The sequence below is a fragment of the Amblyomma maculatum genome, chromosome 1, assembly GCF_055883805.1.
Source record: "Amblyomma maculatum isolate TAMU_Amacu chromosome 1, ASM5588380v1, whole genome shotgun sequence".
NCBI classification, from domain to species: Eukaryota; Metazoa; Arthropoda; class Arachnida; order Ixodida; family Ixodidae; genus Amblyomma; species Amblyomma maculatum.
Genome location: NC_139344.1, coordinates 19,383,222 through 19,527,400, shown reverse-complemented (window position 1 = coordinate 19,527,400; position 144,179 = coordinate 19,383,222). Strand labels below are relative to the sequence as shown.

The window sequence follows — 144,179 nt, the reverse complement described above, 5'->3', positions numbered from 1 at the left end:
GAGGTTAAAAGAAGAGTTCACTTTGCGGAGTTGAGTCTTGAAATAGAAAAGTTGATGAGCCCAGGCCAATAAAAAAAACTTGGTACTGGTACATGATACAGAAATTGGTAAGGACATGAGTCGCAAAATCTTTGAAGATCGCCTGAAAATGCATCGAACAATACACGAAGCAATAAAGTCATCAGGACTAATGGTGAAACCAGAGAAGTGCCACTTCGCCTATAAGGAGCAGCTTTTCTATTTCAAGGAGGGTGTTCTCCCAGACACGAAGAAAACAGCTGCGATCGCTCATTTTCACAGGTTGCCAACAAGAAACCTGTACGCAGAGGCGCAAAAAAAAAAAACTTTATCCGCCTTCGAATATCTGACACAGCTTACAAAGGCAGACGCACAATTTCGATAGAGAGCTCCGCAAGCGGAAGCCTTCGAGGAACTTACGCGCCGCTTACAGTCATCACCTGTCCCAGGGCACTTTGATAAAAACGGTGAGATTAAGTCATACCGATGCAAGCAACGTAGGTCTAGGCGGCGTGCTCGAACGAAAGAATGCAAGGTGTAAATCGTTATTGCTTACGTTAGCAGTTCCCCTTCAAAATTAAACGTCAATTACTCGACGAAAGTGAAGGAGTGCCTCGCAATCATCTGGGCCACGTCGAAGTTCCGTCAGTATCTGTATGGCGGACCATTCAGTGTAGGAAGCCGTCAGCATGCGCTCGGCCATGTCGGCTGCAATCTACCGCCTCCCACATAACGAAAGCGTATTAAGGCTTACGTCTCCCTTTGGAGGCGTGGCGTGAGCACAGGGTGGCCCACCGTAACCTATGGCGGCCGTCATCTTGGGTGGCGTCACGTGATCTAGAGTGGCCGCAAGTGTGACACCTTCTGTGAACGACAGTATGAGCCAATAAAGGCTTTGGCCTTAATAGTCCGGGAAATAAGTCAGCGAAGTGATTTTTACAGTTTCTTGTAGGCCAAAAATTAATAGCGTTTCTGTTAGAACACAAACCTCCGCTCTGCCACGGTATGCTGACACACCGACGTGGATGTCTGCGCATGATTCGACCATTGTATTGGCGTATCTAGGGCAGTCACTTGTAGCTAGACGGCTTTTGTTATGCAATCAAATTTCGTAATGCGACAAATACGACCGATAATTTGTTCTTATGAATGAAATTAAAATTAGAGGGAGCGCTGCATTCAGTTGCGTGATACCGAAAAGGTCAGAGCATCAGTTCGAATACACCGTAACTTCGGATTTAGCGAGTTCCAATTATCGAGATTTCAGGACATGTGCACATGCCCATGTGACTAAGTGCCCATGGTTAGCAATGAATGGCCCGTATTTTAGCTGCAGGACCACTCACTTCAATTAGTTTTCAGACAATACGTCCGTGTTTGTACCAAAAGCTTGTCATCGTGCTTCTTCTGGCCTTTACAGGGATAAGAACCAGCCAAAGCAAGAGAAAGTACTCGAGGTGCTGGCGTCGCAAGAAGAGATTGTAAAGTCACCTCCGTCCCAGGATGCCACAAGCCCGTGCATTTTCGCTGCGTCGTGCGCGTCCACGTGTGAAGAAACACGTCCATAAAACAGAACGTTGTCCAGATTTGACCAGGGAAGATCATTTACAGCAGTCTATGTCTATTTAGCACGTTGGTTCGAGCGTAAGAAGAACCTGAACAAGTGAGTGAGCACAGTTAACACGAACAACCTCTAAGGTTATTTGAAACGGAGCTTGCCCCCAACAGGGTACATCTGGGTTTGAGCAGCTTCTTTTCAGCGCTCACTATACAAAGCCAGACGCCGGGCTGGTGGACGCTTGTATCAATCCTTGTCCGGCTTTGGGTTTCAGACCTACCACATGCTTACACCAACCACTTCTCGAACCAACACTCTCTATCGAGCTTTCCTTTTCCGCGCTTCCCTCTCACTTCGCTTTCCAACAACGGCAGGGAATTTCTTTTCATTTCCCACTTGCCACACCGAGGCTGCTGCGCTGCGGCTGCGGATGGCGCGATACGGAGGAACGAGCAATAGAGCTAATGCCCTAAGAAACTTAATTTACATCACCCGAGCGTCCAGCGACGACTGATAGGATGGGATAATTTATCCCAGACGGCCATAGACGTCCGACGGACGTCCGTTTTTGGTCGTTCGGACGTGCGACGGAAATCCGGTTATGTTCGATATACGTACAGCGGACGTCCGTCGGACTATCATTCGTGGATCCGGCTCGCGTCCCACGGACGTCCGACGGCGAGCCGGAGGCGGACGTTCGGACGTTTCCCGGAAATTGCTTGCAGGGCCCTCTATTGGTGTAAAAACTTGCCAGTAACATTCGTGTAAAGCTCAGCAAGCATGTGCCATGGAAATTCCAATCACAAGTGCTCAATGCCTTTGTTGTGAGAGTAAAGCAGACAACAGAATATTCAACAAGTTCAAGTTTCCTGTTGTCTGCTTTACTTTCACACAACAAAGCACTGAACAGCAGTGTGAAATTAAAACTTCCATCAAAGAGGCACATATGCTAGCTGAGCTTTACACAAATGCACCATTCCTTAAAACATTGCGAAGTGCATAAGTATACCATCATGCGAGGTAGCAAAAACAGCATTTTCGTTTTTTTTTAGGCTTTATTGCAAAAACTGCAAGCATAAATAGTCTAAACTAAAAATATTCCCATTAAAGCTGCATGCAAAAATAGACGGAATGGCATATGGTAAAATGCAGGCCAACTGGAGTATTAAGAATCTACTTGAATATTTTTTTTAATTATCCTTGGCCGTGACAGCTTTTCCCTTGGGGAGGTGGAGGAGGGAAAGGTATTTATTGAAACCTAATATTTAGGAACTAGCAAAGAGATGATCGAGTCCTCTGTGGGCGGCCTCCGCAGGCCGGGATTCCAGGAGCCGCCACTATCCTGCGCATTCGCTCGATCAGCTGTTGCTGGTCTTGCAGGCCTAAGCTGGAAAGAGCAGGTTGGGCTCCCCCTGCAATAGAAGGGAAAATGAAATTCAAGTTATCTGTGTTGAACTTTGATTACACAGCTCCAAGGGCAACTGCCAGTTTCCCTCAATTGCTTTTTTCAGATGGCACTGTATACATGCATCTCCATTCAGAGCGGTCACATACTATATAAAAAGGTCATATAACTGCCGCAAAATCCATACAAAATACCAAAGATACAAACGTAGTTTCACCAGAACCTGGCATTCAGTATTTTAATGTTTTCATGCTATCTTTTTGAACATGCCACTCTGACCAAACATAGCATGTTATAAATGTTTGCTGCTATGCACCCTCAACAATGCCAAAGACATGGAGTGCACATGCAGAGGAACTAAGCAAAAAGGATGCTGTATATTAACATAAAGCACAGCCAGAGCATTTCAGTATTACACAGGTACGCATTGGTGGCAGAAACCTACATTTTGAATGGTTTAATGTTGAGGGCCGACACCCGTGCGGAGGGAGTCAGCGGCGTCTGACCGCTCGGAAGGCCAGATGGCTGCTGTGATGACCCAGGCAATGCTGCTGCTGCTGCTGCTGCTGCTGCTGCTGCTGCTGCTGCTGCTGCTGCTGCTGGTGCCTTTCCTCCTCCGATTAAACAATGACAGAGCAAAAACAAAAAGCTTATTTGCGGTATAAATAGAAAAGTTACTAATTATCCCTTCGATCTATAGACACATTTACTGTAACAAAATGCCATGAGGATTTTCGATGTTTCCTTTTCAGAATTCAGAAGTTGGAAGAATAGCTGGTGGTGGTTTTGAAATGCTCACTGTATATGACTTCCATCACGTTTTTGAAGCGCGGAAGCTAATGGGTGCCTTTCATGATGGGTTGTCAGGCGGAATACTGTTCCTGCATGTCTCTGCATGGTACGTAACACTTCAAACGGAGGCTGCCTTGCCTCAGCTATATAACGCCAGTGAGCTTTTATGCGTTCAGCGGATAGCTGGTTGTGCTCGACGAGGGGCGCCCGATGTACCGTGGGCAGCAGCAACGCTCGGGCTTTCGCATTTGTCCACTGCTGATTCTGCTGTGCCCTCGGAATGTTTGGTTGTATCCCGACATCCGACCCGTTAGGCCAGCCTGCCACCCCCCCCCCCCCCTCCAGACCCTCCTTTCATCCTTCTCGCACATTGGATTTGACAGAAATCTTGCATTCCGCCTCCCACTACCTCCTTATAGAGGAGTTTCATTTGACGTTATCCGTAAGGGGCGCTGGCGGCTACTGGGCAGGTCGCTATTTGCCGCATGGTAGCGCGACCACGATACGTGGTGCGATTGTTTTGCACAAGTCGGCGTAAATATGCAGCTCAGTGGATACGCACGTGGTCTGCGTTGAGCACTGGCATTATGAAAACGTTCGGCTGTACGGCGACATCGCCCCCTATGACTACGGTGATCCGACGTGGAGCGGGACGTGGGACTGCTGCCGCGAGTTGAATTAACCGACTACATACAAGATTATCTTGTGCACGGAACAAGTTTTGTGACGCAAGACCAGTTTAAAGCTTATAAATCTATGGTAGCACAACATTTTCTGACGCGCGGTTGAGTGCAAGAACCATGTGTCAAGAGGCTTGCCAACGGCCGACGCGTCGTTCTCGGAAAGGTGAGTGATCTGCGGCGTGGCTGTTCATATCGTCACGGGACCAGGTCTTAGCAGAAGGTCCCGAGCAGAAGTCACACAGCGGCAGCGAGCTAGGTAAGGCCAGCGGCTCAACACCAAAAACTTCGGCTTCTTCATCTCGAGGAGCCCAAGCGCTTGCGAAAGCATAAAGCAACGACGAGAAATGCACCGTGTCAATATATCTAGCCTATAAATATTGCCACTGTCATTACTTTCAAGCGACGACCTAAACTGCTCGCTGCTTACTGGCTCACCGAAGGTCGATTTCTCGTCACGTTCATTTGTAGCGTAGTGCATGCAGAACGGAAAAGCGTTTTCACTGTGCCATTTATGGACTAATTTTATGGACTATTTTACTGCTCAAATACTACAGCAAAAGTGCTTTATTATTGTGCTGGACCAGTGTCGGCAAACCTTGTGCAGCAAGTCCACTACAGCTGCCAAAATTGTATGTTGCCGCAGTCGGACGTGTTTGTTGCGAAAGCAACACTACCACAGACAAACTGAGACCTCGGGTGGCCGCAACTATGTCATGAAGAGGCATAGCTACGAGAAGAGACGATAAAGAAGAAGACGACGAAGAAGAAGAAGACAAAGAAAGGGAAGAAGAGAATAAGAAGAACGCTCGGTAAAGCTAGGCCTCGAATGGCATGGTCAGATCGCGAGTTTGTGAGCTAGGGCACCGCTACGAGCAGAAGGCGTGAATCGGCTAAGTATTGGGCGGCTGGTCCTCTTTTTCTGTTTTCCCCTGCGCATTTGCGCCTTCCACCGTGTTGATAACGCTCGCGGAGAGATTGGGCTCAGTACTCAAGACCGTCGAAAAATGGTGGCAGTGCAGCGCTACCATTCGCCCTTTTAAATTAAATTACATTTTTACTAGGGTGTGTTCCCTTTAGGTTGCATCATTAATGTCGCCGTGACATTAATAATGCAACCTAAATGAAACACACCCAAGAAAAGATGTTATTTATTAAAAAAAAGGCGACTGGTAGCGCTGCGCCGCCGCCATTTTTCGACGGTCTTGAGGAATCGACCGAGAGATTGTAACTTTAAAGTGATGTCTACGCAGTCTCCCGGCCAGGGGAGCTCCCCCTGGTCGGCTTTCGTTGTGTCTCATGATCTACCTCTGGAAGCGTTCCAACGATCTGGCGTTCCAAACATTCCTGTGGGGCTGGTTTCCAAGGATGGCGGATTTATCAAAATGACTAACCCTGGGACTGTTCGAGCTGCTATCCAGGCAGCCTCTTCCCTGTATGACTCGATCACAGAAGTGAGGCAGTTTGGACGTGGCGGGATACTGTGTCAATCTCCAGACCTCAATTGCGTTAAGGATCTGCTTAAATGCAATTCATTTGGATCGCTTCAGGTGAGCAGCTTTATCTCTTCTCATCCTGCATGCAGAAAAGGATTGGTCCGAGGAGTACACAACTCCAGCTGAGACTCTCAACCTTCTTTCGGCGGCTGGTGTGGTAGCGGTGTATCGTTGCAGCCGGGAGGTTAATAATACGCGGGTGCCCACAGAGTCAGTGATTGCCACATTTGCGGGAACTTCATGCCCGTCAGAGATAAAAGCATGGCCATTGATCTTTCGTGTGGATCCCCTTGAATCTAAGCAACTGCAGTGTACTGATTGCTGGCGATATGGTCACAGTGCTCGTGTTTGTAAGTCCTCCGTGTGGCGATGGTCATCATTCGTCATCATGTCCACACAACAAAACGACAAATGCCGCCTTTGTGGTGGAGCCACGTTGCAAACTCCTTGGAGTGTCCATCTCGAAAACAGGAGCTTAAATTCTAGATGTAATAGACAGAAAACGCTGTTCGCGTCGTGACGCGATTGCACGCTTATGCAGGTGTGTCAGTCCGATCAGATGTGCTTCTGGATGCATCAATCTCAAAGGCGATAATTACTGCAGTGGAAGCCTCAAGGACTAAAATGGTCGTCCGAATAGTTCCTACTGTCAAAGAGTGTTTTTCGAACCCTCTGGCAGTTCAGCTAACGCAAGCTCTGCAATCAGGAACAGCCCCTGTCATAGAAAACATGCCTTCGGAAAGGTCTCAACTGCTTGAAAGCACTACTGTTGCTTCGCCTCACAGGACTACTCTTCCAGATGAGGATGGAGTCATTAATGACGCAGATATGGTGGAATCAGATATAAGAATTCTAAAATGGTGTGGGTCTCCCATGTCCAACCATTCTTCTCCGTGGTCCAAACCAAAATCAAAGAAACATCAGCATGCATCAAAGCCAAAGGAGAATATTTTGAGGCAGGCAGCTGCGGCTGCCCAGATTTTGCAATCATAGGGGCACTAAAAGTTGTCCAGTGGAACTGTTGTTCAATTCTAACAGCTTCATCACATTTAGTTTACATTTCTTCTCAGTATAATCCTCATATAATTATTTTGCAAGAAACTTGGCTAACAGCCGACAAGCATTTCTATTTACAAAATTATCATTCATTCCGACAAGATCGCCAAACAAAATGAGGAGGTTTAATTATATTTGTCTCTACCAAGTTCTGTCACAGGGCTAAGATTTCTTTCCAGCTATCTTCTATAGATTGTGAGTTATTGGCCCTAGACTTTGAAATTCCAGGGCACTGTCCCTTTTCCTTGGTGAATGCTTATTTCCATAGCGGTGTACAACATACAAAACCTCTAAATCTGCTATTAGTTAATTGTCGAAACTCACTTCTTCTGGCTGGTAATTTTAATTCGCATCGTGTGTCATGAGGCTACAAGACAGATAGTTGCGACAAGCGTCTTTGGGATTGGGTAACACATAATAACTTTTCCTCTAGAAATTCGGGTTCGGCCACTTTCACAAGAAAACACACTCAGTCTGTGTTAGATTTAACTTTTACCTCTCCCAGCCTTTTTGTTATTAATTGGTCGACACTTGATTGTGGTACCTCTAGTGACTACATACCGATTGCGTTTGATGTTAATCTCCCTGTAACTCCAGCGACTTCTCAGTTGAAGTCATTTATTAACTATATTAACTTTCAGTTAACGTTAATCTTTAATCTTTAGTCAGTGACTAACACGGATGAAGAACAAAAATCAAAACGCTTATGCTCGGTGATTGAGAATTGCCGTAAGAAGCCTGAGAGCTTGCTACGAAGCTCAAAGGGGAATACTTCAGCTGTTTGATGGAATGCTGATTGTTCCCGAGATTACAGACGTAGAAAGGCGGCATGGAAAAAGCTTCTCCACAACCACTGCCCGAAAAACTGGCATGATTATAAGTTCATTGCAGCTGCTTTTAAACGTAAAAGCGAAGGACGAGTATGATGTTAAGCATTCTGATTTCCTCTCTAAATCTGGCAACCGAACTGCTCTTTTTGGTTTTTTACGCTCGCGGAAAAAGATTCCGCAATCACAAAATCTACATTCCCTGTAAGGTGTTTATAGGAGCACCAAGACCGCAAGCAACGTCCGCAAACCAGGAATGTTTTGCGTAGACAGGAATGTTAAGAGGGAGGATATCTATGGATCCTTCTGCTGCTCAGATTTCATGTTGGTAATGTTGAGCGGCGACATATCGTAGGCACAAACGAAGCCAGCCGTCGAGTCGTTAGGAAGCGGTGAACGGGAAAGGGCATCAGCGTCGGTGTGCTTGCGTCCAGATCGATAGATGACGTGGATATCGTACTCCTGAAGACGTAAAGCCCAGCGGGCGAGGCGGCCGGAGGGGTCTTTGAGGGAGGATAGCCAACAGAGCGCGTGGTGGTCGGTAACAACGTAGAATGGGCGACCGTAAATATAAGGACGAAACTTGGTAATGGCCCATATGATGGCCAGACACTCCTTTTCGGTCACAGAATAGTTCGATTCCGCTTTCGTGAGGGTACGACTAGCGTACGCGACGACATACTCGGAATATCCAGGTTTCCGTTGAGCAAGAACAACGCCCAGACCTACGCCGCTTGCATCAGTGTGTATTTCGGTCGAGCAGGCAGGGTCAAAATGGCGGAGTATAGGGGGAGAGACCAGTAGACGGCGTAGTGTACTGAACGCAGTGTAAAGAGGAAGTTCCAATCAGGCGGACCGATCGCCGAGAAAGAGGAAGTGCCTTTTGCGGACAAGCTGTCTACAAGCTGAGCCACCCCCGCTCCGGTCTTACTCGCTACCAGTGCCCACTACCAGTGCCTGGATCCCCGCTTAACACTTGGTGGAGGTCGCGGGATTTCTCTTCTACTTTCTCGCCCTGGAGCTCCGCAGCCGCCGAATTCCAACCGCAATGACTGACTCCAGCACCAACACCACCGGCCCCGCTACCTCGGCCTCTTCGGCCTCTTCAATTCCATGCTCCGGGGTGCTTCGACAGCGGGACCCGCCGTTCTTCAGCGGTACCGACGATCAGGACGTGGAGGACTGGCTTTCGTCGTATGAGCGTGTAAGCACCCACAATAAGTGGGATGACGTCTTGAAACTTAACAACGTTATCTTTTACCTTACACAAGTAGCAAAGTTGTGGTTCACCAATCACGAGGCTGACATTCCAACTTGGGCCTCGTTCAAATCTCGCTTTGTGGATGTCTTCGGTCACCCTGCGGTCCGCAAGCTTCGCGCCGAACACCGTTTGCGCGAGCAGATCCAGCAGACAGGAGAAACCTTTACCAGCTACATCGAAGACGTTTTAGATCTGTGTCATCGTGTAAACGCATCAATGACTGAAGCCGAGAAGATTCGCCACATCATGATGGGCATCCACGAAGGCGTATTTAACATTCTGATGGCAAAAGAGCCCCGTGCTGTAAGTGAGGTTGTCACGATGTGTCAAAGCTACGACGACTTTCGTCGGCAACGCATCGTCCCTCGACAACCTGAAGCCAAGATCGCGGCTATGTCTGACGCCCCTCTCAGTTCCAGACTAATTCAAGAAATTAAAGACTTCGTACGGGAAGAAGTTGCACGGCAATTATCGCTAATTCCTAACGTTCCGCATTCCAGTTCACACCTGGCTCCGACCATACGCCAGGTTATTCAGGAACAAGTTGCCGACGCACTTCCGCCCCCTCGACAACCAAATCTTCATGCCGCTCCACTGACAGCTCCGCTCATTCATGCCGATGCTGTCCCGACACCCGGACCCAGTCCACTGTCTTATGCTGAGGTTGTGAGGTTGCCGCAAGACCACCCCCTCCTGCGCCTTTTCCATCGTACGGTTCACCTCAGCGGGCATTCTTCACCCAGCGCCGTGCGCCACCTATTCTACGCCCTTGGCGCACATCTGACAACCGGCCCATTTGCTTTGCATGTGGTCTCCCTGGCCATGTTGCACGCCTGTGCGGCCGTCACCCAGCCCCGTACGCTTTCGATCAGAGCCCGGTCAATTACGCGCAGCCGCCGTCCCATCTCTGTGCGTCCCCTCAGCCATCGTCCAACTTTGACCACTTCTCGAATGACAACCGCTCAACCTCTCCGCGCCGTCGCTCTCCGTCGCCGATGCGTCGCCGTTCTACCTCGCCAATGCCGGAAAACCACTAGACGCAGTTCCGCAGGCAAGAACTGCGCTTCCGTCGACCAGTGAAAGTCCTGCTTCGCCACCGAACAATTTAATTGAACTTGCCATTAAAAATATTTATACTCTTGCGCTTGTAGATACTGGTGCTGCTGTGTCGGTTATTGATGTTAGACTGTGCCGCTTGTTACGAAAAGTTGTTTTGCCATATTCTGGGGTTTCATTGCACACCGCCACTGCTCAGCACATCGAACCGATCGGTACCTGCACGGCTCGAGTCACCATTCAGAACGTTCTCTACGTCATCAGTTTTATCGTTCTCCGTGACTGCTCTCATGACATTATTTTAGGATGGGACTTCTTGTGTCGCAATCGCGCCGTAATTCATTGCGCTCGTGCCGAAGTAGAGTTTTTTCCGCTGTGCACCGCACCGACTGCCGCTAACGTTCTTGGGGAAGCCAAATGCCACGTTGCGGATGCTACTGATATCCCGCCTTCATCTGCTGCAATTGTGCCTATAAACTGTCCCTCTCTTCAAGACTGTACAGTGCTCTTCACACCATCTTCCCTCTTCGTCTCGCGACGCTGTCTTCCCCTGCCCTGCGCCGTCCTTAGTGTACGAAGCGGACGCACCGAACTAGCCATTACTAACGATTCGTTCTACCCACTCACGTTCACAGGCTGGTGACCAAGAGGAGAGGTTCGGGCCTCCGGCGAGAAGTTGCGTTAAAGGGGCGATGATACTGGCGAAGTTGCGGATAAAACGGCGGAAATACGAACATAGACCGATAAAACTTCGAAGTTCTTTCAAGGTTGTGGGCTTGGGGAAGTCTGCGACGGCACGAAGTTTGGTAGGATCCGGTAGAACGCCATCCTTGGATATGACATGACCAAGTATTGTGAGCTTGGTAGCGGCAAAGTGACATTTCTTCAAGTTGAGCTGTAGGTCGGCTTCAGAAGGCACGTAAGGACACGCTGAAGGCGCAGAAGGTGGGAAGGAAAATCTTTCGAGAAAACGACAATGTCATCTAGATAACAAAGACACGTTTCCCATTTGAGCCCACTGAGAATGTTATCCATCATTCTCTCGAAGGTGGCGGGGGCGTTGCACAGTCCGAACAGCATCACATTGAATTCATACAAGCCATCGGGAGTGATGAAGGCTGTTTTCGGGCGGTCAGCGGAAGCCATCCGTACTTGCCAATAGCCAAAGCGCAAATCTAGCGACGAAAAGAACTCCGCTCCTTGCAAACAATCTAGCGCGTCGTCAATTCGTGGTAGTGGGTAAACATCTTTGCGGGTTATCTTATTCAGACGCCGGTAGTCCACACAGAAGCGGATTCTGCCATCTTTCTTCGTCACCAACACTACGGGGGAGGCCCAAGGGCTATGAGATGGTCGTATGATGCCCCGTTGAAGCATATCGGCGACATTGTCACGAATGACGCGGCGCTCAGTGGGCGACACGCGATATGGTCGCTGCCGCAGGGGAGCATGAGGACCAGTGTCGATTGCATGAGAAACGGTCAAGGCGCGGCCCAAGGAAGGCTGGGACACGCCAAAAGATGCACTGAAGCGTTGAAGGAGGGCGACTATTTGGTCCCGTTGGGCTGACGGAAGGTCGGTCGCGATAGTTTGATGAAGGGCGTCGACAGGAAGCTCATCACTCGTAACAGCACAAGACGTCAGGGCAGCGACGTGAGGAAAAACTTCAGGTTCGGAGAACATGTAAGTGCGATCAGGGTCCAGCTCTTCAATGTAGCCGAGGCACTTCCCGCGAAGAACAGCCGTTGGGCAGGGAAAAGGGTTGGAAGCATAGATGACACAGCTGCCATCAGAAATCGTTAGAACGGCGAAAGGAAGAAGGAGGCGGTTATGGTGGGCGGAGGCGAGTTTGGGCGTAAAGAGAACAGGACTAGGGAGGGCAGATGTCGAAATAAGGGGAACGAGAACAGAAGAAAAGGGAGGAATGTCGGTGTCTGCAGCTACAAGGAGTTTAGCAGGGCGCACAGGCGGGTCACACAGGGAAACATTTCACACAGGGGAAAGCTCAACTTCAGCACGGGCACAATCAATCACAGCACTGTGAGTCGACAGAAAGTCGTAGCCGAGGATGATGTCGTGGGAGCAGTCGTAAAGCACCACCATCTCGACGAGATACGTAATGTCTTTGATGCAAACTCGAACCGTGCACGCTGCCACAGGGGTGATACGCTCTGAACTGGCCGTACGAAGCGAAAAGGCAGAAAGCGGCGTCGTGACCTTGCGAATTTTGCGGCGAAGGGCAGCACTAATTACGGAAACGGCAGCACCTGTATCCACCAGCGCATGAACGGGAAAACCTGCTACGAACACTTCAATGACGTTGGCGGGAGAAGGCGGAGAACTTAACGAGTTCGTCAAACGCGCAGTTCTTGCCTCCGGAACTGCGGCATTTAGTTTTCCCCTTGCGTAGGGCCCTGTCGCCGGAGCATTGGCGAAATGGAACGTCGGCGAGGCGAAGGCGAACGGCGTGTCGAGTACTGAGCCCGAGGTGGAGACGCTGCAGAAGAGACGTTGCTCAAGGGCGGCTCGGGATCGTAGTGGTACTGACGGACTGTGTTCTCAGGATGAAGCGGGCGCTGACGGCAAAGGGGAGCGACGTGACCCGGGAGCCTGCAAGCATAGCAAATTGGGCGATTGTCGGCGGTTCGCCATGGGTTCGTAATGCGGCGTCGCGGTCGAGGGATCGGAGACTGAGGGGCCATGAGACGAGGTGGAGCATAAAATGTAGGGCCGTTCTGGTAAGACGATGTAGGAAGCGGACCGCGCGTTCCAGCGGTTACTTGAGCGTAAGTGAGTGGCGCTTGCACAGGAGCGATGGGAACACTAGAAGGCAGCGCTTCGGCGACTTTCTCCTCGATAACTTGGCGGATAGCCGGTGCGATGGATGGCGCGTTGGCCGGCGCTAATTGCGAAGTGCAGACGGTCGGCTGAACTGGATGGAGGAGGGACAGCTGGCGTGCAACTTCTTCGCGGATGAAGTCTTGGATATATTCTGCATAAATTGAGACTGTTCCACAGACGGCGTAGCCAGTGCCAAGCCAGCAATGCCGGCAGGTGCGACAGCCCGCCGCCTAGAAGCGCGTTGCTTTCGTAGCTCGTCAAACCTCTGGCACAGTGTTATAATGTCGGTTACGGAAGTAGGGTCCCTGGCCGACATCATATAGTACGCATCATCAGTGAGACCTTTTAGAACATGTGTGACTCTTTCGGGCTCAGGCATGGACGGATTGACCCGCTTGCAGAGGTCAACCACGTCCTCAATGTAGCTGGTAAACGTTTCTACGGGAAGTTGAAGCCGTGCATGGAGGCGTTGTTCGGCGCGGAGTTTACGTACCGCAGGACGGCCGAAGACATCCGCGAAGTTCTTCTTGAAGACAGACCACGTCGGAAGATCGGCTTCGTGGCTTCGAAACCACAGATTCGCCACGTCCGTGAGGTAGAAGAGGACATTGCTCAGTTTTATGGAATCGTCCCAGCGGTTGTAAGTGCTGACGCGCTCGAAAGAGGCCAGCCAGTCGTCAACGTCGTGGTCGTCGGTACCACTGAAGAAAGGTGGGTCACGGGGGCGTTGTGCCCCGGGACAGAAGATGGTGGCAGGAGTGGCAGGGATGGGCGTCGATGGTTGGCTAGGAGCGTCCTGCATGGTTGTGACCGAAGGCGGTAGCGTGCGGTTCCGAAGTTCCAGGGTGAAATTTGCGAGGAGGACTGGGGCGACGACCGAGACACCTCCACCAAGTGTAAGGTGTTTATTGGAGCACCAAGACCGCAAGCAACGTCCGCAAACCAAAGCGACGGGGGTAGCGTTCGAATCAACAGTGCAGTGCCAACAAGGCTCCGGCTCCACTTCGTCTACCTCTTCGGGTTGGCGCGCGAGCTGATGGCGATCGGGATTACTACATCCCTTATTTTGACTCCCCATGAAGCAATAAACACAACTGAAGCAATTGCCAAAGGACTGGAGAAGCGTTTCTCGTCTACACTTCCTTCATGCTCGATATCTGTAATGCCAATGGATCCAGTTAATTATGATTCTCAAATTTCCGTTTCTGAGCTTTCTCCTATACTTATAAGATTATCAGCCGCTGCTTCCGGTCCTGATACCGTAACTTCAAAAATGTTAAAAATTCTTTTTGACGAGTCATCTGAGACGTTATTAGAGCTAGTAAATTATTCTATCAAACATGCTTGTATACACCCAGAATGGAAACTTGCCAAAATAATTCCTTTACTTAAGAACAAAGGTGGCGCCTTTTCCATAGATAATATCAGACCAATTGCATTAACATCAAACATTGTAAAATTAATTGAAAGAGTCATACTTATACGTATTTCGGACTTCATGAATCAAGAAAATGTCCTCAGCCTTTGCCAATTTGGTTTCCGTCAAAAGTGTTCCATCTGGAATGCGCATGCTGACCTAGAAGTCGAGTTCTTTTAGCGCGGCGCAAAAAAAAAACATGCACGCTGCCTTGATAACGCTAAATATAGCCAAAGCCTATGATAGTGTTGAACATAGCATTCTATTGCAAAAATTAAAAGCTCTTCAGTTTCCACATTATTTAGTAGCCTGGATATCTGAATTCTAACAAAACCGATAGTTTTACTGTGCATTAAATGGCGTTCATTCTGGCAGATATAAGCAAGCCAGGGCAGTGCTGCAAGGAGCAGTCTTCTCACTAGTCCTTTTCAACATACTACTCAGCTCAATTCCAGTTAATCATGACGTTCGCACTTACGTATACGCAGTTGATATTGCGTTTTTTTACAACTGCATCGGATATTCAATCCCTTTATCTCCACTTGCAAACGTACCTAAACTCTATTGAGAATTGGTTGTGTGGCTTGCGTCTCACATTAAATGTCAACAAAAGCGCAGTCCTCGTATTTAACATAAAAGATTCTGTAAGTCTGTCTGTAATGTATCAGCAGTAAATAATACCACAGGGTGAATCATTAAAGTATTTAGGGGTCACTTATGATGATAATCTTTCATGGCAGCCCCACATTAACCATATTGTTACGAAAGGGGCTCGGGCCATGGGCATGTTGCGCCGAATTAGTCGTTCCTGGTCGGGAATGCGGAGAGATGTGCCTTTAATGGTTTATGTTCTGTATGTGCGTCCAATTTTAGAGTTCAGCTCAGTCTTGTTTTCTGGTTCAGCAGCATATAAAATTCGACCGCTTGTTTTCTTGGAGCGAGAAGCGCTTCGGTTGTGTCTTGGACTTCCAAAATTTGTTGTCAACAATGTGCTCTACCTTGAAGCCCGGATTCCTTCTTTAATATGGAGATTACAAATTCTAACTGTTCAGACGTACCTAAGGATATATGAATCAGAGTTTCACCGATCTATGTCTATTTTTTGCTGTCAACCGACCTCACTTTTCGGTGTCCATTGGCCTAAATTTCACACCCCGCAGGTTGTTATGGTCAAAAATTTGCTGGACCCTTTAAATGTTTCCCTTCCTAGTATTCTACCCATACAAACCGGCGGTTCGTCTGTTGAAATTGTCTTTGACGACATTTTCCCGAATAATGCTAAATACTTATCGTCCGTTATTATAAACGGATTATTTAGAAGATCATATAAGAAGCCTTTCTGCTAGTTTAGTAGTAGCTACTGACGCACCTCAATGTAATGAAAAGGCGGATGTGGGTATATATTGTCTGCATTTAGATTGGTCTTTTTCTGTCCGGCTTCCGGAATTCACCCCAATTTTTGAAGCGGAGTTTCTGGCGGTGGTACACGCTTTACGGAAATTAGACGCCTCTTTTTCTAAAGTGGCTGTAATTTCTGACTCTCTATCCTTGTGTTCATCCATCTCTTCGTCAGTGGATTCTGCAATAGTAAAAACCTTTCTCTCCCTGATTCCTAGACGTTTGAAAATTGTACATATGGTATGGGTACCAGGCCACAGCAATGTGACTTTAAATGAATATGCTGATAGTTTGGCAAAACAGTCCCTGAATGGCCCTGTATCATCTATACTTCCGGCGACAGCGTACATCACCGCAGCGAGGTTTCGGAGAATCGTTCTATTAAATATAAAAAATGGACATCTTTTAAGATCTGACTACCTGCATATAAATTATTCTTGGAATAGAAAATTATGTCATTCACGGCAACTTGAGATTTCTCTAACAAGGCTGCGATGCCGTATCGCCACCTTTAAATGTCTATTTTTACAGGTCTGGTTTGGCACTTTCTCCAGTCTGCGCATTGCTTTGCCGCCGCTTCACTACGTTGAGAAGACAGTTGATGGAAAGGCCATTGCAACAGTTGGCCTCAGTTTAAGTAGCCCGATATTGTTATCATTTGGCGCCACCATCCTTGAGCACAGTCACAGGTCTGTTTTCACCACCATGCAAATTGTTTTACTGGAATCAAATCGCTTGCCTTGCTAAATATTTAAACGTCACTTGTTCTACAATTGCAGTGTCAATCTCCCGCGTGCGTTACCACTTTTCATTTTATATTTCACTTATTTCCCGTTTTGTTTCCTTTCCTCTACCCTTGAAATCATTTTTTTTTGTGCAAGTATACTTCAAAAATTTTCTTTGCTACCCAATTCTTGGCCGATCCCCCTCTGTGGGTATGTGCCATAAGTTATTTGGTCAACAACAACAATGCTTTTGCTCCACATGCGGTTCAGCAGCGTTGAACCCTTATATATATTTTTTTTTAACTGGGCTGTCCAAGCCTTTGTGATTGATACGCCGAAATCATTCTGCTCTCGGTCTTGCTGTGAGCTCTTCGGTTTTCTTACACTGGTTAGTAACAACTTTGGTAATGTGTTGCCCCAGCTGCGGAGCTGGTTACGAGGGACAACGACGACGACGACGCGAAACCCAGGAACGGGTGCCAAAGAGCTTAGTGCTGAAACGATGCCATTCGAGACATTTTTTTTGAAAAGCGAAGGTTTTTTTTATCGTGGTGAACTAGCTGTAATTACGAAGCTGCATCAAAATATGAGGCGCTCGCATAATTTATGAATTATTATCTTTACAGTGTGTGCCATGTGTGATCAAGTCTTCCACTTAAGCTCTGGTGCGTGCCTTTCGTAATTGTTTCAAAGGAATGGAAATGTGCAGTATCTACCACACTTGTTTCTGTGGACACTTTAATCTCGCCGTAAGGGAAGGAAGGAAGGTGGGAGCGAAACTGGAGCTGGTTACGAGGGGTAACGGCGACGATGACGCGAAACCCAGGAATGGGTGCCAAAAAGCTACGCTGTAAAAGATCAGCAAAGGTTTACTAAATCTAAGCAGCGAAAGCGGCGGCAGGTTTCAATCAACCCGCCTCTCTCCGTTTTTGTGCGGCAGCCTCTCGGTGAGCTACGTCCACTGGATGATCGGATTCGGCCAGTTGTCTTCACAACCTCTGAGGCGCAGACACTTCACGAGACTAACAGTAGGACCTACTGCTGTTAAACTGTCGAGAGCTGTTGCGATCCGTTGTGTCCGCTGTTGTTGCTCATGATGACACTACTGACTATCGAGCAAATTTTATTCAGGCCAATTACATGACTCATTGAAACACTAGCGTTAAAACCTTTGTTCCGTCAATCCTCCCCCATGGTTTTCTTTTCTCTTCTCCACTAGCGACGGTCCTCGGAGAAGAAGCGCAACTGATGGAGCTTGTTCAACTTGCTGATGATAAGAGGCAGTGGTTTCGGCGGCTGAGTGTCGTCATAGCTGCTGTGGCGTTATCAAAGAAGAACGCAATCAGCTGCCTGGCCTATATGCCACTTATGGAAGCGTTTGCCCGAGCCCAGGCTCGAGCGCGCTAGCACGAGCCAAGGCGGCGCGTCGTCTCTTTTTTGGACAACTGCCACGCGGCTTCTCCTCGGTTTATGGCTAAACACGCGCACACGGTGAAGAAGCTACGCAGGGTAGTAGGAAAACATTTGCTTTTAAACAGAGCACGCTGAACTTACAGCCTTTATCAAAAGTTTACAGCCTAGGGGGTCTACTTCTGAGGTATACTATGCGGCTCGTAATGCATTCCCAGGTTTTCATACTTGCTGAAGGCAAGAAAATTTTTCGTCCTACCCTCTCTAATGGTTAGAACTTCCACGATTATTACAGAAGTCATATTATACGGCTTAAAAGCAAACCCTCTGGGCTGTAAACTTTTGATAAAGACTGTACCTTCACATTCCACTGAGCTAAAGCTGTGAGCCCACCAAATACATGCGGAAGGGATAAACCGGTGTTCTTGGTCTGCTTCTTTGCGACGTCACGTAGGAATTAAACTACCACTTATGCCAAAATAATTGAAATACGCTTAACTTTTAGTTATCAGGAAATACAATTAGAATGTTTTGTAGACAGAAACATTTTTTAAAAGCTTTTTTCCTTGCACTTCCGGTCTCGCGCGGGCACCACGGGCCACGACAACCACGGCGTGGTCGCGCGCGGCGACCTCTGTTTCAGTCCCCTGCGGGGCGCTTTCCGCCTGTGTATGTTCTCGTTACTTGTGTATCTCATGCGAAATGGACTTTGAAGTCGGCTTACCGGTCTCCAGCATTAGGTCGGTGCCTTAAATGCCGTGCGCCAGTGCACCTCGCCGTACGATAGCGCAGCAAAATTTCGGAGGCAACCGCTCCGTTCCCGTGTCCACCAAACCAAAATACGCACCTCGGATCGAGTCAAGGCGACAACATACGCTGGTAAGTAATGTGTTTACTAGCCTGAATATAGCGCACAGATAAACGACGGTATCACAGGAGCAATGAGAGTTTGTTGTGATGTATCATTACTGTGGCGGCTTTTAAAATCCTACTGTCTCAACTGTTGACTTAATTGCGTCAAGCTCATTTTGGCACGTAGTAAGTTTGTAGCGTATAAACTTTTGTCTTATAGTAAATTAGCTAAGACAACTGTACCTACATGGCTTGGCCGTGCGCGATGCGCGAACCCGCGTTATCGTGTGCCGGCATTGGCACCTTTCGGCCCCTGATACTGGCGCAGATTGCGGGTTCGTATTTATACGCAGCAGCAATGAATTAAGCACCCTTACCTAACTTACTACGAGCAAATCAAAGTTACCGCAATATCAAAGCTCCGTGTGCAGTTTCGCCGCGAACCACTGAGCGGTTGAGCCGGAGAGATATAAGCCACCGCGGTAAACACGTATTAGGATACGTATCCTGTATCTGCCCCTTGCAAGGTTTCACATGACGTGCAATGATAAGGAGGCACCGAAGAAACAAAGAAAACAACTTTATTTAGAGAGAAGGCCTACAGCATTTCTCTAGATAAGTCCTAGAGCATATTCCATTATGCCCTGAGGCAGTAAACAACGTTATTAAAAAAACAAATTTTCTCCGCGACGAAGCGCCGTGTTTTCTTAGTCGCTCAGCAGTATAAATTACCGCTAAGAACACAGTATTATTTCGCACACATAATAATAATCAGCTCAATTACACTGTTGTCTTGCAAACTGTGTAGCTTAACGGACGGGGAACTGCGAGCCCGTGAAAAGAGAGATGTGACATGGTCACTTGTGAAGTCGGCTCACTTTAATTACTTCCATTTACTTCCAGCTTGGCCTGAAGAAGCTGAACAACTCTGATCGGCATAATTATTTGCAATCTAGCTTTGCACACACCCTGAACCCACAGTTGCTCTGCCTTTCCTACTTTTTGTTTCAAGCGGCAGCTTTGATGCAATACTTGAAGGGCCTGCGGGCAGTCGCACACCATGTGGAGTTGCCGCGATAAGCAAACAGCAGCATGTTTTGTGTGCACTTTTGCTTGGCCGCAGCCAGAAGCGAAACACAGAGACATGGGTACACGACTGCACTCATACGACAAAAAAGTCATATGAAACTGCGCCCCAGCTGTTGTTAGTCGCAGCAAACATATTGAAACAATTGCTTCGGCTTCAGCGGCCAATGCTTTACGGCGCTGATGCCATTCTGTTGAACACTTGGGTCAAGTATGCTGACAGTTGTACTGTGTAATTGAATAGTCGTGATGAAGCGCAAATCTGTGCCTGTGTGCAGTAATTAGTTCTTCTTTTGACAGCCTTTCATAGGCATCAGTCATAAAGCGGCGCTCTGAAGCTTGCTTGCAGCTATCTCTTTGTGTGAAGAGCCCTGAGGCCGTTTATCCGCCTGGAGGAGCGTGGAATAGTCATTGAGATTACAACAGCTAAAACTAGGTATTCGATACGAAAGCCAAGAGGACCAAAAGACGGATGTCCCAATGGAAGTCAGGAAGCGACTTAAAATCCCCCCGCTGCCACGAAACATGCATCCAGAGCATCACCAGGAAAGAAGAAAGAAAAGGGCGGAAACGATGCAGAAGATATATCAAAGAAGACAGGACATGGTCTATGTCGACGCCCCCGAGTGTGAGGAAAGGCATGTTATGGTGGCAGTAGTGTCAGATGAATAAAATCTAAGAATAAGCGGCTCCGTTAAGACGAGTTTAGCCACACGGCTGAAGAGGTGGCGATTGCACTTGCAAAAGCAGGGACAATGGCTACTACAATTACAAGGGATTTCAAAACAGCAATATGCAATTTTCTCAAGGGAAGGGTCTCTCCACAGGCAAAAAGGATACTGAGAACATGTCAGGATGATAGAATAATCCGGCTAATATGGGCACCAGCCCACTCCCAGCTTCAGGGAAATAAGGGAGCTCATAAGCTTGCCCACGGTCTCACCTTCCGGTTAGGTTCTGATCCTCAATACACTCTTAGCAGGATCAGGCTAGTCAGTTACAAAGAGATTACAGAGCACTATCGACTAAACAGGTTAGAACACCCACCGGCAGATAGGACACTAAATAAGATCCAAAAAGCATTTGGAGGCGCGTACTAACAAGGACTTTTCCGAACCCAGCTACTTTAAGTCAGTGGTACCCGGGGAAATTCTCACATAGGTGCAAACTATGTCAGGATAAGGCGGATCAGGTACATATGATATGGACGTGCCCGGAAATAAAAAATATAAATGAACACACAAAAACGGAAGAATTTTGGGAGACTCTACTGTTGAGCTCACACCCTGAGACTCAGCTAGGTTTTATTCGACTGGCCGAACACGCCGCCCGGGTCCAAGGGCTCCAGGCCATCGTGTAGGCGGGTAGGTTGACGCCTACCCTGTATCTGTTGGAAATTAGTTTTTACCACCACCTACAACAGTTCACTTATTTGTTTCGTGTAATATTATAAGCAGAACAAAGTTTTAACTTACAAAAAGTAGGCTCCATTTTCACTGGAGTGGCACTTTTCTTGATTTTGCCATTTTCACTTTTCAGCTGTCCTCTCCCTTTTTTTTTTTTCTGTGCCTGGAGCCTTGAAGAATTTTCATTGAAGTGAATAACAGCCAGATGTGATCTAAAAAGAAGGTAAATATGAATGAATTTCTCATACTTTGTAAAAAAAATGTGTTTCTTGTTGCCTACTAGCAAAATTATTCCGAGTAACGTTCATTCTCACACCCTCTCTTTAAAATCACCCGGACGTTTAAATGTTCTCAGAAGATCATCTCGCAACTGGCAACGTTGCGTCACTGGCCTGTGACACGAAGCTACTATATGGAACCATTATGCATTATATTCACATCACTGCAGCAGAGATTGCTTCTGTTTTAGCTTCTATATCCAGCGCCTTTATATCGAATTTGTGGTAGACGTAGCCGGTATAACGAGCAAAACTGTTTATTTATACATCAGGTAATGGCGCCCGTTTTCGCTCTGCTTGGCGCGGTCGCCCATGCCGGGGTCTCCCGGCGGTCCGCCTGGTTATCTTGCCGCTTGGGGCGCTGTCGTCAGTCGCGCCCACAACACCCCCCTTTCTTGACAGGTTTGATCTCACAGGTCCATGCGTTCTGGTCGCTTACAAACACGTCCACTTCTTGTGGTGCTCGTGTCCTGCAACGGTTGCAGGTGTCTTGCTGTACGTCTTGCTTGTCCTCTGTCGGTTTGTACAACGTAGGACCTTGGTTCTGATGTTGGCTGTGTTACCACGCCGTGTGATGCAGCTCCAGCGAGGATGCGCACCGCTGTGCCTGGTGGTAAGCGCTCTCGGCTCCGTACCTTGTGCCGGGTGTCGTATGATCGTTTTGCACGAGCTCTGTAGGCTTCATTATTTTGTCTGAATTCGCTGTCGTCCCACTTTGGGGCTAGCAGCTTCGAAGTGGTTGGTACTGTGGTGTTCAGACGACGACCCATTAAGAGTTCTCCAGGTTAAAACCCTTCCACGCTGGGTGTGGCCCTGTAGGCAAGCAGCGCTTCGTGTATGTTGGAAGACGTCCTCAAAAGCTGCTCTGCTGTCTGCACAGCCCTCTCAGCCATACCGTTGCTCTGCGGGTAGTAAGGGCTTGAGGTTGTGTGTGTGGCTCCCCAGTGATGCACTAGTTCTTTGAACTCTGTGGAAGTGAACTGCGGCCCGTTGTCTGTGCGTATTGTCCATGGAACACCGTACCGTGGAAACATTGGCTCCACGACTAGGGCTATGTTTTTTGTAGCTATCCTCGGCAGCTGTTCTAGCTCGAAAAATCGGGAGTAGTAGTCTACTACTACAACATACTCTTTCCCCTGCAGCGTGAAGAGATCCATGCCGACTGTGTCCCAAGGGTGTGCTGGCAATGGGGTTAGAAGCAGGGGTTTTGTTTCTGGCTTTCTGTGCCCTCTGCAAGTTGGACACTTTTCCACGTGGTCTTCAATGTGCTTGCCTATGCCTGGCCACCATATGCATTCTCTTGCCCTCGCTCGGCACCTCGTTGTGCCCAAGTGGCCTGCATGGAGTTTTTTCAGAATCTCTACTCTGATGTCTGGCGGGATGATTATTCTGTCGCCTTTGAATAGCAGACCATCAACGAGCGAAATCTCACTAGCCACCTCGAGGTACCTTTTCAGGTCAGGTGACAGCCCATGCACAGTTGGCCATGATGTAGTGCAGGAGGTAGCCACCCTGGAAAGTGTTTCGTCTGACTGGATGCTTGCCCTGATTCTGTCCAGCATTGGTTTGAAGCAGGGAGCTGTTCAAGTGCTAATTCTTCAAACTCGCGCACTGCACTCTCGAGAGTTTTTTCTTTGTCTGCTGGATGACTCCCAAGTCTTCCATCCTTTCTAGTTCTTTCTTCACAAGTGGAAGCAGTGGAAGAGGCACGCGCCTAGGATAACTGAGTGCGTATGGCTCAGCATCCTTTTTGTCTTTGATGCGGTACTCAGTCTTCATGACTCCAAGCCCAGATGTTAACTTTGGGTATGACGCCAAGAAGTTGGAGACATCAGTTGATTGTGCGAGGGTTTCGTCTAGCTCAAGAGGGCGCTGTAGAATCCCAAGTGATTCTATAGCTGGTCGACTGAGCAGCGGTTCTTTTAATACTTTGATGATGAAGACTGCTTCTTGGACTTCAGTGTTGCGCCAGGTGACTGTTGCATCAATGTAGCCAACAGTGGCTATCGCTGTCTGGCCTGGGCCTATCAACAGCTGTTGCGTTGACTTGATGGGTCCCATGACGGTTCTGTCGTACTGGTCGTGTGCGATTGCAGTCACATCCGCGCTGCCCAGTCGAAGAAAACTACAGAACTGTGTCAGAAACACGACAAAATATCCTGTAGTTCTGTCGTAACCATCAGATTTTTCTGTAGTTCTGTAGTACTTTTCTGTAGTTCTGTAGTTTTTCTGTAGTATATTTCTGTTGTCTGTAGTTCTGTAGTACTTTTTTCTTGTAACTACAGAAATTTCTGATGTTACTACAGAATGTTCTGTTGTCGCAACAGGTTTCCCGTAAAAAACCGCACAGAAATTCTGTCGTAACATCAGAAAAGTTTCTGTAGTTTTTTCCGGCTGGGTGGTGTCGACCTTGAAGGTAAAAGGCAAGTTGTTCACGGTAGCAGTAATCCTCCACGGCGTGTTCACTCCCACTTTGATTTCGCCTAGATATAGCTCTCCGAGATCTTTTGGTCGTTGTCGGATACTCGAGGTCTTGTCCTTCGGCTTAGACATGCAGATGCGGGCGTAGTGGCCTTTTTTCCCACACTGGTTGCACGTTTTGTCTATCGCGGGACACTGTGTCTTCGTGTGGTCACGCACTCCACCACACCACTTGCAGCGTTCGTCTCCCGTCTCGTGTGTACGTTGAGGGCGCGACTTGAATGGCACCTTCGCTTCGTTCCGGCGAGTTTTGACGTTTGTCTGGCCGCGAACTTCTCCCATGCCGAGAGCTGGCTGTTCGATGGAGCGAATTTCCTTGTGTTGACGTTTCACGCTCTCTGAACTGCGGGCAGCTGTGATTGCTTTTTCGAGAGTGAGCTCTGCGTCAAACTGCAGGCTCTCGCTGAGTTTTACGTCTCGCAAGCCGACCACGAGCCTGCCCCGAATCAGTTCGTCTTTGAGAGTTCCGTAATCGCATCTTTCGGCCATCTTGAACAGTTCAGTCGCAAATGCGTCGACGTTTTCATGCTGCTCTTGTTTCCGAGAGTTAAATCGCGCTCTCTCATAGATGGCATTCTTTCGAGGTAGGAAATGCTTTTCAAAAGCACTCACCTCGGCGGAGTATGATGCCATCTGTTCTTCTGTGAGTTTAAAAGCAGCGAGCACGTCCTCCGCTTCTTCGCCCATGGCGTAGAGTAATGTGTTGATTTGCGTCGTCTCGTCTTGTCCTGTCAGACCGGAGATGAGTCGGTAGCGTTCCCACCTGCGGTGCCATCGTGTCCGATCTTCGGGCTTGCGGAAATCGAGCTTTGTCGGCAGTTCCACGGCGAGCGGGTTTAACGTCATTCTCGGAGTGCCGCTCGCGCGCTCTTCGTTCGCGCCGCGAGTGTCTGGCATGACGTTGCGGCCGCTTACGTTGGGCTCACTGTCCTTCTGGGTGTCACGCTGCGTTGGTTATCCCGCCGCTGCCGCCATGTGGTAGACGTAGCCGGTATAACAAGCAAAACTGTTTATTTATACATCAGGTAATGGCGCCCGTTTTCGCTCTGCTTGGCGCGGTTATAGTGCTCTAGAATATTGGGCAGTGTGACGACCGGCGCCGGAGAGCGGGCCGCTTTTGCGATGACAGGAACCGACTCCCGCAAGAGGGAGCGACGTGCAACAGGGGTGCCACGTTCGCCGCTCGGCGCGTAGCGGCCGCGGGGACAGGGGGGTACAGAGGAGGGGCGCGGTTCTCTTTGGAGCTATTTTGACACGCTACGCAAATGGTGCGATATTTAATGAAGGGGATACTTATTACAAGTGCTTAAACTCATCCCTGCCATTCCGTTACGTTACTTTGGAGACGCCGTGCTCGCTTGGGCAGTCCTACGGAGCAGCGCGCGATGTTTGAGTCACTATTTCAAACTGTTTCAACGTTTCTTCCTGCGGACAGCCATAAATCGTCCAGATGATCTTGTACTTATTGTTTTCAACGATACGTGGTGTTTTGCATTCGTTCTTCCAGTAAGGGAATAAAGGCTACTGCCGAGGAGCGCTATTAACACGCGGATAAAAACAGTATAATACATGCGAATCAAAGCTTGTGCTTCGTAAGGTCTCTTAGGAGCAGCTTATTTTTTACGAACCTTATTCACGAACGCCTACTTACATTTTGCAGCTTGTGCTTATTAATACATAACAACGTGTATCTTAAATCGTCAGTAATCTGTAAAATATCTCTTTAATAGGTGTTCTGTATGTGCCCTAATCACCGCTTATAGAAATTACAAATGCAGTGTGCGAGCAAAACACATTTATTTATTACCGTTCTAATATAAAGCACTGCGGTATTTAGCGGCAAAAAAAAAAAAAAAAAAGGGAACATATACGCGACTCAAGCATTTATTCTCTGTTCGTGATTAACAAATACATATATCGCGGACATTTCTTTACGTGCCGCTGACCAAAAGGTGAACCAGCTGTTTAGATTTAAAAAATGTCAAGTACAGCTAGGGCAATACTTCAGATAAAATATGAAAAATTAAACCTGTCACATACGTATACGAGGTAATACGTTCATAGTGGGCACTTAAGAGCGGACGCTTTACTGGCATGGAATGGTACAGAGCTAAAGAAAACACTTATAATTGCGCGTCGTATTGGCAGATATGATGCAGTTGTTGGCGCGCACCGCAAGAGAACGAAAAATGCGAAAACGGTGACGGGCACCAAATACACATGCAATTAATATAAGGCCGAATTCAGATGCGGACACTAATGCGTGTTTATTCTTCGAGTGTGTGGTATCAAATGTGAGTAATCTATTGGATATACTCGCCGACGCCAACTACTGCTTGCCGGGCTATAATCGGGCTACTTGCCGCGGCTACTCTTTACAGAACTAATCAGGCTATAATTGTTAACAAGGTTGATATTACGCGTGGAATACTTCCAAGGGAATTCAATTATTTTCCCTTTGAGAACTCTTGTCGTGGTTCGCTTACTTTGCAAAGAGCGAACCCGCAAAAACACATGAAATTTCTTTACTTCAAGTGTGAGCTTTCTGGTGCTCTAAGTAGTTAAAATTTTTGAACCTCCACATTTTAGATGAAGGTTGAAAAATCTGAACTGCAAAGGCGTCCAAAAGGATCGTACACCCGAGCCAAATTTTCGGGTAAATTGCGACTATAACTTGGAGCCTATGGCGCAGTTTTTGTTCATGGCGAAAAACCGTGCCGGCCTCACAACCTCTCTTTCGCTGAAGGATCATGTAGCGGAAGCGAATTAGGCGTACACTATAGCCTTTGCGTCCTCTATTTTCCATCGGTCTTTCTTTTTCAAAGCTATTCTTTTTTTTTTCTTTTTTTTTTTATATGTGCACCAAAACAGGACTAGAGCGGTCTTCTGGGGTCAATGACTTACATATTACCGGTTGCTTGAGCACGCAGAATAAAAACTACCTAGAATGAAAACATCTTCTGGAACAATTAAGTAATTGTAAAACTATAATGCATTGAGATTAAATGTCTTAAGTATAGCGCGCATCTCTGGGTACTTAAAGCTACCCGTTACATTAATGTTCCAACGTATGGAAATAAAATAAAATGGTTTGTTCTTATATTAGTGTACAGTTTTACAAAGTTGTTGACTTAATTTTCGACGCTTATATCTACGCGTTCGATTGCAGCCTTTTTGTGCACTGCTTTTTTCTTATTTCCCAGGCCTCCAATTGGTTGTTAAGCTCGATTGTTTCTCTTTTTTTTTTTTTATTGCCTGTCATATTTCTCCATTTTTCTTCGTCTTTAGCTGCCTGCTTTCTTCTCCGTCGTGCGTTTGCTGCGCCGCACGACAATTCCAAACCTTTGTTCACATTTCCGGTCGCTCTTTTCATGGCGCTGCGTGCCTCCTTTCTCCCTCCCTTGTAGGCGACACGTTTCTTTTCTTTTTTTTTTTTGTGCATCCTTTAATTCCCACTTCTTCCACCTTTCCTGACCCACTGTGTTTAGTTATTTAGTAGCCGTTTACCTGGTGTAGTGTCGTTCATTTTTCATGTCTCTACCTCTATGCGGGGTAGTCCATATTTAATTCATTCGAACTGAATGCCAACTTTTCTTGTGGCTTCAGGTGACTTACTGTAGTTGGCATAGTCTGCGCGTGAAACAACGGAATATACCATTTTTGACTGTTTTGATAATGGGGTTACTGTGGCCAGCTTTAGTCAGCGCTCGAACGCACATGTTGCATGTTTGACTTCTTCATACATCCTGTCTCCACACAGCCCTCTTTTCAAAACGAGTGCATTTGTGGACGTCAATTAGGTGCTTCAGGAATGCTAAAGCAAGCTGTGCGGCGAGTGAAGTGTGGTGTGCGAGTCTGAATTTGTACGCCCTCTCCAAGCTGTTTTCTTCGGAGCCCAGCTCCTGTCATGTTGCTTCCGCGAGGTGTTGCCGACGGCCAAAAGGGAAAATAAATTAGGTGATTGCTAACAGTACTGAGCCCCATTAACCGGCATATTTATAAAATCTTGTCGCGAACAGCCCGAGACGACGCACAAGCAAACAAGAACGTACAGTGCGCGCAGTATCCACCCTGCTGCACAGCGCGCATACGCGGGCGCCCGAACGGCTGACACACCAGTTGCTGGTGGCGCCCTCTGCGCTGCGGCGCCTCCGTCATCGCAAAAGCGGCCCCCCGCTCCCATGCATTTCGCTGCGCGGTCGACACACTGCCCAATCTTCTAGAGCACTATAGCGCGGTCGCCCATGCCGGGGTCTCCCGGTGGTCCGCCTGGTTAGCTTGCCGCTTGGGGCGCTGTCGTCAGTGGCGCCCACAACAGAATTTAGAATGTGATGCAGTGATCTTCAAGCAGCAAAATGAATGTATGACATGGACTATACAACATCATATCGTGAATCACCCGTGTTCTCCCTGCTGTTGCATTCTAGCAATCATCATTAGTCCAAGTGATCAAGTGAATCTTGAGCATTCTTTCAGTTTCAATACAGTAGCTTCGGGACATTCGAGATTATTCTAGAGGGGTCGAAAATGTGCGCTTATAACTTCCAGTTCTTTAAAAACTACCTTTGTCTTGGGACTGCACTAAAATGAGGAGCACTAAAAAGAGACGAGGTGTTTTTCCAGCCTGCCCTCCATGCTTGCCCTCAGCTTTGTGTCATTGCAGTGTCTCAGCTCGTCATTTCTGTCTGTATATATTCCTGGTGCGCGGTTCTTTATCTCATCCCATCTGCCTATTCTAACATAACAGCAATGATTTTCATTGAGGACCCTTGGGTGGCCTGTGCAGTACGTCTATAGCCTCCTGTCTCACTTTTTCCATGGAAGGGGATTACAGAATGGCTAGTGCTATCATCCTATCAAATATGTTTTTACTAAATTATATGAAGCATCCTTGAATGTCAGAAGTGTGCACCGCAGTCTCCTCCAAATGTATGGAAACTACCTTTGACATGACAGTGTTCCAAGTTTCGACAAGAAAGACACAAGTTCAGCTAATTTTACAGCAGTGTATTTGCTATCAGGATGGAAGGTTTGTGGCAACTGGCTTATTGGGGGCCTACTTTATGCAGAAATTGAGATTGAGTTACGGGGCGGCTACTTTTTTTGGGGAGATGTCAGGGTCGACCCCTGTGAATCGCAATTGTAGGGTCTCGTTTTACCTGGCCTGATAACATGAGAGCTGAAGTCAAGCCTAACTTCCACGAAAAGAATGCACCCACTGCATCCAGTAACATAGCAGCTGCTCCCTCCTCACATAAAAAAAAAAAAAAAAAAAAAAACACTTGAACTCGTTTTCTCGTTTTCTCCAGACCTCAGCACTACACCACGAGAAAGACTGTTTTGAGGTGTTTGAGATTGGTCACAGTGCAATTTTTCAGCCCTCCAGGGATATTCCATAGCATGAACTAAAAGCGACCTGTTTAGTTGCAAGTTCCAATGAGCTGCATAGCAAGTTGAAGAATCAAAAGGAGCAAAAGTAAATGAAGCAAATGAAGCACAAGCTTTCATAGATGAACTCCTGTTTTTTGTTTTAACACTGTGTTCTATTTCCTCTGGCCTCTGTTTCTTTTATAATGTCAATATTATGTACATACATTAAAAGCTTCATGCAAGGATTTATTGTTTTCACAAGCCATGCAGAATAGTTGGACTGCATAGTCACACTGGAGTGAAAAATAACGTCTTAGTTTTCTCTTTCATTTAACTTCCCTTACTTGCATTCCATCATCCGAGTATGCAATTGATTTGGGAGTAAACCTGATGACCAAGTTGTGAAAAGATTAAAGGGAAGATGTTTGGGCTTTGGGAGATAGTTGTCGAATGTCATTCAAAAACCGGGAGTTCTTCAGAATGGAGTTCAGCTTCTTGAAAGCACATAATTCTGTTAAATATATATATATACACACATATATATATATATATATATATACACATATATATATATATATATATATATATATATATATATATATATATATATATATATATATATATATATATATATATATATATATATATATATATATATATATATATATATATATATATATATATATATATATATATATATATATATATATATATGCATATATATATATATATATATATGTGTATGAGTTGCATTGTTGGTAGTATTCTAGTCAATCGTAGATGCTGAACCTGCTTACAGCTGCTGCATTGCAGCTGTAAACAGTTTTAGCATCATATTTATAAAAACACCCCAGGTCCTGTACTACTATATTACCGTGAAAAGAAATCTAAGAGATGTTGTCGAGCAAACATGCTGCACTTTGTCTCCTTTAAAATTGTCAGTATAGGACAGTATGGAAAATCCCATTGTATTTGTGTTCCATACTTGCATGTATAACCAAGCAGTATTAAAATATCTTGCAGACTCAGCACTCACATTTACATTATTTTGTTTTTCACTTCATTATGGGTTTCTTTCTCGGCTATGTCATATGTCAACTTGCTGTTATGTGCGGATGTGTGGAAAGTTTTTTTCGTTAAGTTCTATTTGCATTACCTATCCCTTAAATTTATCATTGGTTGACAAATGCCACAAATGTGAGCTGTGCACCTGCCAAACAACATCAAAGTGAAAACTTAAAAAAAAAAAAAACTATACAAAACTGATTACCTCTGTTCATCCATTGCTTGTTTGTAAGGAGCTCATACAGGCATTTGCTGTATGGTCCATCATGGCCATCATGCTTATTGTATATGTGGTTCAACAGGCTGCATCACATGCTGATGATCAGGTCACCATCACCCTGGCTCAGGGCAGCAACATAGTAAACACGACTTGTGATTGTCTGGATCCATGGTTCTATTGATTCACAGTCCTTCGACCTGCTCACAGCTTTCAACTTCATAAATCCAGTGCAGAATAATGTTATGACCATGTGTTTGCCGTAATTATTAAAGCAAGCAACTGCACGCTGCAAGCAACTGCTGCGATCATAATCGGGCACAGAAGAGAGTTTGTTTACTTCTTGCCGGCGCGCGCGTTCGCCGTTTTCCCGCAGTCAGCTGATGCCGAACCGCAGCTGACAACCTACACTGCGCAGAACTACGCAGCCCTCTTCTCCTCATCCCCCCCCCCCCCTTTTTTTTAGTATAGATAGTTATTTTTCACGAAGGAGCATCGTATAGTCAAACGCACGAGGAGCCTAAACACGAAGGTTCGAGCAAGGGGCAAGAGAGAGTTTCCCTCTGCGACGCCCGGAAGACCGCTCTCTGCGATCTCGATTCTGAATTTCGTCTTTCGCTGACATCTCATACCCTTGCTGCGGCACGGATATTATGGACCCCGAGCTCGAAAAGCCACTTCGGCGAACGAACGAATGCCGAGATTGGACTCGACCCCCATAAGTGCACGCCGTTAAAGAATCCGGTGCTGAACCCCGGCGACTATAGTATACGGCTTATATGGGTGCATTGGTGCATGGGGTCGACCAGCGTAACAGTAAAAAATATCAAAATCTCATCGTAAGCTCGCCACTGGTTTATTTTGAGCAGTGTAATTCACAGTGATTATGATAGATCTCGCTTATGCACGCCACAATGTCGAGCAAGATCGCCTGAGTTAAAAAAAAATCCACACTGTACTGTGATAATGCGTCTAAAGCTAATATTATCACAATATTTTCATTTTACACTTACCGGCAGTGTTGGAAGAAACAGCATTGGTACCGCTCCTTCACGCAGACGCAGTCTTGTTGGGATCCCCAAATCGCGAACGGCTTCCGGGTAAAAATTATACGCATCGGGAGAGAACCGTCCACAAACGTAGATAAGCGCTTTCTTCACCGATGCTGGCTATCCCAAGGTATATGGCTATCCGATGAGCTGTAGCCACTGTTTCCGAGGACGGCGCGTCGGCAAGTAAGCACGCCAAAACGGAAGTTGCGGCGTGCGGCGCTAAGCAAAAAAGTTAAAGCTCAACTGCGTCAGTTGTGACGTGTCAGTGGTGAGGCCAAAGGAGAGGCCCGTGGAGGCGGGCCAGCCTTTGCGCGCGCTAAGTTGAAAGGAGGAGGACAGCCGCGAGGGCGCAGATATTGACATTTTGATTGCAAATAACTCTGCTTCCAAATGCCGCATTTCAAAAATTCTCGCGGGAAAGTTATTTTACATCGGCATTCTTTCACATAATAGGCATAGGGAAACTGTATTGCTGTAGCTGTTTTGAGCCCCTTTAATGCAGGCAGATTTACTTGTATTGCCCGCAAGAACCATTCGCCATTCGTTGAGAGCTTAGCAAGCTCAATCCACTTAGCGCTCTACACGTGAACACTCAGCGCTGCTGTGCGATGAGATTTCCTGTACAGTGTCGGTGTAATCTCATTTTTGGGAAATACTTGTGCCTGGTTGTCTAGCCATTGTTTATGTGCACACAGCTTACGGTAGCCCGTCCGACAGTACGCTGTCAGTACTGATTTAACACACTTTATCCTCAAGTCAAGTGCGCTAAAACGAACCGAGTGTGTCTCGATTCGTTCTAAAGTACTGCAGGTAACAGCAAGAACCTTGTGGACCTGTGTGGGCTTGACACTAAATTTGCCTGTTTGAGACTCGTATAAGACACGTGGAAGCTGTTGAAAAGGCGGTAAGAAAAACAATGCTATCATAGGCGAGTGCTACTCAACCAGGCCCATGAGCAAAATACAACGCAAAAAACGTGCAAAATGACGCTAGTAAATCTAAAGACAGGTGGTTGCGTGCCTTCTTTTCCTAAAATCTCCGCTTATTTCCGACATCATTGGCCAAATCCATGTTTTTCTGCAATATTGGTACACTCTAAACAGTAAATAGCTAATGCATTGCAGAAGGCTGGTCTTCTTTGCCAACAAACCCACCATAAACTTGGAAGCAGACCTACGCCACGTGCATTTTAGCGTGCACCGCCGCCTGCCGATCCACACTATTGGAGCGACGGTGGCGCCACCGCTAGGCCAATATCAATTCGAATAACATATAAGGCAGAACACGTTTTTAGATAAGCGTTCACAGCCATACGGAGTCTCCGGTCACCTTCGTAGCGCAGCTTAAGACGATTTCGTGAGGCCAATGTGCGCAGCCAATGGAGCTATCCTGCAGGCTCCCTCAGTGAGCCAAATATGTACATTGCGGGCGAGAGAGCTTCTAGGCGGAAAGAGCATGAAGAAGGAACAATGAGCTGGGCCCGTATTCCGAGTTTGCGTCGTTATCGAAGTGTCGCTATCTCACGTGACCTTGAGTCATCAGATTCGTGGAAACGGCGGAACATTATGTTGCCACCTTTTCCGGTTCCGTAGTGGCAACACCCGGTTCCGGTATTTCGACCAATCAGATGACTGGAGGTCACATGGGATAGCGACACTTAAATAACGACGCGGACTCGGAAAACGGGCCCTGATAATCATTTGTCTCATGCCACGCTGTATTGTAGGTGGGAATAACCGCCCTAGTTGTGACAAGAACTGGCATCAGGAGAGTGTCCTATTTATACGTTCAACGCGCCCAGTCGCCTGGCTGATATACGGCGTCCAGTGGCGATATATTTTCACTCATTCACACCCTCAACCTTTAATGCGCGTGCATTAAAAGCTTCATCTTGGACCAGTTCTTCCGTCTGAAGCCTCGGTCTGCAAGTGGCAAAGTCGAACGGGAACTCAAAATAGTCCTGTCCGCTTTCAGCGAACAGAGGGAGGACGCATACGTTGAAAAACTGGGAGGCAGCTAGTGGCTGGTGAAGAAATGCAATGGGGAATCCAGCAAACCTCTGAACCCTCAAAGAACTAAAATGGGAGGCGGCAAATGGGTGGGTGGGGGAGGGAATGGGGCGTGTTAGGCTGTGATTGCTGGGCCTTACCGGGATAAGGGTTCCAGGGTTGAAGTGTCACGCAAGTGATTTCGCGGACCGCGATCATGACCCCCTCTCTCAAGGTCTGAACTCTTCCGCCCTCGCATACCAGAGGCAGCGCCGCGCAAACCGGGTCCCGCGCTATTTCCTTCCACGCCGCATTAACACTCAAACTACCACGTGCTCTACCATGTATTACCTGTCACAGGGATTACTGGATAGATTGGATAGTATGGAAGGATGCTACAGCGAACTGCACTCTGATTGGCGGACTGGATGAGGCCATCCGCTCGCACAGTCTGAACGTGTCAGGGGTAGACGGCTTCTCTCGAGGGGAACAGTTACGCTGATGTATTAGTTCTAACGCGCACTCGCCGCATCAATCGCATTTATGGTGCGCGAATTTGTTTTTCTACGCACAGATGCATTCTAGGGCCGGAAACCAGATCTTCAACTTTTTGTGTGGGACTAAATATTTACGGGTGTAAATGGCCGCATATACACTATTCACTGTGACTGCGTTTAGTGGTAGGGTAGATTATCAAAGTTATCATTTCACCATAGAAATGAGAATTAGATGTATATAGGTTCGATTGAGTGCGTGATATTTTGTGAGAGCTCACGTTAGAAGGACGGTAAAAAAAAAATGGTGGCAAACTATTATACTCTAATCATTCACGTGATATGCATATAGGCGGGAATTGCTGCCGTCGCACACAATGTTCCAAGGTACATTGCGACACTATCTTCCCCTCTTTTTCGAAATAGTCCCATCACACCTTGGGATGTCCCTTCAGGAAGGACACCGATTTGTGTCAGGTTTACCATTAAAACTGGTCAAGTTTACGACTAGTACGTTTTGGTGAGATGCGACACAGCATACATGCTGATATTTAGACATGGGACTAAATGCTTGAATGAAACGTTAACCACATTCGAGCAGGCGTGGGTGCTTAAGGTGGTAGACGAAAAGAAGAGTTACTTACAGTCCCAATAACGCAGCGTTGTAATAGACGTTAAAACCTGCTGTTAACCGTTTATGCAACGCTCCTGTATCCAATGAACTTAATTTAATGTGACATTGTGTAAATCGCGCACTCAGCATCAAATATGATCGGTACAGGCGACATGCGAAAACAGCGATGAAATCGGTATATATTCTGTTGTACAGGTTCTAGGAACTTTTCACAGGAATGTAGTACATGGGCTTTAATAACCATTCGCTTCTGCCCGCGGCGCAGTGGCCATTCTGCGTGGCTTCCAGGGGGCCTTCCTGTATGATCCACCTGCTAACCTGAACGTTTCTTTCATGACATAACGCAAGATATACAGTGTATGTGGCGGCCTAAGTAATTGAAAAGCAAGGCCAGTAACGATACAGAGAAGAGAATGTGCAAGCATTCGCCAGTGTTCGGTCACCGCCTTTGGCGCAGATTTACAGTGGAGCATCGTTTCTCGTGTTGTCATACATTCTCCTGCATGCCCAAATTGCCCAGAACACTATGCAAACTTGGAGCATTGCATCTTTTCATGCCCTGTCGCCCTCCAATCTCCTCACTTTCCACACCCTCCTCCCCCAACGTGGCGGGCTTGGTTAGCCTCTGACCAGCTGCAAGATCAGTTGGCCTTGGTGACCCTGGCCCAGGACGTTCTTAACGCTTAATGTAATGCGTTAACTAAAGTTGTTTCCTCCTCCTCCTCCTCCTCCTGCCACAATGCAGCGCACGAAACACACACTGCCCAACAAAGCCACTCTGCTTGATCGTGAGTATAGGAAGAAAGCTTGCGTCTTCGGAAGTCCGTGCATGAGCGGAGGATCATGTGTGATAGCGTAAGGAGGCAGTATTTATTTATTTATTTGATCCGATACCTATACATATCGCTTAGGCGGGCATTACAGTAGGGGAGACGAGGCAAACAAAATAAAATGAACACTTGACAGCACCAAATTGTTGTTAATTGAATTAATAAAGACATCAAATACAGCCTCCTGATGGGCATTACAGTAAGGGGAGTGAAAAAACACTGCATTGCCATTAAGTATTAAATAAACACAAGCAACAAATACTGCTAATCAATAGTTGTACCAAAGTAACAGACACAGGCAACACACACACACACACACACACACACACACACACACACACACACACACACACACACACACACACACACACACACACACACACACACACACACACACACACACACACACACACACACACACACACACACACACACACACACACACACACACACACACACACACACACACACACACACACACACACACACACACACACACACACACACACACACACACACACACACACACACACACACACACACACACACACACACACACACACACACACACACACACACACACACACACACACACACACACACACACACACACACACACACACACACACACACACACACACACACACACACACACACACACACACACACACACACACACACACACACACACACACACACACACACACGCGCGCACACGCGCACACACACACACACACGCACGCACGCACGCACACACACACAATGCAGGCATATTCAAGTATGGGTCGGACGTTGCTTATATAAAGGGTTTCATTAGCGTTCTGCGGGGCTTGTTTGAAAATTGAGATTTAATCAAGAACGCGACCTGCCTTCTGGGCTCTGGAATGAACGCGACGATTCCATGTTAAATAAGAAGAAAAAGTGACGCCTAGGTATTTTGCTTCGTTAACTGTGGCGAGGGGCTGACCATTAATGTGGTAATTTAATTGAATGCGATTACGCTTTCTGGTGAAGCGGATATGCCAGCACTTGGTAACACTTAGAGACATTAGGCAAATTCTCACACCAATGGGAGAAGTCTACTGAAGTCTGACTGTAAAGCTAATCGGTGTGACTAATTGTTAATTTGCACGGATCAAACGTAGTCATCAGCGTGCATTCCGATTCTTTATATTGTCCTAGAACCTATATCGTTGATATAAATTAGAAAAAAAAGTGGACTTAAAATGGAGCCCTGTGGTACTCCGAAAGACACATAAGCGGTTGTGGCGCTTGCCTGTACTGCAAAAAGAAAAAAAAAATGTGAATGAAATATCTGGCGACTTCTTTTTCGGTTACTCATTGTCACAGTGGACTATATTACCGCAAAACAAAGGGCACCTATGAGAATAGACATGCAGTTGACACATCCAGTGAGATCAGCAAATCGATGCTTTGCTGATCAAAGAGCAGATTTTTCTTTCATTTATTACCTTTTATTGATAGTGTTTATTGTAGGGTGTTATAGACGGGCTGGAAGGCAGAAACCAACACACGCCATAGAAATTGTTAATGAGTATACAACCAGAAACGACTAGAATAAATTATTCAAATGCCAAACTTGCGAAAAATCAATTGAGTTGTCATATACAACTTGCAAGAATACTTATTACAGAATGAACCAGTCAACAGCTAACGCAAACAAAGGCACGCTATATATTCACGTTGCAAGGCACACGAGCGGGAGCCCAACAAAGTAGTGCAATAACAGCAGCTTAAAGAGTGGCACATTTTAGCCTAAAGTGGAATAACGAACTAGTGACGCTTAAAATTGGTGCTATGTGCATTGTGGTCTTTCCTTACTTTCTGGTGCAGTGCGGGTAGAGCTTCGCGCAATGCGACTGTGCCATACGATGGCATACGAAGACCACTTTTCCAAGCAGTACATCTACGACACAAGAACAGGCAAGGGTAAGCTTACAAACAATTAAGGACAGAAGTAGTAAGCCGCCGAAAATCACCAGACGCCAAGACGCCTTCACTGCGCTCAGAGCTATATGATGACATATGTAAGTGCACTGAATACAAACGCATCAGGTGTAAGGATTTGAGCGTTCATTGCTGCCTGAGAGCTTGCAAGCAATAAGAAACGGCTCCCGTTTCTCTTATTGTTCTGCCCTGAAAAGCACGTTGGCCTAAGGGAGGGTAGTGCACCTCAAGCAGTGTTTTTCTCGCTTATCGTTTCTCCCATCAGTTCTCTGGATGACTTTTATGATTAGCCCTTCTATATATAATCTCTCCGTGTGCTCTTTCTTTCTGCCTTGAAAACAAAAAAAAAATAATCGAATTAACCTTATTATTGAAAGGGAACATTCCTTGGCCCTCAACGGTATGCCGGCTCAGCCAAAGCATTTCAACGTGGTTAAGTGTGCTCTTGCATCATGAGTATTCTCTCAAGCATTTTGATTTCTTATTGCGTTCTTATTGGTAAGGGTCGCTTGCCTTCACTTCCACTTTAGTTTTTTTTTGTACTTTTTTTTTTCACGCCAGCTGACTGCTTCTCTCCCTCGTGCGTGGGTGCCAATACTGCAGCTGCGCTTAATTCACTCCTTCCTGCACCGTGGTTCATCATCCCCAGCAGAACCGTGGCATGATCGTGCGTGCTTCCTCAGACGCGCCATATTCCATAACCCCTTCCCGCATCGTGAGCAGTGCAGCGGGTACTGGCCACCGTACACCTGCCTCTCGTGCTTCAGGGCATTGAATCTAAGCGTGAACCTCTTCCCGCACTGCGAGCAGGCGTGGGGCCTCTCCCCCGTGTGCGTCCCCATGTGCACGTTGAGGCTGCGCTTCTGGGAGAACCGCTTTCCGCAGCGCGGACACACGTACGAGGAAACCTTTCCTTCGACAGTGTGCTGCTCTCTGCGGTGGCGTGCTAAATTTGTTGCTCGTCTGAATCGCTGTCCGCAGACTGGGCACTCGTGCGGTTTCTCTCCAGAGTGGAACAAGACGTGCCGTGTGAGGTGCGACCGCTGTTTGAAGCCCTTCCCGCAAACGTGGCACACGAAGGGCCGCTCTCCCGTGTGGGTCAGCTCATGCCTGTTGACATCGCCTCTGCGTGGAAGTGGGATGAAAGGAAGAGTGAATACACTGTGAGCATGCTGGCTTGCATTGACGGTGGAGATAAGAAAATTTAAATGTTCCTGCGTGCATCGGAGGATCCAGCTGTCCATGTCACTTGTTCATACGGGAGGAGGGCGGCAAAAAATATCGTATTTTGTTTCTTCTGCACTTTTTCCTGCATTCATTGCGAACTTTCCTTTTTTTCCTACCGCCTCGCTCCCGCGTTGGACCTAGATAATAACCCGGAGGCCTCCACCACATGCTTTACCGCTTATTGTACTATCTACGTGCGAATATTTCAACAGGGAGGGGTCATTCCACGCGAAAGGTCCCAGGCCCCAAAAGCGACCATCACCCACTGTCTCAAAATAAATTGGTGCAATTGTCGATTGTGTGCATACTGCTTTGCCAAATTATTTTTGCGAAAAAAAAAAAATTTCTCAAGTAAGCGCCTTTCGACGTTTTCGCGAAGACGCAAAAGATGCTTCAATTACATATTTTTAAACGAAGTGCGAAAGCAGATAAGATACCAGATACTATTTTAGGTGATGACTTTCATTTAACTTCATTAGTATCCCCATATAAGCATTTTATGCGTTTTCTTTAGTTCAATGAAGACGAAAAAAATTGTGCGTTTCAAGTATGTTTTTATCATAAACGTCGTTCATTGTTTATTCACAATAAATTTTTTCACCGTTCATCATTCGGCACATTTTATGCCAAAAATAATTAAATATTTCTCTAAAAATTGATTTTTTAAGAAAAGCATATCCCAAAGCTTGCAAAAAGTGCTGCTTTTCTTATATTGAGGCCTAAATTAAACAAAGGCTCTAGGCGGAAAAAATACTTGAGGTTGCTCATTAAACACACACTTCTTATCCTGCAATGCACACATTTTTTAGTTAATTTTTGTCATACATGAGAAATATATTTTGGAAGAAAACTTCACAACCAGTGTCACTGGTCGCCACTTCCGAATTGGGCTTTCACTACATAACAGCTGTGCGGCGCCGCTATTTTCTTGGGATGCATGCTTAATTTAGCTCTTTCCGAAGCCAACACTTTCTTAATCAGTGCATGCTAACAAAAATCTATCTTGAACGACGCGCTTTCCATAGTTTGACACTCATTTTTGGCCTCGGCGTGATCAGGAATGCGAAGAAAGCATCAAAGTGATGCCTATAGAGTGACAGTGAACTTTACGAAGGCAATAAAATTACGTGGTAATTTCTTTTCTCCTGTCTCACAGCAGAGCAAAATGATGGCGTGAATGGGCCCCCGTACACATAGACAAGGAGGGTATATACCTGCAAACAGAAACTTTCTCTACATTCTTGTTTACATTTTGTTTGCTCATCCCATCATCTGTTAAACATTTAAATTTTTCTCTTCATTACGCGAAAACTGCTTCAAGCTGGCAAGCACGGTTAGACTGAAGATGTGTGCGAGAGAGTAATACGGACGCTGCGCATTGATGGAGCATAACGTGAGCATAATTCGCTTCTAAAGGAATGTGCTACGGTTGGCGATTAATGACGAGAATCAGGCTGTTGCATGACCCGTGACAAGCTCAGCTGTTTTATGCACGAAACGATGAATCAGCGTCATGTAGAATATATCTGGTGTCTGATAATTCTCCCGTCTAGACGAAGACCTGAAATTATTCACAGTAGGCTTTCGTCACACAAATGTGCAATATAAAAATGCTCCTACAGTGTGAAAAATACAACAATATCGTGGATGGCGATTTTACTGCCAGCTTTTCGCTCAGAAAATATCGTTCAGCCACATATATTTGATCGAGAGTTTTTAGGCACTTCGGGATTGAGCTGTGGCGCGTAGGCCTGATTATACAGTGTAAACAGAGTTCATGCCGGGCTGTGACAAGATTGTGAACGTCAAATTTTCTTTTCTCGCATCGGATAAAATTTACTTGACCAAAAAGTTCTGGATTGTAAGATGAGAAGGTTATGTATTTAATGATCTATGTCACGTATTTTTATCTCGATGTCTTTTAAGCTTAATTTAACTCTCAGTTTAACAAATTTATCACTTTTTGCCAACTTTGGAACTGCTTTTCACCAAAAGCACTTCTTAAGGAGAGTTTAAATTATTAAAGCGAAAGCGTTACTTCGCTATGTTCACAGATTTATGTACGCAGACCATCTCTGCAGACCTCGTCCGCAAAATCGTGTCCGCAGCAGGAGCAGGTAATTGAGAAGTGGTAGAGGTTAATGAGTGGTGTCAATCGATAGAGGCTAACGTAATGTTGGTATGGTGGCTAGAAGGGGGCAGTGTGACGGGCGACGTATCCGCGCCTTGTGAGAGGGAGGCGCGATCCGCGATGAAATTTCCCGGCGCCGCAAGGGGCGCTGCAGCGCTCTGGTGTGCATGGGGAACCAGCCGCTGCCGCGCGATTGAGCGCAGCAGCGCGGGTGCGGGCGAGGTCTGGGACGCGTGGACCGCGAACGATTCGAAGCTGGTAGTCGCACATGTACCACAGTGATCCTTTTGAGATGCGAAGTGGGTGATTTTGTGCTGATCCTGTGTTATGCAGTAGATAACGCTGTGCGCACTCGTGGCGCAAAAGCGCGAACATGTTTTGTACCTGGGCGCAGAAGCGGGTACAAAGCGCGCAAAGCCGAAACCCCCTTTTCAGACCACCTAAATATGTAGCTTAACGCGAACTGGGATTGCGAAATATCAAACGTGCTGACAAGGAGCTGACGACTTATTGTGTCTCGTTTGCGAACGCATGGCATACAGGACAACTTTCTCGGTGTAGAATACCCGAGACAAATCTTCACCAAGGACCTGCGAAGTTGCTCGTAACTATCATCTGCCCTAGTTTCTATAACCTTGCCCATCCACAGAAACAGAAGAATATTCAAGTCAAACTTAAATATTATGCCTTTTCTGATCAACAGCTGAAAATAATATTTTAATACGCTGGACATGTTTATATTTCAGGACATATGCTGGGAGCATTAATGTGATGCTGGCTCTCTTATTCAGCTGTGCCTCAGTTCAGGCCACAATAATGTGGGTGAAACAAGGGATAGCCAGCTTATCTTTTACATGGCAGGATATATGTGACACAGAAGTTTATCAGCACAATTTCTTGCCATAATTGTGATTCTGGCCTCAAAGTCACCCGAGCAGCAGCTGAATGCAATTAGGATCGCTATGCACGCAACAATTTGGTAGGCTTATTTTACAGCCAGGGACAAAAGTTTGAGGGATGCTGGCTCGTGGAATTCTTTGTGCGTGTGTGTGTGTGTGTGCGTGTGTGTGTGTGGTCGGGCAATTATAAAGAAAGAAATTTGTATAGTCACGAGGGGACATGCACACTCCATTCAGAGAAAAAAAAAATATCAGAAGACAAACTTGCGAGGCAACGAAAAAATAAATTTTTCCCACAAATCCGGCCGCCCCCAAACGTTTGTTCCTGGCTGTAGCATATAGAACTATGCTGGCCGGCATTAGTAGGGGACGCATTCACATTTTTTGTTAAAAAAAGAAAACGTTTTATGCTTTCAGTGTGCATAATTTCGCGCAGTTTCTCAACAGTCTAACAAACTCCACCAAGTGGGATGCGCGATGTTCGTCATAAAGAGGTTACTGCAAAATGTTTCCAGTTTGTGGTGCTAACTATGGATTCATTTTTTTTTTTTACTCGTTGAATAAAGGACACGGCTCTTCAAAATGACCGCCAGAAACATTCGAAGTTATAAACAAAGTGAATTCAAAGCAGAGCCATTCGTTGTTCGGTCGCTCTGACGTCTGCATTTGTATATTGTATTAATAAAATAAACGTAATTTATGCTCTTAATTGTAGACATTTTGTGCAAATGATTTCTTTACCTTAATTGTAATGAAGTGTTTCCTTTGGTCTTGTGGATTTGTCCAGCAAAAGCAGTGATGGAAAATATTTAGTGCATATGATATGAGATGCGCCAGATCATCCATAAGTGCACCTATTATTTATGAGCTACAACTTCCAAGTAACGTGATTCCATAAACGGCATGTTGCTGGCGCATGCAGCCCGACGAACAGACAGCGCTCTGTTCGTCGTCCTGTCTGTTTTACGTTTGTCTACTTCTTAGCGTGTCGTAGCGCGCTGAGAACTAATTTGCTAGTACGTCCTTTTTTTTTTTTTTTTCTGTGGCCACTCATTATATTTTCCGCGGCTGCATCCGAACTCCAAAGCTCCCAGTCAGAGTTCCGAATTGTCCGTGTTCGTTGTCCATGTTCACTTGTGCTATCAAGCTTTTAGTGAAAACTAAGCGCGTACAGAGTTAATATTCTGATATGCGTTCAATTAAAGCTTGCTTTTCCTAAATTACGTCGCTAAACTCCATTTGCGCGCACCGATGGAGAAAACAATGCATCTTTTCATCTCCGATCTGCAAACATTTCGTCATGCTGGCATCGCACCAGAATAAAAATTCAAACGCGACACAAAATTCACGCGACACGCCTGCCTGGTGCCCTGTGCCGCCCCCTCCAACCGCCGCGACGGCTGCACACCTGCTGCAAGTAGCGCCATCTATAGCTTTCATCGCTCCGCTGTGCGCTTCGCCGGCTCCCGCCCGTCACACTGCCCCCTTCTAGACACCATAATGTTGGTGCAGAAAAAATAATTAGGCCGATAAGTTAAATTGGAAATTATTTACAGGTAAAAAAATATAAAAGTTGTCCGCAGCAGTTGTAATTGAGAAGTGGTAGAGGTTAATGAGTGGTGTCAATCGATAGAAAGTGACGTAACGTTGTGTCCGAAATAATAATTAGGCTAATAAGGTAATTCGATCATTAATTACAGGAAAAACAGGAAAAATCTTGTCCGCAGCAGTTGTGAGTAATTGAGAAGTCGTAGAGGTTAATGAGTGCTGTCAATCGATGGAGGGTGATGTACTGTTGTGTGCGAAAAACTAATTAGGCCAATAGGTTATATGGGGAAATAATTAGGGGCAGAAAATGAAAAAGTAAAGGCGAAAATGGTCTAATTAGCGAATGGCTTGGCACCACATTTTAATGTATCAAAAATAAAATAGTTAATTAAATCAGTCAGTTAGGGTGACGTCAAATATATGACGTCACGAAACCGGAAATAGAGCCTAAAGAGGGCTTAGGAAGGGATTGGCGCCAATTTGAAAGTACCAAAGACTAAAATGGGCAAACAAGAATTGAATTAAGCAACTAGAGGCAACCAACAGCAGCATCCATGTTTTCGCATTACTACAATGCAGCTTCTGCAGTGCTCTTTAATTTTTTTCCCATCAACTCTACCACTCGATGAAAGAATTAAAACATTTATTATGACTGAAACATGAGAGTTTCACAATAAAAATACTGAAAACGCGCAATTATTTACGTTGTTATTATACCAAAGAAACGCAGAAAAGCCTTATATAGGGGCAATAACACGTATGCGATAGTATAAAATAGACTTTGTTATCGTATGTACCTTCGCACATGATTTAAAAATATTGAACGGCAAGCAGCTTTGCGTATTCGCGAAAACATCAAAAGTCGCTTACGTGAAAAAAAAAAAATTCGCCAAATTATTATGCCAAAACAGTATTCAGACGATCGACACCCCAAATTGTTTTCTAGAGAAACGGTGATGGCCGCTTTTGAGGCCTGGGACACTTCGCATGGAATGATCCGGAAGGGGGGGGGGGGGTAGAATTTTGGCTTACTTTTTGTCGCTGGAGTAGGGGCAGTGGGCGCAGTGGTGCCTTCCGTGCGTCCTCTGGCGATGTTTTCTTCGCACGTGCTTCTCCAAGAGATCTCGCGTGGAGAAGAGGTCGCCGCATGTGTCGCAGGGGAAGTTAACCTCTGAGGGCAGAAAGAGCAGATATCTTGTATGCAGATGCCGGGGAAAGAATCGGCGAAGGTTACAATTTCATAATCACCAGTCGTCACGTCGACAGACGGTTTTAGCAGAGTTACTATTCACCTGCTATAGGCGGCGCCACTGGAGAACCAATATGGCTGCCCTTTAGGTGATCCGGCTGTCACGCTTCAAGTGCGTTGTGCTGGGCTGTTTCCTGAGGCTGCATTAAAATATTCGCGCGAGTGTTCTGTGTTGCGAAGGTATGCAGGGTAGTGTCAATAAGTGTAGAAGCCCTTTGTGAGCATGGGTTGCAAGGGTGTGATACAAAGGACCCCTTGAGGTTCTAGTTCACTGTACCTTCAGTGTGGCTGGTCAGGTATGTGAAACATCCTGCTGCTGACTGTGTTGCGCGGCAAGTACGACAGGTTCCCAGGCGACTCTAATCGTGCCACTAAGTGCTACGGAGAAAGGTTCGACGCAGAGAGAATAAACATGAATATAGATAAATGTCTAAGCTTTTATCCAGGCATAACGGGTACTCGCGAACTGCAGCATTTAAAGATGTCGCGCTGTGCAATCACGCGCATATCACAGGCATGCTGAGCGGCCAAACCCGCATTCTATCTGGCCTTATTTTTTCATTCACTTCAAAATATACGCCATCGCATTAAAGTACCTACTACCTAGTTTGGGCACAAGAGAACATTACTACGAGGTAATAATGATGGTCTACTGTAATAACTTTAACCAACCTGTTTTATTTTTTTATTTTTTTTTTTTGCAGCACCTCTGATAGGCAGTGATTTTGACTTTCGCAAGGGATGACTAAGTGCTGACACAAACGTTTTTTTGGGAAGTTACTTGACAAGCAAGACCGCAAGAGCTCCGGCTTTGAGAACAAGCCGCATATGGACTGAGAATGTATGCTCCGTAACGTTTTATACAAGCTCCGAATCTAGCGCTCATCTGCAGCTGTTGATTGCAAACACGGCATTCACTCAACCGGGTAGGAAAGAAACGTTCCTAATTTCTCAAACATGTGTGGGCCATGAATTGGTCAACAATAAAAAATGTTACCATCACGTATGGATTGCAACTTAGGTCAGTCAAACTTCTTCCATCAGAAATGCGCACTGAAAACCGTCATAGCTTTACACGCAGCCTTTTTTTTTTTTTTTTTCGAAACTTGGTTCTACTCAGAGTTTAGAGCGGCAATGAAAAACGAGACCCATGCTTAACCCCAGATATAAGACAGCTACGCCGCTAGTACTGTCACTAAGGGGGGTGTTTCTTCGTCGACCAGGATTTATCACGATGCTTTTCACGGTAAAGTAACCGACTTGATCTTACCGAGATATTAATTAACTTGATTATCCTCTACTTCCTGGGTATATAATCTGAAGGTAACATGTGCAAGTTTGTCCCACCTTTGACCGCGCAGTCAAAACACATCGGTGGATAGAAGATTCATCTGATTTTATGGTTTCCCCCTCGTACTTCGTGCCCCAAACACCAAAATAGGTTATATTATTAATCTCTTGTCATGGTTGCGAGCCAAAGCCAACTCAAAAAGCAGTTACACACTACTAGCGCTGCTCGACCGAGCTCCACGTAAAGAAAAGTTCCGCGGGAGACGCATCACCAAGCTGGAGAAGTGCGAGCCGTTCCATGGCCTCCGAGATCACCTACGCGCGCACGTTCAAACACGCGCGCGGGGGTGATCTCGGAGGCCATGACCATTCTAGGGCGGTACCGGAAGCTGCCGCGTAGCTGCGGCACTGTACGTGAAAGTTGCGAATCGCTTTTCTATTATCACAGCGGTATATGTGCAAGAATGTGTGAACGTGCGTAGGCCACGAACACGCGGGCAGCGCTGCCAGGAGTGAAAAGTGATTCGTTCTACGAAGGTCACTGTATTCGTGCAGCCACCAGCATAAGCCGACGGCGGTGGTGTGGCTGCAGTATATGTTGCGGCCTATGTTACTACTGTGCATGACTCATACCACGCTACTGCCGCCATGTGGAGGAGCACGGTGCGTGCTCGTGTGACTTATCGCATGTCTCATTTAAGAGACAAAACTCGCAGTCGTGGCTCTAGCAGGTGGTAGCTGAGAGGTGACATGGCAGCACACACTGTTTGTCGAGTTGTGTGACGTCCCCGACTGAGACCACGTGACGCAGCTTATTTGACAGGAGCGACCAATTCGGACAGCTGATTGAGATGGAAGGTGCGATTGGAATGCGACCCGCTGGGACTCTTGGATCCAGAGATAGACACACTACCCGTTAGTCATGTAGATACGCTCGAGATAATGTGGTATCTTACGAATTATTGATAATACGCGTATATGAAGGGATCGATGATGAAAGGGTTGCAAAGTGCTTCTATACGAACGAGGATCTGAAGCAGATGGAAGCCATAAACGCTGCCGCGCCAGCCATCATGCGCCCACTTAAAATACGGATATATGAACCTCCCTCCACTTTCCCTTTGCTACCTCTTGCCTGGGGTTTATAGATTCGTCATATAGCTTCTCTTAGCTGGTGCTGTATGCGTATTATTTCTTGCCGTCTGTTATCCGTTTGTTCGCTTGCTCGATTTATGCATTTTTTCGATGTTGCATCCACAGTAATTAGGAGGCTTGAAGAAACGGCTTTATTCACAGTGCTGCATACTGGCAGCTCAAAATAAACTCTCCCGAGTACAGCACATAACAAATGCATATAGAACAGACATGATGTATGGAGATATATCTAATCACACAGCGGTAAACGCACGTGCGACACGTGCGTCGCACACCAGATATCGACACAGCACTTCCTCCCCCTCCATCGTCCCGCGGCGACGGCTCCGGCACGCGCCTGGGTTCACCATCAGATTAAAACGCTGACGCGGCGTACCTTGCCTTGCCGTTACGACTTTGGCGTCTCGACCTGGCCTTCTTTCACAAGTGGTGGAGGTGAAATTTGATCCCCTTGCTGCCTTGTGCCCTGCCTATCGCTGGAGCTACGTTCCGGTCGCCGTTTGGCAACAGCCACCATTGTTATGTCAACCGAGAACAGTCCCGACCCGGCCGGACCCTCTACCTCGGCTACACCACCGCCTCCCACTGTGCCCACTGTGCCCACACGACAACGCGACCTGCCGCTGTTCGCCGGTCGTCGCGACGAGGACGTGGATGACTGGCTTGACACTTATGAACGCTACAGTGCCTACAACCGGTGGAATGATGCTTTAAAATTCCTCAACGTTTCCTTCTACCGTATTGAGGTCGCCATGAATTGGTTTATCAACCGCGAGCCCCACACCACTAACTGGTCCACCTTCAAACAGCAGTTCCGCCAATACTTCGCCGACCCGGCTGTTCGGACTGAGATCGCGAAGAACAAGCTCGCTTCCCGTCTTCACGGGCCCGATGAGTCGTATGCGTCTTACATAGAGGCCATACTTGCACTTTTCCGGCGTATTAGTCCCACCATGCCTGAACCTGAACGCGTCCACCATGTCATGAAAGGAATCAATTCTGTGGCTTATAACACCCTACTTGCCCAGCATCCAAGTGCTGATTCCATTATTACGACCAGTCAACGCCTCGAACAGCTGCAGTCCTCCCGATTGCAGCCCGGCTTCTCTACTGGCCCGCCCTCTACTGACCTCGATCTACGCCCTAATTCGAGCGACAATCCGCGAGGAGCTCCAAGCCCTCAGCCCTTTCTGCCGGCACGGGTGTGATCACTCTTCTTCTTCTAATGATGCCAGCCTCCGCACCATCATTAAAGAAGAGTTGGCAACTATCACCCACCCTGTTGCACCTGACCCTCCTGCACCTCGCACAGCGCCGACTTATGCTCACGTTCCTGCATCCCCTCCTCCTTTTGTTCCCCCCCACGACAAGCACCGCCCTACAACCACATCAACGCCGTGACGACGGCTCATCCTACGCCACCCTATTACGCACCTTGGCGCCCCTCTCGCCCAGTGTGCTACTACTGTGGAATCCGAGGACGTATATCCCGCTTCTGTCGTCGACGCATTCAGAACGAGCGGCGTGGTTACGACTCCTTCGAAAGTGACGTACCCTCATATTATCAGCGACCACCTATTCCGAGCCCACCTCGTCGATCCTCTCCACCGCCGGTATCCTCGTCTGAACCAAGTGGCGCCCATGTATCCCGACGCCGGTCCCTTTCCCATACCGCCGCTCTGTTTCTCCACGTCGACCAGCAACAACTGTTCCTGTCCGTCATTCGGAAAACTAAGCGATGCAGTTTCCGGAGGTGAAACTGCACTCTGCGAACTTACCAAAAGTCCTCCTCCGCGCCCGTACAATATGATTTCCGTTTTAGCTGAAGGATTACCGGTCGAAGCTTTGATTGACACAGGGGCTGCAATTTCTGTTATTCGCGCTGATTTGCGCCACCGTTTGCGGAAAGTAACGACACCATATGATGAACCTGAACTTCGTGGAGCAAATGACGTCCCTCTACATCCTTCAGCAAAGTGTACAGTTCGAATTGTTATAGACGGCGTCCGCCACCATGTGCAGTTTGCTGTGCTTTCACCGTGTGCGCATCAGATGATTTTTGGATGGGATTTTTTGTCGACCGCTTCAGCGTTAATTTCTTGTGGCGACCGTGTCATTCGTGTGAGAGACAGTGATTTTTCATCTGACATTTCTGAAGGACGTCATTCCCTCATTGCCGCAGTTGATACTGTATTGCCTCCACAGTGCGAAAAACTTGTTACCGTTGTTTCGGAACACATCACTGACGGGGATGTACTCATCGCACCATCTCATCGTCATATTGCACGTGGAATCGCCTTCCCATCAAGTCTTGTACGATTCCACAGCGGCTCAGCGATAGTAGCTGCCACGAACACATCCCGTGAATCACTCGTGCTGACTAAAGGAACTTCCCTGCCACGCATAGTGGATGCTCACCCTATGTCCATGATGGTGCTCACCGCCCCGCTACCTCAGCAACTTGATTCATCGCATGTCTCTCTTCCCATGCTGTCGAAGACAACCAGTCCGGACCTCATGCCGCACCAACGCCAAGAATTGCTGGAATTGCTTCAAGCCCATCAAGCCATTTTTGATGCCACTTCCCCTCCACTGGGACGGACTAGTGTTGCACACCACCGCATCATTACTGAAGTAACTCGATCGTACGCCGACGACCTTATCGGGTTTCTCTCGGAACGAAAAGTAATCGAAGAAAATGTGAATGACATGCTCCGTCGCGATATTATTCGTCCATCAACAAGCCCATGGTCCTCCCCAGTAGTATTAGTTAACAAACAAGGACGGATCATTGTGATTTTGCGTTGATAATCGTGCACTCAACAAAATTACCCGTAAAGATGTCTACCCGATGCCGCGAATAGATGACGCCCTTGACTCTCTCCAAGGCGCGGAATATTTCTAGACCTTGGATCTCCGCTCAGGTTATTGGCAAATACCAATGCATGAGGGCGACAAAGAAAAAACCGCTTTCGCAACTCCCGATGGACTTTACGAGTTTAATGTTATGCCCTTCGGCCTGTGTAACGCACCATCGACATTTGAAAGAATGATTGATACGGTACTTCGTGGCCTAAAATGGAGAACCTGTTTATGTTACTTGGACGACAATGTTATCTTTTCGGCAACTATTAACGACCATCTCACGCGCTTGAATGAAGTCCTGACTTGTCTTTTTTCAGCGGGCCTTCAGCTCAACACCAAGAAGTGCCACTTTGCACAGAAGGAAATTAAAATATTGGGACATCTGGTTAGCCAGACCGCATTCGTCCAGACCCTGATAAAATCATCGCGGTCTTGAACTTTCCTCGTTCGCAACTGACTGCAGATTTGCGCAGTTTCCTCGACCTGGCGTCATATTTCCGGTGTTTCATAAGGCATTTTGCAACTATTGCTGCGCCACTTCATGAACTATTTATAGCGCGCAGCTCTTTCGTGTGGACTGAACAGTGGAACACTGCTTTTACCGACCTAAAGCACGCCCTCACATCAGATCCCGTTCTTGGCCACTTCAGCGACAGCGCTCCTACCATCCTGCACACTGATGCCAGTGGTCACGGCCTAGGCGCTGTCCTTCTGCAGCGCAATGCAACTTCGCGTGAGAAAGTCATTGCCTTCGCCAGTCGGACCTTGACTCCAGCTGAGAAAAACTACACCATTACCGAGCAGAAATGTCTTGCCGTCGTCTGGGCTGTTCAAAAGTTTCGCCCTTACCTCTATGGTCGGCACTTCACAGTTGTGACCGATCACCATGCTCTTTGCTGGTTGTCTTCACTGAAAAATTTGACAGGCCGACTTGGCCACTGGATTTTACGCTTGCAAGAATACAATTTCGACGTCGTTTATAAATCGGGTCGCCAACACCAAGACGCCGACGCTCTTTCTCGCTGTCCACTTACGGAATCAGCCTGCTGTTTTTCTTCGCAACGCATTTCCACCTCTGACCACAGCCGACCATCTCTTCCCCCGACGCATATCACAACAGTTTTTTTTGACGATTCTGAGCACAAACACGCACTCCGCTCGCAGCAATTAGCTGATGCCTACTGCCGGCCCATCATCGACCGCCTTATCGGCGCTTCGAACCCGCCCAATGCTAGGCTGCGCCGACAACTTCGCAATTTCAAGCTCGAAGATGGCATACTACGCCGCTACTTGTATTGCCCTGATGGAACTCGTTGGCTCCCAGTCGTGCCGCGTGCGCTTCGCCCACGTATACTGGCGGCTTTCCACGATGACGCTACTGCAGGTCATGAACCTTGGTTTTGACAAAACATATGACCACGTGAAAAGACGATTCTTTTGGCCTGGCCTATCTTCTACCGTAGCTAAATACGTCGCTTCCTGCCATCTGTGCCAACGTCGCAAGCGGCCGACTTCGCCCGATGGCCTCCTACAGCCTCTTCCATGTCCCACCACGCCATTCGACGTAGTCGGCATCGACTTATATGATCCCCTACCTATCTCCGATGGGGGTAAACATTGGATTATAACAGCTGTCGACCATCTTACACGTTACGCTGAGACAGCCCCTGTACAAACTGGTTCCGCCGAAGAGGTAGCTAATTTTTTTTTGCGATTAATTGTCCTTCATCATGGCGCTCCTCGGGTGCTTCTAAGTGACCGCGGGACGGCCTTCTTATCGACAGTCGTTGCCGAAGTTCTTCATGCGTCATCCACTCTTCATAAGACAACCTCAAGCTACCATCCCCAGACTAATGGTTTGACTGAGCGATTTCATCGCACTCTATCCGATATGATATCCATGTACATCACACCGGATCACCGAAATTGGGACACTAATCTACCATTTGTCACATTCACCTATAAAACAGCAGTACAGCGGACTACCGGTTACTCTCCGTTTTTCCTCGTTTTTGGCCGTCCTCCCACTACAATGCTCGACACTTCCTTCTTCTCTACGCCCGACTACTCCTCATCAGTACCAGCCCAGTTCTTATCCCGTCTGGCCAGATGCCATCATCTTGCCCGCCTCGACACAGAAGCGTGCCAGGAAGACCGCAAGAGTCGCTACGATTCTACGCATCGTGCGGTCTCTTTTCGTCCTGGTGACGAAGTCCTGCTTTACACACCACTGCGCGCCCCTGGCCTTAGTGATACATTTCAGCGCCGCTATCTTGGTCCCTACAAGTTCATCAACCAAACTTCCCCCGTAAACTACCAAGTCACACCTGTTGATCCCCCAGCCGATCGACGCCACCGTGGAACTGAAATTGTTCATGTCTCTCGCTTGAAGCCGTTTGTGCGCAGCGGTGCATCGGTTGGTTAGGAGCGGCCAGGCTGGCCGCTTCCGAAACCCGGGAAGATTGTGCGAGCCTTCCACGGATCTTCTTTCATTTGTACATACCATAATCTTCTTTATTTTGTACATACCATCGTCATCGTCCCGCGGCGCCGGCTCCAGCACGCGCCTGGGTTCACCATCAGATTAAAACGCTGACGCGGCGTACCTTGCCTTGCCGTCACGACTTTGGCATCTCGACCTGGCCTTCTTTCACAATATAAATAAATAAATACCTGGCCACCACACCATTGACCTTGCGGCCATTTTCATCTTCGTGATTTCAAGGTGCTGCTCGTGCAGCAACTTTTGCACGACGCTGCGCAAACACTCCGGAATGATTACTCTGTTCAGATAATGCAGTCCGCTTCAATAGAAAGTTCGAAACGTCGAACCCAGAAAGGCTGCAGGTCCTGAGAAACACATTTTGGCCACCCATGCCATATCATGTCTCGAACGACCGTTGGCAGCCTTTCGCGCGTTGTTTCACGTTCAATGTCTTTTGCTGTCAAAGAAGTCGTCAAGTGTAGAAAAATAAAAAAAAATGTCATCAGTGTGCTCTGACGTTTCTGGCAAAGGAATTCTAGATAAGGCATGGCCAATTTCCGTACCCGGCTTGAGCGCTATTTTATAGCTGTAATTCGCGAGGAACACGAATCAACGGTGCACCCTAGCAGTTGCCACAGCACTGCTGTTTCTTTTCGGGTCGAAGAGTACGGTTAGTGGTTGATGGTCACCTTGAATGTTCTACCATAGAGGTAGTTATGAAACCTTTTCACCCAAAAACAATGCTCAAAGCTTTTACTATTTGGCCATATTTGCGTTCTGTAGGTGACAGTGACCGGGATGCAAATGCAATTGGTTTATCTTTTCCCATTCACGATGTGCGACAGTACAGCACCAAGCCCATATTCGGACGCGTCACATGCTAGCTGTATTTATTTTTTGACATCGGGCAATCCCACAACGCGCTCGTCAGTCAGAATTTCTTTAGAAGTCGTAAAGGCAGTATTACATTGAGGCGACCAGTGTCATGCAGTGTATTTGCGCAAAAAGTTATGCAGGGGTTCGAGAACTTTAGCCAGATTAGTCAAAAAGTTTGAGTAAAAATTAATCAAGCCCAAAACGGCCTTTAGCTGGGTTACGTTTCCAGGTTTTAGTGCATTCTTTATCGCTGCCACTTCCTCAGTTGGGATGCAACCATCTCTGTCAATTTCGTAGCCCAGATATCGTATTCGTTTCTTGAACAGCTTACATTTCGCAGTATTGACCCTTACGCCACGTTCTCTTAGGCGTATGAGTACCTGCTCCAATCGGTCATGGCACTGTTTTTGATCTTTGCCCGCGATGACAATGTCATCCAAGTAGCAGGCTTTGCCAGTCAACCCGTGTAGGACTTTGTCCATAACAGCTTGAAACACTCCTGCCGCACAGGCTACGCCGTATGGCAAGCGTCGAAACCGGTACAAGCCGAGGTGTATATTGACAGTGAGCAGTTCTTGCGCTGCCTCGTCTAACTCCAGCTGCAAGTATGCCTTAGACAAATCCAAAACTGAAAAAACGAACCCGCCTTGTAACGTTGCAAAAAAAAAAAATTTGCTGTGGCTCAACTTGGTTAAGCCCGGGGAATTGCGAAAGCAATTGGTCCTGCCAACCAGTTCAGCTAAACATTCAAGCTACGCCTAGTTGAGCCAAGCGTAGATAGGCGGTTATTCTGTTTTTTTCAGCACGGCGCCGCCGCTGGGCTGCAGCAGATCGTTCTAGCCTCGCCTTATACGCATCATCCGACATACCATAAGACTGCGCCCCGACTACTGCGAGGAGCCCGAGCCACAGCCCCATTTATCCTCCTGGCGTGACGTCAAAAACAGCGAGCGCCCTCTCTCGGCTGCGACACAGCGCCGTGCATGGAACCGCCGCCACCATCCTATGGCGCGAGCCGGGGCCCCATCTCTCGTTCTGACGTGACGTCACACGGTCACGTGAAAATGGCGTGACGTTACCGCGGCTGTAAGGACTCACCGCCACCATCCAATGGCGCGAGCTGGGGCCCCGTCTCTCGGTTGACGTGACGTAACACAGTCACGTGAAAATGGCGTGACGTCACCGCTGCGGCTCCTGTAAGGACTCACCGCCATCATCCGATGGCGCGAGCTAGGGCCCCGTCTGTCTGTCTGGCGTGACGTCACACGGTCACGTGAAAGGTCATGTATGGAGGCGCCACGACACGCCAAAGGCTCGAAGTGCTAGCAGTATTGCTTTCGCAATAAAATGTCCTCTGATAGGGAGAGCGGGTACTGGTCAACCTCAATTGCAGGATTTACCGTGACTCGGTAATCACCACATAGCCGAATCTCCTCACCGCTTTTCTTTGCAAAGAACAATCACCAGTGGTGTCGCCCAAGCACTGTGGCGCACCTTATATATGACGCCAGCTTTTTCCAAATTAGCTAATTCCTGCTCGACCCGTTCTCGCAGCGCATACGGCACTGATCGTGCCTTACAAAATACAGGGGACGCGTTGTCAATGCTCGTCTTGAACCCTTTTATCGCTCCGTAGCCAGGCTCGAACACTTCGCGATATTTCTCAGCCAATGTCATCAAGGGCATTTGTTTCGTCAGTGGCGGCACACACATCACTTCCGACCAAATAAAGTAGGCATTCTGGCGCCTTTCGTATCTTTAGCAATTGCTAGGGGCAAGCGGAAATACTGATCGTAGTACTTCACTTAACATCCATTATCCCATTTTATCCCCTTGATATCAACCGGTATGTCATTGTACGTAACCAGTTTGACGTCTGCTGGTCTGAGCTCAGTGTTTGGAAAGTGCTTCGCACATTCTGCCTCCGATATTACGGAAACCGCTGCTCCTGTGTCTAACTCCATGGATACGTTTTCCCAATTTAACCGTACACTGACTACAATGTCAGGACTGGCCACGGTTGTCGGTGTGGCAAAAGGTAAGAAGTTCATTGTCCGATGATACCTGCCCTAGCTGATATACAACTCTAGTTTTGCACATTTTAGCAACATGACCTTTATTTTGACATTTGAAACAAACACTGTTCAAGAACGGACAACTTACAGGTGCGTGCCGCCCACCGCACGATGACAGTTCTATTTAGTCCTTTGAGTTGTAGTCTTCGTTTTTGGCTTATCGGAGGAGTGACAGCTGTACGCCACCACTTCGGAGACCGGTCTCGCCATCGACGATTTGCTCTACCAGAGGACATCACTGCCGCTTGACGAGTGCTCCCCATTGGTTGCCGACATCATTGCCACTGTGTTTCTCGCTGCCATTTCCATGGCCGTAGCGACGCTGGAAACGAGTCCCAGGCGAGTTTGGTGTCGGTCATGGTTAACAGCCGGCAACGTATCGCCTCCGAATTTAGGCCAGCAATCAGGCGGTCCCGCGGGGCTTGTTCCAGGAAGCTGCCGAAGTCGCATGAGGCTGCCGCTTGCTTGAGCTTCACCAGGAATTCCGCGACACTTTCTTGAGATCCTTGCTTCCTTCGATTAAAATCGTATCTTTCGCTCACCACGGACGGCTTCGGAGTGCAGTGCTTCTGCAGAGCCGATACGACTTTCTCGTAAGTTGATTTGCTGGGTGGCTTTGGAAGAAGCAGACTTCGGATCGTCACATATGCTTTTTCTCCTATGGCGCTGAGGAACAGATGCAGTTTCTTTTCCTTGGCTACTTCATTCCGCGTGAACTACAACTCGAAGCGCTCGATGAAGACGCCCACGTTTCCGTTGTCAGGATCAAACTCTGGTAGCTTGCCAACTGTGGATGCCATCCTCAGTTCGTGTTACATACCATGAACTACAACTCGAAGCGCTCGATGAAGACGCCCACGTTTCCGTTGTCAGGATCAAACTCCGGTAGGTTGCCAACTGTGGATGCCATCCTCAGTTCGTGTTACATACCATCCTCGTCGCCAGTTTGTTGCATCCACAGTAAGTAGGCGTATACGTTTCTTCCTTCAAGCCTATAGGCTTGAACAAACGGCTTCATTCACAGTGCTGCATACTAGCAGCTCGAAATAAACTCCCCCCAGTACAGCACATGACCAACGCATATATACACCCACCCAGCAGCCTAACACATGCGCAGAACAGACATGATGGTGATACCATTATATCTAATCACACAGCGGTAGACGCACGTGCGACACGTGCGTCGCACCCCAGATACCGACACAACACTCGACAAGAAGCGCTGCTTGAGAAAAGGGCTTCGTTCTTTTTTTTTTGTTTGCAAATATTACACATAATTTTAGACGACGTTATTTGTTTGCGTAGTTTGCTTTTGAAAACCTTTAAGTACAGAACTGAGGCTTCCAGAGCATAGAAATGGATTATGCTGCCTTCTAGTCAAACTGGTGTCAGAAGTGAATACTTTTAAGTACACCTCCGCTACTTCAGAACGCTGCTGACTAGCCCGCGCGGCCACAATCGCCAATATAAATTTTATACAGCCTGTAATTAAGGCGAAATCCTTTCTAGGCTGATAGAGAATATATTCCTTTGGCGAGATTCGTACGCGAGATGCGTCGGCAATACACCGCGAGTGACAGATACTACGCCTTTTCTTTCCTGTTGAACCAATTACAGAACGCCGGTGAACTTTGATGCGTTCAATGGAACGCTGGTTTTGTTCGACAAGGGGCGCGCGATGTGCCGTGTGCCGCAGCAACGCTCAGGCTTTCGCATTTCTCCACTGCTGATTCTGCTGTGCTCTCGGTTTTTTCTTTTTTTGTTTTCACGTAGTGTATCTAAGGACATTTTCAGGATCATTGTTGTCGGCAAAAAAAGGCGTGATAACTTTAAACCATCTTACAAGTTTTTTTTTTATATTTAATATGATGAACAATTATGTGAAACTGTATTTTTTTCCGCTGCTTTCGATAATCCTGAGAAAAATAAAATACTCAGGTCCACTGTGTATGACATCACTCCATACTGTGTATCCACTATATGTATTCAATTTGACACAAAATGTATTAATGAACAAAACATCCCAATTCTATTGAATATCTTCTCTAGCGAAGGCCGCTTGCCGCTTGTACGTATGTGGGGTAAAAATATCGTCTGAAAAAAAAAAGGTCTATTCTTAATTCATTTATTGCCCTTAGATTTCAGGTAAATTTTGAAAAAGCAGTGCATGAGCACAGAGTGTGAGAGCCTTTATAGCAATTGCGCAATACAATACTGGTAATAAAAAGGCCATATTTTTTAGTTTATCGCAAAACTAGTTTTTGCAGTGTTCTTTATAAAAATAGCCTTAAAATACACTAGATTTCAAGGGTAAATGAGCGGCATTTTTTTTTTTCGCGGGCGATGATATATATTGAAACTATTGGTTTCACTATGTTTTTGGATTTAGTTCGAAGTTGAGTCGTAGAGTTTCCTAGAAGAAAAACCGAAATATGAGAGCCAAACATATTCACTAATCGGAACGAAGGGACACGTACGTTGCAACGCATTGTAAATCCCGATTCGGCAGTTGTCAGCATTTGGCCAATGTTCACGCACATAGAAGCACGCCTCAGCCGCATTCGGAACGCAAGGCGCTGCCCCCATGGTCAGAATATCAGCCTTTCTTCGCAACACCTATATCATAATTGTAGAGGTGGCTGAGTTTTTTGAGCTAGAGTCACTTTAATTTGAGCACCCGCCAAGTGTGCGGCAGGTGCGGAGTTCGATTCCCATGCAGTGTGGCCGCTTACACACCGGTTTCCGTCGACCACAACCTTTCCCACCACCTCGTGTACTGTGTATTCGAGGAGAAGGTCCTGGAAAACAAGTCTCCTCCCACACTTTAGGCGTAGCAGAATACCTAGTTCCATAGCGCTCATTGGTAAAGTGTAACACCAATCTCCATTAAAAACCAAATTGCCACTACCGCAATAAATCGGATCATCCTACTCATTTTCGGCCGTTCATCGAGTCCCTTACCTTCCACAGGCGGCCCCAAAACTCGTGGTTTTCCGAGCAACCCCAGCTCTCGGGCGAACACAGCGCTGTAGAGAATTGCTCTTTTTGGATCAGGGGTGGCGTCCGTGTGCTGTGGAGCGGGTGCGGTTCGCAACAGCTCAGCCAATTTCTGGCTCTTGTGCCCAGCCAATCTTTCCTGTGACACGTCAAAACGATCAACGGATCCAGGAAGGTGCACCGACCCTAACCGCTGCCATCTTTTGGATGTGCCCCGCGATCTTCGAGAATCATCCAGTGAAAACGCCTCTGACAGCCACGCCGCCGCACTAGGCCTCGCCTCATCGAGGGGACCCTGTCCGGCGTGCCGCGTTCCTCAGTCCCCAACAACCATGGAGGAACCAGTGGATGCAGAGATACCCAACCCACAAGACTATCGCCCTGGTGAGTGGAAAACTGTCCTACGTGCTTATCGAGCTCAAACCTCAGATTCAAACGCGGCCTCAAAAAACCCATCAACGGCCTCAGTTCACGTCAACCCTAACGGAAGCAACGCCGGCGCGCCGTCGGACGCTGCACCTGGAACCTCTCGAGCCCCGCTCCAGGAGACGCCGCACTTACTGCGCATGACGCGCGCGGTCGTGCACAAAAGTAAACAACTTGCCGCGCTGCCGGCAGGCACGATCCGAGTCGTATTTCGCCCGAGAGGAGGGCTCTCCCTGGAAAAGCTTCCAGCTCCAAGTCTCTTGTACGCACTGCATGCAACTCCGAGCTGCTCAGTGATGGGCGAACCGCACATCACAGTTCATCCTACAAACAATACCTTCACGGTAGCGACGGTGGCGGAGGCAACAGCTCTCGCCTTAGTGAACATGCAGGAAATCACTATAGATGGCAAGAAATTCCCGGTAGCCGCGTATATCGCGGCACCTCCAGCGGCAGTCAAGGGTGTTATTTCCCGTGCATACTGGAATGAAGCACCAGATGAAATACTAAAGGACTTGCAGTATCGCAACCCGGAGGCCAATATCATAGCGGCTCGACGCATGGGGAAAACGTTGTCAATTCTAATAACATTTGCTTCTGGTCCGGTACCCCACACCATCAAGTACATGTGTGTTGTACATCGATGCACCAAATACAAGGGCAGCCCTGAAGCTTGTACAAACTGCCGAAAACCTGGTCACAGGTACGATGTGTGCCCTCTCCCAAGAAGCGGACTCTGCCCTCGATGTGGAGAGAATCACGACAGGCAAGAAGACACTTGCACGCCGAAATGCATTCTTTGTGGTGGGAACCACCTTACCGGTACAGGCTCATGCAAAGCCAGGACCCCCCAGCCTCGACGACGGACAGCGCCGAAACCCAAAACAGCAGTGCCCACGGCAAAGGACTTTCCACCCCTAGTGCCTCGTCAGGATCGCCAGCCAGCCTGGACCAAAGCCAGCAGTACACCCCAAACATCACGGCGGGAGGAAGAGATAGCACTCCTGCGGGAAGAGGTAAGGCATTTAAGGGCAGCCGTTAACTCTATTCCTTCCACATCCAACCAACCCTCTTCATCGCCAACACCCCAATCGTTCACACCCCTCCCCCAAAAAAACGGAGACCAGAAGACGTTCCAGACAATGAATCCAAATTCAAAGACTTTGCCCAAAACCCAGAAGCCAAGATTCTGGCTCAGACTCAAACGTACATTGAAACCGCCATGGCTAGGCTTACAGAAACAATTATCAGACAAGTAACCACCGCCATTATGCAACAGATTCCAAAAATGATTGCTGGAATGTCTTCGAACACCCCAGCTGACAACCCTTCACCAACTTCCATCCTTCGCCCTCCTACCCTCCAGCATGACCCTGTCGACAGGAGGCAGTAACCCCCGACTACGCATTCTGCAATAGAACTGCAGGGGGTTTCGCCGCAAACGAGACCCCCTGCAGCAACTACTCTCTGCTTCCTCCACACATCCCGATATATTAGCGTTCCAGGAGGCTGGAACAAATGTATCACTGCCAGGATACGCTCTGGTACCCTCTGACATCACTCCCAACCCTAGGGTTACCACGTATGTTCAACACTTAATTCCATACACTTGTCACGAAATACACTCCCCGGTGGCTCACACATATTTAGAATTAATCCCGTCTGCTCAGAAATCCTATCCCCTATTCATCCTTAACTGTTACCTCCTTCCGAGACAGCCGGTCGCCGAATTAATTGCTCTCATTAAAGCTGCATCCACAGTGGCAAAAAAGGACCCCCTCATTATTATAGGCGACTTTAACTGCGCACATGTAGACTGGGGCTACATGCGCACCAACAAGAGAGGAGCGGAATTACACAACACCCTACAGATGCAGGGCCTCTCTATATATAATGATCTCAGCACACCCACAAGAATCGGCAATAGTGTCACCACCGATACTAGCCCTGACCTTACATTCGGCCGAAACCTTCCAACACTGGTATGGAGCAACTCGAATGAGACCCTGGGCAGTGACCATTATATAATAACTATAGAGCTTGACCTTGCCAAAAAAGCTAAAATCTACCGTGTCCGGCAAACTAGCTGGGATAATCTGCGTAAACACAGAGAGGCCAGAACATTAAAGACCCCCTTTAACCTCCACACATGGATGACACAGCTCAAGGAGGATGTCCAGGCTTTCACGCAAACTTTAGACACCACCCCCCGAGACTCCCATTGCAGATAGTAGGTTAATGCACCTTCTCGAAGCACAGAAGAGTATACTTGCGCGCTGGAAAAAACATAAGCATAATCGAACGCTTACACTTAAACTGGCGCAAATTCAAAAGCAAGTAGAGGAGCACAGCGCCGCCCTCAGTAAACATAACTGGCACCAAATATGTGATGGGTTGCGAGGTAATCTCTCCTCCTCCAGGGCCTGGCATCTTCTTCGACACATGATAGACCCCGCACAAAATAAAAAGGAAACTCGGCTTACCCTCAAAAGGCTTATCCATAAACATCGATGTAGTCAGCAATCGCTCTTAGCCCAACTGCAATCAAATTATACTACTGTGGGCCAAGCAATATCCTATCCAGACTACATAGGCCCTGATCAACCCTCCCTAGATGCCGCCATTATGGAGATCGAAGTTAGATCAGCCCACCTTAAGCTACGCAACTCAACCCCTGGAGAGGACAAAATCACCAATGTCATGCTCAGAAACCTAGATGACCGTTCTATTTCCCTGCTCACTGAATACTTTAACGAGTGCTGGGAAGCGGGGCAGCTGCCGGATGAATGGAAGCACGGTAAAATAATATTCATTCCTAAACCAAACAAGCCCATAAATGCCCAAAATCTCCGTCCCATCTCCCTGACATCATGTCTGGGCAAACTCTTTGAGCATGTCATCCTCACCCGTCTTACGCAACACATGGAATCCCATGGACTGCATCCCCATATCATGCTAGGTTTTCGAGCTCATTTATCGGCGCAGGACGCCCTACTACAGATTTGAAATGCTATCCTCAATGATATCCCACACCACACCAGAGCAATACTGGCAGTAGACCTCACCAAAGCATTTGATAAGGTCACGCACAGTGCTATCCTGCAAGGCATTCAAGAGCTGCAGCTAGGGCCTAAGGCCTATAACTATATCAGGGCCTTCCTGAACGGACGCACCGCCTCCCTGCATATAGATGATATACAGACCCCCTCTTTTACACTTGGTAACATTGGCACCCCGCAAGGCGCAGTGTTGTCGCCATTCCTTTTTAATATTACCATGATCCCGCTGGCAAAGGCTTTAAGCAGTATCCCACACTTGGGACACACCATTTACGCGGATGATATTACGGTTTGGACCACATACGGCTCGGATGGAGACATAGAATCTACACTTCAAGAAGCGGCCACAGCTATATCTACCCACACGGAAAAAATTGGCCTTGAATGCTCCCCGACAAAGTCAGCACTCTTTCTACTCCGGCCGCGGCGTGTTCCTACCGCCCCCATAACAATTTATCTGCACGATACTCCTATACCACAAACCCCCAACCTCCGCATTCTTGGTCTGAACTTACAGGACACGGGGAAAAACGACCTTACCCTGAAGGCACTAAAACAGTCTACTTACTCCGTCATCCATCTTTTGAGAAGGGTTTCACACTCACGAGTCGGCCTAGATGAAGCTGACAATTTAAAGGTACTACATGCCTTTGTGCTCAGTCGCATTCTTTACACCTCTCCTTATCTGAACCTCTCCTGTGCAGACAAAGATAAAATCAACGCCTTAATCCGCATGGCTACCAAAGCAGCGCTCAACCTACCGAAGACCACTAGCACGGACAGGCTCTTAAAACTAGGAATGCATAACAATATACAAGAACTTATAGAGGCACATCGGTACACACAGTACCTTCGGTTGGCTGGCACGCAAACAGGACTACATATACTGGATACTCTCGGCATTCGCATACCCGCACATGCTGAAGAGTTAAACCCTCTCCCTCAGGCCGTGCATTCAGCGCTTATCCTCAAACCTCTTCCTAAGAACGTCCACCCAGAACACCATCAATCCCGCCGCGTCGCGCGAGCCAAAGCTCTCCATAAACACTATGGGACTGCAGAGGATGTCCGCTGGGTGGACGCCGCATGTGGTTCAGACCGTTCGGTAGCTGTGGCCTACAATCCAGCAGCCCCCCCACTCACTCACTTCATAGACCCTCCCTGTAACTCGGAAGAAGCAGAGGAAGTGGCTATAGCCTTAGCAATCGCCCAAACAGATGCGGCTTACATACTTAGCGACTCCAAAACAGCCATACTTAACTTTGCCCGCGGACGCGTCCATCCTCCCACGTGGCAAATATTGAGAATGTGCACCCTGAATTCTGACAGGCGTATTGAGCTTATATGGGTGCCGGCTCACTCTGGCAATCCCGGAAATGAGGCCGCCGATAACATAGCCCGAGGACTTATTAGCCGGGCAAATGGCGACCCATGCCGGGATTTCTCGAGGGAGCGGGCACATACATTTTCTGAGCTCACACAGCAAGCACGCCTTGCCCGTCGACTCTACCCCCCTCCCCACCCCCAGCTGTCTCACTCCCAACAAATACTCTGGAGGCGTCTTCAAACCCGAACGCTTCTCCCCCCTCAACGCCTATCCTACTACCGACCCGTTTCCCCTGAGTGCACTCTCTGTGGAGAGTTGCACGCCACCTTGGACCACATTCTTTTCGGCTGCCCTGCCGATCCTCCCCCGCAGGGACAGCCCGCCATCGGATCATGGGAGGAATGGGAGGCCCTCCTTACGTCGCAGGACCTGGACATACAACTTCGCTGTGTAGACCGGGGTGCCAGTGCCATGGCCCTACGTGACCTGGACACATGCGCGTAATGTGAGGGCCGTGCGGTGGCCCTGGGCCCTTGAAGGGTCCAAACTCGCTCGTTTAATAAAGTGTTTTCCTCCTCCTCCTCCACAGCGCTGTACCACACGAGGAGCTCCTCGCCGGCGCCGACGGCCTTGGGGGTCCTGTAGTAGATATTGCAATGGCGCGTGTAGGCCACCAGATTTTGTTCCCGCGGACAGGCTGCGCAGTTAACGTAGCGCATCCAGTTCGACTTGTCCAGAGGGCGACCGTCCACCAGGAACATTTCGCCGTCCTTGGGAACCTGCAGACAGGCCGGGAAGAAATTCCCCTGGATGGAGTCTCCTCGGCCTTAGCTGAGGGCCACCCTAAAACACTCCCACTTTGAGGGTAAAACAGCTTTTCTGTTAACAGCGCTTGCCCCCTGAAAGCTTTGAACGAAGAAACCGCATATATGAATAGTCAGTTCCGATTTTATTGAGGCGAAAGCATTTCTAGCCTATATGTTGGTGCCGGATGTGTCCCAAAAATGTGTTGCAGAAAGTTGGTTCCCTAGTGACGTAATCACCTAGGGGCGTCATCTTACCTCATGCTTCATGTGACTATGCAGAAGTTGTAACCAGGAAACTTCCTTCGCATTGACACATCCAACAGTCGTACCACCATCACCCCGATTCCCAGCCAAACGCGCCAACTCTCCGCCGGGCTCATGAACATGGTTTTGTAATTCTCCCTCACTGGTATAAGGACGCCGTAGGGTACTGAGGGAAACGACAACAGCGACAGTAAGCAAGGAAAAAAGCAGAAAATGAACAGAAATTTCGGACCTGCTCCTGAGTATAGGTCGACGTCAGTTGTTTGATGACATCACTGAGACACTGTCATGAGCCATGTGAAGTCATAAGAAGATGGCATCATAGGGTATGCGCCGTCACTACCTATGACGTCAGTGGTTTGGTGACGTCACACTTGCAGCCAATCAGAAGTCTGCGTTAAACAGTACCCTGAATACCGCAAGGTACTGAAGTAATTGACTCGAAAATATTACACACCGCCGAGTGGAAGCATTGGAGGTCGAAGATTGGCGATCGGAGTTCAATGGTGTGGGTGCACAGATGCAGAAAGTCATCAGTTACGAGTCAACAACGTACGCCGTGGCAGTGTTAATGCTTTCGCATTTTGGCAGTGCAGCCTTTGCAGTACGTGACCTCCAAGTCTTTTGTAGTGTTTCATGACTTGGTACATCTTTGGTCACACGCAGGCCAAAAAAAAAGAGTGAAACTAAAATTTCAAAATGCAACCCCGAGTACCTCGTGTCCTTAGTTGATGGTTGAGCCCGTTTTTTTGTGTCTTTAGTATGCGCTTCAATGATCTGGTGTTGGATTTGCCTGGGCCTGGACTTGGCAAAGGCCTTCGATAACGTCAAACACAAAGCAATAGTTGAAAACCTACAAGATCTCGGCTTAGGTGAAAAAACTTGCAACTAAGTAAGGGACTTTCTCTCGAAACGAGAAGCAACCATCCAAATGGGAGAACAAAAGTCGGACAAATTAACGCTGGTCATCAGAGGAACGCCCCAGGGCTCGGTCCTCTCCCCCTTGCTCTTCAATATTGCACTCATCAAGCTTCCATCAAAGCTAAAACCAAATTGAGGGTCTAAACCACAGCCTCTATGCAGACATCACACTCTGGAGAACGGGAGGCAGTGATGGACAAATTGAAGACATCGTTCAGGTAGTTGTGAAAACTGTTGAAGAATACGTAACCCCCAGAGGCCTGAAATGCTCTCCCAAAAAATCCGAGATGCTCGTGTACCAGCCACACGCAGCAGATTAGACAAAGAAAAACCTAGAATCGAACTAAAGGCAGACGGAGTTCCCATCCCCAGAGTGGACAAGATTAGGATCCTAGGTATGTGGCTGCAGGAAAATGGTCGTCAAGGAGAAGCTATAAAGAAACTCGAAGGCTGCGCTCAACAAACGATACGTCTAATTAGACGCATTGAAAATCGAAAGTCGGGTGTGAGAGAAGCAAACCTCCTACGACTTGAACATGCGTTTGTCATCAGCAAGATAGCCTACGTAATCCCGTACATACACCTTACCAATTGCGAGAAGGCTAAGATTGAAGCAATCATCAGGAAGAGCATAAAAACAGCCCCTGGTCTCTCCATCAGTACGTATACGCACCGGCTAATGAAGCTGGGGGTGCACAATACGCTGGCAGAGGTGATAGAGTCCAACCAAATCTCCCAGTACAAAGGTCTGGCAAACACCGGGACAGGAAGAAGCATACTGCTAAAACTAGGCATTCGATACGAAAGCCAAGGAGACGAGAAGGCGGATGTCTTGATGAAAGCCAGGAAGCGACTACAAATCCCCCCGCTGCCACGAAACATGCATCCAGGGCATCACCAGGAAAGAAGGCGGAAAAGGGCGGAAACGTTGCAAAGATATATCAAGGAAGACAGGACGTGGCCTATGTTGAAGCCGCCGAGTATGAGGACTGGCATGTTATGTTGCGGTAGTGTCAGATGAACAAAATCCAAGAATAAGCGGCTCGGTTAGAATGAGCTTTCCTCGCACAAGAGGGGGCGATTGCCCTTGCAATAGCAGGGACAATGGCTGCTACAATTAAAACTGATTCTAAAACAGCAATATGAAATTTTCTCTAGGGAAAGGTCTCTAAGACACTAAATAAGATCCAAGAAAGCATTTGGAGGCGCTTACAAACAAGGACTTTTCCGAATCCAGCTTTTCTAAGTCAGTGGTACCCGGAACAATTCTCAGATAGGTTCAAACTATGTCAGGATAAGGTGGATCTGGTACATATGATATGGACGCGTCCAGAAATAAAAATTATAAATCAATAGACAAAAACGGAATACCTTTGGGAGTCTATACAGTAGAGCTCACACCCTGACACTCAGTTAGGTGTACTCCAACTGGCCGAACACGCCGCCCGGGTCCAAAGGCTCCAGGCCGTCGTGTAGGCGGATAGGTTGACGCCTATCCTGTATCTGTTGGAGATTAAAGTTCTACCACCACCACCCATTTTCTTGTGACGTTTGTCAGCTCACAGCCAGAGAGTGAAGGGGACGGGCATACAAATGGTGGCTGATATTTTGCCGCGCCCTTGTTATTAAGGCGAACGCCTTTGTAGGCTCATGGAACGAAATCTCGTGCGTGAAAGTTGTGCGCGAGATTTGTTATATTGTGCGAGGTGTGTTTTCCTTGTCTAGCGTTCCTGCCATCTGCAATCCCACATTTGAACGCGCGCCAAGGAACGCCACGCGACAGGAGCGATGGTGTACCGTCCAGACTCGCACTTGCCGGAGAAAATGCGACAGATACTGCGCCTTTATTTTCCTGTAAAACAAATATAATTATATGTAGCACTGCAACGAACGCCGATAAGAGTTCAACGTTGAGAGGCATATAATAGGAGAGAAAGGGTAGGCTTTTGCCATTCTCCTCTTAAGAGATAAACCAATTATTGTTATATGTAGCACTGCAATTAACGCCGATTAGAGTCAAACGATGAGAAGCAAATGATAGAAGAGAAAGGGTGGCTTTCGCCATCGTCCTCTTAGGAGACATCTAAGAGACCCTGTAATTTTTTTCAGCTATAATTTAATCCTTAATGCAGTTGAAACGTGGGCGCATTTCACGCAGTACCAGCAAAATGTATTGTACTGCTTCGCCCTGAGGGGAAGAAAACTATACCCTAGAGGCAGTTATTTGTTTGAAAGCTAAAGTGGCAGTCGTGTATTTCTTGAGGGATGAGCTCCTGACAGCCACATTCCTGTCATCGATGACAAAGAAACTGGCCGGGTATGTGAGCTTCTAATTGTAAAGGCGAAACAATTGCGAAGAATTATGTACGCCAAGAAAAACAATGAAGGTTGTTGAAGGAATTATCAAAAGGAAGGAATATATGCCAGAGAGAATGTTTGACGAATGCGCTTCATCAATTTTATAATCGTAACATTATACAGAGTAGAAGTCGGTAGCGCTGCCATTAGCTGCAAACGGTGAAGCTGGGGTCAAACGTGCTGCAAACAACGCCATTGTGTGGAATCATGGCAAATCAATGTTTGGCAGCCAAATATCCCGTTAGGACAAAACATTTTGGCCCACTGATCTGAGCCCCAATGAATCGTTGCGCTAAACGGAAATATGTCTGATGACGCAGCTTAGATCGGCGGAAATATGTCTGATGACGCAGCAACCTTTCATCATGGGATGCTAGTCTGTCTATACGGGAAATTACAGAATGCCGGACCATTGAGAAGAGACACTAAAAAGACCCTTTACTTCGCATCTGAAGGCAATTTCAGTTCATTTTAGTCGCCTAAGACCCAAGTGGTCATTAAAATAGGGAAGAAGGGTGCATTATTAAAGCATCGCCAAAGCATTATATAGTATCATCACATGTTAACAATACAAGCAAAATAAGAGCTAGCAAGCCATGATGTACAAAATTAACATAAACTATAGTGCGTATAAATGCAAGTTGATGGCAACAAGAGCATGAGTCAGAGAAGAAAAGGAGAAAACGAAACCAGTGGGAATACGAGAAAAAGGCGCAGCTCTCATTTTGTGCAGCAATTTTTACTGAGCAATCAATAGCGCTACCAAAGCTTCTCCAAAATTTTGTGGTTCGTGATGCAACGATTTCTTTATTGAGGCAGTTTCATACGCTAATTGCCAGATGAAGGAATGAAGGCTGTAATAAGATTGTTTGCGCAAAAGTAGGTTTCACTTTGTGATCGCGGTCGCGGCGATGAAAAGTTTGAGTGGCCGGTTTCTTTTTCTAGATTCTGCAATTCGAAGGGTTATGGAAGGAATGCTTGTGGAAAAACATAAGACGATGAATTTTTCTCCTAGTAGCTAAAAGCTCAAGGCCTCATTGGCGCCTAATTAAAGCAATGCTGGAATACGAGGAATAGTTGCGTGCAATTGATTCGATGAGCAAACAGAACTTAAATGGCAAGAGCTAAAGAATCGTAGAAGAAATGCTAGATTAAATTTTTTTTCATAACATTTATTACTCTCAAACAGGCATCAAATGCGAAAAGTATATTCAGGCGCCAAATTATATATCGAAGCGACTGGACAACGATTAGAAGGTCAGGAAATTTTCTTGTAGGGGTGACGTCTTGCGTTACTCTTTTTTTTTTGTTCGAACTGCCCGAGAATGGAACAGTTCGCTGTCAAGCATTGTGCAGCGGTGGCGTAGAGGTAGAACATCCGCCTGGCATGCAAGAGGACCGTGGTTCGAATCCTGGTGCCGCGCAATTCCCCTCCGAATTAAATAAATAAATCCGCGCGTCGATCGAATTGCATAAACAAGTTTGGAGTGCGACCTGATGCCGTGAACACCTCCAGCAACGCACTCCCTCACCAGAACAGGAATTGGCCACCCTCCTCAGTCATCGGGCTGCGAAGCAACTGACCACGGCGGCGGTCAGACCTGTGAAGCAGCGGGGGGTGCTAAGAATCTCTGGCTCCGTTGGACAGGCCGCCATTGGAAATAGAACCCTAGCTAGTGAAGCTAGTTTATCAGTGCTGTTAGAGGAACTAGAGGGTTTGAAATGGGAAGCCATAGGGCTTATTGTGAGGTTAGGAGGCCGAATAAGGCACATACAGTGCTGAAGGACGGACATATGTTGTGTTATCGAGGTTTACCGGAGAAGCGAGAGCTAGGGGCAGGTTTCCTTATCAATAAGTATATAGCTGGTAATATAGATTAATTTTATAGCATTAATCAGAGGGTGGCAGGCCTCGTAATTAAGCCTAATAAGCGGTATAAACGGATAGTTGCACAGGCCTACGCACCTAAAGATGTAGATTTGGCAATGCGGAAGGGAAAGACGCAGTATACTTTACTAATGGGCGACTTCGATGCCAAGGTAGGGAAAAAGCAGGCAGGAGACCAGGCAGTGGGTGACCATGGCATTGGTTCTTAGGGGGGAGTTACTGGTTGAGTTTACAGAGCGCAACAACTTATGAATCCTGAACACCTTCTTCAGCCAACGGAAGAACCGGAAGTGGACATGGAAAAGCCCTAACGGGGAGACCAAAAATGAAATTGACTTCATCCTGTGTTCTAACCCCACCGTTATGCAGGACGTAGAGATAATCGGGAAGGTGCGAAGCAATGACCACAGGATGGTAGGGTCTCGAATTAGTCTAAATCTGAAGAGGAAACGAAACAGATTAGTAAGAAAAAAGTTCATCAACGAATTAATGGTGAGGGAGAGAGCAGAAGAGTTCAGGATCTAGCTGCAGAATAGATATTCAGCTCTAATCGAGGATGACGACGTTAGCCTAGAAGCAATGAATTTCAGAGATATCGTTACTGAGTGCGCTATAGAAGTAGGCGGTAGGTTAGAGAGGATACCGGTAGGCTGTCTAAGGACACGAAAGATTTCATTAAGGAACAGCAAAGTATGAAAGCTTCCAATCCAACAGACAAGATAGAACTGGCAGAGATATCAAAGCTTATCAGTAAGAGCAAAGTGGCCGATATAAGGAAGGACAACATGGAGAAAATTCAGCATGCTGTAAAGGACGGGGGAAGCCTTAAAGCGATTAAGAAGAAATTGGCCATAGGCAAAAATCAGATGTACGCGCTAAGGTAAAAGACGGGCAATGTAATCACGAATATATATGGACAAGATAGTCAAAGTAGCCGAGGAGTTCTATACTGATCTCTACAGTAGCCAAAGAAGTCAGGACAATAATGACATCAGCGGTAGCGAAATGCAGTCAGACATTCCGCCAGTGAGGAAGGATGAAGTTAAGAAAGCATTAGAAACTATGAAAACGGGGAAAGCAACTGGAGAGGATCAGGTAACTATAGATTTGTTGGAGGGTGGGGGGATATCGTGCTAGAAAAACCAACCACCCTGTATACGCAGTGCCCAGTGTCATCGACGGTACCGGAACCATGGAAGAACGCAAACATTATCTTAATTCTTAAGAAAGGGGACGCTAAACTTGAAAAATTACAGACCAATCAGCTTGTAGCTTGTCTGTTACGTATAAGGTATTTACCAAGGTAATCGCTAATAGAGGTAGGACAACTTTAGACTGCAACCAAGCAAAAGATCAAGCAGATTTTCGGAATCCCCCCCCCCCCCCCCCCAACAGAGCGGGGGGATTCTTCGGCTATGAGCGCCCAAAATCGGCGCCGGTGAGTCGACCTTGCACCTGATACCGGCCGGCAGAAGGGAACAATTCGTCACCTGGCGGCAATTACAGTGCGGGGTCCCGCCAACAAGTCGACGACCGGACAAATGAGAGGAAGAGAACAATTTCCAGTCCCTTCAAGTGTCGAGCAACGCTACTGAGAGCGGGCGTGCATTCTTCCCTTTCTTCCCATGGTGGGTCACGGGGACAGCTTTCGGCTAATGATGATGATGATGATGATGATTTGTGGCTGCACCCTTTGTATCGGGTGGACTCAGTAATGTGCCCTAGCCGGGTGAAATAGAGAAACTAAAAATGTAAGAGAAATGCAAGAAAAGGTAAGAGAAATGAGAGGATAGGGTAGAGCTGCTGTGAACACTATCAGCGTCTAACTATTGTCCACCACATACGAAGCCGGGCTTTCGTCATGTGGATTCTAGCTGCACTTTTGATTCTAGCTGCACTCGGAATAGGCAAGCTAGGGCCCAGTCTTGTGAGCGGCTTCTTCATAAACAACAGTGTGATACTGAGGTTTGATTTTATTTTCAATTGAATATTTAATCCACGGAGCTTCGTCCTCTACGATGTGCACCAACATGAGACTCTCACTGGCCTCAATTACATGCCAGGACTGTGACTTATGGCTTCTGACTTCGCTGTCAAGGTCCCTTAAGGTGGTAATTTTGTCCGCTTCCTCGGCATTGCGAAATGTCCGAATTGACTCAGAAATTGCTCTTTGCATTGAAGCAGCTTCCAAACGTGTTCGCTTCGCTGCTGGCTCCTCTCTTAAAGCCTTTGTGCTTGATAGGTAACTAGGGCAGCCTGGAAATAATGATGGAATTGCACCTGGCCGAAGGCGCAGATGCGACAACTCTGCTGTCGTCACTCGACCTGTAGCATCGTCGACATATGGCGCCTCTCGCATAATGTCGTCGTCTGTAAAGTGATGCTCAGAGACCTAAAAAAGAAATATTTGTCTAATATAACAGCTTGCTACAAATAAGAACCCGTGATAAAATATTAAATACACATTTAAAAGGTACTCAAAACGTTTGCACTTTTGGCGGCGCTACAATTACAAGCCACAAAAGAGAACGAATGAAAAATATTGTTACGGGGCGGCAAGCCGATGAAGAAAGGAGACAGAACATGGCCGATGGCGATGGTAGATGACGTTTAATGAATGATGGCGGACCTATCGCGAGCGTGCCTGGCCACGCCATTGCCCGCTTCTTCTTCTTCGCCCGTAACACTACCCGGGGCCACCAAGTGATCGTCCCGATCGGTGGCCGAAGAAGTCAGAGTTGATCAGGTTTATGATATGACGGTGATCTTGTGCGGACCGGTGAAGAAAGAAGAGAAAGAAGGTAACGGCTTGCCGCCATGATGATCAATGAAGCCTGGCCCAGGAAGCTTTCGTTGAACAGGTCGCCAGGATTTGATGGCTGGGTCCTAGGCACGCATCAAACGGCACAGGCTGGGGCGATGTTTTCACGTGTAGTGTTGTATCGGGTTCGTCTGGTCGGCGTCTCGGGTCGGTCGGATCCTTCGGTCAGGTCTTTCATGCGCTGCGTCTTGTGGTGTGTCCTTGCGCGTGTTCGTGACGTCTCGGGTCGGTGGGATCTTAAATTTGGGCTACTTGTGTTTCTTCGTGTCTTTTGGTCAGGGCGGCTGACTGAGCGGGGGTGGAGAACGGCGATGTGGCGTCGGCCGAGTCTGGCAGGCTGGGGAACAGCCAGGTGATGCGTCGTCCCAAGAACCCGCTGCCGACGGCTCAAGATGACACAGGGCGCTGAAGCTCCGGGCCAGGATGCCGAGTGATGATATACCCCGCGCCTCCAACCAAATGTTACGGGGCGGCAAGCCGATGAAGAAAGGAGACAGAACATGACCGATGGCGATGGTAGATGACGTTTAATGAATGATGGCGGACCTAGCGCGAGCGCGCCTGCCCACGCCATTGCCCGCTTCTTCTTCGCTCGTAACAATATTATTCATCTCTCACCCTGGAATGCTCAGAAGGGACGAAGTTTTTCCGTGGAATGGCACGTATTCATGATTGCTGCAGCACTTTATCTTGCGGGAACACATGAACCTTTGGTCCCGCTTTATAGTTACCTCATTTTCTGCGTTATGTCGAAGCGTCATCGCTGCACTCGTGCACAAAAATAGACGGCAGCAGATAAACCATGATCACACCATCGGACACGAAAGGCGACTGACCGCTCCTGCCGGACCCACGTGCAGTGGCTTTCCGGATTAGGAATGCTAGGAAGGCATGCTTGGGGCAGACAGACCGGTTTCTCGAGCCCCGTCGCGATTTTCACGGCAGATGAGCAGAGCCGCGTCGAGACACCGGTCTCATCCTTGTGACGTTGCTGTGACGCCAGCTCTCAGCGCAGAGGCTAGGTGGTGTTGGCGTGTGAGAGTGCGGGAGAGGGAGGTGACAGAGACACTCCCTCATAATCTGGCCTGCCTTTCATCTGGGGAACATAGGGAAACAGCCCTATAATACCTGGCGACAAGTGTGTGCCGGGGGTTGTAAAAAGGATACTGTTCCACTAGTCAGGCTCCCAATAACCAACGCTACCATGTAAATACTGTATATAAAGTTTCCCATCTCGCTTCAAAGTTCGCTTCCAGCCTTCTCGTCCTTATTCCTGCTCCAACAACCAACCGGGCCTACAACACGCAATTTGGGTCACGACATCACGAAAAAGCATTTGACTCAGTAGAAACCTCGGCGGTCATGCAGACATTGCGAAATCAGGGTGTAGACAAGCCGTATGTGAAAGTACTGAAGATATACATGGGGGCTGCACAGCAGCCATAGTTTTGCATAAAGAAAGTAACAAAATTGCTATAAAGAAAAGGGTTAAGAGATACGATCTCCCCAGTGCTATTCACAGCTTTTTAGAAGTATTCAGAGACTTGGAATGGGAGCAGTTAGGGATAAGGGTAGATGGAGAATACCTCAGTAATCTGCGATTTGCTGATGACATTGCCTTGCTAAGCAACTCGGGGGATGAACTGCAAATAATGATTGATGACCTAGACAGTAAAAGTAGAAAGGTAGGCTTGAAAATCGATATGCAGAAGACTAAGGTAATGTTCAACAGCCTCGGGAAGGAACAGCAGTTTACATTAGGTAGCGAAACACTGGAAGTAGTAAGCGAATATGTCTACTTAGGACAGGTAGTAACCGCAGATCCCGACCATGAAAGCAAAATAACAAGGAGAATAAGATTGGGGTGGAGCACATTTGGCAAGCACTCCAAGATTATGACTAGCAGCTTACCGGTATCGTTCAAGAGGAAAGTATGCAACAGTTGCATCTTACCTGAACTCACCTATGGAGCTGAAACGTGGAGGCTAACAAACACGGTTCTACTTAAGTTGAGGACAACGCAGAGAGCTATGGAAAGAAAAATGTAGGGATAACGTTGAGAGATAGGAAACGTGCAGAGTTGGTCAGAGAAATAACTCGTCACTGACATTCTAGTGGAAATCAAGAAGAAGAAATGGGCATGGGCAGGACATGTAGTACGAAGAAAGGATAACCGATGGTCGCTTAGGGCAACAAACTTGATTCCCAGGAAAGAAAAGCGTAGCATGGGGCAGCAGAAAGTTAGGTGGGCGAATGAGGTTAAGAAGTTCGCAGGGGTCAAGTGGATGCAGCTAGCACAGGACCGGGTTAACTGGAGGAATATGGGAGAGGCCTTCACCCTGCAGTGGGTATAGTCAGGCTGATGATGATGATTGGGTGATTGACTAATTGATTGATTGGTTGATTGATTGTTTGATTGATTTGAATTTTTATTCAAGAAAATTCTAGGAGCCTTGGGTGGTCCGCATAGTCAGGCAGCCCAGTGACCTGCGCCTTAGCGGGGGCCCCGCGAGCCGTACCTCGTTTTTGGTAAGAGTCATTACTATGCAGAATGGTTTGCCACTGCTCCAGATGGGGATTGGGAAGTTTCTCGACAGCGGGATTGAATTGGCATGCCCACATCATCTAAGAGGCTGTAGCGATTTCTCCACACTATGGGAACTCTGGTTTGTAGAGTGAGGGGTGCCATTGATGGAGTTTAACTGCTATTACAAGAGTGTCTAAAGGAATGGAGTCTGTATATACCATTAGAAGTCGAAAAATGTGTCGTAGGCAATAAAACTTTCAATTGTATGAAGGAAAGCGACATCACTAAAACGAAATTTGCAGGCCGCCCCTTGTGACCGTCAGCAGAGAAACATCTAATCACAAGTTCGGTGACCCGAAGTGTAGCTGTATGCAGGTGGACGTAAAGCTGTAAAAAACTCAACCATGTAATGGCACAAAACGTCTTCTAACGCCATGGCATTCTTTTGATTTTTACTTTTGCTGGTACGCATCTAACTGGTGTAATAACGAACAGAGAACGCATATGCCATAACCATTGAATTGGTGGTTAAAAAAGTGTCTGCAATTGCAGGCGATAGAAAATAAAGCGTTAGAAACGTGCCAAAAAGACGAAAACTGCATCCGCAACGAGCGTAGCACTTTTCTGGTGTTCTGAGTTTTTGTCTGTAGTATTTTTCTTAAGTAATTTGACAAAATTCTATTTTTTCTCCACAAAACGGCATTAAAATTACCAATGTGGATTCATTGTCAAATACCGTTAAAGTCTGCTGTGCCAAAAGATATTTTCCGTCGTTTTTTCTACTAGGTTATGTCCGACGCACCTCCCAGGTGTAGGCGTTTCCGCCCCCGTTGTCCTTCATCTTGACGCCCTCATAGGGGCCGAAGTAGATTCTCTTGGGAAATGGTTTGAGGGTGAAGACACCGTACTGGGCCCCCTTGATCGCGGAGCGGCGGATGAGAAGACCTTCGGGGAGCGTCTAGTTTGCGCGCAGCGGGTCCCCAGCATCAACCTGCGAGCGACCGTAACAGGCTCAGGATGAGTTTTGGGCAGCAGTGGCAATGCACACTGAATACCCGTTGCATATGCTAGAACATAAAATTTTCGTTCGCATGAATACTGAAGTATGTAAGAATGTCAGTTCACAAGCGGGGTGAAAAGCACAGCTTTTATTAACAGCCTCAGTAGCGATAGCAGCTTGAACGAAGTCTTCGGCTGAAAATGAAACAGGCGCTAAATGAACTAAAGAATTGCCGTAGCTCACAGTTCCGACTCAAAGTCGCTTCCTGAAGTTACAGACCACTGTTACGAGGTAGCTTTGGACAGGCGGAAACTAAATGTAGCCTCTAAGAGACAAGGCAAGCAATCTCACCGAACATATAGCTATAGTCAATGTAGCCAGGAGTTCTACAAGTAGTCAAAGTAACCAAGACAATAATGAGAAGGTAGGTAATGTATAGCAGTCAAAGAGAACCGGATGGTGAGAGTCATGTAACTGCAGATCTGCTAATGAAAATGGAGATTGTGATAAAAAAAAAAAAGCAGCCGCCCTGTATGGAATAGCGTGAGCCCTTGACGTCACGGTAAAGCGGTAGCGCTGGTGACGGCATCGTCTTTAGTTGCATTAGTCATGTTAGGGCCATCCGCTTTGAGTGTACCACGCTTGTTTTGAGTGGGAGCCGTGATATTCGAGCAAGCTGAGGTGTGGTCAGCTGAGCCGCGAAGCTATATAGAGAAAAATGCATCAGGTTGCACAATTTTCTGCCGTCGTATATAGGTGGCAGGGATCGGAATCGGTACTGGAGCGGGTCAGCCTCTTCGGCGACGGATTGCTTTCGCGGCAAGCACTGCACTTCTTCATTGAAACTCGAACACTGTTGGCAGATCTGGTTGCTTTTCGGTCTCTCGACGGACAAGTCAAAAAACAACGTCTGCAGCTCGTTCCTGTTCCTTCGTGCTCTCAGCATGGAGACTAAGGGCCACTGACCAGAGTCGGAACATTTTAAGCAAGCCCAGTGCTTTGATCAGGAAGTATCCCAGATAGTTCATTCATTCAGGTTACCCCTAAAGGGCCTCCAAAGGAGGGTATTACATATGGGGGGGGGGGGGGGATACAACTGTAAAAAACACGTCGCAAGTAGCAACAATTACAATAAGAAACATTAAATATGACATCAAAAGAGGAAAGAAAAATAACAGCAAAATATTCTACCCATTTCTGTCACAGCGAAGTAGCTCTTGGAATTTTTTTATGTTAGTTTCTGTAGCGATGTGCGATGGCAAGTTATTCCATTCAATGATAGTGCGAGGTACGAATGAATTGGCATAAGATGATAAATTACACTTTGCGCGTTTAACTTTGAAGGCATGATCAAATCGCGGAAAAATGACATCAGGTGACTGAAACAAATCACTGCGCAGTAGTGGATGGTGATAAAGCTTATGGAAGAGTGTTAACCGAGCGTGTTTACGACGACATGATAGGTCTTCCAGTTCAGCACGTTGTTTTAATGCTCTCACGTTGGTAAAGGTGAGTAGTCTGAAAAAATAAAACGCACAGCACGGTTCTGCAAAGATTCAATATTGGTGATAACATAGGCTTGATCAGGTTCCCAAATAGCCGCGGCATATTCAATTTTAGGGCGTATTAGAGTCATATAAGCAAGTTTTTTTTTAACATGGATAGGAGCGTGTTTGAGAGTACGTTTAAGAAGACCAAGTGAACGGTTAGCAGCAGTTAGGGTGAGGTCGATATGGCGATGCCAAGTTAGATCAAACTGAAGGTGCACGGCAAGGTATTTGTAAGTGTTTGTTAGTTCTACAGCATTGTCATTGAGCATGTAAGTGGTTGAAATGCGAGCTGTACGACGAGTGAAAGATATCTGTTTTGTTTTGGAAACGTTTAAAGTCATTAACCAGGATGAGCACCATGAGCTTACTGCGTTCAGGTCAGATTGTAGGAACTAGCGGTCACTGTCATTAATAATGTTACGGTAAACTACGTCGTCATCTGCGAAAAGACGAACTCTAGATGTTACACAGGCAAGTAAATCATTAATATAGATTAGAAAAAGCAAAGGACCGAGCACGCTTCCTTGGGGTACACCAGATGTCACATAAGTCGAAGAAGAGTTAGAATTATTAACTGAAGTGAACTGAGATGTAGGAGAAAGTCGTTAATTAGGGTGGATGTTAAGCTGCGCTAATTTTAGTAGAAGTCTGTGATGAGGGACTCGATCGAATGCTTTTGAAAAATCTAGAAACACTGCGTCGACCTGAAAGCCCCCGTTAAGTGATGATTGTAAGTCATTAACAAAGCCAGCTAGTTGAGTGTTACATGAAAGACGCTTGCGAAAACCGTGCTGATGTTTGAAAACAACGTTATGGTCTTCGAGGTAGTTAATGACTTGGCTATGAATGATATGCTCTAGAAGTTTGCAAAAGTTGCTGGTTAACGAGATGGGTCGATAGTTAAGTGGAGTGGAACGTTCACCTGATTTGAATATAGGTATTACCTTTGCTACACGCTAGTCATTAGGAATTAGTCTGTTCGATAACGGCTGCGAGAATAAACAGGATAAGATAGCGGAGATGCTTCTGAATGTATTTTTTAGTATCTTATTGTTAAAGCCAAGGTGATCCGAGCTACTTGTAATTTTGAGATTGTTTAATAAAGCTGAAATACCTGCTTTGCTAATAACTGTCAGGCATGCAGATGTCATGAGATGTATTTAAGACAGGAGATGAGCTAATGTCTTCGTTGGTAAAAACTGATATGAAGGTAACGTTAAGAACCTGAGCACAATCAGATTCATTGATTATGACGCCGTTACTGTCGGTAAGCAAAATGTCAGGATGAGAGGTAGGATTTATGATGCGCCAAAATTTACGAGGGTTGTTGGTTAACAGAGAGGACAAATCATGATTGAGAAATTGACGTCGAGTGGATTTTAGTAATGACTGGTATTCTCTGTCGCATTTCTTATACTTTTCCCACGTGCCTAAACTACCTCTTTTTGGGCCTGCCGGTAAAGTCGCTTTTGTTGTTATTCATACCCCGCAGCTTGTGATTAAACCATGGTGTATTGCTGCTGCATCTAATGGACGTAAGAGGCACAAAGTTGTCGATAAGGTTAGTAAGGGTAGTTTTGAATAAATCCCAATTTTGCTCTTCAGTGCGCAATAAATATTGATTTTGAACTGGACAGCGAAATAATCTAATTCAGTGTTAATTCTTTCATAATTAGCTCTGTTGTAACATCTGATTTGTTCAACAGTAGTTTTCTTTTCGTTAAAGGAACCGGTAATGCGTCATGTTATTACGTCGTGATCTGAAATTTTGTCTAAATGAATTATGTCTGAACAAATATCAGGATTATTTCTTAGTAATAAATCAAGAATATTGGCTGTGCTCGATGTGCCACGTGTGGGATTGATGATAAGTTGCGACAGCGAAAAATCAAGACATGATTGAAGAAACATATGAGCTTCGGTTTCACTCGCTGTGACGGATTGTGTGAACCAGTTTATGCTAGGGAAGTTGAAATCTCCAAATATGAGTAGTGTAGAGTTAAGGAAACGAGTACAAATTTCACACAGGATTCGATTAAATTCAGCAGAAAAGCAAACAGTCATATTAGGAGGACGATAGATACACCAATCATTACATCAATTAAAAAGCACTTTAAACAAACCCATACACATTCAAGAAAAGAACTAACCATTACAGGTGCAACCAACAAATCGTCTTTTAATGCCAAGAGTACACCACCTCCTCTACGATTTTGTCTGTCATTTCGAAAGATACTAAAACGTGTTTCAGTGACGAAAATGGTGTTATCAGGAACTATAAGTCAGTGAGCCATGTTTCCGTTAGTGCTAAAACTGATGCGGAGCATGAGTCGATCAGTGAAGATATTTCAAAAATCCTCGATACAACACTTCTGATGTTTGTGTAAAGGAAAGCAATGGTTTTATTGGTATTACATGATGATCTTTGTGAAGAATGGGAAGCTGGTGCTTTATCTGGGATAAAAGAAAAACGTCACTCTTCCATGGATTGGCGAAAAACGCAGACTACGCGGGCAGCCTGAGTGTCCCACACATAGACGTCATTATTGATGTGCAGATTATTAAAAGCGAGACGAATGCGGTCACCTTCCTTTTTTACAAATTTGGCGTACTACCAGAGATTGCGGCGCTTTTGTCGGACGGCCTCAGAGTAATCCCTTACAAAAAAGCTTAATGAATTTCTGATTAAATGTTAATTACATTCCTCATCATGCACATTAACATTTCTATACATTTTCTTGATGCATTTTTGATGAGTTTCACAAGAAAGTTGGCCACCGTGTTTCTGGTTAGTACCTAATGTGTGCATTTCTTGTGTGTTGTTCATGAGTGTTGACCAATGAGCACCTGATGGCTTTCACTTTTGGATAAAAAGTAAAAGCTGAAACGTAGCGAAGCACCTCAACTACATTAAAAAAAGCTAAAAAAAAATTAAAACTAAGCAAAAAAAATAAACTGCACCTCTGTCACGATTCGAACTCGGTACCTCTTACTCCGTAGCTTTCTACGCTAACCACTCGGCCACTCGGGGAAACGGTAATGTCGGTAACGTATTCGCTTCTTATGTCTGGACTGCATTCATAAGATTGGGACATGTTTCGAAGCATGTTTCGAAGTGTACAGGCCATTGCGGCTGCTCTAACAATTACAACTTCTTGACCATTAGAACTTGCATCTAATGTTCTAGATACCTATGCGCACTATTTTGTCCACTGCAGTCATTTTAACATGTCGAGTTTGGCATCGCTGGCAAATTTATCAGCGCTGGCTCTTTGGTGGTTGCTACCTTGGGCGTAATTTTCGCTGAACATGGAGCTGTAGCACGAACCTTTAAGGAAAAAAAGTGCGACCAAGCTTCAATACCGGCAAGCGCAGCAGCGCCAACACTATTTTACTGGTAACTAAACCTTATTTGTATCTAAACATTTCGGGAAGAGATGCGATGACTGAGGGCTCGGCTAATCTATACGCAGAGCAAGAAGGAGCTCGAAAGCTTAAGAAACACGCAAAATATCATACATTATAAAGAAGGCATTGCTTCTCGTGCCCTGGTCGCGCACATGCTCCCAGGACGGTCCAGTTCCGAGTCAACGCACGGCTCGGGTTACGTCCGCGCGTCGTCGTCGGCGCAAGCCGGGGTACCCCTGCTGCTCTCTCCAAAACGGCCTGCTCGCAGGTGCAAGGAGGCATTGGAAATGGAGCGGCCTTGCGCCCGTTTGCTTGGAGGCGGTGTGGCAGTGCGTCGGTTCGCGTACACAACAATATCCTTGCCCGTAACACCCTCAAGCATATTGTCCAACCACAGCACCCATTCGCTTGGCAAGAAGTGATTTGCAATGGCACAAGCACCCAAGACGCAGGGTGTAAGCGTGTTTTGAATGAAACAAATGTCCAAAAAGTTGTTTTTGTTTTTACAGTGCATGCTAAACAGAAATGAAAACATAGTAAAGAATATACATTCGCTTAGTGATGTATAATTTCCCTCATTTGAGAAAGTCAATGTATTTTCACATTAGCTCCTATACAAAAATACTGTTGTGTTTTCCAAGTACAAAACTTCTTGCGTAATCTCAAATGAAAGTCTGTTGCGGATCTCATGTTAAAACACACAAAAATTGTTTCTTAGGCAACATCCTACATATGCTAATCAGAAATGAAAACATAGGGCTCTGAAAGTGTGCAGTTAACAAAGAAATGATATATATTCACATTTCCTCATTTGAGAAAGTCAATGTATTTCCACATTAGATCCTACCCAAAAATACTGTTGCGTTTTCCAAGCACAAAACTTCATGTGTGATCTCAAAGGAAAGTCTGCTGCGGATATGATGTTAAAACACATCTAATCTTTAATCTCCTTTGAGTGGTTGATGACTCATCAAAAACACATTACGTGGGTAACAGAAATTCAATATCCATTTTTGTAAGGGATAGCGAGAGATATCAATGCTTTAATCTGTGTCCTTCAGCTCTGAATCGTTGCTCAGCACCAATTCCACGTCTTTATCATTATAGAGGTTATCAATGATAGGTCGCGTCTTTTGTGTCGAAAAACGACCCAAACGATGTGCTCTCACGATAGAAGTTGGCGCCACACCAAGCTTACTCGAACAAAATTCACCTATGAGTTGCTCCGAAGTAGCCCACGTTTCATCGTCTGTATCTTCGATGCCGTAAAAAAGAACATTTGACCGCCTAGATCGGTTTTCCAAGTCGTCAATTTTGTCTTGCATTCTAGATATTTCTAAGTTAGGTGATAACGAGGACTGTGCGGACGGCGCCAATTCGATTTTGGATTCCAATTCAACCACACGCTTTGTTAGTGCATCCAAGTCATTCTTCAGGCTGATGCGATGTTAAGGACCTTATTCAAAGATTCCAAGATGGTAGTATGGCTAGTTTCCATTCGTTGGACCGCAAGAGCAACGTTGCCCAACTTTTCCTCTTGTGTTTTAGTCATGGGCCCAGGGTTGGGATCAACGTCGCCACCAATCAGTAGGAGGCGCCAAAGGTACAATCAACATACATACATACATACATACATACATACATACATACATACATACATACATACATACATACATACATACATACATACATACATACATACATACATACATACATACATACATACATACATACATACATACATACATACATACATACATACATACATACATACATACATACATACATACATACATACATACATACATACATACATACATACATACATACATACATACATACATACCTCGAGCTACCTTCATTCTCTGCGCTGGATTGTAGATGATTACAACCGGAATGACATCCATTGGTCCGTCCCTCTGACTGATGGCTAAAGAGTGTATTTGTGTCACCGGCTCGCTGCGCGCTTTTCATCTTTCGTTTCTTTGTACTCATACAACCACGCACAAAAAAGGCTTATTTCCTTGTCCTTGTCCATGCAGAGTGGCGGTTCGGTGTGCTGTGCGCTTCATACACTCTCGTAACCGCTGTCTTCACCAATTTTGAACAAGAAGTCCCTTGCGGTCCCCCTGTCCCCGCACCCTGGAAATGCTCGGGTAACAAAAAGCTAGAAAAATATCTGCCAAGGCGGCGCCATGAATGCACGCTTGCTGCTAAGAGGAGGGTGGATTTCGCTGTGGAGGCCACATGACCATACAGGAAAGAGAAACTCATCGGAGACGGAAGAGAAGAGGATCATGACACAGTATACTTCTGATGGCTGTAACTCCTCTATTATAAGTCTTCGTAAATAATGCTTACGACCGCTCGTACTGAAAAACCTATAAGTACGAACCTATAAAGGTTCGTACTGATAGGTTTTTCAGTGCCCCTTCAGCACGTGATATTCCGTATATGCGTGTATTCGTAAGTCGCATGGAGGGAGTCCGCGGTAAGATCCAATTAACCCGCATTTAAGTCCGAACACCTCTTCCTGCACAAAATAAAAACTTGACATCTGCTACCAGTCATCCCCAGCGTGGCACATATCTGACTTGGAAAGTAGCCCGAGGCGTAGTTCTTTTCTTCTCTATTTTCACTTGCGCAAACTTGAACAAATGAATCTTTCAACGTCGATTATGGAAAGTGAATAAACGTCGCAGGGATACCAATGCCATTTCCGAGACTATCGGAGTTTTATCTTTGAGTGTCGTCACGCCGCGTTATTTCCCTGGTAATCGCAATGCTTTGATAAAACAATTAAGTATCCCACTAGAAGTTACTCTGCACTAAGCGGGATGAGCATGAATCTCAGATTTAACATTCTAAAGCGACATATTCCATGGAAGATGGAAAATGAGTAGAATACGATCAAAGAAAATACGGCACACGCACTTAAATAAAATTTTAAATGTAGGAGTTCAAGTATATCTGACTAATTAGAGTGAATGCAGTTTTACTATAGGCTTTCGAGGAAAATGTCTGCAATGTACTTGTGCAGCTCGCTAAAGCCAAGATAGTTTAAAATGAGAGCACCGTCGAGGACCTTCACAAACGCACTATACACGTTTGGAACAAGAAGACGACTCTCTCAATTACCTGTTTCATCAAACAGAATACAACAAGAGGTAGATTAGCAGCGCACACGGCGAAGGTATAGGCACAGAGAAATCACCTTTTACCTTATTCAATGGGATTGTAAAACCTACGCTTACAGTAACCTTTCACATTCTATATTCTCAAGGCACTTGGAAAGAACAGAAAACAAAGATCAGATGCGTCGTCTTATGAAATGTCTTTTTCGCGTTATCCTTTGCCTTGACCGCTTCATCGAGAAATGCGCAGAGCGAATCCAGAGTCAAACCAAACCTCATCAGCCATGCAGGTATTGCAGAACCACTATATCTATGAGCCATAGACGAAAGCGGAATATATCTGCTGACGCTGCACAGCAAACATAATTTTTCATATAGGAACAAATAAAATCCTCACAGGAATGGTGTGTGGCAAGGAGACACAATAGGTCTCGATTTAGCTTCACTTTTTGCCCCAATTCAAAAGTGCTGCACTCTGGCACTAGATTTGAGAAGTGCAGTGAGCGCCACCTGCACTCGCGTCCTCGATTTGGTAATGTGCAGGCCTAAAAGTGCAAACGTTCTCTGCATGTTGGCACTCTCACCGAAGCAAGCGCAAGCGGTGCACGCGCGACAGCAGCAGACGACATGCGCATTTGTTTGAACGGCGTGGAGCGGGAAATATTTCCCGTGTTGGATGGCAGCGGCTGCTACGCACTGGGAGACGGAGGAGGGCTACTGTACGATACCGACGTTGAGTTTTGAAAGCAATGCGCTCTTTGTTGGCCAGCTAAGGATTCTTTTTTTTTCTTTTTTCCTCTGGGAGTCTGTGTGGCAGCCGATGACACGGGCATAAAGCGCTGAAGCGCAGCTGCTGCCCGAAAATGAGAGGGAGACGTGGCCTAGACACAAAGCGCTGTTTTTATTTGAAAAATATAAAGTGCTGGCGCACTCAAGAAGCGGCTTCAGGTGAGTCGTGCGCAGCGATTAGGCGAAGCACAAGAGCTAAATTATGAGCAGGGCTTTTTGCCTGCGAATCAAGTAGCCTTCAGAGATATTTCTCTGATTATTCTTGCGAAATTTTCTTTCGCTTGTTTCTTCGTGCTCACAGCCAGCGGCATGCGGTGTTATCACTGTTTTTGCGACGTGAGACGCCCCCAGATCTATATCAAATCTTCGATGCCGCTCGCAATTACTGCTAGCTTCGACGTTTTTCTAGTTGTAGTTGTCCGTTCTCGAAATTTCCATGTCGACTTAAAATTGAGCCCGGCCAAAAGCAGCAAGGATTCTGCTCTCGACGACCGCCGAGCACGCTTGCTATCGCCGCCACTGAGTGTGCAGTTTCATTGTGGCACCCCAAAAAATAAACAATATGTTGCTCTAACCCATACAGAACGAAGAAAATGTTGTGGATCAGGCTGTCTGAACTGATCAACATTCACTCTGAAGCTGTCTGCAGAATGTCAGCCATGTTCATCTGATTCACTATACACAAAGCATAGTAATCGCAGTCCCGCTGTGAATGGAAGGGTCGCAAACAGTATAGAAGTATAGGAGTGTCGCAAACAACGTCAAAAACGCCGATCGTGGAGCAGACAGCCGACAGACACGTCCGGCGCACCCGTAAACCCGTAGCAGACAACAAGGCTTGCACTTTTGGCACTTCTGCATTCGATTTGGTAGCGCCACACAGGGCGCTGATGTCGAGCTGCATTCGCACTACTGGCACCTGCCACGACACTTTTGTGAACTACGTGCCGTAAGTGCAGCCAAATCGAGGAGACCTGATATCTTCACAGCTATTCATCGCTTTTTTCCAGGCAGTATTCAGAGACTTGGATTCGGGAACATGCAGTTAGGGATGTCAGGACATGAATAGAATATCTGAGTAATCGAGATTCTTTAACGATGTTGCCTTGCGAAGCAACTCAGGGGGCGAATCTCAAAGGAGCCAGGAATAATGACTAAGAAAGGTATTGTCTAACAGTGTATCTAAACAACAATGTTCAGAAAATTGATGTTCAACACCCTTAGAAGGAACAGCAATGTACGGTAAGTAGAACGAGGTGCTGCTGGCAGTATGTGTATACGGCTGCAGAACAGCTAGTGACCGCAGATCCGCAGCGTTTCCAATGGGGCATGTTTGCACTTACCTCCGTATCCTTGACATGGGTCAATGGGCCGTGCACGGGACAGTCTGCAGGGTGGTCGGTCTCGCAATCGTCACAAACTGCAAACGGAGTATCCGCGTCGAGCTTTTGAAAAGTCAGTGAGCGTGCAGACATTTTGCATAAAATTCGAGCTGACTCAATGAAGGAAACAATATCTAGAAGAGGCCAGTGTCCAAGCTTGGACAGGTAATCACACTGCAGACATTCGATCTTCACAGAGCTCCTGTGCAACAGGCATTAAAAGTGCAGAGGAGTCCGGGTGGCCGCTCCGTAGGGAAAGACATACAAATAACAAAGAGCACCGCTTGAGACTGCTTACAACGATATAGTAGACTAGCCGTCCCGCAATGATGATGTCAAAAAACAACAGATATTTGTAACAATGGCATATGCCTTACTGCACTGAAAAACCACCCGCAACAAACATTCAGTTTTTTCTTTTGGCTGCTTCTTGTTAGGTTAAAAAAAAAAAGCTTTAAAACGGACAGCTTTTCTAACGGAGCAATACTGGGTGGGGGATCACAACGTAGTAATGAGACATTTACATCAAGTGCACATTTTCTTCATTGTGTTGGAAATTATAATCCGGTACTTGTAGATAGCTCACACAGGTATTCTTCGTCGGGGTCCTCTTCGCATTCCATGTAGCTGACCTCTTTTCGTTGGCGTCTGGGGTAGCGGGACCCGCTGGAAGACGTCTCAGGCAAAGCTGCATTTGATCACAAAAAAATTGGGGTAAACATAATTTGCGCTGGAGAAGAGCATCGAGCAGCAATATCGGAATTATAGGTTTGTTGCATAATGCACAATTATAGTATCTGGCTGTAGAAGCGAAGCATAGTATCTTGTTTTTGCTTCATTAGCTTATCTTTCCCCCAAAAAACTGTATTTCACCAGTATTTAGGCGGAAACTGAGCTCAGAACTGTGCGCTTGCATCGGTAATAAAGCTGTGCTGAAGTTAAGCCGTTGCAACACTTATCTTTATCACTATACTGCCTATTTAGTTTCAAAGTGTGGGTCTGCAAAGCCATACATCCCAAAGTTCATGCATGGTAAAATTACTTTTGCAACGGCATTAAATTATATTACTAATTACCTTACTGCAAATTGGAGAAATGCAATTATATTACATTACTAATTGCTGCTTCTAAAGTAATGGAATTACATTACAAGTTCTTCTGTTGAAAAATTCAATTACTTTCTTCATCTCTCTTATGCATAAACTAAGCAATGCTAGTAAACAAAACAGCTCTCTAGAAGCGACGCACACTTTCATCTCTCCGCAAAATTCTGTCCCGGACAACGATATCCTCCTTCTTTCCTACAACACTCGCCAATAAAAAAAATTGGACAATGACAACAAAACAACAAAAAACAAGCATGGTCGAGCACTCGTGAAATGAGCGGCGAACCCTGCATTTCGCTGGCCCGGAGCTGTCTCCGCCGTTTGAAGGCCCGAAGAAGCACTATTTATTGCGTCCATGGTCCCTAGAATGGACCTCATCACCTTGCGCTCAGTAATGCTCACGCCATGGACTCATCTGTTTGTCTCCCTTCACGCCCACTTCTCTCGCCCCGTGGCGACGAGGGTAATAAGTCACCACTGTGCCCTAGCCGATGCAACAGGGAGTGACACTGCGCTCTCCCAAGTAGTTATGAACTTCAGCTGTTTTGCACCATACGTCCCTTCGGGAGCCATTTCGCGCCTTACATCCTGCTGCTTGGGGAATGGTTTCAACTGCCCATTGGGTAGCCACACTATGAGGCCCGGCTACACAGGGGGCAGGAGGTCTCAAACGCAGAATTCTGCTTAATTTTGTCTCTTTCTTGCCGATACGTTACGCAAGCCCTGACTAGCCGCACGTAGTTCGTGCTTTCGCGGTACTCTATAGTGTTGTCTATTGAAATAGCAGTATTGAACTTTAGTAAAAGCAGTGTCCTGTAAAAGTAATTTCGAAAGGAAACTATTACTTTTTCTGCGAAATTACTGCCAAAAAGTGATTTATTAGAATAATAAATTACCACACCGCAAAAGTAATTCATTACCTTACGAATTGCCGAAATATAGTTAAAGTGCCGTAATTTCATTACTGTAATTCCATTACTGCCAAGTCTACCAGAGTTTTACACCTCTAGAATGTTATCTCTATTCAGTGCAAAAGGTGAAAACTTATTCCGTCATTCGCAATGACCTTCAAGGTCAGCAATAAGTCATATTGCTGGTGTGATATGCTATGGTGGCACAGGACCACACGACTATCTTACCGCTCTACTAATCACTGGTCATCATTCTCTCTCATCATCTCACCTGGTCATCGCTAGATGAAAATCATATATCGTTGGCAGACTATATCGAGTAGGATTGGACTACAGTAAATGCGGATCAAAGTAATTACTGCTAGATAATTGTCATTAAAATTGAAAACTTCATGCAGCAAAGTCATGTCATACATCCTTGACAGGTCTCGAGGAGTAGAATCTAAAATGAACGCTAAACATCGCAAAAACCACTGATAACCGAGCTAACACTCGTCTTAGTTATACCACGGTTAAATCGTTGCCAATTTTTTTCATCACTATTCCCTTTAATTCCAAAGCAGCCCGCAATAAATCGTTGGGATTGCTCCTGGTTGGTTTAGTGCTAGTTTTTAATGTGCTTCCTCTCCAGCTATTCGTTTCTCTGAGTCAGTGCTTTCTGGCTGCCCACTCACAGGAGGGCTGGCCGGACGAACCCTTGCCGCAGTCTTCTCCGTCCTCCGCATAGCGGACTTTATTCACGGCACGCTTCGGGTAGCGCCTGTCGTCATCCTTGGGTACACCATTTTCTAAAGGTGAATAAGGTGAGACTTTAGGTGTTACAACATGCCACAAATCGCCCGCAAAATATTGCGATTTTTTTACACAGTGTAAATCCACGAGCTGTTATACTCATCTAGTATACGTGTGAGGAAAAGCTGTGTATGTGATGTTTCAGTCCCTGTCATGTTCACCACAAAGCACAAAAAGTATTTTATTGAACGCACTACTATTCAGTCAAAAGCCTTTATCCTGAAGCAGGGAAAGACAAGTGGAGCCACAAGAGGATAACGCAATAGAATTCAAGCAAGGGAAAGACAAAGCAGTTGTGAACAGTCCATCAATCACCGCTGATTTAATCAAACGTCAGTTGATGAAGCTTGGTTAAAAGATGACCGCCGGTTAAGAGACGCGACCTATCCTTAGAAATTTTTAGGGAACATCCGGAGTTACCGCAAATAAGTTGACTCACTGGATATGTGAACCCTCTAGTGATTCCAAATTGTAAGGACTGATAAAACTAACTCACCTGGCTCATCGCAGCAGTCACCCTCGAAGGGTCCTCTTTGCTCTGCCTCTGCGTGGCGTCCATTGAGGGGAGGCGGCACCCGAGGCTGACACTGTCGGGAAGCGGCCTTCTTTTTCTGGCCTGAGTTCGAGCTCTTAGCCAATCTTGCCTAATAATAATGAATAGAAATACATCGCAGTAAACAACGGCAAAGAAAAAAAAAGCGAAAGACAAAGATCACACTCGGTGTTTAAGGCGCTCGGCTGCTGAGCTGGGGTACCTAGGTTCGAACCCGGCCGCCGTGGCCGGGTTTCGCTGCTAGTTCTGATGATGCTACTCCTTTTCCCCTCCATTAATGCATGCTGACTTGCAAAAAAAAAAGAAAAAGCCGCTCCAGCGCCTAACAACGTTCCGACTTGCCCGCGTCATTCTGGCTAAAGCACTACAGTCAAAACTCGATTTAACGAAACCCGATTTAACGAAAATCTCGATTTAACGAAGGTATCCTAATTCCCCCTCAGACACCCATAGGGTTCAATGCTTTGACTAACCCGAAATAACGAAACCGATTCCGTGATTTGTCCCGATTTAACGAACCTTTTTTCGAGAAATAAAGGTGAAAAAGTGTTAATTTTTGGTCTATTTTGTAGACAGCACCCCAAAATTAGAATTTTAGTAAGAATTGTTGTTGTTTCTTTTCATACGCGCTAGCGGCGCCGGTCGTGGTGTTGGCGCTACCCACTCGAAAGTAGCGCGGGGGGTCATGACGATGACCATACGGACCCCCAAAGATTGCGCTAGTTGTATGATTACCAACTTTGGCGCCAATTTGTCATTAGCTGTGTGGCTTGCCGTCCCGTCGGCGGTATTTAGGGAAGATTGTTGCGCCGCTAGCCGAACCGTCCTTTGGGTCGGTGCTACCGGCGTGAATTCGTCACGCGCGAGTGCGACGAAAAGTGAAAATGGTACGTGCTAACCGTTACGACCGCGATAAGCTGGTACGGTTTATGCGGATGCAAAATGCATTATGTTCAATGGGTGCTCAGTCGGGGACTTGACTTTACTACTTTTAAAACGAAAGTACTGTTTAAGCGGGTACGTTTTAACGAGGTTTTACTGTAATCGAATGTACTGAATTATGTGCCCAAGAAATGCCTCATTCAATTTAACGAAGTTCTCGATTTAACGAAATAATTCACGGCTCCCCTCAACTTCGTTAAATCGAGTTTTAACTGTATATACTTACTATACTTGGCCACACCCAACTAAAGGGTGCTCTCTGATGACGTCAGCAAAGGGTTCTCGCTTTCCGGACGCCGTTCACATCTGTTCACGTGACAGTAGTGACGAGTGGCTACGTAAAAGACAGTGTTCTCGCCGTCACCGCGTACCTTATTCAAGTTCTTTTCCTTTCTTTCGATGGAAGAAAAGGAGGGTGGAGTCCCTCCCATGGTTCCCTTCGAGTTATATTCATCAGAAAGTCGGGCGCCTCACTCCAATTACAAGGCCCGAAAGGACGAGAGGGAGACTTGCGGTTTGGAGTTTTCCTTTCTCTTCACCTTTGTGTGCCCTTTATGTCTCCACGAACGGGAAGTGGGCGCCACCCATTTTACGAGCGCTACCTGAGGATAAGCTCGCACTGAGCTCCTTCGCCAAAGCAATAGGAGAGGATAGGGAAGGAATATAACCGCGAGAATCAAAAGGCGCCGTAGACTGCAGTCTGCGATGGCAGTCTCGAACCACACACCGAGGTATATCTACCCGCCATGTAAGGAAGGGAGCCTCCTCGGCATTTTTTGACAGTAAAATGTTTTCACCACCACTACCCGCCCTTAACAACCCTGCCAAAGAGAAGAAAAAGAAAAGAAATAAAAGCTACATTGCAAGGACAACAGCCTTGACGTATCTCAATGTCATCATTACTGTTACGTGACCGGAAGCAAGCGACGTACAAAAGGCGAATCGCTCAGCGGACAGGGGTGGCCAAAAACAGAGTACTGTCTCCCTAATCAGTTGTGGTCACAATTACAATTGGTTGAAATTATGCATGAATTATGTGGTCAGCGCAAAAGGTTTTAATTCTCACTTTGACCACTAAAAAGAATACACCTCCATATTTTTTGGATTAGACAATGACCATACATAGGCCTATATTTTACAGTCAGTTTAGGCCACTCCAGTATTTCAGGCCAAATTCTTTTCAGTTTCCAAAGGGCAAAAAAAAACAAGCGGCTGGCGGAAACGTGCCCCCGCCTTAGTTGCATGAGTTGGCCTAGCGTAAATTAAGTACAGAGCAACAAATAATAGAGCCTGCGTGCAGAACACAATTGTACCTGTGTGTCCTTGATTCGCTTGTCGTGATTTCCGGTCTGCGTTTCTGAAACGAATCAGTGGAACGGATGAGCCACATTAAAATAAGAATGCACGATTCCTTTGTTATTATTTAAGAAAAAGTGCCGAGGGCAGAGAAAATGGAAGGAATGCGTTTAAATTGGGTAGAGACCACATTTTTGTTAGTGTGTTTTACTTTGGAAGTACGCGTGACATTAGTAAACAATATTCACCGCGTCATATTTGCCTGTGTTCAGTAAATAATTCATAATTAAATTTCTGTTAAACGATTTCGGGTTCTAGTTTCCCAAGGATGGGTTCCAACTTCGCGAGTATGCGATAACGTGTGCCACACAAAAACTGCTGCATAATAGCGCTTTATCCAGTCGCTATCATTCCGGGTTCCAGAGTAGCTTAGCTTGCGAGAACAGAAACTACAAAGCAACAAATATATTGCAGCTTTTGTTTGCATCGTCTGATCACGTACTCGCTTGTGATCGGCAGAGCCTTCGGTAATCTGAAACCGAAACTACAGAACCAAAAAGTCAATAGCAGTACATCCCGGATATATGGAGCGACTGCTCGTATCCAACTCTGAGAATATCCCCTTGAAAGCCCCACTCTAAAGTGTAGGAGTGGTGCTTGCCTTTATCGAACTCCCGCTCAGAGGAACATTCGATATATCGAACTGCGTGCCGTGCCCCTGCAAGAAGTGCTTCTCCTAATGATGCGCACTGTCAGTTTTTGCGCGGAGCGCCGGGTCAGCAGCGCAGCCTTGGCCTCCTACCGGCGGCGTTAACTCTATAGCCTTCTGGACGAAGTCAAAATTGAGTACAAAATGAAGGTGGCCTTCAGTCTGGCACGATTGTTTTCAATGCGAAGTTGCTACCATGAGGAAAAGTCGGGTTTCGGTGCACTTGTCGGGTGGTGAAGCCAGCTTTGCCGACCGAAGGCTTCAGGCGGATCTTACCTGGCCGGCTTCGCTGCTAGAGAAACAATCAATTTTACCTGTATTTGAACGGAGTTATTATTACGATATTAGTGTACCTGTATCGGAATTATAGACCTGTGATGATAAGCAGTGACTTTTCTCGAAGAACCGTCTGCAGCAGCTTTGATGTCAACTTCAATCCTAAAGGCACGCCATGCACGCTGCTCATGACACGAGCCCTGACTCCTCCATCTGTTCCTTTGAAATCCTGGAGGCCCGCACACGCACCCGCGGAACCGTACGCAGAGCTGCGCCTCTCTTTTTCGACGCCAGACGCGAAGGGAAGCTCGACGCGTGGGCGTACCTTCCGAGAAACTCCACCCGCGGCGAGCGGTGGGCTACCAGAATGCCTCGGGACGCTTATAGCAACAGGAAGCGCGTCGATAGTATGGATACATTGTATGGACGCTTCTGGGTTACAGAGAATATTATCTGTTTTTAATTCTCACGTTTGGCGATTTCACGTCGGTTTGTCTGGGTCTGTCGCGTGACGACCAAGGGCTAGATTTAAGTTAAACGTCCGAAGCAGTGTTCACCGTGTTGGGTTGCCACGCTAGTCAAACAAGATGGTGGCCACCCTAAGGCCCAACATATGTCACGTAATGCCACCCAATATTTCGACCGCCTTAATGTCCATCCTAGGTCATGTGATGTCACCAAAAGTGCGGTGCCATCCAAGATGGCGGTCACCATAGGCTACGTCATGTCGCCAATATGGCGGCGTAGTTAGTGATCACGGGCCGCTTACATCTACCCAAGATGGCGGCATAATTTCTGCTTCGGAATCCAAAATAACTGCCTACCGGATGACGGCCAATAAGTTCATTAGGTAATTAATTAGAGGCAAAACATCTACAAATAAAGGAGAAAATGGTCTTATTAGGCAATTGCTTGGCGCCACAATTGAATGTATCAAATACTAAAATAGTTAAGTAAGTCAATTAGGGTGACTTCAAGATGTATCAAATAATAAATTGTTAATTAAATCAGTCAATTAGGGTGACGTCAAGAATGGGACGTCACGCAACCGGAAGTAGAGCCGAAAAAGGGCATGAAGGGATTGGCGCGCAAATTGAAAGTACCAAAGACTAAAATGGGTAAACAAGAATTGAATTAATGTGGCGTCAAGGATGTGATGTCACGCAACCGGAAGTAGAGCCGGAAAAGGGCGTAGGAAGGGATTGGCGCGCAATTTGAAAGTACCATAAACTATAATGGGTAAACAAGAAGTAAATTAATGTGACGTAGAGAATGTGACGTCACGCAACCGGAAGTAGAAGCGAAAAGGGAATATGAAGTGATTGGCGCGCAATTTGAAAGTACCAAAGACTAAAAGGGGTAAACAAGAAGTGAATTAAGCAACTAGAAGCAACCAGAAGCAACCAACAGCAGCATCCTTGTTTTCGCATTACTCCAATGCAGATTCTCCAGTACTCTTTTATTTTTACAGACAAACACGCCCAGCCTCTTCGTCAAAGACCTTGCCGTGTATGGCCACGCGAACGCCAGGCTATCCGCGATCAAGTTGAGGAAATGCTTCGCGGGGACGTAATTCAGCCATCGAACAGCCCCAGGGCGGCACCAGTCGTCTTGGTGGAGAAGAAAGACGGCAAACTTCGCTTCTGCGTTAATAACTGCCGTTCAAACAATGTCACAAAGAAGGATGTCTACCCCCTTCCTCTCATCGACGACACTCCGTCTCTGCAACGATAGGTATTTCTCGTCCATGGGCTTGAAGAGCGGGTACTGGCAAACTGACGTCGACGAAAGAGACCACGAGAAGACAGCGTTCATAATACCAGGCGGCCTCTTCGAATTTAAGGTAATGCCATTGGGCTTGTGCTCCCCACCAGCCATGTTTCAACGGGTAATGAACCCTGTCCTGGCTGTCGTAAAGTGGCAGATTTGTTTGGTATACTTGGATGACGTCATTGTGCTCTCGCCAAACTTTGAAGACCGCCTGAAAAGGCTGTGGACAGTGCTGGATGCCATCAGGTCATCAGTACTGACATTAAAATCAGAAAAGTGTCACTTCGCTTACGAGGAGCTGTTATTCCTGGACGATATCGTGAGCAAGGATGGCTACTGGTTACATTACCCTTTGCCGAAGCAAAAGCACTGCCTAAAGGTTCCGTATTGGAAGTCGCCAAGTTTTTCGTCGACCAAATTCTCCTCCGACACGGCGCCCCGGAAGTGCTCAACACGGACAGGGGAACAGCATTAACGGCAGAGCTCACTCAAGCCATCCTGAAGTACAGTCAAACAAGCCACCGGAGGACGACCACCTACCACCCGCAGACGAACGGCCTTACAGAACGTCTAAATAAGACTATTGCGCACTGCTTGCTATGTACATCGATGCCGAACACAAGACCTGGGACGCCATCCTGCCGTACGTGGTCTTCGCGTATAACACGGCCATCCAGAAGACAACCAGAGTGATGCCGTTCAAGCTTGTGCACGGCAGGGAGCCCACGACGACGCTCGATGCGATGCTGCCGCACGTTACAGAAGACAACCCCGACGTCACCGCTTGCCTGCGGCATGCAGACGAAGCCCGACGACTCGCCCGGCTGTGTACCAAAGACCAGCAGCACACCGATGCCCGGCGGTACAACTTAAGTCGCAATTGCGACGACGCGACGCAGAGCGCAGGCCGGGGGACCAAGTGTGGGTTTGAACGCCGATATGCCGCCGCGGACTGAGTGAAAAGCTCTTGCGGCAGTAGTTCAGGTCATGCAGAATCCGTCGACGCATCGGGCAGCTCGGCTACGAGGTCATCCCCGACTTCAAGACCACATCGCGCCCAGAAGTCGTCCGTGTTGTGCGCCTCAAACCTTATTATGCACGCTAAAGTTATTTTGATATTTAGTGCTTTGTTTACCTTTCTGTGTTTATTTTGTAAGCACCGGGTCTATGCCTTTTTAAGGGGGGAGTAATGCCGCAAACCATTGAAATCTGTATTCGTTCTTATTTTTTTTTTGGACAGCCGCCGGCATAGTGTTTTATCACTCTGATTCTGGCACGCGTATCAATTCAGTGTTTCTTGTGTGATCATGCTCGGTTGCGAGACGCAGCTTTATCAATTCCTTGGTCGCGCAAGATGCTCCGAGATGTTGCTCGAAGAATCCGGCCACTCGCGTATATTTCACAATATTCTAGGTTGTGCTAGTCACCGTTTGCGGTTTAAACTCCATCTTTCTTCGCAGCCTTTAAACCGAGTGTTGACACGTGAAGCCGGCATTCCTAGTTCGACGACCAAAGAGCTCATTTGTTGCTATCGCCGCCGCCGAGTTGCTTAGTTATTTTGGGGGCGCAAGTCAGCCCAATCAAGAATTAATTTCCTTACTATCACGCCCATGTTCTGTTTTGGTGCCTACGGCCTTGTCACCACTACGTGACAATATAGATACACCCACCGGGGTGGCGCAGTGGTTACGGCGCTCGACTACTGTTCCCAAGGACGCGAGATCGAATCGCGAAAAGCAAGGCGCCCGCGTGGTGTGCGATGTCAACGTTAAAAAACCCCAGGTGGTCGAACGGCGTCTCTCATAGCCTGAGTCGCTTTGGGACGTTAAACCCCACAAACCAAACCAAACAATATAGATGCGATTAAACAAGGACAGAATAAAAAAAGCTTATTTGGTATAAACAGCAAAGTAAATAACAAAGCTGTTGAAGTATTAACAAAAAAAACAAGAAGAATAACAAACTTGTTTCCGCAAACACAGAAAAATCAAATAACAACAATATTAACTCACTCGCTCAGAGAGAGGTAGGTAAGAGTTCTAACATTGACTAGGCGAGACCTACAAACTATAGTTGTTACCAAGGATGCCACTGGTCCTTAAGGAATGATATAAACGCCGCAAGTGATTGATTCTTTTTTGCACACGTCGGCCAAGGCCCAACAACTTTTCTACACTGAAATGTATGTTGTGAAGAGCGCTTAATACCCCTGTCAAGCGCGCAAAATTAAGTGCACTTACGGCGAGTGTCACTTACGAAAAGTGCACTCTACCGCTGCTAAACAGCGTAACATAAATGCACTTGCCAAAGTGTGCCCTCAGGTCGGAGTGCGTTCGCGAAACAGACTTCGAGGGCTGAGCGCGTAGCCTCGCCGGCAGAAATTTCTTCGTCACAAAAGTATTATGTAATAAGATATGTATACAAGTTGATTTTACGTGTTTTGTACATATTTTCCTTGATGGAATGTTTTATAATAGCGGCGGGTATCAAATAACAAAAACGTGATGTAACCGCGTACGCAACTTCCACATTATGAGTGGTGCGCCACTGCGGCTACGCCATTCTCAGTTAGGGGGTGGTTGTTATTGTTCATGGTGTTCGTTGATAAGGGGTCCATGAATCATGGCCCGGTGTCAAATTTTAAGCATTTTTTAAATGTTTTACTACTTTAAAAAGCAGTTCCCTGAACTTCGCGCTTGGATGTTCCAATTTCTTTTTTAAAACATGTTTTTCAGTTGCTAGTTTCGTACCAACGAGTGCTTATGCGAGTGCACTTCGCTTTCCCGTTTAGCACTGCGTAGCGTAAAGTCTCTTTCAAGCTGCGAAGTGCACTCCGCGGAAGTGCACTTTAACTTGCACGCTTGACAGGGGTATTAGTCTCTCTTCAATCGCGACAGGAAGTTGTCATGCGCCCGGCAATCCAATAGTAGACGAGTAACATCCTCATTTTCATGGCTACAAAAGCACCATGGGCTGCCTGCACGGCCAATACGTTGAAGAGCCATTCCCAGCGTGTAAGCCGTGTAACTCCGTGTAATTCGTATAATACCCCTGTCAAGCGCGCAAAATAAAGTGCACTTATGGCGAGTGTCACTTACGAAAAATGCACTCTGCCGCTGCTAAATAGCGTAACATAAGTGCACTTGCCATAGTGTGCACTCAGGTCGGAGTGCGTTCGCAAAACAGACTTCGAGGGCTGAGCGCGTAGCCTCGCTGGCAGAAATTTCTTCGTCACAAATGCATTATGTAATAAGATATGTATACAAGTTGATTTTACGTGTTTTGTACGTATTTTAATTTGATGAAATGTTTTATAATAGCGACGGGCAAAATATAAAATAACAAAAACGTGATGTAACCGCGTACGCAACTTCCACATTATAAGGGGTGCACTACTGCGGCTACGCCATTTTCAGTTAGGGGGCGGTTGTTATTGTTCATGGTTATGGTGGCTTTCATGGTGTTCGTTGATAAAGGGTCTACGAATCATGGCCCGGTGTGAAATTTTAAGCATTTTGGAATGTTTTACTACTTTTAAAAGCAGTTTGCTGAACTTCGCGCTTGGAGGTTCCAATTTCTTTTTTAAAACATGTTTTTCAGTTGCTAGTTTCGTACCAACGAGTGCTTATGCGAGTGCACTTCGCTTTCCCGTTTAGCACTGCGTAGCGTAAAGTCTCTTTCAAGCTGCGAAGTGCACTCCGCGGAAGTGCACTTTAACTTGCACGCTTGACTGGGGTATAAGCCATTCCCAGCGAAAGTGGTGAAGAAGGGTTTCCAAACTTCTGCTAATAGATGTCGGAATATTAAAAAACTGCAACAACGGATCGATGAAATGTAGAACAGAATTTTCTGGTTTGGCTCAAACCACCTTTTCGTTCATATCAGTACGCATGGTCTTCAAGAAACGGCGCAATACGCCTCTAGAGAACGGAAGACCAGAAATGAGGGCATGCAAGTGTGCTTGCCTAGCTGCCGTATCCACTTTTGTACTTCCGAAAATAAGGCGATGTCCGGGTATCCATTGCAAATCTACAGGGTCTTGAATATTTGGGGGCTGGGATTTAAAAAATTCCTATGCAAAATCTACTGCCCCATTCGAGCTTAAATAACGTTCATAAAGTAGCAAAATATCGTTTACGTTATCTGATAAGTGATTCAACATCGGTACTTGCCTAGATTTTCCGAAATCGAGAAAAAACTGCTCTCGGCGGCGTGCACAATTTTCGCAGAAGAGAGTCGAAAAGCTATTTTGACATGATGCGTTATCCGTCGAGCAGTGAGACAAGCTTCATCCCGGCCGTTTGCACGCTTGCCTCGCTGCCCGACAGATGACGCATCATGTCAAAATAGCTTTTCGACTCTCTTCTGCGAAAATTGTGCACGCCGCCGAGAGCATTTTTTTTCTCGAGTTCGGAAAATCTAGGCAAGTACCGATGTTGAATCACTTATCAGATAAGGTAGACGATATTTTTCTACTTTATGAACGTTATTTAAGCTCGAATGGAGCAGTAGATTTTGCATAGGAATTTTTTAAATCCCAGCCCCCAAATATTCAAGACCCTGTATAATAAGCTGGTTTTCGGCAGCGTATTCCAGTTCAGCTTTCCATGGTATATGGAACTACCGCTGTCCGCTGTCAAGAGATTTCAGTGCGGACTGAACGTCGCTAAAGATTACCCACATACGCGATCATGCACCGATGAGATGAAATGAAGAGCCAACTTAATAGCGTAAATCTCAGTAGTCGATTCTGTCGCGTGGGCCAGTTTGCATGACTGTCGCTCATTCTATGCGGAATCACAAATTCGGACGCTGATTAATATTGAAGACATGGAGCTGTCAGTATACACATAAATATAGTCAGAATATCTGGTAAACTGCTTACTGCTGATCATCAAATATCATCATGCAACGCTTCCTAATTATCCCTTCGATCTACAGGCACCTGTACTGTACCCATGGGGATTTTCGATGTTTCCTTTCCAAAATTCAGAAATTGGAAGAATAGCTGGTGGTGGTTTTGAAATGCTTACTCTATATTATTTCCATCACGTTTTTGAAGCGCGGAAGCTAATTAGTGCCTTTCATGGTGGGCTGTCAAGCGGAATATATGTACTTCAATCGGGGACTGCCTTGCCTCAGCAATATAACGCCAGTGAACTTTGGTGCGTTCAACGGATCGCTGGTTGTGCTCGACGAGGGGCGTCCGATGTACCGTGGGCAGCAGCAACGCTCGGGCTTTTGCATTTCTCCACTGCTGATTCTGCAGTGCTCCCGGAATTTTTGGTTGTATCCCGACATCCAACCAGCTATGCCAGCCTGCCAGACCCTGATTTCATCCTTCTCGCACGTTGGACTTGACAGAGATTTTGCATTCCACCTCATTGACGTCATCAGTAAGGGGCGCTGGCGGCTACTGGGCAGGTCGCCATTTGCCGCATGCTAGCGCGACGGTGATACGCGGGGCGATTGTTGTGCACAAGTCGGCGTAAATATGCGGCTCAGTGGATACGCGCGTGGTCTGCGTGGAGTAGAGAAACACTGGTATTTTGAAAAGGCACGGCGATGCTTGCGACTACGGTGATTCCGACGTGGTGCGGGACGTGGGTCTGCTGCCGCGAGTAGAATTGACCTACTACATAAAAGACTATCTTGTGCACGGAACTGTGACGCGAGACCAGTTTAAAGCTTATAAATCTATAGAAGCAGACAATTTTCTGACGGGCTGGTGGGTACAAGAACCATGCGTCAGTGTGCTTGCCGACGGCCGACGCGTCGTTCTCGGAAAGGTGAGTGATTTGCGGCGAGGTTGTTCATATTGCTAGCCTATAAATATTGCCACTCTGATTACTTTCTAGTGACGAGCTACAGATTGATATAACGGAATCGCTGGTTACTGTTTCACCGAAAAGTCGATCTCTCGTCATGTTCATTTGTAGCGTAGTGCACGCTGAACGGAAAGGCGTTTTCGCTGTGCCATACCGTGCTGTGAACGTGGAAAGTTTTTGTGGACTATTTTACTTCTCAAATACTGCCGCGAAAGTGTTTTATTAATGTGCTGGACCAGTGTCGGTAAAGCTTGTGCAGCTAGTCCACTACAGCTACCAAAACTGTATGTTGCCGCAGTCGGACATTTTTGTTGTGAAAACAACACTACGACAGCCAAAGTGAGACCTCGGGTGGCCGCAGAGTCGTGAAGAGGCGTAGCTACGAGAAGAGACGACAAAGACGACGAAGAAGGACAAGAAGAACGCTCGGTCACCCGCAGCTAATGCTTTCGCTCCACATTCGGTTCAGCAGCGTTGAACCCTTCTCTTATATATATATATATATATATATATATATATATATATATATATATATAACTAGGCTGTCCAAGCCTTTGCGATTGATACGCCAAAGCCATTGCGCTCTCCGTCATACTTTGAGCTCTTAAGTTTTCTTAGACTGGTTAGCAACAACTTTGGGTATGCAAAAAAGCCGACCTGCGCAGCGTTCTCGTCCGCGGGCCCTTTTTTTTTTTCAGTGATTACTACACCCAAATACAGTACAGTTCTCCATTGCTGGCACTCTGCAGCCGTGCTGGGCGACGCGGCTTGTTCAGCACAGAGAGAGAGAGAGAGAGAGAGAGAGAGAGAGAAACTTTATTGCCCACTGGTGTGGGCCGCAAGCCTAGGCCAGGCAAGGCCTCACTGCACAAGATGTGCATGTCCATGTCGCTGTAACATATCCGCGGCGCACGTGATATCGGTCTTATGCCGATGGGGGTCCGTCGCGCGCAAAAAGGCCTCCAATTCCTCCCCAGTTGTAGAGCTCCAACCCCCCCGGGGGGGGGGGGGGGAGGGGGCATCAGCCGAGCACTCCATCAGGATATGTGTTAGTGTAGCGGTGGGATGAAAGCACAAGGAACAAGATGGGGTGAAGGCACGTAGGTGCATGCGGGATAGTATATAGGGCGTGGGGAGGGTTCGGGGAGGGGGGGTAGAGCTGACGCTCGGCTCGATAGGCCTGCGTCAGCTCGCTGAAGGGATGTATGCGCTCTCTTGAGTCGTCCAGGCCCGAGTATGCTGCCGCCCGGTTTATAAATCCTCGTGTGTGGACATTGGCGACATCGTTGCCAGGGTTTCCCAAGTGCGCAGGCACCCAGATTAGCTCCACTTGGCGGGATGGTTCAGGAGAAACCGATTCTAGCATACGGAATGCGATTTCATGGACCCTGCCTCTGGCGAAATTTATCAACGCAGTTTTGGAATCGGAAAGAATGTACCGAGCTTCAGTGTGGGCAATGGCAGCAGTTATTGCAGCCCCTTCTGCTGATTCCGGAGTGGAAGTGGGGGAAAGGGAGACAGAGATTAGTGGGCTCCCCGTGTTGTCCACAACCGCCACTGCAGAGCACGTGCCCGTGCATGCTGCATCCACCCATACGGCGTCCTCCTCGGAACCGTAGTATTTGTGGAGGGTGCTTGTACGGGCCGCTATGCGTGCGGTGTGGTAATCGGAGTGTGTGTTGCGTGGAAGGGGTTTGACTTGAAAACTTCACGTGCGAAGGTGGTCGTGGGCAAAATTAACACCGTGCGAATATCTTGCGCGGCGAAAGATGTGATAGGATCGCATGCAGCAATCGGAGAACACGCGCGGTCACCACCACGGAGGAAGGGGGAGGGGGGTAAGGAGCGCGCGCTGCCCCAGCTGCGGAGCTGGTTACGAGGGACAAAGGCGACGACGACGAGCAACTATATATATATATATATATATATATATATATATATATATATATATATATATATATATATATATATCAGCGACGACCTATTCCCAGCCCACCTCGTCGATCCTCTCCACCACCGGTATCCTCATCTGAACCAAGTGGCGCCCATGTATCCCGACGCCGGTCCCTTTCCCCATACCGCCGCTCTGTTTCTCCACTTCGACCAGCAACAATTGTTCCTGTCCGTCATTCCGAAAACTAAGCGATGCAGTTTCGGGAGGTGAAACTGCACTCTGCGAACTTACCGAAAGTCCTCCTCATCGCCCGTACAATATGATTTTCGTTTTAGCTGAAGGATTACCGGTCGAAGCTTTGATTGACACAGGGGCTGCAATTTCTATTATTCGCGCTGATTTGTGCCACCGTTTGCGGAAAGTAACGACACCATATGATGGACCTGAACTTCGTGGAGCAAATGACGTCCCTCTACATCCTTCAGCAAAGTGTACAGTTCGAATTGTTATAGACAGCGTCCGCCACCATGTGCAGTTTGCTGTGCTTTCACCGTGTGCGCATCAGATGATTTTTGGATGGGATTTTTTTGTCGACCGCTTCAGCGTTAATTTCTTGTGGCGACCGTGTCATTCATATGACAGACAGTGATTTTTCATCTGACATGTCTGAAGGACGTCATTCCCTCATTGCCGCAGTTGATACTGTATTGCCCCCACAGTGCGTAAAACTTGTTACCGTTGTTTCGGAACACATCACTGACGGGGATGTACTCATCGCACCATCTCATCGTCATCTTGCACGTGGAATCGCCTTCCCATCAAGTCTTGTACGATTCCGCAGCGGCTCAGCGATAGTAGCTGCCACGAACACATCCCGTGAATCCCTCGTGCTGACTAAAGGAACTTCCCTGCCATGCATAGTGGATGCTCACCCTAAGTCCATGATGGTGCTCACCGCCCCACTAGCTCAACAACGTGATTCATCGCACGTCTCTCTTCCCATGCTGTCGAAGACAATCAGTCCGGACCTCATGCAGCACCAACGCAAAGAATTGCTGGAATTGCTTCAAGCCCATCAAGACATTTTTGATGCCACTTCCCCACCACTGGGACGGACTAGTGTTGCACACCACCGCATCATTACTGAAGGTAACTCGATCGTACGCCGACGACCTTATCGGGTTTCTCTCTCGGAATGAAAAGTAATCGAAGAAAACGTGAATGACATGCTCCGTCGCGATATTATTCGTCCGTCAACAAGCCCATGGTCCTGCCCAGTATAGTTTAAAAAAAAGACGGATCGGTACGATTTTGTGTTGATTATCGCGCACTAAACAAAATTACCCGTAAAGATGTCTACCCGTTGCCGAGAATAGATGACGCCCTTGACTCTCTCCAAGGCGCCGAGTATTTCTCGACCTTGGATCTCCGCTCAGGTTATTGGCAAATACCAATGCATGAGGGCGACAAAGAAAAAACCGCTTTCGCAACTCCCGATGGACTTTACGAGTTTAATGTTATGCCCTTCGGCCTGTGTAACGCACCAGCGACATTTGAAAGAATGATTGATACGGTACTTCGTGGCCTAAACTGGTGAACCTGTTTATGTTACTTGGACGACATTGTTATCTTTTCGGCAACTTTTAACGACCATCTCACGCGCCTGAATGAAGTCCTGACGTGTCTTTCTTCAGCGGGCCTTCAGCTCAACACCAAGAAGTGCCACTTTGCACAAAAGGAAATTAAAGTATTGGGACATCTGGTTAGCCATGACGGCATTCGTCCAGACCCTGATAAAATCATCGCGGTCTTGAACTTTCCTCGTTCGCAACGGACTGCAGATTTGCGCAGTTTTCTCGGCCTGGCATCATATTTCCGGCATTTCATAAGGCATTTTGCAACTATTGGTGCGCCGCTTCAGGAACTACTTAAAGCGCGCAGCTCTTTCGTGTGGACTGAACAGTGCAACACTGCTTTTACCGACCTAAAGCACGCCCTCACATCAGATCCCGTTCTTGGCCACTTCAGCGACAGCGCTCCTACCATCCTGCACACTGATGCCAGTGGTCACGGTCTTGGCGCTGTCCTTCTGCAGCGCGATGCAACTTCGCGTGAGAAAGTCATTGCCTTCGCCAGTCGGATCTTGACTCCAGCTGAGAAAAACTACACCATTACCGAGCAGGAATGTCTTGCCGTCGTCTGGGCTGTTCAAAAGTTTCGCCCCTACCTCTATGGTCCGCACTTCACAGTTGTGACCGATCACCATGCTCTTTGCTGGTTGTCTTCACTGAAAAATTTGACAGGCCGACTTGGCCGCTGGATTCTACGCCTGCAAGAATACAATTTCGACGTCGTTTATAAATCGGGTCGCCAACACCAAGACGCCGAGGCTCTTTCTCGCTGCCCACTTACGAAATCAGCCTGCTGTTTTTCTTCGCAACGCATTTCCACCTCTGACCACAGCCGACCATCTCTTCCCCCGATGCATATCACAACAGTTTCTTTTGACGATTCTGAGCACAAACACGCACTCCGCTCGCAGCAATTAGCTGATGCCTACTGCCGGCCCATCATCGGCCGCCTTATCGGCGCTTCGAACCCGCCCAATGCTAAGCTTCGCCGACAACTTCGCCATTTCAAGCTCAAAGATGGCATACTACGCCGCTACGTGTATTGCCCTGATGGAACTCGTTGGCTCCCAGTCGTGCCGCGTGCGCTTCGCCCACGTATACTGGCGGCTTTCCACGATGAAGCTACTGCAGGTCACCTTGGTTTTGACAAAACGTATGACCGCGTGAAAAGAAGATTCTTTCGGCCTGGCCTGTCTTCTACCGTAGCTAAATACGTCGCTTCCTGCCATCTGTGCCAACGTCGCAAGCGGCCGACTTCTTCGCCCGCTGGCCTCCTACAGCCTATTCCATGTCCCGCCACGCCATTCGACGTAGTCGGCATCGACTTATATGGTCCCCTACCTCTCTCAGATGGGGCTAACCATTGGATTATAACAGCTGTCGACCACCTTACACGCTACGCTGAGACAGCCCCTGTACCGACTGGTTCCGCCGAAGAGGTAGCTTTTTCTTTTCGATCAATTGTCCTGCGTCATGGCGCTCCTCGGGTGCTTCTAAGTGACCGCGGGACGGCCTTCTTATCGACAGTCGTTGCCGAAGTTCTTCATGCGTCATCCACTCTTCATAAGACAACCTCAAGCTGCCATCCCCAGATTAACGGTCTGACTGAGCGATTTCATCGCACTTTATCCGATATGATATCCATGTACAACACACCGGATCACCGAAATTGGGACACTATTCTACCATTTGTCACATTCGCCTATAATACAGCAGTACAGCGGACTACCGGTTACTCTCCGTTTTTCCTCGTTTTTGGCCGTCCTCCCACTACAATGCGCGACACTTCCTTCTCTACGCCCGACTACTCCTCATCAGTACCAGCCCGGTTCTTATCCCGTGTGACCAGATGCCGTCATCTTGCCCGCCTCAACACAGAAGCGCGCCAGGAAGACCGCAAGAGTCGCTACGATTCTACGCATCGTGCGGTCTCTCTTCGTCCCGGTGACGAAGTCCTGCTTTACACACCACTGCACGCCCCTGGCCTTAGTGATAAATTTCAGCGTCGCTATCTTGGTCCATACAATGTCATCAACCAAACTTCCCCCGCGAACTACCAAGTCACACCTGTTGATTCCCCAGCCGATCGACTCCACCGTGGAACTGAATTGTTCATGTCTCCCGCTTGAAGCCGTTTGTGCGCCGCGGTGCACCGGTTGGTTAGGAGCGGCCAGGCCGGCCGCTTCCGACCCCCCGGGAAGATTGTGTGAGCCTTCCACGGATCGTCTTTCATTTGTACATACCATAATCTTCTTTCTTTTGTACATACCATCGTCATCGTGCCGCGGCGTCGGCTCAAGCACGCGCCTGGGTTCACCGTCAGATTTAAACGCTGACACGGCGTACCTTGCCTTGCCGTCACGACTTGACCTTCTTTCACAATATATATATATATATATATATATATATATATGAGGAGCAGTCGCAACAGTTGCTAGGCAACGCCTGCAGAGCTTGGTGAGGGGGCTGCGCATTTGGCCTTGGCTGTGACGTCACGGCATACGGCACACGGCATACGCGAAGCTCGGCTCTGACCCTCGTAGTGAAGCTTTTCGCTTGAAAACTGCCACGCGGCTTCTCCTCGGTTCAGGGTTAAACACGCGCACACAGTGAAGAAGCTGCGGAGGGAAGAAGGAAAAACTTTTGCTTTTAAACAGAGCACGCTGAACGTACCTTCGCATTCCACTGAGCTGAAGCTGAGCTACTACGTGTGAGCGCACCAAATACATGTGGCAAGGATAAACCGGTGTCGCGGTTCTGGCACCGTTACTGGAGCGAACGTACGGAGCGTCAGAGTTTGTGCTGCTCGTACGTCGCCGTTTCGGAGTTGGGGCTCCCATGAATGCTGCAGTGGGAACTGTTTTAGGAAAAAGTATCGGAGGTCATAAGAAGTGCACTGGTATCTGCAGGCGCAATAACTAAGCTAAGGCTTCATTCACCTCAAGAACCCCGGTGCACATAACGCTGGCTTCTCTGCAGAACAGCTGTTACGATGAATGGCAATAATAAAAAAACGTACGCCAGATCGGAGGCTACTTTTAAGCGGACACGACATTCGCATCGTCAGGCGGTTCTACAGCGTCATAGCCTTCCTCTTCTTATATATCGAACGCCCGCTGAACGGGAATTCGATAAACGGCAACAACGCTGCTATACTTTTGCATGGGATTTTCAATGGGATATTTTAAGAGTTCGATGGAACCAGTAATTCGATATATTCGAGATCGAATCTTTAAAAGAAGAGCACAAGGTTTCTCATGGGCGCGTATTGTGGCGCGCAATACCACTAGCGCGGAATTCGCACGAGTGTTTCCAGCAGTATCTATTATTTATCGCTTTTGCCATTAATGTAGGCGTGGTGTATGACTGGTCTATATTGCATAAGCGTGTGAACCGATATTCTCCGGATTACGTTTCTAGCTCAGTGACGTGTACTGACGCAAAAGAAACCGTATACAAATTTGTCCACATAGTTTTTTTTTTAGTGTGCATTCGTTCATCGCTGGAACAGTTTTTAGTCTTTTTTTTCTCGAAATTTCGCCACTCGCACAAAAGTGAGCATTCAGTCAGGAGGCCAGTGAATGAGATAAGGCACTCGTATGATCATTTACATACTAATTATGTATTACCATTGCTGTGGATAAGCTGGTAGGTCCCCATACGAGTATGCATTGGACCGACCGTGAGGTAATTGGGACGTACTCTACTGACGTGTGGTTATCTTTACTTTTATATTTTATCCACTGCGGGGGTTGAAAAGCTGTCTCGTTCGGGAGCTCTTCTCATGGAAATAAGGACGCGGATTCGACATTTGGATGAATTTTAATGATCATCCGTGCTCTGTACAATAGTTGGATAACAGCAAGTTAAGTAGCGTTCTAAATTATTCTGGATCCCTTCGCTTAATTATTTGCAGCGTCTCTTACATAGCCACTTATCTGCAACTGTGAGACGGTACGTCCTACGATGGATGGATGGATGGATGGAATATAGGAGCGTCCCCTTTGAAACGGGGTGGTAGCAGCAGCTATCATGCCCATTTTTCTCCATATATCTTAATTATTGATTTAGAATTGTTAACTAAACCATCATTCTATTTATTAAATTTTGCTCCTACATTACTAACATTATGTCACTTCTCTGCTTTTAAGCCACCAATCTTCCAGCCGTTTTTTGCTGGAAGATTACATAATATCCAAAGAAGCGACATCTTGCGGTGGAAAACGTAAGAGTTAATTCTTGGCGCTGCTTCAGGCGTCCCCATTTGACGCATGTTAAATCATTTTATTACTTAGGATGCAATTACTCTCATCATTATTCCTTTGAATAATTTAGATGTAACGTGCTAAATGCATGTTAATCTAAATTAAGCGCACCACTCACTACGAACTCGTGTAATTCAGTTTTCTTTTTTGAAGAATTTTTCTACGCCTAGCCGCCACGTTCACGATACGTGAGGAACGGAAACAAGACGACGGCATGGTGACGCGCTGGTCAAGGAGTTTTTTATTCACGTATAACGCCTTTTTTGGTCCTCATTAAGGTGGTGGTTCCACGGTCGCCATCTTGAGAGAAGTTCAGATTCAGCCACCAGGCTACGCCACCCACGAATCCTATGACTAAGTAATTGAGCACCCAGCCCTCTTGACCTGCCTTGCCTGAAGGATTTTCTTTTGTTGATGCGCGAGCTTTCAAAGATTTTTGTGGCTCCATAGCGGTGTCCACGCAGACAAGGGGAGGGCTTTTGTCCCCGACCTGCACAGCATGGGCTGCCTCATTAAACTCCCTCTTCACTCCACCGCACCGCTACTTCGAACAATACTCGCCCCGATGACAGGGCAAGAGCCTTCCCTCTACTGCCTATACTTCGTCTCAAAAGGTGTTGCAGCCCTGCGAAAGGCAGAGGAACCCCGGTACAATCAGGATCCCGCGCACTACAACAGGCAATTGTGCTCCTACGCGCCTCTAGCCCCTCAAATTGGTGGGGTAACAGTAGGAGCACAATTCTCTATTATAGTGCACAGGGGCGAGAGGCACATAGGAGCACAATAGCAAGGGCTCCTCTGCTTTTCGCAGTGCTGCAGATACCTTGTGAGACGAAATATAGTTTCCGCAGAGCCAGGAATCCGATTGCTTCTCCCCGCCGAGCGTGCGAGCGTGAGGGGGTTGGACTGGACTGCAGTAGGCTAGCTTGACTGAATAAAAATAAAACAGGGTGTCAACATGATTGCACAGTGCAATTTTAGTACCAGTGAAAAGGAAAAGCGAATGTCATATATTTCTGCAGGCTTCCTCAATGAACCTTAGTTGAAGTCGGCGCCTGTCTTGTGTTCTTTTGATACTCGTCTTCAGGGCTGTGCAATCAAGTGATCATTAGGGGGCTTTAGAATACGGCGACCCTATCTGTAAGGGGGATAGAGTAATAGCAGGGCTCAAGTGCGCAGGCCCAGTGTAATTACCGCACCCCTCGCCTACTCCTCACAGCACAGGGCGCCTGTGCTTTGTTGCCGCGCTATTACCCTATGCCCCTGAGGGGTAGGGTCCCCATATTCTAAAGCTCCCTATTGTTGATGCCATAAATATAGTAGGAACCAGAACACTCCTTGACTGGAGTGTAAACTTCCTTTCCTTTGCCAATTTCCTTCGTCAAACGGTATTACAAATATGATAATATAGCTATAATTAGCTTAACTTCAGTGAACAGTCGTTCTTGCTTATTTTTAGTTCGTAGCAAAAATAACAATTTCTATTTTCCCAAGAACTACATCTCCTTTGTCGAGAGTGACATCGAAGGATCGCTTACACATTCTTCTTTGAGGTCTCTTATTTTTCTGTCTTCTACAATCTCGCGTGTCAGTTATTTCTGCTTAGGATTTTGCAGTCTGAAGCGACAGAAACACTACTCGTTGCAAAACAGTTGCCAGTTCGAAGCCAAGCAGAAAAGCACGAAAAAAGTAGCCGTACTACCCTATCTTCCCACGATATCGCACAATCTGAAAAAAAAAAAAAAAAAAAAATCGGTCAGCGAGCAGATGTACACGTTATGTTTTCAGCTACTGATAAAATAGCGAAAATAATGTAGGATGACCGATCCGTTGGCTCTCAAGAAACAAGGATGCACAAAGAAAGCCCAATAAAAAACCTTTTCAGTGTGCGGAGGGCGTTGTGTGTTCTTCACCGTTGTCTTGTGGTGAGGTGTACGTAGGGCAGACCGGGAGGTGCCTAAATGTGAGATTTTGTGAACACGACAAAAACGTTCAGAATAAGAGAGGTAATATTGCCGATCACTATCTGGATGCCATCCCATCATCAGACTGCAAGCTACTCATAAGCAGAAATAAAGAAAAACTGATACGCGAGATTGTATAAGCCAGAAAAATAAGAGAGCTGAAAGAAGAATGTGTGAGGCGATCCTTCGATATCACTCTCGACGAAGGAGGTTGAGTTCTTGGGAAAATAATTTGTGCAAAATGTGGTAACGTGCGTCGCGATAACATGCTGGTATCATGTTTTGTCTATGCTTCTACAGTGTATAAAATCCTATAATACATTGAATAAAATTTAGTTGAAAGTTAGCGCACGTGCTGCCCACTCTTTTTTTTTTTGTCCTTGTCTCAAAAGCGCTGTATTTCTTTGATGATGAACCAATTCGCCCGAACATCCACCCTGATCATAATAGTAATGCCTTCTCTCTACTACCTAAACTCGTCAAATATCGCCACGAGAGTTTTCCACCACGCCGTCAGAGAGGTCAAATGTGAATTTCGAGCGCTCCTAGCTCCGTCACGAACCTTGGACCGCGGCGCCCCTTAGTCACGATCGTTTAGAGGTTCAAAATCAAATCACATTCACTTGACTCTAATATACATGGGCATCCTCATGAGGGGGTCCGCACCTTCACCTTATGAGGATTTGACACGGTGAGGTGAGGAAGAATCAGCACTGAAGAATTAGTGAGGGCGAGGACAAATGCTCCTCGAGAGGCGTAGTTTCTGTTGTAACAAACGTAGCCGGCGAACGTGAGACACGAGTGGCCAGCACATTTCCTCCTCCACTGGTACTGTTGTAGAGAAAACAGAAGCAGTGGAACGTACGGGGCACAAGGGCTACAGCCAGGCTTCGAAGGAAAAATAATAATAAAAAAAAAACAGTAGAAACGACAAAGGAGCAGGAACGAAAGCTACGAAACTACCTCTGCTCTCGTGATGAAAAGCCTGAAAACGACCCTTTCCATGATTTCCGACCCAACAGGTAGCTGCAAAGAGTCACTGAGACCGATGTCGCTGTTTCCAGCCTCACGGAACATGACAGGCACGGTGAAGTATACAGGACCGCTGTTTCCGATCGCTAACGTCTCTTTGTCACTCATGGAAACAATATGAAAACAGCAAGTTTAGCGAAAAAATCGCGCAAATAAAATAAACAAATCGGTCCAAAAGAAATGGGACGTGCCGAAGAAACGTTGAGCACAGAAGACCGAGGCCGGGTCATTTAGCTGCTACGACCCCGCCAACCATTTTTTTTTTGTTGTTGTTGTTCCTCTCTCTGCTGGACTAAGGGCATGAGTAGTTGACGATAAATGAACGGAACTGCGGAGCCAAAGTCAAATTTATTCACATTTTTGTAACATTTTTTCTAGTCCTGCCTAAGATGTGGAAAATAAACAAAAAGCAATGCACTTAGGCTGATACCAGTAAATAAACTACAGTTTAGCATCCGATGCATTCTCTAATGAGTTTGCAGAGCTAAGCAGAATTTTAGTATTTCTTTTACCACTTTTATCTTTGCTGTGAACTCGTAAAATCTTCATATCATGTAACAAATTTATGCGGCACGTAACATCCTCTTCTCACTCGATAATTTCCATAGCATCAAGTTTTATTTTTCCTTCGAGGGATTTCATGATACCGACCCTCTAACGCGCAAGACTTCAACGCCTCACTTTCAGTGTAAGGCTGATTCGATAATAAGAATGCAGAGAGATTTCGCATTGTCTGGATACATCTCTAGCTGGTAGGTTGAAATTATGACAGCACTGTTCTTTGAATGGCTGATTCCGCTTAGTCGTTTCTGTGGAAGGAAAGAGGCCTCTCTGTTCATCGGTTTCCCCGTGTTGAGTCTGCTAGCGGTAATTCGCTTCTCGTGCGAGGTGGCCCCATGAGCAGCAAAATGCCTGCTTTTGCCAAACACAAGCACACATCCTGTGTTACTAAAAAAACTAAAAACGAGTAACGAAAGCCACTACTTTTACTGTACCGGGAGCATGTTTCGTTCGCCGGGGTACAGTGTCCGCTGTAGCCGGGGCGCACCTCAGCTGCACGCGCGAGAGCTTTAGCTGGCGGCGTTTCGTTCGAAGACGGACTCGGCACACAAACAGTATTACACACTGAATGGGAGGCAATAAATACATCACAAGGCAAGCAAGTGTACACTGGCAATGGATCTTTTTCAAGTAGCGCTACTGCGCATGCGCGCAGCCTCCTCGGACGCCATTTTCGCTGGGATGCCATGGGAAAATAGGGGAAGGACTTCGCTGCATGTCCTTTTCCAGGAAACGACGTCCCTCCCTTCATCAACGCGACGAACTGCTGCACAATAATTGCGTGCAGTGCTAGCATCTTCTAGGCCTCCCGCAACTTGCCCCCCCCCCCCCCCTCCCCGCCTCCCGCAGCTTGCCTCAACAGAGAAGGCGCGGCCAGGTTCGCCAGCTTCCTGTTGTCATTGTAGGCGAGGGGGGGAGGGGGTATGTTCACAGTAGACTCAGGTGTCTCCACACAGGCTAGACAAGAGCAGCCCTACACTCAACTACCGTTTGGAAGATTGCACAAATTCTTGGCAACGCGTCCCGTCGATAGTACTTTGCCTGACGCCCGCAAGAAGGGTGTCCTATTGGAAAAAGGTTCATTCGCGGAAGTCGCGAGACTCGAATCGTCACGGAGGGGGAGACCGAAACAATACTCCAGCCATTGTTCGGATGTCCCCCTCCTTGACAAATCCGTCGCAAGACGTTCCACTATGCCCCCAATCAAGTTGACCGCGTTTACATGCTTTATGTAGCAGGGTCGGGCCGAGTCAAACCACCCCTGCATCGGAATTCGACTCGACCACTTGACCTGACCCGCCAGTGTTTACGTCCCTCGCTGGACGGAAATGAAAAGGACAGAGTGAAAACGTTGTAGAAACATCATACCCTCTCGTAAATACCCCTCGATTCAGGGTGTTTGTAGCGCCACCCTGGTAATTTTTCTGAACTGCGATATTGTTAGTCCACATAAATTTCGTAGATGCCGCTACATACTACATTTATCGCATGTGACTCTGCTATTCCACTATTTGTTTTTTGTACACTTTGTAGTTGATAATTGTTACCAGTTGAATAAAGGAAGGAAAGCCCGAAACTTTAACAGAAAAAAAAAACAAGCCTGGAGCATTTCAATCGTGCTTAAAAAATTTCATGAAGAGCTCGCGCGCTTCAAGCGAACCACGAAAAAATTAGCGGAAATCCCCCTGACCGTGCATATTCCTCGAGATTCGTAGAGCAAAACCGATGCTTATCCTCTGACAGCGAGGTGTAAAGTTTTTCCACGCGAACCTCAGCACCGCTAAAAGCTTGTTACTTGAACAGTTTAGCATTTTCTTTTAGCCATTTTACAAAAAACGCTAATTTTGATCACAAATAACTTTTACACTAAATGAAGCAGACAGCTGATATTTGCAGGAAAAAGCAAACCCTACAAGGTCTCCAACTGTGCGAAAAATCTCCGCAGCAGAATGCATATCTTGAAAGTTATTGTATATACAATTACCTGTTTTATACACTTTTCAAAGGCGCGTGGCTAATAAACTAAGCGATGCACCCTAATAAAAATGCTTAATTTTGTACATTGACATATAATCTTTGAACATACCGAATGGTTTTTCTCTAGGTGTAAAAGGTTTTGCACAATTTTGCATTTCCTGAGACAAGTAGAGCTGAAAAGCCGTTTCTTACCTTTGCGTTTTTCTTTACAACTGAAACATATTTTCAGCTATTTATAAACCAAATGCACCATTCGAAAGCAGAGAAAATAAGCTTTACAAAACTATTAAAACCACATTTATAAACTAAACGAGTGCGGCACAGTAGACGTATGAATATCACCAAAAATGTTGTCTCTTCACCGCTGGAGTGGGACCGCCACCTTAAGACGTTGCTGATGCCATTGCTGGGTCAAAAATATCTTGTCCATGATCACAACAGCGAGTCGCAGATCGGGAAAGGGGCGCCTTAATGCAATTGTTTTATGATTTTCATATGTTAAGCAAACTTCTATATTCTCAAAAAGAACCTTTTGCTGGGCTAGTTGGTGCAACATTTCAAATATGGACGAAGCGTTAACAAGACATTCGCAAGAAAGCTGACACGGACAAGCCTAGCTATACACCACGAACAATTAATTCCCAGTGTTTTAGAACCTATGATCGCTCCTCTCAGGTGAATGACTTTTCTCATGTGCTCAATAATCAATCGACGTGGATGTCCAAGCTCTCTGAGGTGGGCCTGCATGATGCATATCGACGCGAATTTTGTCGTCCGCTACAGAACAAAGGAACGAAAAGACCTATCACGGCACTTCACACTAGAGACAGCTCTCTGAATACTTACGGGAGTCACACGTTTTCTGAGGTTTAGTAGGGACTGGTCTCGGTTTCATGAATTCAGGAAGGGGTGGCTTCAGTTCTGCAAAGATAACAAAGATAACGTATAACAGTCGATCGCATCTGTAGTTGATACATAATTTTTCCGGTTTTTCCTCTAGCAGTCAAAGACCTGTACCTTAGTTACGACCGTGAGCCACAGTTTCTAGCCACACATAAGAGACCTACTCCTTCAGTTAAAATTTTAAATTAAAGAACCACTATATATTTTCATGTCATATATATTTTTAAATTTAAACAGTGGCTCTTTGTGAAAACTGCATTGTTCTTGTAGCCACGAAATATTAATCCACCAGAAAATGCGACAAATGTACTGTATTTTCAGAGAAGCAAACGGGAATAGTTGCAGTGAAGCGCATTCGCTTACCCATGTTCACAATCAGGTCGTAGTTATCTTTGATGTTCGCGTACCGCGTCTTCATCAATTCGGAAAGCTCCTTCCATTCTTCTTCCGTGAAATAGCGACGAATTGCTGCAAAACAGACTTCTTTCGCCATTGTAACACAAGGAGTGCCAGCGCAGATCCTTCTAAGTTCCAATGCGTTAATGGCCACTCGAAAAAGTTGTCTGCTCAAACGCTTGGAGAATCATATAATCATAATAGAGCTCAGGCAAGAATAAGCGGTTCAGTTGGCTATCAGGCAAATAAATACTGTTGTCGAATTTTGTGCGATCAATATTCTTCACACGCATTCTGTACTAAAAATTCTGACGTGCAGCTCAACAAGGCTACGAGGCGGCCATCGGCGAGATTCAAATAGTCATCTGGCCACAATGACACAATCAAGACGCTGGCGATTTTTCTAGTTTTACAGATGCCAATTTGATCAATTTAATGTCTTGCAAGTGGTGCTATAGTGTTCATGGAATCTTACAAAGACAGTGGTAAGCATTGACAGTTTTCGATCGTGCTTTCTGATTTTCCAGCGTGCGCAATAGCGCGAGCGGATGAAATACATACATCATGGGTGACCACAACCGCTTGCCCGTTCGAACAGTGCGCTCAAGTGAGCTGCACGCGCTCTTGTTCAAATGGTGATTCAGGCCTTCAAAAACGGCGCATATTATTCTGCGTTGACCATTATAGAGCAATCAGACTTGTGCATGCGATCATTTCTAGGTGCAACATTTTTTGGCATCGCTAGGCTGCGTCTAAGAATGAGACCCTCGGGGCTACGCACACCGATTGCTGGTGCAAATAAGGGCTTCTAGTGGTAATTCCTTTTGCGATTATGCCAGCGGTATGAGTGCTTTCATAAATGTGCAGACATTTCTTTTGACCTGGATTGCGATGAAAAAAAAAAGAAATAGCTGTGTTTTAGCTTTGGTTAAACCGAGTATTTCGCGATAGCTTCATGTGGCTACGCCAGGTAAAACATCGAGTTCTGCTATGCGGTTATACTTCGCACAGCTTTTATTGAAAGACATTGTCACAAATGAGAGTGTTACAAACACTAGGAACGACTTTATTATTCTTCTATTTGCTTAGAAATTGCTATGAAGAGGCTTGTGTGGTCGCTAAAGCAGTTGGTCTTGGTTTCAATTTTGGTCGCAAGCAGTGATTGTTGGATTGGTAGACTTTTCGTATTCTCGCCTCTTACACATTCTGCTAGGACCGAAATATCCGCTGGATCGTCCGAAGTAGCCACCCTTCTACTGTATTTGGTACAGAAACTCGCAATCTTTTCCTTTGGCTCTGTGGCTTGACTCCGGCCAGATGCGCTCTGTGCCCCCTTATATACTCGACACTTAACATCAGTAGTCACATAGAACCGCGTCACGTCTGACACACAGCTCCCCTACAATATCCCTCACCCCTCCTACACACTCACTTTGACATTGACCTCTGACCTTTAACTTGGCTGTGGTTCAGGGCCTGGGATACACACGGCGAAATCCGGCTTTACCTAGCGTACTGAGGCTATAACTTCAAAAACATCAAAACATCAAGTCATAATACAGTGTAGTATGGCTTTCAGAAGCACCGGTCAACTGAACAGGCTCTAGTTTGCATCAAAGACAAAATAATTGAAAACATGGAAAATAGAAAATATACTCTAGGTTTGTTTCTCGACATTCAAAAAGCATTTCATTCTTTAAAGTTTGATTTATTACTCAGAAAATTACCGAGATACTGGGTGCAAGGTACAGCCTTAGATCTTCTAATTAGTTATCTGGACGATCGATATCAGGTGGTCAAGACTAGCAAAGCAGTATCAAGGCTTGCGAAACTAAAACAAGGAATACCGCAAGGATCCATATTAGGTCCATTATTGTTTCTCATTTTTAATAATGACATTGTTGAGATAGATAGTTCCACTCAAGTTATAATGCATGCAGATGACTGTAATATTTTTTTCTCTTCACATATTTTACTGACAATAGAATCATCTGTAAACACCTACCTTGCACACCTGTCAAACTGGTTAAGGAACAATAGACTATGACTAAATGCCCCTAAACAACATATATCATATTTCCTCCTATCAACAAACTTTTACCTAACAAACGCAGCATAAAATTTGAGGGCACTTTAATAAATTAAGTACAGGAGCAAAAGTTTCTGGGGGTTTGGTTTCATGAAGACCTGAGCTGGTCTGCTCACAAAGAAAACTCAAGCACGGAATTAGCCTGTGCAGTTGGATGTGTGTACTAGATATCTCATTTGATACCTCTCTGGCTAAAAAAGAATACTTATTTTGCCCTTTTCTTCTCCAGATTAACATATGGTTTGACTGTTTGACCACTACACAATATATTTTAGCTAACATCACTAATTTACAAAAGAATTATTGAGATGAATTGAATCTTTCCATGGAAGCCTACAGGATTTAAGAATCGCTCCTCCGGTAAAAAAAGATAGCATGCTAAGCGCGCATCAATTATGTTATTTATAGCTATTGCAAATAATACTCCAGAAGAGATTTCATGAAAATAAAGACTGGAAACGTTCATTATCCTTTAACGAACTGAAAACTCCGCACATCAAAAGTAAGGATGAAATATGGAAAGCAATCAATGGTCTATCAAATAATCACCATCCCAAACTAATTTCAAGGAATGTTAAACTTTAACTGTACAGGACGTGTGTTTAAACATCATATTATTGATACATTACTGACTTCTGGTATAAAATATACACATAAATGAACTTCTTTCCTTCTGTAAAATAATCCTTATGCAAAATAGAAAGTTGACTGTGCATCATGTTCTGTGATCTTGTTTTTATGTTCATTTTACCTTATATGTCAATTTTTTGACAATCTACAAATGCAGTGAGTCTTTGTGCTATTATACAATAGTTACGTTTCTGTTATGTTGATCAAAATTAAGTTAATATCATGTAATGTGTGGTGCGTTGTTTTTTGCTATTGTACGCTCGAAAAGTTTTTGTACTTGTAGAACAGCGTCGCTTCATATACCTGGTCTCGTTAATGCTGAAGCACCAGTCCGAACTGCATAGGGATAGAGGCCTCGTCAGGCATCACTTGCCTTTAGCTTTTGTTTCTGCATCAGGCATTGTATTTGTCTGTTGCCAAATGTGAAACAAATAGGCAAATGAATAAATAAATTTAAGATCCTTTCTGCCCTTCTTTAGCTGTAAGGGTAGCACCGAAATATATATAAAAAATTGCCTGTAGTGCGCGAACAGGCTGGCAGTTGTATGCATTTGGTTTCACTGACCTACCTCAAATACATTATTTTGTAACCCTTGGTTCAAGTTAGCTGGGACACCCGGTATATATATATGTCTAATGCATCTTGCTGTAAGATACCACGCAGTGTATTATGTACTTTTTAATCTTGAGAGGTGCACACATTGAAGAAACAGCACAGCAGGTGTTTATGTTAAAAGATCACGAGCATGGCGCTGGCAAGCGGTAGCTGGCAGCTGATATGGCCGAGCGCTAACTGGATGTAAGGTTACCTGACATGGCGTCTGGGAGGTTTTTAAACTGTTTTCCTGCTTACTGACGACGCAAGTGGCAGATGTAGCAATCACTGCCATCTGAATGTGTTTGGAATGTAAATAATACACTTGGTTTTTAATTCAGGACACAGTACCATTATATCCATTCCTCAGGCCAGGCCAGCAGGCAAGCAACCATCTAGCATTGATAGCGAGTATGGCCTTCACAGAAAATGTTTTGTTGATATTCTGATGGTCAACACAGGTTCTAAGAATGCTAGCTTTTCCTCTGCATTAACATTACTTCTTTTTGTTGTTCATGTACTTGCTACTTCTGGGCCTTTATATTTGTCAGATTCATCTTTTTACTTTGTTTAAAAAAATCCACACTAACTGGCTGTGCATGCTTCATCAAATAAATTACCTTTGCAGCTTGAGTGAAAAACTTAGTTTCTGAAGGCGTCTACAAAACTATCTGCGAAGTGGGATGGTGACTGTAATTTCCAAAGTACCAGGATTGGCCGTGTAAGCACTTTAGGAATTGTGGGAACATGCATTTTCATTTTTTTTAAGATGCCCCTGATACTTTCTCCCGAGGGAAACGACTGTCCGAGGTCTAGCCTGCATTTTTTTCTTGCAGCAAAGGCTGTTTCTTTGAACAATTATAAATGTGAGAATACTTCAGATAATTTGCCTTGTGTGTAGTACTTTTCAGGACTGGCGTTATTTGAAGCTCCACTGTCCTTTCGGAATCTGATGCTCCTTGTCGATACTGACATTCATTGCGATAGTCTGACAGTCTCTTTTCGTGCTCCTTGGAATGAACTCATGTTGCTTTTTTGAATAGATCTAATGATGCTTTAATGCTTATTTTTTTAAATTTGCTATTTTTGTTCCGATTGATATTTATTATTGGTCCTCTATATCATTCTTCCTTTCAATAGCTTAAGCTGCTGCCCTCAGTTCTTTTCACCGTTTTTTTTTCATCCTCTAAGATCCTACCTTACATTTCAGTGCTTGAAAACTTAGGTGAATGACATATTTACGTGATTGTGAGTCAACCTGCTTTCTTGTTCAGCTTCGAAAATCCATAATTGGGGACGGTCACCTTGAAACCAAAGCCTTGTAAATGTCTTTTTTTTTTTCTCGGCTATCCAGTTTTGAGACATCAACTTACATTCATGTAAATATTGTAGCTACCTCCTTTCTTGGGCACACTGGTAAGCTCCCATCCATAACTTGAGGGCATTTATCAAATGCACCCTTGGTTTTCATTTTCCATGATAGTGGTTATGAAGACTCCTGCTTTTGCAACATGAAGTATCATGTTACTCAGCACCCCATCAGATGTATCATATATTACACTTTTCTTGATGTTACCATATATATTTCTTTTGTTTTACTTTCACGAGATGAGTATATATCGGGTGGTTTTCTATTGAAGTTTTAGTTGCGAAATAGCACTCATGTTGTGTCTTTCTCCTACCTTCATGAATCAGATTCAACTCTCCTAACTTTCCACCTTACTATTGTTTGCCATGTTATATCCCGTTTGTGGTCTAGACCTAGAACTAATGCTTGCTTGAGATAGGGGTATCTTTTTGCCCCTAATACTTCCACCACTTCTTTCTTACTTTATTTCAGCTAACACTATGTCTTTTATATTTGGTTCCTTCACAGTGTGCATTACTCGTCAACTATCACTAAAGAAGGTGCTGTGTCGCATTTGGGTGGCCAATCCCTTTTGTGTTATGCACATGCACGGCTGCTTTTTCTTTGACACTTTGGTTCACCTCTTTTTGAATTAAATTGTTCTGCTGACTTAGCTTAGTGTAGATATTCTAGGTACCTGACTTGGCCCAACCTGTGTGTGATGTATTGTGGCCTTAGTTGCAGCTGTTCTGTTGACTTCCAACTAACTATCATTATTATGATCTAACCTACCCGTCCCTAACCTAGGATTGAGCAAAAATTTGTTTGACGCAGGTATGTGCTCTGGTCCCTCAGAAGAAGTGCACACTGCAAAGTACTAAAAAAAATGTGTTAATATGGATGTGCAGGATGTGATCATTCTACTCAGGCTGACTCAGAAAAGGTACACTTTAGAAAGGTAAGCAAGTACTTGGTCTCTGGAGAAAAAGAAATCTGATTAACTTCTCTTTTACTTGCCCAGCAAAGCACGCAGTGTCGAAGCTGGGAGGACAATTTGGAGAATTTCGTGCTTACTTCCAGGCTTGAGAAAAACTGACATGGTCATTCAACTCCTGCATTTTTCGGAATACTGTAGCGGCCATCTGAACATAGATATTCATGGTGTTGTATAACCTTTGAAAGCATGGTCACGTGCTGGAATTAAATAGCAGAGTGGAGAAAACAGTATTTATTATACAGGGTGATCTTTTTCAGCCATTTAATAAGGACGTGTCTCTGCAGGTGGGTCTGACAACGAGATGGACATCATAGATGTTAATAAGCATGTAAGTTACTCTATTACATTATTCTATTAAATGACTCTATTAAATAGCCATACTTAGCTAATCAAGATTTTTGATTTTGAGGGGCAATGCTATGTTGCGTAATCAAAGGCTGTCAGCATTAAAGGCGAGTCCTTTTCAATATAGTCTTAACCAGCAGTCTGGATCAAATTATTCAGCATCAAGAATTAACAATTGAAAGATCTCATTGAGCTGGCTTCCTGACATTGCACATTTATAAAAGTAGCCTCCATCATAATCCTTACATATCAAATACAGATACGGTTTGTGTATTTGATAATGTTGAGGATAGTAACATTGTTTTGGTGGCATTAACATACATAAGGATGATGTCATATAATTATACAATGCATTTCTGGCATTCAATATTTCAAGCCACACTGCCGATTAAGAAAATTTTAAATATGGGCCCACCTTACATGTTGGCAGCCTTCGATTCCACTATATAATAATAATGCCTGAAACAAAAGAATAATGAAGCCGGTCGGTAATTTTAGTAATTCCATGTTTTAAATGATGCCCACCTCTCGCGGCACCTGTCGCCACAGACAAAACGTATACATCTCTCGTAATTTTTAAAATGCAAGTTTGTAAACTGCAAAAAAATGAACTCACTTGTAAACATGCATACGCTGCACTCTTTTAGTAAACCAGCCACAACTATAAATTGCAAAATTGAGGGTCGTTAGCATCAAGGGAGTGCCCCTTTTTAAATTTTCTTTACAGCAGTGTGGTCTGAATTAATGAGAATTTGAAGGAGCACATTGAGCTGGTTTTTGACGCTGAATTTCCTTGCAGTCTGAAGCGTTATTGGAAATTTTATTTTTTTGTAAACTTGGTATATCACTTGCAAGAGCTAAGCGTAAGGTGTTAGTGTTTAATCCAAGTTCGGGGAGCTTTATTTCCAGTTTGAGGAACTCAGGGGACATAATGTATGATTTTATTTTACACATGATGGGGGGGGGGGGTATGGTACAGAGAAGAGGCAACGGTTTGCAGTTGAATGTCTGTGTGCATCCTGTCTTCATCTCTTTCGTGCCCTGTCCCTATCACAGCCTTTGTGTTTTAAAATTGGCTCTTATGAAGTGCATCTGCTACGATCTGGCATAAACGATTCCTGTGATTTGGTTGGCATCGCCAAGACTTGATTTTTATCTGGCAGTGGCCACATGCCTCTAAATGTGTACAAATGAGTGTGTACAAATATGTCTGGGCTGTTAAGTCTACACTTGCTGTGCGATTGGTTGTTAAATATTTTATTCATCTTTTTCTATATTTCTGGAGATAGCTGAACATGTCGAGACATTTTTGCGAGCAAAATTTTTTATTTTAATGAACTTGATGATGGTAACTCTGTCATTGTGCTGTATTCACTTCATCTTTTTATACTGCCCCATATGAAGGTTATTGCTTCATCACCTAAAACAAACCGCATAAATTTGTTACATCCGCTTAGTTGCCAGTAATGTTCCTTAAACTTATCATATGTTTTTATTCAAAAAATAAACAAACTGCAAATATCAAAATGGGGAACTTATGCAACTACCCAATGTTGCGAATCCACAACATACTGATTCCGAATGTTTAACCTTCGGTAAGAGTGCTAACAAATTTAGGATGCCTGTTTTTTTAATACGGATACATTGGGTTCTATGCTGTACCATTTATTTTTGTTTGATTTCCTAATAATTTAGTTGTTAAGAGGTTTAAAAGCATGAGTGTATTACTGAGAGCAGCAGGTGTAAAGAAGCAGAAGACTGGCCCACTGTGCTAGTTAAGAACCAGGTGAAATTGACTCTTACCTGGAAATGAAAGGGGCTGTTTACACATTTCTTGTTTAGATGACTCCCGTGTACAATGATGTTGCTGGTGTTTTCGTGGCCGGTCCTCCTTGTGCCATGCTTTTAAATGCATGATGGCAGAAATGACTATGCATGCTGACTTGTGCACAGCTTTTAGGTTGTTTTTCGTGTACTGTTCAGCATTTATAGCCAAGTGATACAAGGTTAATGCAGGCGTTTTTGTTTTTAAATGTTGTAATTTTCTTTGGAGAGGAAAGACGTAGTATCTGTCACACTTTTCCTGCGGATGCCTGAACCGCACTGTAAGAGAGGGGAGGAAGATAGAGAGAGGTGCCGTAGTTGAGTTCTATAGAAAATTTCGAACACCTGAGAATCTTTAACATCCGCTGGCATCGCACAGCACATGGGATGCCTTTGCGTTTCTCCTCTGTCGAATTACAGCCACCACAGTCAGGCTTAAACCTGGGTACTTTATTTCTGCAGCTAAGCGTTTTAACTACATAGCCACCGCGGAGGGCATCTTTTTGTTGTTGTTTTTATAGGTTCCGTTTTTTATCCAGTCAGGAGAATATGGAGGTTTGTGCTTTGGAGACTGCTTGTGTAACAGGCCAGAGGAAAAGGGCAAAGGTGAAAGTTGATTTTTATGCAAGTATTCGAAAATGTTGATAGCAAATCAGATATTCCCCTATTCAATTTGTCATGATTCAGCTAATACACATGCCAATTATCCACACTGAATCGAAAATTGCACTAAGTTTCCAAATAGATCTGAAATAATTGTATTGAAGTTCTAAAAAAAATTCCCATCATTTATTTTTTATGAGAGTTCTAAAAATGAAAGTGGCCACTCAGACTCCACACCACATTCACCCATAAGCAGTCGAGGTGGTGTGGATGTTCCAGCTCTGTGACAGAGTCCCTTCCAAGTGACAGCGTTCATATGGTCCTGCATGTCATCTAATATTGCTCGACACAGGAGCACTTGTGGAAGCTCAATTGAGATGTGCACCTAGTTTTCCTCGTCACCATCCTTAGGGATCGGTAATTTTTTCATGGAAGTGTAATGTGACTGTCATTAGGTTAACTCAGGGATGTCGTCTTGTGTAGCCCTATAATGAGAGATCAGCTGTGTTTGTTATGACTGCTGTACCTATGACACCACAATTTTCAGTGCTGTACCGTCGTGCCACTGATAGCGTTATGGTGTTTTGCAGCATTTTTTGTTTAAAATACCTCAAACTTGTGTGATTACCTGTAAAAGCACTCATTTTATATTCAGTTTGGTTGATTTAATATTTGATTCACATTTGCTTCAGTTTCACCTGCATTGTTCTTTTTTTATTTTGTTATGAAAAAGTACTATTCGCACAACCTTACAGAAATGTGTTCGATGGGATGCCGTGGTGAATTTTTTTGCATTAGGGTCACTTTCCTTCTAAAGAGAACTTTTATAGCCCTTACCAAAGTGCCCCAGTGGTCGCAGTGCTCGATTGCTGAACCCAAGGACACAGTATGAAATCTGGGCACTGGTGGCCGCTTTTCTATGGAGGCGAAAAGCAGGGCGTCCATGTGCTGTGCGATGTCTGTGCAGGTTAAAGAACCCTAGGCAGTTGAAATTTCCGGAGCGCTCCACTGCGGCATCACTCATAGCCTCAGTTGCTTTGGATGTTCAATGCTCTAAACCAGGCCAAACCAGAACTTTTATGAGACAGAAAAGGTCCAAGAAAGAAGCACAGGTATTGATACCAGTGGTAATTCTCACAAGCATACTTGTTTGTGGGAGGTCGTGGGTTCGGTTCCCACCATCGGTTTGTTGTTTTTCCTTCTACTTTGTGTTTCTCTTTCCCCTAAACAGATTACATTACTAATTTATGTTATTACCAAAGTAAAAATTAAAAACCAAATACATAAAGTACAATCCCCAATTCTTTCCTTGGCCTCGCCGACTGTTGGCTTCTTTCCTTCTTGTTCATAAATGGCGTTCTTGTTCTTTACCTTGCTACAAAAGGGATAAACAGCTTGAACTTAACATATATTCACACTCCATAGCAACACTGGGGCTACAACATATCCCCTTCAGTCGCGAAGAAACCCTTTGCAATACAAAATATATCTGAGTGCCATTTTCGCTTTTCCACGCTTTAAATGCTGTGTCCTGAAGACCCCGAATTTTTTAAAAATTTTTTCATTGTCTTTTGGAATGGCCCCATCCGGGCACAGGATGCCTCAGTACAGAAGTAATGCATGATACTAGCAGAAAGTGCGATAATGTCCCTAGCAAGATATCTTAACAGACTATTGTTTGATTTCCTAATTAAATCAATCATTTCAGAGTGTACTTACGGTGAAAAAGGTAAAAGCAATTGCTCTGAGCAGGCATGCACAAAAAGATGTGGCACTTTTGGCAGCAAATCTGACACTTCGCTGCGCATCCTTCATGGCGGCAGTGCTGTGAGTTCTGTGTGTTGACAGTGTGTTAGAGGTGTTCTGCTGCACGCAATTAGGTTGTTCGCGCCATAAGTTTGGTAGGTCGTCATGTCCAAAATACTTTTCTGTACAAGCTTCTCAGCACTTGCATCTCACATGGTCTCTATTCAACTGTTGCACAGCACAAAAGATAGAAAGTGAGAAATTACTTTCATCGGCCACTTTCTGGTTTTTGACCTAAGAGGGTACAGTGACATAAGGAAATAGAATATGTCAGCTTGTCAAGTTTGGCCTGTTTTGAAACATTCTGAATGGCGCCTTTATTGCCTTTTTTGTTCAATAAAGTGGCTCAGGGCGTGTGTTTTGAAACACTCGAAACTGCTTTTTTCATTGCTTTTTCGCACAGAGGTCGGACAAAGTTAGCGTCCTCACACAGGGAGACGGCGCCCAAAGGGGATATGCCTAAGGGCTCTGAATTAATTTTATTGGCCAAGTTTCTTGGAACAGACTAACTTGTCAGTATTTTTGTATTCTGCATGGATTGAAGAAACAACTGCTGTGGCCAGGGTCAAGCTTGTGAGCTTCAGCCGAGCATTTAAACACCATAGCCGCCGAGCCGCCGTGATCAATGCAGGCGGGATGTGTACAGTGTCTGTGGCTTTTGTCTGTACTTGGTATTCATGTGGTAGACCAATTGTGGGCACACCTCTGTTTAATAACATGAATGAAAGGTTGCAAGGTTTTATTAACGAAAAACGGACGCTCATACTGGCCGTTCTGAACCTGAGCCAGGCAGATAAGCCAGCAAAGGCCTCGCAGCCATGAAGTCATGATAACCGTAGCAGTAAGTGGGGCTGTGGGTCAGTCATGTGAAACATCAGCACTTCTCTCTCCATTGGTGATATCCACAATGCAGTGCCAGTATTAAGTACTCTCCCCCACATTGAAATTTTGTGCGTTGTTGCTTTGGCCACCACTCAGACAAGGATGAAGAGGCAAATTGAGTCGCTAGAATACATGGCTGGGCTGCAGGAACAGGTAGTTGACGCAGTCTGTCAAAAGGCGCAAGGTCTAGTTCGTTGTCACATGGAAATTGCCTGGCTGGGTACTTTGCACCATGGTGCCTGCTATAATTGAACTGTTGATATTTCCAAACATCTGCCTGGAAATCTTGGACTCTGCAGCATTAGGCAAGGGAAGCACTGTTAACTGTGCATGCACTGATACATGGTGTTACAGAATGGACAACAATTTTGCAGGACTGAAGCCGTCACTCACAAGTGTAGCTTGATGTGGCAATATTACTCTGTAGGGATTAGAAGCCCTTCTGGCTTTAGCTGCTGTCTCAACAGTGTCGTTGATTTTGAAAAGTAGAATAGGTGCTGTTTCACATTGCTGGATGTTTTATTGTGTATTGCATTCTGCAATAAGATAACCTATTTTTCTTTTTTTGGTTTCTAGGGGTGTGAAATGTGACATGTAGGGTCCATATGACCTAGATTGCGGAAAACCAATTGTGATGCTAGTTTTGGCTTATATTGCAAAACATGCCAGGTGCACAGCTTATACCTGATTTCACACCAACTGAAAATAATGTGTGTTGGGCAGACCAGTTTAAAATTACTTTCAGACAACTAGTTGAGCCTGAATGGCTGGCTTCATTTGCAAAACATTGTCACGAGGCAGCAAGCTAGTAAAGAAAGACCATGACGGATGGCGATGAGATGAGCTTAATGAATTTTGGCGGGTCTAGTGCGAGTGCTTCTGCCCATGCCACTACCCGCTTTTTCTTCCTCATCTGTAACACTATATACATACGCACGCATACCTACTTGCAAAGACGGATGTAACTTGGGCTGCAGTTTATGCAGCTTTGTACAGTTTCTATAACAAAATTTCATGTGTACTTCATGTTACAAGTTGCTGCTCTCCGAGTGAATGATTGCCTTTGGCACCTAGCAAACAGTACTCTTTGACAATCTTTTATTTGTGCTTGTACAGGGTTTACCAAAGTTCCCAGATTGCAGGGCATGCTTCTCACTGACATTTAAGATACCAATAAAGCTATCAGAGCTCTGAGAAATGAGAATGATACTTTCCTTACCCTTTATACAGAGATTTTGATCTCCGGTTGTATTGTAACTTCCCAACCATGCTGTTCAAAACTGACCCAGTGGTCTGAAAACTTTTGACCAATCTTGTATAGATTCTGATGTTTTTTTTTTACAAATTACTGCGTTGTGTCAACAGTTCTTTAGTGTAAGTTATGTTGATATGGACATGACACTGCAAGATAAGCATCTCTTATTAGGTCCTGTATTACTGAAGGTTCTTTAGAAGTGGAGAGGTGCATTTTTGAAAATGGACTTTGAAAATGCGATACCTAGGAGAAGAACAACCAGTTGAAATGCACAGCCGTAACTACTGGTCACGAGCTCTGACAAAAAGAAGCAGGCTTAATGTTATTGTTGTGAAACATCTTTATTTACTTGCAAATAGAAAATATAGAAGTGGCTCTTAGTTGTTTTGTCACCTAGTTTTGATGAAGAAGATGGAGCATATGCATATGACTGGAGGTCGGTGCTGTGAAAAAAGTAACCTCCCTGGGCTGTTATGCACTCTGCAGAAATGGAGTAAAGACCTCCGCATGCAGTGAACATCTCTTTTGATTGTTGTTTGGGGGAAAAAAGCCAGGCTACCTGTTAGCTTATTCTAATATTGCCAGGAATAGGTTGTGAGTGTGCTATGGTTTGGTGTCGAATGAATTTGGCAGTTACATATGAGCTGTTTAGTATAGGCCAGTGTAGTAGAGCGTTGACCATTTCAGCAGTATTGCTACGTGTGACTCTGTATGAGATGCTGTCGAAATCCCCATCGGAACTGCATAACACGTGATATTTATAATGCAGCAGAAGTGATGTTCGCATCTTAGTGTGGGCTTTCTCATTACCCACGACGCCTATGTGACTTTTTACCAAGATAATCTGTAGAATCGCATTTTCCTCATGTTGGCAGACTTCTTGTTGTGACATGATGAATGTGGTTTACAACTGGATTATTTGAGACACAGAATGTGTTGTCATGCTGCACAAGCTTCTTTTTGGATATCAACATGACTGAAGGCATTTTTGGTGGCAACTATGTTGGCAAGAGATTCAAAGGCTGTGGTGGATTGCAGTAACAAAGTAGGGCAGCTTGTGAAACGCCTGGAAAGTGTTGATGGTCAAGAGCCCCTGAGCATGTTTCGCAGTCTTGGTTTTTTCTACTTTGTTTGCCCTATATTGAAATTTATTCCGACACCTCTAGTAGCTATTGGTTGCCTCCTTTTCCCATCACGAGGGTTATTATGAATCTTCATTTGTTTCCGGACTCACATTGCCTTCTTTCAGTCTCGTAACATTTTCTTCTTTGTTTTCTTTCCTTCCACAGTTCACTGCATTGACCTCTGCATAATTTGCAGCCTTTCGACGGTCTTCAGATTTCTCTTCATAGGTGAGTACATGCGAGATGCGCAAATCTGCTTCCCTCGGTTGAAGTAGCGGGCAGTCTCAAAAGTGGCAAGAAAGACGAAAGGCATCGTCAATTAATTTCCACATAAAACTGCGGTCATATGCTAGAATCTCATAACAAAGCTTAACCTCGTGGTAGATACTTTTATTCGCGAGGTACTGTGACACCTCTAGTAGCTATTGGTTGCCTCTTTTTCGCATCACGAGGGTTATTATGAATCTTCATTTGTTTCCGGACTCACATTGCCTTCTTTCGGTCTCATAACATTTTCTTCTTTGTTTTCTTTCCTTCCACAGTTCACTGCATTGACCTCTGCATAATTTGCAGCCTTCGTTCATTGCACGGAGGGTAATTCTGAAATGCTTACAGGCGAGGATGATTATTTCATCAAATGAGAAGATTGTGAGGTAGAGCTATATAGATAGAGTGTAGAGTTTATGAGCTGCATAGGCTGCAGTCAATCTTACGCTATACACTGATGAATAATCACTACCATATTTCAACTTTCTCCTCTTCTCTCTTCCCTATCCTCTCGATGTAATCCAGGTGTCTGTTCTGATCAAGACAGTTATTATTGAGCCCTTGCTTGCTTCATAACATATTTACGCCCCCACCTTCCTCTGACCTCTGTTTCCTATTTGTCGCTGTAGTCCTGGTTTCTTACCTGCTTCTTTATCTGGTCAGGAATTATTCTAGTAAAGGGCTCTAGAACGTCGTAATTAGTTTCTTCTTTGTTTGATCTGGAATATCTTGCACTACTTCCTTCATCTGTCCTGTGATGTGGAATACTTTGTTAACTGCATCGATCTTCAGGATTATAAATATAGCATATAGGGCCACATATGAAATAATTCTGTGCTCGTAGTGAAACCAAAGACCATCTGTGTCATCCAGCTGTTGTGTGGAATGTAGTTAGCTTGCGTATCATTTCTGGACATAGGGATGTCAATCCATTTTTTACATTTGTTTGGAAAATTTCTTCACTGGTAACTCTTAGGATGGCCAGAAAATAGGTTAATGTGAGAGGTCTTAAAGCTTCTTTATAAATGCAGTATAGCATATATTTCAAATTGTAGCTATGAAACTTTTCTTTCACACATGCAAATAATATTTACTTTAAGTATTACAGTAAAACCTCGTTACAAGAGACACTCAAGGGACCCGAAAAAGTTGTCTCTTGTAAGCAAGGTCTCTTGTAACCAAAAATTCTAAAAGCACTGAGTTGATCAGTTTACTGCACCTCAGCATATAAATGCATTCACGCGCATTAACAGGAAATTGTTCTGGAAAGCTTAAAGAAGTTATTTATACTAGTATGTATTTTTGTGAGTGCAGAGTGTATTCCTTCTCAAATTCTGGAGGTAAAGCACTTCACTTTGCATGCCTTCATATTGCTCTAATACCTTTGAAGCATTCTTATGTGCTTGTCACCCTCAGATGCTGACACTTTTTCTCTGAAATGTCCTCGTAGTCATCCTCTGTAGAACATGTGCCATTTACTTGCGTGAGAATTGCACAGTGTAATTCAACAGGATAGTTAAGCGGGCGAGTTGGTGATACATCATCCAAAAAACAGCGCGAACAAACAGGGACGACAGTCTCGTCGTCCCTGTTTGTTCACGCTGTTTTTTTGGACAGTCTGTAAGCTCTTCTGGAACACACAAGATCCACATCTGCAGATACAAATTCCTCAAAAGATTCTGGTACTTTAGCAGTCTCTTGGATGCTTGCCCAAGCTTTATCTTCAAGGACGCTTTCCACAGTATTCATATATGGGCCCTCTTACATCATGTCACTACATTTAAAACCTGCTTGTCTGAAACGGTTTTAATTTCTCATTTCTTCATTTCTCAGGCCATTTTAGACACCTGAAATCACCTGAACAACAAACTTCATATCATTTACTATTCTACAGTCTTGCTTCCTGTCGAGCAACAGGCATTCTACCAACCTTATTTTTTACAGCAACTTGACAGAGTACATAATGCCTTTGTCTGTTCATCGAAGGTAGGGTGTGGAGTTTGGAGTGAAAAATAACTTTGATGGCTTTGAGCAAGAGAATTTTGGTGCTGCAAAAAACATTGTCCACAAAGAGAAAGACATTGGGGTCATTTTGACTTTCCAATCATGGGGAAGCACTCCTCAGTTCCTGACATGTACAACAAAAAGGATGCTGATATGGAACAGAATTTAGCTAAGGGAATCTGAAGTGAATCATGTACGAGTTGGTACGCTTCAGCTGCATTGCATGAGCACACCTGGGTTGTGTCTCTTCTTAATAGTGAAGAATTTACTCCAGGGACCTGAAAAATTACCCTTAGTAACCGAGTGTCTTTTGTAACCATGTCTCTTGTATGCAATTTTGCTAACATGGCAGACATAGGAAAACCAAACCATTTTCAAATGTCTCTTATAACAGTCTCTTGTAACGAGATTTAGCTGTATAGGTAACAGAAAATCTTTAATTGCAATTTTTCATGAATAAAATTTACGAAAAATATAAAAGCCATAGATAGAAATGTAAAAATGGCGGCAGAAAACTCAGGATATAAAAAATATGGTAGAATGCCTCTTTTATTACTTTTAAAAAGATGTCTTCTGTATGTTTAAGTTTTTCTTTTTGGTGGTAAATCTTTCAGGACCATGGAATAAAACAGACAACTGTGAAGGATGTGTCAGAAAAATAATAATTAAAGTAAATACTTGCACAATTATTCTATAACATACACTGACTATCAGCTTTTTGAATGGTCAGTCAAATATGTGCTAATTCTTTAGTTACCATTATGCATGGCACAAAAAAAGATATCACTCTGCAAACACCCCAAAGGTCACAACATGTTTGAGTATAGAAAAAACACCGCAGTAAGAATAATGCAGACTATAGAACATGTGTTACACAGTCCCTTTTCTTAGCTTCACAGATAAGTAAAGATGGGATGGAAAGATGCAAAAAGGGATTAGAGGATTAAAAATGTGAAGAGAAAAAGGGGTGAGGAACACATTCACAAAGTGTCACTGAAGCCACTTGCTCTTGAGTAACAAAATAGTGCCTTGTGGACCTTGAAGGCAGTCAGTGTGGTGGCCCAAGGATTGTATGCTCTGTTAAAGGGCGAGCACTGAGGCGATCCAGTGTAGAATGCAGCCTTTGTCTTTTTCTCGCAAACGCAGACCACTCACACTGGAGATGATCAATTGTCTTTTCTCAGCCACTTCTTTCGCAAGCTAGGCTACTAGCCGTCACCATCCTTTTTTAGTTGTAAAAATTTGGCATGCCTATCTGCAGATTCATATTATTTAAATTATGTTTGGAAGCAGTGGTAACTATTCTTTTTCCATGTTGGTGGTGGTGGTTGTGATGCATCCATTTTCCTAACTGCACTAACAAATTGCAGTGAGAAGTCAAATTATGAAGTAAATAATATGGCATCTGCTGATGTCCATTTTGGAGGTGTGCCGTTTTTGTGGCAACTTTGCTAATTGCCAGAAAACATTCATCTTCAGATTGGTCTTTCCCTGCTTGTAGCGAAGTTTACTGTTCCTGCATTTTCGAACTTTTTCAGGCTTATGGCTGGCACATTTTGCAGCTCGTTCTGCAGCAGGAGTTCGCGGAGCTTGGTCTAGTTTGTCAACAAAATTGAAAAATCTGCTCTAGGAGCTGTGTTCTTCGAGCTAGGGGCTAAAACCTGAGTCGGCTGTTCTGGAAGGGTTTCACACTTGTTGATGTTCTGGACGAGCCACTACATGGGCCAGAGCTTTCCTTGTTGAAACCCTGGCATAGGCTGCTGACACACTAGCGAAATTTGAATAAAGTGGTGGGTACACAGAATGAGCGTGTGTAACTGCTCAAGAGCGACCTGAAATTGAAAGTATGCTTTTCTTGGACCACTAATTGAAGTTCTGGGCTGCTGTTGGCCTTATTCATTATCCGACCTGAAGTCAGAGCTTATGAAGTCCTCTTCGGACTGTTTACTACTGCTGTCATAAAAAACATTTGCAGAAAAAGCAGCAAAATTGTTCAAAAGGCTCCAAATTTGTAGCATGTCCTGACTATGGTCCCAGGAAAAACTTGCTAGTTTCTCCATGCTTCTCTCTACGGAGCGGGGTGTCCACTCTCCGAATGCATGCAGCAGTGGCACTGCACGCAGTCAGAGTCAGTGCAGTCGGCTTCCTCGCCGCCGGCGTTGCTCCTACCCGGCAATGCTGCAAATGGTCGTACGTCGTCAGTTTCGTGCGTGTTTTATTTTGCTCGTCACGATGGGAGCGCTTGAAAATATGCTTCAAATATGCTTCAAGCTGTGTTCTCAAGCTGTGTTACCATCGACAACAACGCGAATGTCGAATACATAGCCCTTTCTGCAGCCAGCCCAGCAGAAAAAAGATCCTGTTCGTTCACATACAAATGGCACCGACTGCAGCATCATCTGCCGTAAACAGATGCCTTCAGGGGTGAAATTGCTGCTCCAATTACTCCATTCTGCTCCAAACTGCTTTCGCTGCTCCATCCGGCTTCAAAACTGCTCCAAACTGGCTGTTTTGATGTTTTGCCATCAAATGTAGCAGAACACGGGAACAATGTCATTGCATCAGTGGCAAAGATATAACGTATCTTCCACTGGGCTTAATACAAATGAATTTTTGGCAAGAAAGCATGGAGTATAATAAATATTTGTTCGCTAGTAAATTTAGTATGAGCCACTGGCGGTTGGTAATAATTGCGGGAAAAAAAAGCACTGTGCACGTGACGTAGCACCTCTTCTCAGCCTTTTGAATCGCCAGTGGAGAGAAGCGAGATCAGCAAGCGTAGCAGAGCACAAACTATTGTGAGCCGTTAGGAAGAAAACTTGTCCAACTGCAAAACTGCATGTGTTATTTTAATGGTTCTGCTGTGAAAACAAGCAGGTATTTCACCATCGAGCCTCTTTGTCAGTGGCAAGCTTACCAGGCTTACGGCAGACAAAGCCATACTTGAAGCATTATGGGTTGGTACGCCAAAGCTATCACTCACTAGGAAGCTTCTCAAGAGTGTTTGAAAGGCATACGGGGCCTATCACCAAAATATTAAAAATGAGCCCAAGCATTGCTCAAGCAAAGAATGATAAACTATTGGCAGGAGGCAGTGAAGTAAAAAAGCTGCAGGATGGAAAGGCTACCCTTCAATGCCATTTATCTGTAGCCCAAAGCTGCTCCAAAATGCCCGAGCCTCCTTGCACTCCAGCAGACCTCCATCATATTTACAAACGGACAAGACAATCGAGTGGCACTGGTGCCAAGCTTGTCAAAACGTGTTACTGTGGTCTGAAGGCGCCTTTTTGGCAGACGAAATATTCATGTGCTCAGAAATTTATCAGCTCAGGCATAGGATCAGAAGAGATCATGTAATACCCCCCATGTCTGGGGCTTTAAGGTGTATTCTAAATAAATAAAATAAAATAGATATGCACAATATAGAGAGCAGAAATGTCATGCCCATTAATCTGAATTCCAAGTTAGTATCACTGCTAGAGGGCATCAAAGTGGTACACTCGACATTTGAATCTATCAAATCAAAATAGGTAAACACATTAGGTCAGACTCAATGTTCAATAATGAAGCGCACCAGCAAGTGTAACGTTTGCTTCTAGTCTGTTCCAAGATTTTGCTAAGGTCGGCTTGTGTTATACATCTTTACATGCTTTGGCTGTTTGTCATGTCAGAATCGAGTGCGAAATTGGAAAAGCATTAAACTTGTACAAAAAGGAATCAGATTGGAGATTTGGTACTTCAAAAAAAGAAAACTGCAATTATGAAAGGCATTTGACCTTGGAAACGTGCTCCAAAACATAGTTCAAATGCTCCAAAACTCTTGTTTCGTTGCTTCAAAGCTGCTCCAAAATGACTTCACTACTGCTCCTAAAGCTGCTTCAAAATGCTCGAGCCTGCTTCCACCCCTGTGCCTTGAAAAATTGAAACCATACCTGATGACATGAACAGCAAGCGGTGCGGCTAGAAACAGACACAAAAGAATAAATGAATAAGAATGAACCCTTTATTGCAAGGGAGGGATATGCCTTGTATCCATTATAGAGGCATCCACTAAGCAATGAGAGGACAGAAAAGCAGAAAAGATTCAACCTTTTGAAGCTTAGAAGATGCAACTGATGCAGCTATTGAGGCAAAACCTAAAGATATTTTTGTTTATTTACTGTTCACTTGTAATTGACCTCGTCGGGCAAAGCTATGCAGCAGCTGCTTGTGTTGTAAGATAATGTTATATATATATATATATATATATAATCTTGTATACATATACATTTATGAATATGGTTAGTTGATTTCAACTTTGTATAGCCCCCATTGTGTACTTTTCTTCATTTAGTGAAAGTTACATATATAACAGACGTAAGCACTCCCAGATTATGACTAGCAGCTTACCAGTATCACTCAAGACTAAAGTATGCAACAATTGCATCTTCCCTGTACTCACTTATGGGGCTGAAACGTGGAAGCTAACAAAGAGGGTTCTACCTAAGTTGAGGACAACGCAGAGGAATATGGAAAGAAAAATGGTAGGGATAACGTTAAGAGATAGGAAACATGCAGAGTGGATCAGAGAAATAACTCAAGTCACTGACATTTTAATGAAAATAAAAAAGAAATGGGCATGAGCAGGACATGTAGCACGAAGAAAGGATAACCGATGGTTTCTTAGGGCAACAAACTGGATTCCAAAGGAAGGAAAGCATAGCAGGAGGCGGCAGAAAATTAGGTGGGCAGAAGAGATTAAGAAGTTTGCAGGGGTCAAGTAGATGCAGCTAGCACAGGACCGGGTTAATTGGAGGAGTGTGGGAGAAGCCTTCGCCCTGCAGTGAGTATAGTCAGGCTGAGGATGATGATGATGGTGATATGTGCTGAATAAAAATTTGAAGACTCCATCTTTGTATTATTGTGTAATCATTTTGTTTGGTGCACTGTAGAGAGAGTAGTAGTGGTAAAGGGTGTGCTTTACTTAAAAAAAAGAAAGTAAAATATATGTAGGTACAAGCTGCAGAATAACTACCATTTATTCCTTGGGCATGTGATGTGCAGCCGTAAGAAATAAAATCAATAGGGTAGATCATAACAAGAAAGATGCATAGTAAATTTAGGAGATGCAAGAGCAGAAATCATGCAACCACAAGACATAAGAGAACACAATGTGACAAGCGCTGTGTAACGATGTGTCTTGTGGTTGCATGCCTTGCGCTGTTATGTTTCCTAAAATCAAGGTGCACCAACCCGTCTAATGAGGCACAGTAAAAAAATAGTGAAAAGAAATCTGTTCGCTAAAATATGCCGTAATCATGCGCACACTGCATCTACATCATGAAGATGCTGCTGCGCATGTTTTTCAGTCCCGTGTAGTCTGCGACAGCAATAAGAAAAAAAAGCTCAAGTGAATGCTGCATCCACATTTAGAATGTTTAGGTGGTAAATTCGTAATTAACAGCAATGTGCAAATGCAACCTTTTCTGGTAATCTAAAGCACTATTCCTATGCAAAAATTATTATAAAAAACAGAGGCCGATGAAAGTGCACAGTTGAAAGCGATCAAAATACCTCGGCCATGCATGGCTGGCAGCCGGCAGCATGCCCGCGCCTGCGCACTCCTGTCGACCGACTGCATCTCGACTGCATACAGCGCCACCGCTGCATGCATTACGGAGACGGCCCCTTCGCAAGTGCAAGAGGGAAGACTAGCAATTGTTTCTAGGGACCATAGTCCTGACACAAGCTTGGCGCCATTTTTGTTGACACTTGAGATTCATCATCATCATCAGCCTGACTATACCCACTGCAGAACGGCCTCTCCCATATTTCTCCAATTAACCGGGTTCTGTGCTAGGTGCATCCACTTGACCCCTGTGAACTTCTTAACCTCATCTGCCCATCTAACTTTCTGCCACCTTTTGCTACGCTTTCCTTCCCTTGGAATCCAGTTTGTTACCCTAAGCGACCATCGGTTATCCTTTCTTCACACTACATGTCCTGCCCATGCCCATTTCTTATTGATTTCCACTAGAATGTCAGTAACTTGAGGTATTTCTCTGACCCAATCTGCATGCTTCCTATCTCTTAATGTTACCCCTATCATTTTTCGTTCCATAGCCCTCTGCATTGTCCTCAACTTAAGTAGAACCCTCTTTGTTAGCCTCCATGTTTCAGCCCCATAGGTGAGTACAGGTAAGACGCAACTGTTTTATACTTTCCTCTTGAGTGATACCGGTAAGCTGCTAGTCATAATTCGCGAGTGCTTGCCAAATGCGCTCTATCTCAATCTGATTCTTCTTGCTATTTCCTTTTCATGGTTCGGATCTGCGATTACTACCTGTCCTAAAACATATTCGCCTACTACTTACAGTGTTTCGCTATACCTAACGTAAAATGTTCCTTCCCGAGGCTGTTGAACGTTACCTTAGTCTTCTGCATATTGATTTTCAAGCCTACCTTTCTACCTTTCCTTTCTAGGCCATCAATCATTACTTGCAGTTCATCCCCCGAATTACTCAGCAAGGCAATGTCATCAGAAAATCGCAGATTACTAAGGTATTCTCCATCTACCCTTATCCCTAACTGCTCCCATTCCAAGTCTCTGAATACTTCCTCTAAGCAAGCTGTGAATAGTACTGGGGAGATTGTCTCCTTGCCTAACACCTTTCTTTGGGGGAATTTTGCTACTTTCTTTATGCAAAACTATGGTTGCTGTGCAGCCCCTATATATATCTTCCAGCACTTTTACGTACAGCTCGTCTACCCCCTGATTTTGCAATGCCTGCATCACCGCCGAGGTTTCTACTGAGTCCAATGCTTTTTCGTAATCAATGAATGCTATATGTAAGGGCTGGTTATATTCCGAGCATTTTTCTATCACCTGGTTGATGGTATGGATATGATCGATAGTAGAGTACTGTTTCCGAAAACTTGCTTGATCCTTTGCTTGATTGCAGTCTAAGGTTGTCCTGATTCTAGTAGCAATTGCCTTAGTAAATACATTATACGTAACAGACAGTAAGCTGATTGGTCTGTAATTTTGAAGGTCCTTAGAGTCCCCTTTCTTATGAATGAGGATAATGTTTGTATTCTTCCATGGTTCTGGTACAGTCGATGACACCAGGCAGTGCGCATACAGAGTGGCCAGTTTTTCTGGCACGATATCCCCCCATTTTTCAACAAATCTGTAGTTATCTGATCCTCCCAGCTGATTTCCCCTTTTACATAGTTTCTAATGCTTTCTTGACCTCGTCCTTCGTCACTGGTGGAACGTCTGACTGTTTTTCCCTACCGCCAATCTCATTATGGTCCTGACTACATTGGCTGCTGTAAAGATCTGCATAGAACTCCTCGGCTACTTAGACTATCTTGTCCATATTCGTGATGACGTTGCCTGCCTTCTCCCTTAGCGCATACATCTGGTTTTTGCCTATGCCCAATTTCTTCTTTACCGCTTTAAGACTTCCCTCGTTCTTTACAGCATGCTCAATTTTCTCCATGTTATACTTCCTTATATCGGCCACCTTGCGCTTATTGATTAGCTTTGATATCTCGGCCAATTCTATCTGATCTGTTGGATTGGAAGCTTTCATGCTGTGGCGTTTCTTAATCAAATCTTTTGTCTCCTTAGACAGCTTACCAGTATCCTCTCTAACTATCCTACCGCCTACTTCTATAGCGCACTAAGTAATGATATCTCTGAAATTATTGTTCATTGCTTCTAGGGTAATGTCGCCATCTTCGGTTAGAGCTGGATATCTATTCTGTAGCGAGATCCTGAACTCTTCTTACTAATTTGTTGCGTTCCTTCTTCAGATTTAGGCTAATTCGGGACCTCGCCATCCTGTGGTCACTGCATCGCACTTTCCCGATTACCTCTACATCTGGCATAATGAGGGGGGGGGGGGGGGGTTGAACACAGTATGAAGTCAATTTCATTTTTAGTCTCCCCGTTAGGACTTTTCTATGTCCATTTCTGGTTCTTCCGCTTGCTCAAGAAGGTATTCATGATTCTTAACTTATTACGCTCTGCAAACTCAACTAGTAACTCCCCCCTGCTATTCCTAGAACCAATGTCATAGTCACCTACTGCCTGGTCTCCTGCCTGCTTTTTCCCTAATTTGGCATTGAAGTCGCCCGTTAGTACAGTATACTGCGTCTTTACTTTTTGCATTGCCTATTCTATATATTCGTAGAAGCTTTCAACTGCCTGGTCATCATAACTACATGTAGGGGCATAGGCCTGTATAACCTTCAGTTTATATCGCTTATTAAGCCTAATTACGATGCTTGCCACCCTCTCATTAATAGTATAGAATTCTTCTATATTACCCGCTATATACTTATTGACAAGGAAACCTACTCTATAGTTCTCGCCTCTCCGGTAAACCTCGATAACACAGTACATGCCCATCCTTCAGTATATGCCTCATTTGGCCTCCTAACCTCACTAAGCCCTATGACATCCCATTTCATACCATCTAGTTCCTCTAACAGCACTGCTAAACTAGCTTCACTAGCTAGGGTTCTAGCGTTAAACTTTGCCAGGGTCAGTTTCCAATGGCGGCCTGTCCAGCGGAGCCAGGAATTCTAGCACCCCCTGCTGCATCACAGGTCTGACTGCCGCAGTGGTCAGTTGTTTCGAAATCGCTGGTGACTGAGGGCTGGGGTTTTATGGAACTAATCATGAGAGGTTGCAGCCAATTACTGCATCAGGGTGGCCAACTCCTGTTCTGGTGAGGGAGTGCATTGCCGGAGGTATTGACTGGCATCAGGTCACACCCCAAACCTGTTTATGCAATTCCATCGACACGCAGATTATTTTTTTTATATGCGGTGGAGAATTGCGCGGCACCAGGATTTGAGCCCCGGTCCTCTTGCATGCGAGGCAAATGTTTTACCGCTACGCCACCGCTGCACTATACTTGTAATTGCCTCACTCCAAATAAATATTTCTTCTACGTTGCCACATAAAAAAAATTAACCAGGTGCAAACTATAACTACAGACGACATAGTAAATGCAGATGGGGCTACATGTTTCAGCACATGCGAATTTGCATTCGGCAGCACGTCGAAAACTATCTTTCATATGTGCATGATGGCCTGCCTATGGGGCAGTCATGAAAGAGAAAGAAAGGATAAAAAGAAAATGAAAATCTAGTGCTGGCCACAGCAGTTGCTGTTTAAGGCTTTGGTCTGCAGCTGCTTTAAATAGGAGAGCTATAGGGCTACTAGCTATAAAGAACATCTCCACATATTTTTACGGTTGTGTACTGCAGGCCACCCGCAGGGTAAAATGGCTGTTCATAACAGTTAGATTGTGTGTTTCCATTGCCATTACTTTTGGTTGCCTCTTACTGCCCTTTACTGCAGTTTTTCATAGATGTACTACAATCAAGGTTAACGCAGGTGCGGCTTTTGGCAGGAGACTGGTACACCTCAAGCAGGCGCATTGCCGTCTTGTGCCAGCTGTCATCGCAGTGTACGAGGAGAGCAACATAACTAGAGATCCAGCATTCGAAAGAGTGCTCTGCCTTCCAGAAGTACATGGGGGGGGGGGGGGGGATGTACCGGCATATGCGTGAAGGCAGCATCAACATTGCAGAGAACAAATAGATGCAGAGGTAAATGCAGACATGTCTCGTGACTGAAACACATTGATGCTTCACCTTAATCTTCATCTGTTTCAGCGCTACATGTACAGCACCTACTGCATGTTCACATGGTGGATCTGGTGAACGTTCTGGAGAGAAAACTGGGTCAAGCTGCCTCTGCACATCATCTGCTGGATCTGGTGCATATTTTCCTTTTAAAGCGACGTGAGATTTGTGGTACCGGGCTCTCTAAATGCTGGTAAATGTTTGCTGGGGTCAGTAAGAATGAGCACATTTCCCCTCACGCTCAGCTTACAGGCAGGGTGTTACGGCAAATAAAATAGGCAGCTTGGTAAAACTCTTCAGTCCAAATTTTTTTCCCTCACAATTGATCATTGAGTGTTTACTTGTATCAAATTGAAATAGTAAAGTAAAAACTGCTTCATAGGTTAAAAAAATGACGCATAAGGAAGTGGGGTCATCACTGATTGTTATAGAATAGCTTTTATAACAATTCTAGTGCATCGCGAATTCCATGAGTTTCCGACAACAGCTGACGATTCATCTATATGTCATATCTGCAGGCTTGCATTTGGTTGCAATTCCTTATATTTGTGACTGAAAGCAAACCCATACTGGCCTAAGCATGGCGAATGTGGTAATAAGCTTTAGGGTAGTTTTTTTAGTTCTGGCTGTCTTTTTTATTTATGCAGTTGCTGTAATTCCCCCTTGTGATATTTCATATTGCGCGAATGATAAGACATTGAAATGTGCAGTAGGCTCTTAAGGCGGGGACACATATGTTCGAAAAGCGAGTGAGATACGCTCCGGCACGCCGCATCCAGATGAGTCCAGTCCGGCAAACCGGCGCTCGCCGCTTGCGTCCAGCCGGGCAGATGTCTCCGGCAGTCCGCATCGAAGCGACGCTCCGGCAGGCGACCGCAGCCAATCCGAGCGCTCACAGCACCTACGTCGTGGTGACTTAGAACCCTTGAAAACTGACATGGCGGTATGGTGTCGGCTGCTTATCAAGTGACACAGCTCTTGACCGCAAACTTCTAGTTCACTTTACTTTTGCCTACTGCTTCAGCCATGAGCACATTCAAAAGATCATGAATTAGCGGAAACGAGCTGCTGATATCGGCAATACGGAGGCACCCAGCTATATGGGATCAGAGAAGCGTACTATACAAAGACATTGGCAGATGCGCTAGCTGGGTGGCCGTCGCCAAAGAAGTTTGATTGGAAGGAACACCAGGTACGTACCCAAGCGAATACCCTGCATGTATAGGCAGCGGTTTGCCTGTTTCAGCATTTCTTCATCTATTCTACCAGCAATGTGAATTGTTTGGGCCAAAATCTTGCTCAACCTCGTGTGTGATGAGCACAGCGCTCAGCAGCATCAACTGCGTGCTTTGTGAGGATGAGGCCTGCTCACAAACTCTGCACGACTGAAACTATGGCTGTGCTACCATGATCTTTCTTAAGACAATACTCCCTACAGATTGTTGGACACATTTTAGCGCTAAATGAAAACAGGAAATGAGTTTTTGACGTAAGTTTGTTACCATCGAGTGTTTCCGCAAGCGGTCAATGTAAACGAGTTTGCGGCATGCGGGTTCACGAAAAAAAAATTTGCTGTCAGTCAAAGATAGCTTATAAACAGTACCAGATCGCGATGTACGAGCATGCTCTAAAAATAGAGGGGCGACATAACTGTTTTTTGAGGCACATCCAAAAACTTGTCCATGGCTCTGCAGCATGTGATATGCCTGCACCAATCCTTTTATTAAAATGTTCCATTTTGCAAAACGCCGACTACGCGTGCATGCCTTCCCTTAACTAACCTAGCAAGAAAACATGGTGTTATATTTCACGATGCCACAACATATTTTGCAAAGGGCAAAATTATAATAAAGCAAGTTTTACCTCTTAAAACATGAGAAGCAACAATGTTTTATTTCAGATCACTTACAATACTGGTAGTATCTCCAGTGGGCCCAAACAGCCATTTACTTGTAAAAGGCAGTCAAGCTGTGGAGCACATTAAATATTGATGCAGTTGGTTTGCTGGGGTAAGGCACTTGTGCCCATGCACTTATGTATATTGATATGAACTCGACTGCTAGCATTTTGAGTGAAAGTCAGTACTTTTGAATTCTGCTTTATTTCCTCTGTACAGCACTGCTTAATCACTCTACAGAAAGCATAGTCTTGTTCTAGATGCCATTATTTTCCTGACAAGGTTTCCTATCCGTCTCAATGGTTCATAGATGATGTGAAGACCGTGACCCAGCGGTGGCAGAACCTAAGAGGTACATACTGCAAGAAAGTAAAAGAACTGAGGAAGAAAAGTGGCTCTGCTGCAGGAGACGCAGCATCATCATGGCCATATTTTTAAATTATGGCCTTTTTGAGGGACATAATCGAGCCTCGTGAGTAACAAACAGTTCAGACTTAATTCTTGCCCTTTGATATGCTCTGAATGCTCACTGTTCAGGTTTCCTTAGCACATGTTTGCCATTCTTTACCTAAGCAACTCAATAGAATATGTATTGCAGTTGGCGATACTGATGTGGAACGGAAATATCACTTTAACTGAAGACAACATGGAAGTGATGAACAACAAACATACTAAAATAACTGCATATGACTGCATTAGGTAGTGTAGGTTTGTACTGTGATAGATGGCCTTTGTCCTGCAAAGGACCATAAGAAATGCCAATTGTATATGTATTTCTACATTGTTAATTTACGACCAGTGCTGTGCAAAAGGCTTCTCGATGTCCCATCTGTTAACTATCCTGTGCCATCTGTGCTTGTCTTCTCATAAACTTATCTTGTCGGCCGATCAGACTTGCCTAAATTAGTAAATGCTTTATTTTGCATCTGCAAATAAAGAGCCAGTGGAAGCAGTCCTGGCCCATACACAAGCCCGGCAATAATGCAGCAAAGTACAGAAGTTACACAACCACAAATACAGATTGCAGAATGACATATGTCTATTTACAATAGTATACGATTTTTAACCTCATGTAAAACCTTCACGTTGCGAGTAGAAAGGTAAAAGTAAAATTGGCGCGGTTTACTGGCTGTATCTACACAGAATTGCGAATCAATGGCATAGGCTTCTATGGTGGTGTTATGCTGATGAAAACCCTATTATTTCTGTTTAGGTCCTCCAGCAATGTTGCGGGTGTCAATGCAGGCAACTTGCGTGCAGAAATCGTTGACAGCAACTCAGTTGATGAAATTCGGCTGGGTTGTGAAGATGACCTATTGATAGATTCCCCTGCACAGCACTCCCCTGCACAGGAAGTGCTACTAAGAATGGCATCGAAACAAGCAACTTGCAACGCGCAAGAAAACTGCATCTTTTTCCCAAGCTTCTTGACCTCTGGCTGAATTATCAAATATTTCACCGTGCCCATCACTTCCATCTCCTCGCAACATTTCAGCTGCATTAGCGAAATCTGCTAGGCACTGGCCATATATCAGCCCTTCAAATAAAAACAAAAAAAAACAAGCAAAGAAAAAGCGACACGTTTGATTCGGAAATAAAATATAAACAAAGCGCTACAAGAAAAATTAGATCCGAACGAACGAACACATCTGCTTGTCCCTGGCAAAGGAAATCAATCAGACACCAGAAGGAATGCAGGGCTACTGAAAGACCCACATAATGGATGTCATTATGCAGTATTCACCTCGAGATTGAGCAGAGTCGCCACCTAGCGTGTGAATGCCGAAACCCCTTGAGTGTGGATGGCCTCTCGCGTCGTCTGCTCGTGTTGCCATTGCCCGCGCGTGTGTGTCGTGGTGCCACGGTTGATTTCGCGCCATGGAAAACGAAGAGGACAAGTTTTGGGATGGTTAGTAGAACTTTTATGTTTTATCTAATGTCTAC

General features: G+C 45.7%; 1 pseudogene; it reads right to left on the bottom strand.

The window, feature by feature from the left end:
- Positions 1-38,275: 38,275 nt before the first annotated feature.
- Positions 38,276-114,997, bottom strand: LOC146201910 (histone-lysine N-methyltransferase PRDM9-like; annotated as a pseudogene).
- Between the last annotated feature and the right edge of the window lie 29,182 nt (positions 114,998-144,179).